We start from the raw sequence: 116,695 nt of genomic DNA, 5'->3' as shown, positions 1-116,695 counted from the left end.
GAGCAAAGGGTAGGACTGTGCAGGACCCCAGCGGGGCTGAGGCCCCGACCCTGTGACCTGAGGCCTCGCCCTCGGTCTCTGAGCCTCAGGCCCCTCCCAGTCATCTGCCCAGCCGACCCAGGGGCCACGAGGGTCAGTCAAGGCCATTCCTGGAAGGCTGGGTCCTCTGGGGCCACGCATGCTTCCCTTAGCAGGTTTGCAGGTGACTGGAACCTCTGCCCTGGGGTCCCAGCTCCACCCTGGAGGGGGAGGGGTTCTGGGGACAACACTGTGGCTGGAAGGGGGCCTGACAGTGACTTTTGCACAGAAACACTCGGGATGGGGAAATGGCTATCGCCCGCCCCCTCCCCCACTTCTTACCTTGTCTCTGGGGAACAAGGAAGGAGGGGCCGCTCTATGGGCCCCTCCCACCCTGTTCTCCAGGAGCACTGCGCTGAGATGGGAGGGCCCGTGGGGAAACTGAGGCCCAGGTTAAGAGGCGTAGAGAATGCTCACCTTGCTGGGGTGTCAGCAGAGCCCCCCACCCGCTTGGTGCCCCTGGTGGGCCCTCCGTGAGGACCTGGGCCCCAGGTGAGCGGGGCAGAAGTTTTGTCCTAGTGGCCCCCAGGGTCCTCACTGCCCACGGTCGCGTGGGGCGGTGGGCCATGCCGTGACAGGGTAGCGGGGTTTTGATGGCTGGGATCTGATGCCACCAGGAGAGGCAGGTGGGGCCCAGGCTGATGCTTCCTGGAACTGCCCCACCCTGCCCGAGCACAGTCCAGGGTTTGATGCCCTTCGAACTGCACTTGTGATCAGTATTGACAGGCGACAGGGTAATCATTAACTGCGGCCAGGGGCTGGGCCAACGGCTCAAAAGGCGCTGGGCCCAGAGTGGGCCCACTTCCTCCTCGTGCCGCAGGGCCAGCCCAGCACCCAGGTAAGAGCCTTCCCTGTGGGGTTAGGTCCCTGCAGCCCCTCTGCCCACCCACCCTGGATGCTCCCGAGCCCAGCCCTTCTAAGAAGAAAGGAAGGGCCCCGAGGCAACTCCTGGGTGACCCAAGCGAGTCCTTTCTGCGCCTGGGCCTCGGTTTCCATCGATGGAAACCTGAGTGGACAGCAGGGGGATCTCTGCCGCTGCCCCTGCCTCTGCCAGACCAGGTACTTGGTCTTGCCTACAGGTCTTCAAAAGAACCTTCTCTGTGACCTTGGGCAGCCTCCTCTGCCCCCCAGGGCTGGTTTCCACTGCTGGGAAAGGGGTCCATAGCCTAGGTCCACTCTAAAAGCTCTGAGTCCCAGGTCTGCTTTCTCCCTAGAAGCTTTGGGTTCTCCAAAGACCCCTAGGCCTCACAGGACTACTATTGTAAGGGGCCAGAGCCTGTTTGGTGGGGATGCGAACACACTGCAGGAGAGAGGGCTGTTCCCCGGGGGCCCTGGGCCAGATCAGGGACCCCAACCAACACCCGCTTCCTCTCCCAACTGGGGGGACAGACCCAAAGCTGGAAGGGGAGGTAGCTCCGCAGCAGCGCTGGCCAGGGTGACCTCACACACCCTGGTATGAGAACAGCAGCACTCAGAGAGGTTAAGCCACTTGCTCAATGTCACCCAGCTCCTAGGACCCTGCTGGCTGTCGGGCCACTGAGGTGCTGAGTGCTCTCCCAGAAGGCAGCGGCTGATAGCCCTGTTCTTAGCATTCTGTGGGGGGGGTGATGTCTCAAGCACCTTCTCCCACGCTCCCCGCCCCCCAGCTCTGTCTCCTTCCCATTCTCTGCCTGCCCCTCTCATCGCCCTCTCTTGGCGCCCCTGCCTCAGTCTTCCGCTTTCTCTGTCTCCCCTTCCCTGTCCCCCCACCATTCTCTCCATCTCATCTCCAGCTTCGTGTCTGGTGCCCTCCTCAGGGTTCTGGGCATTCAGAGGCCCCTGGAGATCGCAGGTGCCCAGTGGTCCCTCGCTGTGTCTCTGCCCTGTGGCTGCAGCAGGAAGGGTGGGCAAAGGGCAGAGAGTGGAGGCCGCAGCGGCAAACCTGAACCTGGGGCCCAGCTCTAGTTGGGAAAGAAACGAGGAAACAAGGGACTCGGGGAGAGGGTGTGGGGGTGTCATTGGGCACAGGCTGCCCGGGAGCTGTAAACGGGAGCCACTCCCAGCTTTATGAGCAGATCTGGGGTTGAGCCTGGACTTCGCCCAGAAGGAGTGCTGGCATCAGACTTCAGGTGTGGGCCCCAGATGATAAGGAGCCTCTATAAAAAGACTGGACCGGGGGCCGTGAGGACAGGGCCCAGGCCTCCAACTGGCTCCCACCCCCTGTAACAGCAACTCCATGTGGAAGTACCTCTAGTTCCAGTGGGGCTGCTGTTATCTGGGGTGGGGGCCACGCCCACGGAGGAGGCAAAGCGGCGACTGCCCAGCACACCAGCAGGGACCCCCACCCCCATGGCCACACTCCCAGCACCAGGGTGGCGAAGGGCGGTGGGCTGTGAGCAGGCTGCCAAGACCGAGTGCACAGGGCTCTGACCTATGAATTGACAGCCAGTGCTCTTGTGTCCCCTCTGGCTGCCAATTCCATAGGTCACAGGTATGTTCGCCTCAATGCCAGCCACCAGGACCTGCGGGGGAAGGGGCGGGTGGAAGGTGCCCTGGCGGGCCATGAAACCTGTCTACCACAGTCCTGCCCCCTTCCCACCTTTCCACTTTCCTTCTTGCGTGGGGAAAATGAATGAATTGCTTTAGGGCTCCACCTCCACTGGCTGTGCTGTGTCTCTGTGCTCAGTCCGTGCGGTTCCCTCTGCCTGAGCACCCTTCCCAGCCTTTTTGTCAGGCTTACTTACTATTAATAACTGTTCCAAGCTTGGCTGGATCATTTGCTGCCTCCAGGAAGCCTTCTTAAAGCCCACTTGACCGGAAGTGCCCAGCGAGCACCCCCAGCACCCCATGCTTCCCCCAAGCACTGCATTCTCCCCATGTTTCTGTTCTCCCATCACCTATGAGCTCAGCCCCCAGCCCAAGCCGAGCCCAGGTGTGTGCTCAATGAATGTCTGGACCGACGCTGGGCCTCCACCTTGCACCCTGAGGAAGCACCGCCAACGGTCCAATGTGGCCAAGAGGAGCCAAGGACTCGGGGTTCCAGTTTGTGCTGGAGCCCCCCAGGAGCCAGGCCCCTGCTCCGCCCACCCCTTCTGCTCTCTTGACTGCCCAGGCCCCCGCTGTGGACAGAAGCACGGCCCCTGCTCCAGCTCCCATAGTAGCCTCACTCCTGCCTGGTTTTTATAACATGGGGTTCTGAGAACATTTTCATTTGAATAAAAAGGTTTCTGCTGCTAAAAAATTAGTATTTAAACATTGGAAACACAGACCTAGGGATAAAGTCCAAATTGCTTAGTAAATGGAATGTTTTTGAGCCCTTTCTGTGTGCTGGGAGCTTGCCTACATCAATCATCTGGAATCACCCCAGCAACCTTGTGAGGTAACTGCTGTGAGGCTGGTCTGGGAGGTGAGAACATGGGCTCAGAAAGGGTGAGCATCTCTCTAAAGTCACAGAGCAAGTCAACCTTCTCCCTCTAAGGACTTGGCGCGGCTGGCCAGGCAGGGATCGGCCCCTTTCTCTCGCTCCTTCCCACATCAGCTTTGCTCTCAGTGTCCCGTCAGCCCCACCCCCTCTGCTGAGGGCCCTCAGGGATGACCCTCCTATGACTGAACGATCTGCTCCCCTCCACCTGCACCAGCTCCTTGGGCCTCTCTGTCTCCTTATCTCATTCTGTGTGGGGCTGAGAACTCTAAGAGCTTATCTTATCCTTATGCTGATCCCAGACTCCTCGAGGGCAAAGTCCGGGACTCATTCATCTTCCCTGGTCTGGCAGCCCGACGCAGTAGGTGTTCGACTTACTCTGGCTGTGTGGAGGATCTGAACTCTGACCCTCTCGGGGCTGCTGGCTCCCGGGGGAAGGGGTGGCAGGCAGCCTCCTGCTCTGGCTTTACTCCTCTACCTGCCTCTGCAGAGCCCTCTGATGGCTCTCAGAGACCAGAGGCAGACCCAACTCCCTCCCCCGGGCTCCTCCATCACCACTGACTTGCGGCCTTTCCCCAGCAGGCCCCGGGCCTGCGCACATCTCGCCTAGCCTGGAGATCTCCAGGACGCCTCCCAGCTCACCACTAGAGCCGGCTTCGCCCTCTCCCCTACTCGCTGGTCCCCAGGGTGCTGTGTGGCCTGTCTTAGAGCTCCCCTTATACCCCATCACCAACACCCAGCTACTCTGCCCGCAGACTGAACCCCTAGGAGCAGTGGCCACTGACTTTGTGTCCTGCAGCCTCAGAGAGTGGCACAGAGTAGGTGTTTGAATAAGTGCACGCTGAAGGAGCACGTCTGTGAATGAAGATGCTTGGGGGAGGGGCAGCAGAAGCCCGGAGCAGTCAGCACAGTGCCCGCAGGGAGGAGGCCTCAGTAAATTCCAGCCAGCCGCTTCCTCACTATCTCCACACACCCGTGGACCAAGGTGATGCTGACTAGGGCGGCTGAGCGTACACACAAATTAACTGTCCACCCTCAAAGAAAGGACGTCAGGGAAGGAGTGGTCAGAGTTGTGTGGCCTTGATCGGGAAAGGTTCCCTGGGGAAGGTGAGTTGACTTCAGCTTTTGCTGAGGTGAAGCCCAGGAAGAGGTCGTGAGCACTGGAGGGGCTGAAGGAGTGACAGGGGCAACGGTGGGTGCAGAAAGGGGAAGCTGGCATTCATGCGGTCGGCCCGGAAGCCCGCTCTTCTGCAGGCTGCACTCCCAGCGGCCACCAGCAGGGGGCGCCCCGGACCGCCTCCCCGCCCAGCCCTGGTCCCAGCGGCCATCCCCCGGCCCCGCCCCGCCCGGACCCCTCCTGGTCCGCTGGACACAGTCAGCACCCAGCACGCAGCGGCTGGTCCCCGGTGTTCAGCGCGCATCTCACATTAAGTGAGGTTTCTGGTGGGACGTTTATTGTTACTTGTGTATAAAACAAATGTATAGTATATATTTCAGAGTATAAAATGAGTCCATGTGTTACACCATTGAAGATAAGAAAATCTGCCTTGCAGAGCTTCCTTGCAGGTGTTCTTGAAGGTGACCCCTCCCCAGGTAAGCGCAATGCTGACCTTCACCGTAACCATTTCCTCGCCTTTCTCTGCAGTATACGACCCAGGTAGGTAGCCCAGAACAGTGTGTGTTGATTTGGCCTGGGGTCGTTTATTGAATCAGTGGAACCTTGCGGCTGGGTCGAGCGGATGCCAGGTGGTTCCTGGACCTGTATTTTGTTCCCATTCACTCACTGCCCACAGTGCTCCATTGCATGAGTAGAATCCAGTTGATTATCCGGCGGACTGTAAAGGTACCTTGGTAGTACTAGGTAACGAGGGGGCAGACACTGGACAAGGCCACATGGTGCCTGAAAGAGGGGTGCCTGTTACAGCGCAAAGCGGCTGGCTTTCGTGAGCTTTCGGATCTTTGTTCTCCGACCAGGGATTGAACCTGTGCCTGATTTCCAGGGAATTCCCTTCTTTTTAACAGTCAAGAAACTTTCAGAAAAGCTGCAAGAGAAGTACAGTGAACATCCATATACCCTTCGCTCAGATTCACAGTACTTGTCATTTTGCCACATTTGCTTTCTGTCTCATGCACACACACGTTTGTTTTTTTTTTTTGAACCATTTGGTAGGAAGTTAGGTAGGTCATGACCTTTCACTCAAGTATTTCAACATGTATCTCCTAAGAACACTGACCTGTCTTACACAACCACAGTAGTTACCAAATTTAGGCCTGGCATCCGTGATGTAACACTGCTGCAACCCTGGGATCTGATACGCCGGCCCCTTTCTGGTGTCTCTGATTGTCCCAGTAAACTGGGATCATGCCTCACGTTTGGTTGTTAGGTTTCTTTAGTCTTTAATCTGGAACAATCCACAGCCTTACTTTGTTTTTCAAGACTTTAATATTTGTGAAGGACAGAAGAGCCTGGCGTGCTGTGGTCCATGGGGTCACAAAGAGTCAGAAAAGACTTAGTGACCAAACAACAACATTTTTGAAGAGTACAAGGCAGTTGCTTTGTAGAATGTCCCTCAGTTTTTTTCCTCTTCTTCCCTCCCATTAAGAAAATTAAAAAAAAGAAAGAATCAAATATGTCCATTATATAAAATTTGGACAATGTAGGGAAGTAAACTAAAAGAAATAAACCAATGAAATCAAACCAATTGGTCCTAAAAGAAATTAACCCTGAATATTCATTGGAAAGACTGATGCTGAAGCTGAAGCTCCAATACTTTGGCCACCTGACGCGAAGAGCTGTCTCATTAGAAAAGACTCTGATGCTGGGAAAGACTGAAGGCAGGAGGAGAAGGGGACGACAGAGGATGAGATGATTGGATGGCATCACCGATTCAGTGGACATGAGTTTAACTCCAGGAGATAATGAAGGACAGAGGAGCCTGGTGTGCTGCAGTCCATGGGGTCACAAAGAGTTGGATGCGGCTTAGTGACTAAACAACAATAGCAACAACAAAACCACAGTGGCCCCAGCTCCTCTGACGCAAGAATAGCCCTGTAGACATTTCCTGTAAGCACTCGGGTTAGCTGCTTTTGTGGTCCTGTGCACTCTGTACACCAACATTTACTTCTAGGAGGTGGGGGCTTTCCTTAGCTCTGTTTTACACCCTGTCCCACAGACCCTGAGTCTTGCTAAAGATCACGTTCAAGATAGGACTCGAACCTGGTGATGCACTTGGCCCTTAGGCTGCACTGTTTCTCTCCATAGCGGCTGGCTGTGTGTGTGTGTGTGTGTGTGTGTGTGTGTGTGTGTGTGTGAACCTCCACCCTACTGACATTTTGGGTTGGGACCAGGTATCTCTTGGCTTTGGGGGCTGTCCTGTGTCTTATAAAATCTTAGCAGCATCGATTCCATTCACTTGATGCCAACAGATCCCTCAAGCTATGACATTCAAGAATGTCTCCAGACATTGCCAAGGGTGTCCCCTGGGGAGAAGAGTCACCTCCAGTTGAGAGTCCCTGTGTGTGTGTGTGTGTGAAACCAGGTGACTGTATATTCAGTTTGATATCTGCTTGAACGGCTACCCACTCCAGTACCCCTGCTTGGAAAATTCCACGGACAGGGGAGCCTGGCGGGCTATAGTTCATGGGGTCACAGAGTCGGACACAACTGAGTGACTAACACTTTCACTTTTTCACTTTTCCCAGTTATCTGTACTCCACGATCACTCTAGTTTCCTTTCATTTTCTTCTCATGTCCTGTTGCCAGGAGTTGCCAATCCAATAAACGGTTGGTTGACAAAAAAAAAAAAAAAAAAAATCCATTGCAGTAGGAGTCTTCTGTTGCCGCACAGAAAATAACCACAAACTAAGTGGCTTAAAACAGCAGTCACTTATTAGCTCATGGGTCTATAGGTCAGAAGTCCAGTCTCGAATGCTGACATCAGGTGTCGGCCGGGCTGAGTTCTCTGGGAGCTCCGGGAGGCATCCACTTCCATGCCTGTTCTTGTCAGCTGGGAGGGATAGACAGGAGTCTGTCCTTGTGGCTCCAGAAGTAAGATCTCCGTTTCCTTGCTGGTTGTCAGCTGAGGGCTGCTCTAGACTCCTAGAGCACCAACATTCTTCTCCAAGTGGTCCCCTCTAATTCAAGCCAACAAGGGCACATCCTTCGCCATTCTTCTTGCACTTTGAGTCTCTGACTTCCTCTGCCACCAGCCAGAGCTCTGCTTTTAAAGACTTCGTGTGGACTTCCCTGGTGTTCCTGTGATTAAGACTCAGGGCTTCCACTACAGGGGGCACGGCTTCAACCCCTAATCAGGGAACTAAGGTCCCCCATGCTGTGTGGTGTGGCCAAAAACAAGGAACCAAAACAACAGACCGCAAAATAAAGAGCTTGTGTGACGAGGTCAGGTCACCGGAATAACCTATCTGAAGTCCACTATACCATCAAACATGACCAGCTGCAGGAGTCATGTTCATCGTATTCACAGGCTTTATACAGGGTGTGTGCACCAGGGCGGGGGATCTTGGGAACATCTCAGAATTCTGCCTACCGAAATTACCAAAGGGTAAAGGGCTCTGGAAGGGGGAGGACTTGGGACCAAAGGGGAGGAGGCCAGGCTGGGTGAGCAGGAGATGGAGGCACCACCCCAGCTGGATGGTGCCAGTTGGGGTACCATCTGGAGGTACCAGTTGGAGGCTCAACCCCAACTCCAGGGAGGGTCCCGTTGCATTCCTGCCCCTCGAGAAGCCCCAGCACATACTTCTGGGACCGATCATGGAGCCTGGGCAGACATGAGCCCTCCCTTCTCCCCCACTTCCGGTCCCTTTTCAGATGACCCTGACCTGTACTGAAGATCAGGATGAAGGCTAGGTCAGACGAATATTCCAGCAAGGTCAAAAGGGAGGTGAGAATCTGACTGTTGGGAGGGAAGGTGAGCTGGGGCAGCTGCGTGGACCACCCAGCTCTGAGCGACCTGGGTGGAGACTGACTTGGGGAAAGCAGGAGAGAAGTGTTGGATAGCAGAAAGGACTGGAGGTGCTCTGGGACACCGAGGTGCGGGTGTGAGGGGCTGGGCCAGGGACCAGGGAGGCAGGCTTGTTAAAGACAAAGAGGTTTCTGTGCCATGGTGGCTGAGTGGGACACACAATTAGAGATAGAATTACTCTCCAGTCCCCAGCCTGTGGGGCCCATGGTGAGGCTCAGGGCAGCCCCCAGTCATGGGGGAACAGGGGAGAGAGGCTGTGGGGAGGGAAGAGGCAGCTGGAGCAGGAGAACATGCTGGAGAAGACGTGAGAAAGGCAAGTGGCGGCACTCCCCCACGGAGGGCTAGGAGCGTGGTCACCCAGGCAGCAACATCCGCAAGCATCACATGCATTCTGTCTTCTGAGACCACGGGGACATCAGGGTTACAACCACCATTTTCATCAATGTAGAATAAGGGGATCCCAAGACCCTTATTTGAGAGTCCCTTAGACTGCAGGGATATCAAACCAGTCAATCCTAAAGGAAATCAGTCCTGAATATTCATCAGAAGGACTGATGCTGAAGCTGAAGTTCCAATACTTTGGCCACTGTGAAGATGTGAAGAGTTGACTCACTGGAAAAGATCCTGATGCTGGGAAAGATTGAGGGCAGGAGAAAGGGGTGACAGAGGATGAGATAGTTGGATAGCATCATCAACTCATGTACAGGAGTTTCAGCAAAGTGTAGGAGATGGTGAAGTACAGGGAAACATGCCGTACTGGCATGCTGCAGTCCATGGGGTCACCAAGAGCGGGACACGTCTTGCCGACTGAACAACAACAAAGACGCTGCCCAGGGATCCCTGATGGTATCGCTGCAGAAGGCAGAACTCTCACGTGAAAATGATAAACCACTTCCCCGGAAGTCCCCACACGTGATGTGTCCACAGCAAAGGCCTGGAGGGCAGGGCTGGGATGGCAGCTGAGCTTTCCGGGGAGTTTAGGTAAAAACCGCACCCCTGAGATCAGATGGGCAACTCCTTCAAGATGCGGTCAGAGGCCGCTGAGACTGGGACACACGTTTGGAAGCCCAGCAGTGGGTGGCTTCCTCCAGCCCCGCAGTGCAGTTTCAATCAACAGTGCTCGAGGCCTCTGCTGCTCAGCTCTGCAAAGCACCACGTGGCTGTATGTACACAGCACCCTGGCAGGGCCCCCCTGGCTGCAGAGCAAGCGCTCCTGCTTCAGGGCAGAGTTCACCCTAGTTGGTACCTGGGCAAAGGCTCTTCAGACCCTTTTGATTTGCTCTGCTACCAGCCCTACCTTGCAACTTCAAATGGTGTAGGTGTGGAAAGAACACAGTGTTAAGATTCCAAAGGTCCAGCTTCTCATTCAACCTGGGTGACTTCAAGCAAGTCACTCAATATCCCCGAACCTCTGGGCTTTTTCCCATTGGGATCTAAAGGCAGAGATCCTGAGCAGCCCTGACACTGTCCCTTCCAAGCTGGACCATGTCCTGACTGCTGCCAGACACCTGCAGGGCCTCCGGAGCCCAGCAACCCTCCCAGAGCCCTAGTGCCTAGAGCCATGTCCTTGAGTCTTCCAAAGAGGGTCCCCATAGAGGTGGAGAGGACACCCTCTGGCTGGTGCTGGAGCCCCCAGCCTGCAAAAGAACAGAACTCCATGTGTGCCCCCTGCACTGGAAGCTTGGAGTCACAACTACTGGACCACCAGGGAAGTTCAGAATTCCTTGGTTCTTTATTTTATTTTGGCAAAACTGACCTGTTGGCCAAATGTATTCCTCATGACTGAGAGAAAGAAAACTGTGCTTATATGCAAACTTTCAGTGGAAAGAATGAACCACTTCTGATCCCGGGGACAAACCTATGTGTTATTGGTTTTTTCCAGCCTGATGCTTCTGCTATATTTGGAGAAAAATTCTGTTTTTCTTTTCTTTCTTTTTTTTTTAAGTTGTTTTTAGGAGCCATGTAGACATGCTCTAGACCAGGCCATCATGAGGCTGAGCAGACTGGTTGGAGGGTAAGCAGCTGACCCGCTTCTGCTAGCTGGGAGCAGAGGAGACTTAGCATCACCCAAAACAGGGTTTGGCAGGGGGTGTATGCGAATTTGAAGGAAGAAAACACTGGGAGTGGGGGAATGGCCATCATTTCTGAGCAAAAGGAAAACATTTGAATTCTTCTTTACCCTTTTGTCAGGGAACCAGGCAAAAACAGAAAGTAAAAGGGGAGAAACCAAAAGTGAAATGGTTCATTCATGTTTGATGAAACCTTCCCACCAAATAGAAACTAGTCTACACAAAAATGAAAAAAGGAAAGAAAGTTAGGACATTTTCACAGTCTGGGGCATCACTAGATACAGAAGCCGCCCAGGACCCAGGTGCCAACTCAGTGAAAGTGGGGAAACTAGCTGCCACACGCTTGAGCCTCGTAAGGGAGACAGATCCCTTCTTCCAATCCTTTGAGTCCTTGGAGAAAGTCAAGTGGCCATACATAACCAACAGGGGCTGGTTTCATTTATAAATAACCCAGGAACATTTTGTTGTTTTCAGTTTTTTAGGACTGGGTTTTCCCAGCATACAAGGCTCTAGGGAGACGTGAAAACCATGACAGGTCAGTGTGAGAGCTACTGGGACAAGCTCGGGCACCCTCATTCAGGCCATTAGACAACCACCTCTTTCAGGATCCTCCGCCTCAGGCCCTTCCCTGGAACACCCCAGAAGTTGCATCTCCGGGGCGGACCCCTCAAAGTACTGTGGAGGAAGCAAGTCCTTTTGGCTTCTAAGGCTGGCCCCGGAAGTCTGGACGGGTGACAGCCCTGCCTAGGAGTCTCAATATCCTCTTTTGAGGAGAAAGCCAGAGTCTCGTGGTTTCTGTGTTTTACTGTGATTGATGAAAAGAATGCTAATGAAGTCCCAAATAAAAGCAGTTAAGTCAGAGAGCTAAGATTGCAGACAGGGCTGGAATTACTCAGCCGCTCTCTAATGGGGTGAGGTGGGGGGTGGAGGGAAGGCAATCAATTTAATGTGGTTTATTCGATGACAGAGGATGAGATGGCTGGATGGCATCACCGACTCGATGGACGTGAGTTTGAGTGAACTCCGGGAGTTGGTGATGGACAGGGAGGCCTGGTGTGCTGAGATTCATGGGGTCGCAAAGAGTCGGACACGACTGAGCGACTGAACTGAACTGAATTCCCTCAAAAGACACTGAGACCTGATCCCACAAGGGGTGGGTGAGCAAACCTCCCATCTGGCCCCCTCTGGTTCCCACTTGACTCAGCTCCCCTGATATTCTGCTGATTATCAGATTTGAGTTCCTGCATCTGTCCTTTGAGCCTGCCAGCCTGCTCTCTTCCCTGATAACAGGTGCCTGATAACAGGCACCCAGCCCTCCAGGTTCCCACATTTCCCAGCAGCCAGAAGGTTGGACAGGAGGCCTTCACGCTCCCAGGTGAATTTTAGATCTATCCAGGAGTGCCCTCCTCACCACCACCCCCGCCACTTTGGTGTCCTGATACCGGTTACATAACAATCACAGTCTGCAGAGCTCTGACATCACCCACTGAAGATTCTCACCAGCCTGGACAGCCAAGGGGACCTATGTGTGGCCCAGGATGATGATGGGGGAATGAGCCTAACGGAAGAGCCAGGAACTGGTAAGGGCAGGAGGCACAGGTCAGAGTAAAGCATGGTAACTGGTGGTGACCCAGAGAGGAAAGCGGAAGTATTTGGGTTTTTTAATTCCCCCTGAGTTCCCACAAGATTTCACTGTTGCCCCACGTTTCCCCTCCACCCTACATAGGGAATTTTTGATTAACTTCCTCAAAACTCAAAGTGCCAGAGGGCCTAACTTCCTCTTCACCCCACTTCCCCACCCTCAGAAGCAGCCTCTTGAGGGAGGTGGTCTCTTCTTCCTCATGTGTTCTATGTCATATGTGTCCTCCACTGCTAGTGTCCAGCTCCCAATTCCTGGCCTGTGGGGAGCTCAGGTCTCTTGCGACGGCTCAGACTTTCCCTACCAACCTCCTCCCTTCCCATTTTTATTTCCCCAGTCATCACCCCGCCTTGGATGGTCTACTCTCTCAGCTTTCTCCACTACCTCATTCCTGTCTCTCCCTCTCCCAGAGCAGATAAAGGACGAGGGGATGAGAAGGAGTGTCAGGGAAGCAGGGGCGAGGGGAGGAGGCAAGGAAGGGCAGTGCAGACAGGAGGCGCATGGCACCCGGGGTTCTCCCCTGCTTCTGGGGATTCTGAGTGGGAGAAGGAGGGCAGCCCATTGAGGGAGCTGCGGTGGGGCGCGTATTCAGAGTACTGGGGTGTCCAACTGGGAATCTCGCGGGGGAGGAAGACGTGCAAACCCTGGGACGTCCGCGCGCCGCACTTCGGACAGCCGCCTTCGCGACCGCAGCACTTCCGCGAGCCTCCCCACAAGGGGCGGGGCGAAACAGGTGCGGTTGCCACGGCACCCGGGCCTGGGCAGGTGCGGAGGGGGGCGCCGCAGCGGAACTAGCGGCGCTCGCGAGATTTGCAATCGGCCAATGAGAGGCGGGGAAGGGGGGGACGTGGCGCGGGGCGCGCGGGCGGGGCTCCTCCTTCCCTCTCCCAGTTCCCCGCGGCCCCGAGTGGCGGCGTCGCGCGGCCGGGCCTTATAAAGAGCGCACGGCTAGGCGCGCGTTCCACTGTGCAGAAGGGCACTCGGCCGGCCGTGCCGTACGCCTGCGCAGTGCGGGCCGCTCCCCGCCCCCCTGCCCCACCGCCCCCTTAGCCGGCCGGCCCGGCCCAGCCTCGGCTCCGCGTCCTCGCTCGGCTCTCAGCCGCCCCTTTGCCCTGCAGCAGCCAGCCCGGTGTCCAGCAGCATGTTCAGCTGGGTCAGCAAGGATGCCCGCCGCAAGAAGGAGCCGGAGCTCTTCCAGACGGTGTCCGAGGGGCTGCGGCAGCTGTACGCGCAGAAGCTGCTGCCCCTGGAGGAGCACTACCGCTTCCACGAGTTCCACTCTCCCGCGCTGGAGGACGCCGACTTCGACAACAAGCCCATGGTGCTCCTCGTGGGCCAGTACAGCACGGGCAAGACCACCTTCATCCGGCACCTGATTGAGCAGGACTTCCCGGGGATGCGCATCGGGCCCGAGCCCACCACCGACTCTTTCATCGCGGTCATGCACGGCCCCACCGAGGGCGTGGTGCCGGGCAACGCGCTCGTCGTCGACCCGCGGCGGCCCTTCCGCAAGCTCAACGCCTTCGGCAACGCCTTCCTCAACAGGTAGCTACCCCTCGACCCGGGGTTGGGGGGGGAGGGGGGCGCCGGGGTCCCGACTGTCCAGTGACCACTGCCCCCGCTGTTCTTTGTCCGGAGCCCCCGTGAGACCCCTCAGCGACCACACCCCGGAACTGGGTCCCCTGCCACTTTCCAAAGAAAACCCTTACCAAGGGGGTCTGCGAGTAGGTGTCGCCGGCTCCCGCGGCTCTGTCTCCCCCGCACCCCTCCTCCGAATTTCCCAGGTTATCGGTTTAACTCCCAACCCCCACCCCTGGCAGATCCCAGACTCCTCACATCCCTCAGGTAGTCTTGGTTTCCACCTCCTTCCCTAAGGCTGGGCGCACCTAATTCATTCAGACCAACCCCCTCACCCCCTCCCTTCAAGGGTCTGTTTCTTAAGTGTCCTGGAAAAATACAGTGAAACTTTTAGCCATTCACTTTGCTGGTGTGGTGTGCCTCCCTGGAGACCGGTGGTTTGTGGAGGAGGGACCGGGGAGATCTGCTGTGGCCTGCTGAGTTTGGGGCGGCCTGCAGAGGCAGCAGACAGAGGGGAGCACCAGCACTTCTTCCAGGGGCAGCTCTGAAGGGCCTGTGCTGCTTTAAAGGTTTCTGGGGTAAGGGTCTGTGCTGCCAGGCGGTGGCCCCTGGAGCCCTGGAATGAGATTGCAACCCCAGTAAACTCCCTAGGATGTTCTCTAACCTACTTGGGCCTCCGTTTCCCAGTTAAATGGGTAAATGAGAGTAACCCTGTAGAGGTCTGACCTCAGGACCCTGTGAATGAAATACATCAGCCTCCTTCTCAGGAGTGCTACAGCCTGGTTCATTTTTCTCTAAAAGAACTCAAGGTCCCGGCTCAATGGGTATTCTAAAATCCCCCACCTCCTACGCTCCCAGGGGACATACCAAAGGACTTCACGAATCTGTCTTCTCTGCCAAACTCCATTAGAGGAGTGACTTTACATGCCTTTCAAAGTCCCTTCTGGGGAGGGGCCTCAGAAGGAATCCCTGACTCTTGCCTTCCAGAAGGTCCCCGCCCTGTGTGATCACATTCCTTTCCAGACACTGTCCAGCCCCACAGGGTAGATCAGCTCGACCTCGATCCCAGCCAGTGGCCAGGCCAACCTCCGTGTGCAGAGCTGACCTTTTAACCGAGAAGACAGGCGGGCTTCTGTTGTCTTTTTGCCTCTTCGGGGCATTTAAACCTGCCTTCCTGTTTCATGGCTTATGGTGTTGGTGAGTCAGGGCCAGAGTAGAGTAAAGCCCTCGGAGTGGGACTCCTGAAGAGGCAGGGTCCTCCTGGCCAGCAGCCCGCCTCGGAGAGATACTGGGGTCTGAGACCTGTACCTAAAAACGGGCAGCTGGCTGACTGTCACCTGGTGGGCGCCATACAGTCTTGTGGAAGGTTTCCCTGCCAGGCTGGGAATTCCGAGCACTCTTAGGTCTGCTGTCCCAGAGAAATGTGGGAGGCTAGAAGAAAGGAGTTGTATCTCCTTCTGCTGGCCTTAGGTGTCCACTGTTGATTGTGAGAGCAGACCTTTTTTGTAAGGAGAAGTGGATGTATGACCTCTTTTCTGAATTTGGAGACCTAAAGTTTCGGAGCTGGAAGGGATCTTAGACATCATCTCGTTCAGGAAACCGCTGCTCAGGGAGCCCAGCCGTTGACGAGTTCACCACCGAGCAAGTTAATGCAGCGCCCTTGCAGGGCCGATTGTCTGCCTTTGTGCAGCCAGTTACCTCCTCCTGCTGCTTCTCGTTGAAAAAAAAATAAAAAACCAGTGGTTCAGGAATGCGGGTCGAAGAGAGGCACCCTGACTGTCTGTGCTGGTGCCGCAGGACCCCAGAGCCACGCTTTTATCTCCTTCTGCCACCGCTTCATCGCCAGAGGGTCCCAGAACACTAGCGACCTCACCGGAAGGGGCTCGTCAGCCGTGGGTGGGGATGTGGGTTTGCTCTGGAGCCGAGGCCCGAGCCGTGTCAGCCCGCGTAGTACACCAGCGCCGCCGGCCAGCCGGGGCACACAAAGGGGGCTCTTCACTGGCTGACACAGCCTCTCCCGCACCCTTAAAGAGACTCATTGAGTCATGGACTTGACTTTCCGGCCTCTTCCCCCTGAGTGGCTGCTCTAAGACTCAAATCAGAGCCAGGGTGCAGCCCGGGTACTTGTAACTGGTACTTGTAGCTCGAGATGAAATCAGCACGTCCTTGTTGGTGAGAAAATGGGATGGGACACGTCTACACTGCCCACTCCCTTTCGTGTTTTTGGCCTCACTCCCCGGGCTTTGCAGCGCACCTGATCCGTACAGATGTCAACTTACTGGCTAGGCTCTTGACAAGGCCGTTTTACGTGTGTTGCTTCTCAGAGCCAGCTGAAAATCCTCCCGTTTTGGTTTTCTCTCCGCTGACTCCTTTCCTGGCAGGAGCACCAGGTCGTGCGTTTATTTACAGCATATGTGCTCTGCTGCTGGCACGGTGAGGATGAGGCCCAAGCTTTCTTCATCCTGAGAGTCAGCTGCTTCTGCTCGGTTGTACCTGCAGGCAGCACCTCTTGCCCCCGGCCAGCCGCCCCTGGCCTGTGGGCTGCGGTCCCTTGGGATGGGGCCTCAGGGAGAAGCTAATCTCCTCAGATTCCTAGACAATGGGCCAGTATTTTCTTTGCTTACAGTACCTTGTCTAGAGAAGTGTTTAGAGGACTTCTCTGTGTCCAGTCAAGAATCTCTGGTATCAGATGGGACAGTTCTGGGCTGTTCTGAGCTCGGTGGGAACTCAGGTACACAGAGCTGAGCCCTCGCCCGCAACTCTCTGGCTTCATTCTTCCCTGATCTGCTTCGACTTTCAGAGAATTTGGTGTCTGTGCTTCCCTGCCCCACCATCCACCAGCCTGTGTGGTCCCCTGGCTGTCGCTGGCTGCCCACCGCAGTCCTTTCACCCAAGCAGCTGGGTGGAAGGGAGGGCTGGCCCCAGCAGGTATAGGAAAGGACCATCTCTCTCGGCGTGTGGAAGTTTAGCCAGGTGGCTGAAAATCTTAATATGCAATTCCAAGGTCCCAGTTGTCACTCTTTGCCTTCCTTCTGGGTTTGAATGGTGACTGAAGCTTGTGTGTGCAGTTTTCGCTAACACATCAGCAACTTGGAAGTTGAACTCTCGAACTGTGGGGGGAAGAGCTCAGTGAGGGAAGTGCTGATGTGGGTCAGTTGGAGCCTGCTGGTTGGATTCCCAGTTAATACAAGCAATCTGCTGGCCATCCCGGAAACTTTTTTTCTGGCCACACGGTATGCAGGATCTTAGTTCCCCTACCAGGGGTTGAACCTGTGCCTCCTGCAGTGGAAGTGCAGCATCCTCCACACTGAACCGTCAGGGGTTCCCACCCCTGGAAACTTAAGACATTAGAGAAACCTCCTTTAGGTTCCTTGCTTCTGAAAGGGAAGCCAGAGGCAGAGATGAGGGGAGTACAGAAATCACTGCTGTTTCACCCGGAGCAGCGATACCGAATCTTGACCGCGCTCTTCCGGGCTCTTGCTCTCGTGCAGGTTCATGTGCGCCCAGCTGCCCAACCCGGTCCTGGACAGCATAAGCATCATTGACACGCCGGGGATCCTGTCTGGAGAGAAGCAGCGCATCAGCAGAGGTAAGCAAGCTCTGGCACAGCCTGGGGCGCCCGGTGTCATCAGACAACTTCCATCTGATGCCAGGGACACAGCCCAGAGGCTGCCCAAGGCTCTCCCAGCCTGAGTGAGAACGCTTTTCCCATCAGCCTTGCTATCTTCATGGCGGCTCCCTCTGCTGAGGTTATAGGCGTTGTCAGGGTAAGACGACAGCCAACTGTATGTGGTTTTCAAGTTTCCCAGCCTCTGGGGCCTTCTGGAAAGGAGGGCAGGATCCTGGCTGGCTGTGAGGTCCAGGTACCCTGGTCAGCATTGCTGCTCTCAACGAGCCTCTGGTTCCCCTGGGGCTCGTCCACCTTAGTTTGAAAGCTTTGCCTCCCAGAGGTGGATAAATTCCTAGCGAGTCCAGCAGGACTGTGAGAGAACAGTTTGACTTGAAAGAGCGAGCCAAAAGGAGAAGCTGGCAGGGATCTGTTAAACATTTTGGGCTGTGGAAACATGTTTAAATTTGCTTAAATACTGTTCATCAGCAGCCTCCCTGGGTGCCGTGCATGGTGGTAAGGTTTGCATGCTGAATATTAGTGTACCAGGCCCATTTTAGTTGTCTAAACTCCTGTCTCAACTTCACCAAGCTTTTCTAAACATCTGGTTCAGGATGTGCCTGACCTGGGTTATATTTCTGCTGCTGCCTTTTTCTTTGGAAGGGAGGGGAGCCTCTGGGTTTGAATGCTTTCTGGGAGGAACATGGGGGCCAGCTCGGAGCAGAGCCTGCAGCTGCAAATGTAAAAGTGAAACAGAATCAGCCTCAGAGGGGGTTGAGGACAAGTGGCCAGATTTGTTTATCATTAACTCGCAGACCTCTCCTGTCTCTCCCCCTTCCCCAGTAGGCCACCTGGCATTAGTGAGCTTCACAGCAGAAGCCAGCAGCCTGAGATTTGGGAGGCAGTGTGTCTGTGAGGGGGTGGGGGCCCTGTTTTCAGTGCCGAGAAAGCCTGCTGCTGCTCTTTTTTCCTGGCTTGTGGGCCCCTGTCGATATGGGATTGCATCAGAACATGCTGAAACTGCTCTTATCTCTCCATCTGGTCTAAACTTTTAGGTTTTCCACCCCTGATGATAGTCACACATCTAGGGGTTCAAAAGAGCAGATTTGGGGGCCTCTTTGGAAGTGGCCAGGGCCAGTTCTTTCTTTCTTACTGCTGTTGTTGCTCCAGCCTGGTTGTAAGAAATGCCCGATAAACAAGGCTGTTGTCATTTGCCAAAACAAGCCTTGAGTATCTGATTAAGTTACTCTTAGAGAGACCCACAAAAGGGAATTTCTTCTCCATCTCCTTCCAGGACTGAGCTACCCTGGGGGAACTTTCTTTGAGACTCTGTAGAGTTCTGTCTTTAATGGCCTGGGGGAGTAGGCAGGGAGGGGGTCTCCTGACTGGGGGCTGTCAGGTCAGATTGGTCAGTTGATGTGAATGCATCTTTGGATAAGGGGTAATAATAGCTCATAAAAAGGGCTTCCCCAGTGCCTCTACAGTAAAGAATCCTCCTGTAGTGCAGGTAGCCGCAAGAGACACAGGTTTGATCCCTGGGTCTAGAAGATCCCCTGGAGGAGGGCATGACAACCCACTTCAGTATTCTGGCCTGGAGAATCCCATGGACAGAGGAGGCTGGTGGCTACAGTCCATAGGGTGGCTCAAAGTTGGACATGACTAAAGTGACTTGGCACGCACACACACATCCTCCCCAAGCGCCACCTCTTATAACCTTCAGAGCTGGAAGTTAAGGTATTTAAGGAAAAGCATTTGGGGTTCTTGTGGCCCCTGTTGTCTCCTAAAAGGGAACTCAGAAAGTTTTCCACCAGTGCTGTGAAATTCCCCTGCTGGGCAGTTTTTGAAACTTCAGGCAGGGGCCTCAGAGCTCAGCTGACTGAGGAGTTGGGTGTATCTGCCTCTCTCTCGTTTTTTTCCAATATTTATTTGTTTGGCCATGCCGGATCCCCAGTTGCAGTACGCAGGCTCTTCAGTCTTCGCTGGGGCATGCAAGGTCTTCTTGCGGCATGTGAGCTCTAGTTCCCTGAGCAGGGATCAAACCCGGGCCCCTGCGTTAGGAGCGCAGAGCCTTAGCCACTGGACCACCAGGGAAGTCCCCCGGGTGTCTGTCGAGCTGCACAGGGTGCCCTGGCGCTGCCTGCAGGGGGTGTTTCCCTCCCCTGCTCCCCTTCCCTCTGCTTCCTCACCCCATCCGTAGGAAGGTGGACAGTGGTGTCCGGACTTGCTGGCTGCAGGACAGGCACCGAGCGGGGCCTCAGCGTGCTCTGCAGTCCGGCGGCGTGCGTGTCACTGGGGACCAGGCCTCCCCAGCCCACCTGGTATCCATGCACATGGCAGATACTTGGAGGAAGACGCTAGCAGGAGACTGCTGTATTTCCCCATCATGGGCAGGAAGGAGGAGGTTGGCTTACAGATAAGTGCATCACTTTGATTGAAGGAGGGCTGTTCTCCTGTGAGGGATCCAGCTGATTTTATCCACTGTTTCTTTCCCTCCATAACTCTAGCGGTCTTAAAGTATTCTACTAAAAGTTGTGGGCTTCCCACGTGACACTAGTGGTAAAGAACCCGCCTGCCAATGCAGGAGACTTAAGAGACATGGGTTCGATCCTTGGGTCAGGAAGATCCCCTGGAGGAGGGCGTGGCAACCGACTCCAGTGTTCTTGCCTGGATACTCCCATGGACAGAGGAGGCTGCGGGGCTATAGTCCATGGGGTCGCACGAAGTCAGACACGACTGAAGCGAGTTAGCCTGCACTAAAAGTTACCAAGTTGGGATTTACTGCGGGTTACGTTTGGGGTCAGCGTTTTATCAGTGGAGAAGGGCCATCAGACTGGACCTCTTGGATGTGCTGGGTGTGGCCTCCGGGGTGGTGTCCTCCAGGTGGACACGACAGTGGTTGGCTTCTCCTTGGAGACCCCATTCATCTGTCACCGCAAAGGTCCATGTCCCCCGGCAGAGGAAGTTAGGGGAGGGCAGTGCGTTCCAGGCTCCCCGGTGGCCACCCCTTGCTCCCAGTGCCGACAGGGTGGAAAGCAGGTGTTTCCCTCTCAGAAAGATCGGGTCCACAGCACACGTGGGTCCCGGGCAGGCGGCAGGCATTTCTGTGGTCTGCTGACCTCATTCCCTGGAAGTCGAGCAGCCTTCTGGAGGCTACAGTTGGTGTCACTTGCATTTACCTCCAGTTCCCACCCTGTTGGCCTGGCCCCTCCTGACTTTTCCCCTTTCTGAACGGTGCCTAGTGTGTGCAGGAAGTACTGGGTGGGGAGATAAGAGGTGGGGCCCGAGCAGGCCCAAAGCGGTCAGGACCCAGCCCAGGCCCTGCAGGAGACGCCTGAGAAGTCCTGCAGGGAAGAGTAGGGGCCTCTGGGGGTCTTGGGCTGCCCCCCACCCCCTTGTGCTAATCTCCTGAGTGCCTCAAGATAAAGTGCTCTCATGTCAGCGGACAAAGGTGACCTGCGAGGCCAGCATTCATTCTCAGGTGCTGCCCCTGTGACTGATACAAGGCATTCCAGAGGGCACATGGGGCCCGCGGGGCTGGTGCCCGGGGCTCCCAGGCTGCTGGCTGCCCGCACAGTCAGGCAGGGCCTGGGCAGGAGCGGGTCTTCCCACGCCGGTCCTCCGTGGGCAGCGGAGGGAGGCGCTCGGTGGAAGCAGGGGCCGGCCAGGGTGGCCCTGCCACTGTCATGGCGAGGCTGGGAGCTGAGCCGTGCCTCCCCCGCCGCCCCTCCCCTGTCCGTGGGAGTCGAGTCAGCAGGGACCAGTCGTTTTGAGTTGCATTAGGGCATGGAGCTCGGCCGGCCAGTGTCTGCTTTCTGCTTGACCTCTGTGCTAGGAACCAGCACCACTCGCCGGCTGCAGCAGCTGCCTCTCAGGAAGTCGCTGCTCTTCAGATGAGGAAACGGAGGCTTAGCACCATTAAGCAGCCTAAGAGGACATGGGCCAGCACGTGCTGGCACTGGGATTCGAACCCAGCAGAGGCTTCAGTGTGTGGGAGGCCGGCACTCTGGGCTGAGGAGCTCTGAGAGCATGGCTCTGACAAGCCCTGGGCCCTGCTGTGCCGGGCTCAGCTCCCCGGAATGCGCAGGGTCTACCCTGTTTCTCTCCCCGCCTGAGACCAGATTCCAAGTCCAGAAATGGGCCTGAGGCTCCGGGCTTTGAACAGCAATGCTGAGATTTTTTTTTCGCTCCCTATTCTCTGCCTCCAGCTAGAAATCCGCCCCACCCCCAGCTGTCCATGGATGGGACCTGGGAGCCCTGGCTAAGGCTGGGTTCTCACTTGCTCCCTGCTAACTGTCCCTGGATCCCAGGCTCTATCTAAGCTCAGGAGCCATCCCTCGCCTGCCCCGCCCCCTGACCACAGGTGGCCTTTCCTGCTGCCCTCTCCTGAGAGGCCCTGGCCCCGAAAGCTCACCAGGTTTTCTGTTGCCCGTAGAACGGCTCCATGAGCCTGCCTTGAAGCCTCGTGAGAGGCCGAGTACTGCATCCCTGCTGGGGCCCTAGGCAGGTGCTGCGCCCCCGGGAGCCGTGTTGATAGAGCAGGGAGAGCAGCACCAGCCTCCGGGTTCTCGTCAGCGGTCACAGGAATTTGCAAGTGTTAAGCTTTTGCCCTAGTGCCCGCTGCCCAATTCAGTGTTCCACAAATGTCAGCTGAATAAAAATACAGTGAAAAACCCAGGGATTCCCAGACTGTGATGAGGAAGGCCTTTCTCTGAAGAACATCCCGAGGAGGCTGGAGGAGGGGAAGCACTGACTCAGCAGGGATTTCCCTTCAGACTCCAGGACCTCCTCTGGGGGCCTGGCTTCAGCACAGCTACCTCCTCAGGGCCTTCCTCTCACTACCCCCCCACCCCCCGCCCCCCGCCTCTGTCCAGCTTTTGGCCGCTCTGCCCGTGGGGGAGTGGGACCAGCCCATGCTGGAGCCCCACCTGTTCCCGGGCAGCTGCCTGCAAACACTCAGTTTATATTTGGGGTACGAGGCATTCTTCACACATTAGAAGTCGTTGCCCACACAGCCGTCGGAATTTGAGCTTCTTGGGCCCAAAATACAAATCCTGTGAGTAAGAGATTGCAAACATTTACGGAGCGCTTAGGACGGGTCAGGCACTCACTCACTCACAGTCTCAGCAAAACTTGCCACCTTCAGGTTGCAGGTGAAAAAACGGAAGCTCAGAGAGTAGAAGGTCCAGGCCTGATTCCAGAGTCCATCCACCCTCTCCCCACCCCCTGCCCCCTCCTCCGTTCTTTGGTGCTTATTTCTAGGCCGGATTTACTGAGGTCTGTTACACAGGATAAAGTTCAGCCAAGGCAGCAGTTGTACAGCCACTGCTGCCATGACCAAGACACAGAGTTTCCATCGCCCCCAGGAAGCTCCCCGCATGCCTTTGTAGTCCCGCATCCACATCCCGCGTCAGGAACCACTGATCTTTGCCCCAAGGTCGTGCCTTTCCAGAAAGTCATAGACAGAATCATACAGAACGAAGCCTTTAGTGTCTGTATTCTTGGACTTAGCGTGTGCTTTTGAGGCTCATCCGTCTTTGAGAGCCTGTAGTTCATTCCTTTTTGTAGCTACTGCATCCTGGGCTATGGATGTACTGTAACTTGTCATCTATCTTCCCTGTTGAAGGGCATCTGGGTTTCTGGTTTGGAGCAGTTTTGAATAAAGCTGCTGTAAAGGTTCGTGCAGAGTGCTGATTTTAATTTCTCAGTTCTCAAGGCACGTGGGGTCTTAGTACCGTGACCAGGGATCAAACCGCTGCCCCCGCAGTGGGAGTGCCGAGTCTTAACCACTGGACCAGGGAAGTCCCGGTTTCTCAGTTTCTTTTCTTGGACCCGTTCTCCCAGCCTCTGTGCCCTTCCCTTAGGATCTGTAGCCCCAGGGAACTCTGAACAAGTCCTCACGGTGTGTACTCTTTGCTCTTTAATCTCTCGTGTCCTCCTGCACCCCTTGCTCCGGGCCCCAGCGCGGGTTAAGCATGTGTGATGGGAGCTGTGGCAAGAAACGCCGAGGCCCACGCAGCTTGAATGGCAGGAAACAAAAATCGACTGGAGACAAACCCTCTATTGTTTGCGTTCTAGAAACTTCTGGAATAGCTGAAGCAGCTCCCCCCCCCCCCAGCTACTGGAACTACCTGTGTTTGGAGGATGCTGGGCTGGGGCGAGGCTGAATCCCAACTCTTCCCTCTTCTCTGTGCTAGAGGGTGGGGAGCGAGACTCTTGACTGGAAGGCAGACCCCATCAGGAGGGAGGCAGCACCACAGGGGCAGAACCCCTGGAGCACCTGGGACCTGCAGGAGGCTCGCTGGGGACGGGGCCAAGGCCAGAGGGGCAGGCTGGGGCCTCCTGTCTATATGACCCATGTAAAATATGCATGAAAGTGTCAGTCACTCAGTCGTGTCTGACTCTGCCACCCGATGGTCTGTCCATGGAATTCTCCAGGCAAGAATACTGGAGTGGGTTGCCATTCCCTTCTCCAGGGGATCTTCCTGACCCAGGGATCAGACCCTGATCTCCCGCACTGCAGGCACATTCTTTACTGTCTGAGCTATAGGAAGTCTGAAACATGCATAGCATACGGTTTACCATTTCAACCATATTTTAAATGCACAGGTCAGTGGCTTTAAGTACGTTCCCATTGTTGTACAAATACCACCACCATCTTTCTCCTCCATAAGTTTCTTCCTTTTCCCAAGGGGAAACTCTGTCTTCATTAAAGTACAGCTCCCCTCCCCATCTCCAGCCCCTGGCCCCCACCATTCCTCTTTCTGTGAGTTTGACTCGAGGCACTTCATACCGGTGGAATCATCCCCCGTGACCAGCTTGTTTCATCATTTCATAATGTCTTCAAGGTCCCGGAACTTCCTGAGCCAAGCTTGTCTCTTATCAGCATGGCGTTTACTCACACTGCAGGCTCAGCCCTTTCTTTCCAGCTCAAACCCTTGGCTGTGTGTTCTGTGTGCTTTGTGGGTGTCAGCACCCCCGTGACCGTCCTCCTGAGATGCACGAGGCTGCAGCACGGTGTCCACACCTGTGTGTGGAGCGTGGTGTCCTCCTCACTGGGCGCCTTCCTGCTTCTGCTGGGGTTGCCGTGTGTTAGGCCCGATCCTGCCGCCAAGGCTGACCTCTAGGATGTCCCAGAGCCTGGAGCTCAGTGCTTGGGGCAGTGTTGGGGGTGGAGGGCTCCTCTCTGGACATGTCCCTGGTCCCAGGACTTGTCACCTCCCGCTGAGCCCCTTGGCACAGAACGCAGACTCAGTCGCTGCTCTCAGCATCCCTGATGTGGGTCGGTCCAGCCCTCGGTACCCGTGGAGACACACAGGCTGAGGTGTTGGGGACCCCTGCCGTGGCCACAGCCACATGGTAGGACGTGTTCCTCCACCTGCGATGACGTCTCTCGAGTCTGAGCATTGAGACCCTGTGCATGACCTGTGAGCGTGCTTGGCCAGCCACCCGGTCTCTCTCACCAAAAGTGTGAGCACTTTCCATATAAACAGGAAATTTCATTCACCTGCAAAAAAATGGGCTTCTTCGCTCTGTTGGCTCCAACTTGAGATGTTGGCGAGTAGCTGGGTTTGCAGGCAAGGCCACGCTCACTCTGGGTGGGGCTGGTGGACCTGGTGCCTCATTCAGAGGCGATTCCTCCTCCTCCTCTCGTCTTCCTCCTCCTGCTTTCTCTCTCTTCCTCCTCTCCCCCAATCAGATCCCCCCACCCCCCACCACTGGGGGACTGGAGGAGTGAGGCCAAGCTGCGTGGAGTCCGGGGGTGATCTCAGCTCCCTGCATGCCGTCCTGAGTCCCAGGCCAAAGCTAACTGGGCCTCGAGCCCAGCCCATCAGGGCGCCTCTCTCCCAGCAGCTCGTTTTTGGCATCACCGCCTCCCCAGCTGTGGGACTCGGGTCGTTTGGACTTGTGGTGGTCTGAGGATGAACAATGTGCCGAGGCGAGAAGTGGGGCCTCATTTTTGCCGAGAGGGAGCAGCCCTTCAGTCCTGAGTCATCGCCTTCTCAGCACTGACCTGCTTGTTCCCAGAGCCGGCCATAAAAGGCGGTGGCCACGAGGCTGGGGCTGGCCCGCTCTCTGCTCCTCCAGGGCCCTGGGGACCTTGTACTTTGGAGCCCGAAGCCTGGTGGTGGCGGGCGGGGGAGCGACCGGGCCCTCACCCTCTGCCTTCCTACACCCTCTGAGTGCAGGGAATCTGGTAGCCTGGCCGTTCCTTCATCTGCACGGCCCCTGGAAGGCTGATGGCTCCCCTGCCCAGGCTCAAGTTCACACTCACAGGGGCTTTGCTGTCCCCGACTCCGCCTCCCTCCCCCGCTGTTCAAAAACTGGAGGCGGCCGGTGGGCGGAGCCTCCCATCAGAGCGTCCTGGTTGCCACCCTGTCCTGTGGTGGAACAGGTTGCCCTGGCCGGGCTGCGTGCTAAGTCGACGGAAGCCGTGCGTTTGGGGTTTCCCTGAAGTTCGGCGTCTTCCCACAAGGACCAGCGCCGGCCTCTGGCTTTGAGCCAGGCTGACTGGTGTGTCGCCCTTGGTTCCTGATCAGTGACGCACCCCAGTGATTCAGAACCTCGTTCGGGGGCCCTGCCGCCTCTCCCCGGCCTGAGCCTACCCGACTGGCATTCGGTGCCGGGGCCTGTGCTGGGAGTCCATGTAGTCCTCCCTGTGAACTTAGGAGAAGGAATTGTAATTTGACTGTTACAGATAAAAAAAAGTGTACTCAGAAGTTAAGAATTTCGGGTCACAGAGTCAGTGGCCTGAGCTGGGAGTGAACTCCAGGGCTTTCTTACTAAAGGCCTGCGTTGTCTCTGCATGTCCAGATGCAGAGGCCTGCGTGGCTGCTGCTTTGGGCAGGCAGACAACCCTGGAGCCCATTTGAACTGGGGGCCGGGCACCCGGAATGTTTGTCTAACCAGGCACAGCTTCACCGCTGGCACGCCCCACACGGCCCGGTTTATCTTAAAGCATCCCCCGCCCCGGGGGAGTGTTCTGGCTGGAGGGGAGGCGGCCTGCAAGGCTGGACTCACGTTCAGCCCGGGAGGCTTGGCGGGACGGCTCAGCCCACGCCTTACAAGAAAGCAGGGAGGATGCCCTCTCTGTGGCACCGTGAGCCACTCTGGGCCTTTTGTTGACACTTGGTCCTTTCCTTTGCTCTCCCCCTCTGCCTGCTCCTCTTCTGCTCCCTGCTGTCTGGAGAAGGCCTGTTTAAATCCCAGCCTGGTTGGGGTGGGGAGTGTGGGTGCAGGTCTGCAGTAGAGGGGGCTGGTTTTTGGCCTGTTTCTGCGCAGTGTCCCAGGCCCTTCTGTACAGGAGTGCTTTCTCTGGCACCTTCTCAGGGGCGTGACTGTACTCTGGGAAGGACACAGTGGTTCCTAGGAGGTATCCTAGGAGGGGTAGCTTCTGGCCAGCAGGTGAGGAACAAGGGGACTTGCCCAGAGTCACGCAGATAGTGGCGGCTCGAGGGCTGGGACCCAAGCTTCCCAAAGACTCTTGAGCCCTTGTTTCCATGGTCTTCCTACCACTCCTTAGTATTCCTAAAAGGTAAGCAGAATTTTTACTTTTTCTGGGGACAGTACAGGTAGAAGCATTTTGAGGTGGCATAATTGTAAAAATGTGTTACAATTAAACCACTATTGCAGAGACTCACAGATCCATTGGCTTCAATGAAGCATCTGATAGTTTGTGTGAAATACGATAGTCCTGAACCCACGGTAGGTATTCCAGCTCCTGTCCTCACACCTGCATTCCAGGCCTCAGGGAGGGAGACGAGGAAAAAGGGCTGGTGCACTTTTTCGTGGCTTGTTCGTTTCTGCAGCAGAGAGGCTGGGAAATTCAGTCTGAAGCTGGGGGACTGGGAATTGAGCTGAAACCAGACGGTTCTGTCAGCAGTGCAGCCGCAGACCAACAGCCTTAATTGTTGCTGGGAAACAGCACAGAATAGAGTCGGGAGCTGGGGCTTAGTCCAGCCGATTCATTTTAGAGGGGGAAGTGGTTTGCAGCACTTCATAGGTTTATAGAGCAAGGGTCAGCAAATATTTTCTCTTAGGGTCAGAGTGTTCAAAATCACTGGCTTTCCAGGCCTCGTGGTCTCTGCCACAGCCAAACCCCGCTGTCATAGCGCAAAAACAGCCAGAGGCAGTACAGGTGAGCAGGCTGCGTTCCGATAAACTTTATGAAACAGGTGGAGGGCTACATCCGGCCCCTGCGCTGTAGCTTGCCAACCCCTGCTGTAGAGAATGCATGGCGCTCCTGAAGCACAGGAGCCCAGCATGGAGCCCTGGACAAGCGGCAGCGGCAGGTCTTCCTGCTCTTACCTGTGGCTGCCATCAGGGGCGCCCAGCTGGGAGCGCCCAAGTCTGCCCTCACCACCTGGTGCTGAACTGTGCCGCTCGCTCTCCTCCTCGCTTTTGCCATAGTTGTTCCCACTTTAGGACTTGGACTTCATGAGTTTCTTTCCATTATTTGGGCTTTATTTTTTTGTATTCCATTTTTTTTTTTCCTATTCCATTATTATGGGCTTCCCTTGTGACTCAGCCGGTGAAGAATCCGCCTGCATTGCGGGAGACCTGGGTTTGATCCCTGGGTTGGGAAGATCCCCTGGAGAAGGGAAAAGCTGCCCACTCCAGTATTCTGGCCTGGAGAATTCCATGGACTGTATAGTCCATGGGGTCGCAAAGAGTTGGACACGACTGACTGACTTTCATTTTCCGTTATTTGTTTGTAAAGCACCTCTCAGTGCCATATGCTGCATGGGTGAGGGCGCTACCATGGTGGGTATGGAAGTAGGGGGTGCCTGACTGACCTGCTGCCCGCAGGGTGCTGTGCTGTCCACAGGAGTCCCTTCTGGAAACTTAGGGTAAGAAGTGCCAGGCCAACTCAGAGATGGGAGCCATCAGACCCCCAGGGCCCCTGACCCACCCTTTCTCTTCCGGCAGGGTATGACTTTGCGGCCGTCCTCGAGTGGTTTGCCGAGCGGGTGGACCGTATCATCCTGCTCTTTGACGCCCACAAGCTGGACATCTCTGATGAGTTCTCAGAGGTCATCAAGGCCCTCAAGAACCACGAGGACAAGATCCGTGTGGTGCTGAACAAGGCCGACCAGATTGAGACGCAGCAGCTGATGCGGGTCTACGGGGCCCTCATGTGGTCCCTGGGAAAGATCATCAACACCCCCGAGGTGGTCCGGGTGTACATCGGCTCCTTCTGGTCCCACCCGCTCCTCATCCCCGACAACCGCAAGCTCTTCGAGGCCGAGGAGCAGGACCTCTTCAAAGACATCCAGTCTCTGCCCCGAAACGCTGCCCTCAGGAAGCTCAATGACCTAATCAAGAGGGCGCGGCTGGCCAAGGTAGACTGTGGGGCGGGCGGCCGCGGGCCAGGGCGCTCTGGGGTGTCAGTTCGGGGCCCTGGGACTGGGTGCCCCAGACCCAGCCCTGCACTCGTTGGCCACACTGTGCCATGCCTCGTCTGAATCTGTCCTCTTGTGCACCCATGGGTACAACCTCTTCCTCACTGAGATTCCTTTTAACACATAAACATCAAAACAAGAAGATGCCACTCTACCGAGGGGCGGCCTGGGGAGTGGAGCATGGGTGGGGAGCGGAGCATGGGTGGGGAGCCGCTCGAGGCCTCATCGGCTGGCCCCCCAGGCCTGCCAAGCACTGAGGGCCTGCAGCACGTGCGGGGATGCAGTGGGAACTGCCAGGTTCCCAGCCTCCCAGCATCTGTCCGCCGCACAGGGGAAAGCAGAGGATGAAAAGAAAGCATGGTTTATTTGTATCGTCTTGGTTGCTACCAAGCAGGTGGCTGGGGAGCTGTCCTGAGGAGGGTGGACCAGACTGGGGGGACCCGGGCCGGAAGTGATGCTTCAGCTGGAACAGGAGGTAGTTCGTGGAGAATTGGGGCGCAGGCCTGCGGGCCCAGGGAAGCCACTGGGTGGCCTCCGCCCTAGAGGCCTTGCAAACCATCCCTGCCCTCCATGGAAGCTCAGGGCCTGCTGGCGTCTGCGCACAGCATCTGAATTGCTCGAGTTCGGAGCCTCAGCGCCTGGCCGAGCGCTGCACAAGCCTCCGGTGTCTGGAAAGGGAAGGTTAATGCTGCCAGTGGGCCCTTCAGGCATCGAGGAGCAGAGCATGTTCCCTGTGTGTCTGTGCTCACACACTCAGTCGTGTCCGGCTCTTCGCGACCCCATGGACTGTTGTCCCCTGTGCTCCTCTGTCCGTGGAATATCCTAGGCAAGAAGACTAGAGTAGGTTGCCATTTCCTTCTCCAAGGGATCTTCCCACCCCAGGGATGGAAACCATGTCCCTCGAGTCTCCTGCTTTGGCAGGCGGACTCTTTACCACGGGATCAATGGCATATCCTCTTAGGACATATGATTTTGAATAATGCCGCATCATGAGCATCTCCAGGGGCAAGCCCTGTCCTGGGAGAGCCGGGCACCCGCCCAGGCAGTGCTCCTGCCCCCACGGAGCCGACTGCCTGTGTGTAGCCCAGAGGCTTTGGCACTCTGTTGTGGGCCAAACAGTGACTCAGGACACCCACTGTCTTGAGGCCTGAATTTAGGTAGCTCTGAGTACTCCCTGTCCCAAATAATGGGCAGTGACCCTTCATCCTTCACCTCTTGGTGTGTCTCCACCCTGGTTACCCAGAGTGCCCCAGGACCAGTAGACTGGAGCTTGCTAGAAGCATAGGTTTCTAGGCCTCACCTCTGCCCTATTGAACCGGAATCTGCATTTGGACACAGTCTCCTGTGACCTGCTATATGCTTAGTAAAGAGGGAGAACCCTGCCCTGGAGGACTCAGGGCTGGGCTAAGAGAACCCCGCCCTACAGGACTCGGGGCTGCTCGGTTCTCTAGCTGTCTCATTTCTGGAACCTTCCTGATGGTGAGCTGGTTCTGAGAAAGGAACCCATTAGAACATCCATGTAAGTGGCTCCTGGCCTCAAGGGACAAGTGGTGTCCTGAGCTGAGGAAGAGAGCGGTGAATGGAGGGGAGTGCTGGCCTCCTGTTTCCAGTCCAACTTCTGCTTGGTCACAGGAAAAGACCACGCCACCGCTGCCCCGCTCCCCGCCCCCCCGCCCCCGCCCCCGGTCCCAGCCTGCCATCCAGCCCCACTCCTGCAGGGTTCTTGCTCAGCCTCAGGACAGAACGAGGGGCAGGCTTTGGGCCCCTGCTTGTTCATCTGCAGAGATGGTGTGTAATGGCGTGGCCCTCGGCACATTGAGTCACCCTGTCTGGAAAGCCCCAGCCTCTCCAGTCTTGTCCTGCACCTGCTGTTGTGAGACTGTTTCCTTTTCCTGGACTGAGTTGCTCAGTCTCTGCCAGCCTGTAATGAGCAAAGCTGTGACTGTGACCCTGTGACCAACCTGCTTCCCTCGGGCAGTTCTCAGCCAGGTTTCAACCCTGCAGGGAAGACAGGGTCAGGCTAGTGGAAGGGTTTTTCAGGGTGGAGTTGGCAGGTCTGGGAGAAGAGGGCGTAAAGTTGGCTGGCTGCAGCCCTCCTAGCTGGACGCTGCTTGGCAAGGCCATGGGATTGGAGGGCTGTGCTTGACAGGCTGCTAGCATTATTGCCCGCTGTAGGGAAGGGAAGGATGTGCCACCCTAATTGGCAGGATCTATGTTAGATATACCCAACTAAGGTACTGAGTTAGATAAAGCCTGAAACATCTGAGAATATCCTTGTGGGAGTTTTCTAATCCTTAGTCATCCCGAGGCAGTCCTGATGATCCTGCTGGGCATCACTTGATCAGGAAACGCCCTGAGAAGGTGTCCAGGAAGCACCTAACTCCGCCCCTTCCCTGTCTTCACAGGTCCACGCGTATATCATCAGCTCCCTCAAGAAGGAGATGCCCAATGTCTTCGGGAAGGAGAGCAAGAAGAAAGAGCTGGTGAACAACCTGGGCGAGATCTACCAGAAGATTGAGCGGGAGCATCAGATCTCCCCCGGTGACTTCCCCAACCTCCGCAAGATGCAGGTACAGCCGCCCCCGGTGCCCTGGGAGCGGGCTGGTGGGGATCGGAATGCAGACGGCTCGGGGCACCGGGAAGGTGATTCTGGAGGGAACCCCGGCTCCACGGGGTGGGGCCTCCCAAAGTGGAAGCAGCACCCCACCCAATCGGAAGCTGACCCGGGAGAGGTGGACCCGGGCCGTGACACCTCGCAGGGGAATGTGGTGACTCACCCAGAGGGGTAGGGAGAGGACGGGGCTGTGCCAGGCACCCCAGCCTCCTCCCAGTTAATTCTTGCCTCAGCCCTGCTAGGAGGGGACTGTTTTTACCTCCGACTTAAGAGATAGGGGAGCCAGGATTGAAGTGGCTGGGCCATGAGGTGGAGCCAGCTCTTTTCCCTGGGGAACCCTTTGCTGCACCTGTGGCACCAGAGCCCAGGAGGGCCTGACCCAGGCCTGTCCGCCCTCCCCTGCCCCGACAGGAGCTCCTGCAGACCCAGGACTTCAGCAAATTCCAGGCCCTGAAGCCCAAGCTGCTGGACACAGTGGACGACATGCTGGCCAACGACATCGCCCGGCTAATGGTGATGGTGCGCCAGGAGGAGTCCCTGATGCCCGCCCAGGTCGTGAAGGGCGGTGCCTTCGACGGCACCATGAACGGGCCCTTTGGGCACGGCTATGGCGAGGGGGCCGGTGAGGGCATCGACGATGTCGAGTGGGTGGTGGGCAAGGACAAGCCCACCTACGACGAGATCTTCTACACGCTGTCGCCCGTGAACGGCAAGATCACGGGCGCCAACGCCAAGAAGGAGATGGTAAAGTCCAAGCTCCCCAACACTGTGCTGGGGAAGATCTGGAAGCTGGCCGACGTGGACCGGGACGGGCTGCTGGACGACGAGGAGTTCGCCCTGGCCAACCACCTCATCAAAGTCAAGCTGGAGGGCCACGAGCTGCCTGCCGACCTGCCTCCGCACCTGGTCCCACCCTCCAAGCGGAGGCACGAGTGAGTGCCCCGCCGCCAGACTCCAGAACCCAGTGCCCGGCCAGGCGGAGACTTGGTGGGGGGTAGCCCGCAGTTCCCAAGACCATAAAGACTGAGTGCTGTTTCCTCAGCTTGCAAAGGAAAACCACCATCTTTCTCTTAAGGCTGCTCCTGGGGAGGCAGGGGTGATACTCACATGTGAATGATGGAATTTTGTGCATAGGAACTATGGATATTTTTAATATATAACGTTAGAGGCAGCGTTCTTTCTTGCCTCCTCCTCTGTCTGGCAGCCCCGCGCACGCAGGGCCTCTGTCCTCCCGAGGCGGGGAGTTGCCTGGCTCGCCCCTCCTGCAGCTGTGGCCTCTGCAGACAGGGACGCAGGGTCCCTGTTTTCTCAGGCTGAGTCAGGCCATGGCCCCCTCCCCGCCCAGCCTGGCCTCTGCCGCCTCTCGCAGATTCGGTTGGTTCTGTGCCTCCCTCCTTCCCTTCCCGAGGTGCCCTGGCCACAGGCCCTGCCCTTGCTCCCGCATCCCCCGATGTGGCATCACAGAAGCCAGGCCTGCTCCCCTTTTTGTAGGGAGTCCAGGGGCGCAGGGGGCATGGGGTGGAGAAAGTCTTCCAGAGAAATACGTAAGCTAGTTTTTCTTCTATCAAGTAACCCTTTTCGTATTTGACTGAATTTTCCGGTAACTTCCCAGCCACTTGTTCAGAAGCTGTGAGTTTTGTCTCCTTCCCCACACTCCAGTCAGGAGCCATGGGAGGTGGGGTGCGTGCGGAGCACACCCCACTGGAGACCCCAGAGGCGGCATTCCCTGCTTCATCCTCTCACTTCCCTGGAACATTCTGGCACCTCCCTGCCCCACTTTGGTGGGCGGCGGGTCCTCAGGAACCTAGTGGGGCTCGGTGCCCCAGCCCGGGTCTGGCGGCCAGAGACCGGGGACCGTCCAGCCCCTACCCTCTCCCACCTGCCTTCCTCCTGAGGAGGGCTCCACTTGGACGCCATTAGAATGGCGCCCCCTAGGCTGAGTAGCGGGAAACCCGAGCCCACCGGGGCCAGTGGACATTCCTGCGGGCCAGTGGTTGGCCTCCAGGGCTGTGATCGCAGAGGCCCTGTGGCGAGGGCAGCCGGCTTCCCACTGGCACACCCTCGGGGGTCTTAGGGACTGCTTCACTCCGACCTCTGACCCGGCCCACCCTCCCAGTGCTGCTCTCTAGGCCCCCACTGGGTCCGCGTCCCCAGGAACTGGCCTCGTTACTTGTAGCGGGCCTCGGCCCCCACCCCACACAGATTCAGGAGGATGGAGGCGGCTGCCTCGCCGGGAATTCACTGTTGAAGTTTCAGTGGCTTAACCACACTTGACCGTGGAGAGAAAAAGCAACTGAAGACATGACTTTTTTTTCTCGCATTAAAAAAAGTTAAATTGTGCTGAAGCTGGCTTCTGGCTCTGAGATGTCTCTTCCCAGGGCCTGCCCCCCACAGTGCCTGCCGGGGCGCTGGCAGCCAGGGGGTGGGGGCCAAGATACCAGCAGAGACAGACTGGCAAGCCCAGCAGGGTCAGGTCTGCGAATGGGGCCAAAAATCCCCTTTCCTTGTGCTCGGTGGGGGCTGAGCAGGAATCGTTTATTTGGGGGAAGGATGGGGTGAAGAGGTTGGGAGAGCCTCTGATGACTGGGCACTAGGCTTCCCCCACCCCCAGGGGTTGGGGGAGCAGGTGCCCCCCACCCATGATCGTCACCACATCACCTCCAACCTGGGCTCCGCCCTAGCCGTGGACAGACGGGGGGGCGCCCACGGGCACCTGGAGGGGGCAAGCAGACACGGAACACTGGGCTCTGTGCTGGCCCCAGGGTGGTTTAGAGACAGGGAAGGCAGTACTTTGAAGGCAGACCAAGCAGATAACACCAACAACAAAACTACAAAGGGTGGAGCCAGCCGGCGTCACAGGTGGGGGACTGTTTGTACCCGCAGAGGGGAGGGTGACAAATGGGAGCCGACGCCGAGGAAGCGCAGATTTGAGGTGCAATTGGGGTGGAATCCGCTCCAGGCACATTTGTGGCAAGAGGCAGGATGTGAGCAGGTGCCTGTGGGTTTTGAGGGCCAGGCTGAGTGCTCCACTCAGAGGGTTGACCCTGAACCTCCTGACCTGGAAGGTTAACATTCTCTGCATTTGACAGCCAAGAACCTGAGACTCAGGAGAGGTTGAAGAGCAAGTGTGGCGGGTCTGCCCAGCTCCAAGAGCACGCACACCACCGAGTTTCCAATAGAAAATGCTCTTTAAGAGAAAAAGCAAAGCTGACAGGTCACTGCATCCCCCAAAACCCGCAGCAGTAGACGCAGGCTTGAGAAACCCACCTTGAAGATTAAATGTTGTCACTCAGGCCTGGGATCCCGAAAGCTTGGGGCAGCCCCTTGGTTTCTAGTCATTTGAGAGGTGGAGATGCTCATCCAAGCTATCAGAGCACAAAAATCAGGACAGGTTCTCTTGCTCCTTGAGTGTGAGAAGTGCTGTCCGGCCTGCTCCGCCCCTTCACCTCCAGCCACCTGGGGGCTTCCACCCCTGCATGTCCCAGCATGGGAATGCCGATCTGAGGCTTGACCAGGGGCTGAGGGCAGCCCCGGAATTCATGCCTTGGTTTGGGTTTTACAGGTTGTGGGGGAGTCCTCTCCCGGCTATGATGGGGTTCAGGAAGGCCAATGGGTGTGGACTGAGGTGCGGCCACCCTCCAGGGGAGGCCCTTGCCTCCTCCCCAGCTCCCTACCTGGCCAGGGTCCTGGGTAAAAGGCTACCTCTTCAGAGGCTGGACTGGGGTCAGGTTAGGGTTCCAGCTGCCTCCTAGCACTCCTGGAGTCAGAAACTTTTGGGGCAGACTGCCCACATGATACCTCAGATCCCAGGGCGCCGGAGAGGAAGGGAGTCCACCCACTCCTCCTCGGGGCCCCACAGCAGCGCTGTCTTATACCTGGAGGTTCCATGTGAGAGCAATAAACTTTTTCTGCTCTTTAATAAAAAGATGAACCATGAATCCCACCCAGTGCCAGCCTCTTACCTCACAGGGACTGGTCTGAGGATGTGCCCAAGGCCACCCTTGAGACTGTGAGATTAGGCAGCCCACCCATCCATCCAGCACTTTAGGGCAGACAGAAAGTAAAGTCGCTCAGTTGTGATTCTGCAACTCCATGGACTATAGCCTACCAGGCTCCTCCGTCCATGGGATTTTCCAGGCAATAGTACTGGAGTGGGTTGCCATTTCCTTCTCCAGGGGATCTTCCTGACCCAGGGATTGAACCAGGGTCTCCTGCATTGCAGACACTTTACCCTCTGAGCCATCAGGGAAGCCTTTGAACAGGCAGGAGTTCAGATCCCAGCTCTGCCACTTGCTGGGGCTCATCTGTCCTCTCCCAAGTCTGTTTCTTCAGGCGCTGAAGGCAGACAGTGACCCTTGCTTCCCAGAGGCAGGGCCCACGGATACCTAACTTGAGTGGCCGCCTTTCCTGAGCACCTTGGGGAGGCTGATGAGGGTGGGAGTGAGGGTGCAAGGAGCCCAACACCCCACCCAATTCCCAGAACAAAGCAGGCAGGACCCACCCTTCCCTGAAGCAGCTCCCAGACTCGGTGGCGTCCAAGGGCCAGAGGGGGTGGTGGCCGAGGGGGCTTGGGCCTGGCTTCCTGTGCGCCCAGAAGGATTGATAATTAGAAAACCACATGGGGCTGCAGCCGCTGTGGCTGAGGGGCGTGGGAGCCCCTGTGGCGTGTAGGAGCAGCACAGAGAAGGTTTTTGGAAGAAAAGCCAGGATGATGAAATCACCATATGTCCACCCATTTGGAGTGTGGACGTTTCAAAGGATACACCCCTGTTGTGCTGGGGTGGGTGGGGGAGTGGGCCTGTGAGGCTGCCAAGGACTTGCTTGTGGACTGGGGACCCTCAACCCCACTGTCTGCATCAGCCCCTCCCTCCAAGGCACCCTAGCAAACACACTTTTTTTTCCAAGGGGGGCATGGCGGGGGAGGTGCGGTGGTGCGTGGAGGCTTGTGGGATCTTAGTTCCGCGACCAGGGATTAAACTTGTGCCATCGTCAGTGAAAGCCCGGAGTCCTAACCACTGGACCACCAGGAATACACACATTTAAGTAAAACTCAAGTTCTGAGCAGCTGTGAAACTCTACATGAGCTCCCAACCCTCCAAACAGGTTTGTCCTAGAGAGACAAGCCCCAGCCACCACTGGAGGGCGCTCCCAGTACCACTGGCCGCCCATACCTGAGCTGGAGCCGTTCTCTGCAGTGCACAGAGATGGAGACTCAAGAGAGACGGAAATCACTCAACAGTAGGCAGGGCTACAGGATCCCAAGGCTGCCCCTCCTTGTTCTCTGGCTCCTGGGCCAGGAGAGGGCGCTGCACTTCCGGTGCGGCCAAGGGCAGGGGTAGCTTGCCATTCTAGTTACCTGCGGGGCATCTGCTGAGAGGCGCTTCTGGGAGTAGGGCTGGGAGAGGCTTATCTCAGTCACCAAGCTGGACCTTGGCCTTGGGGAAAAGGGTGCCACAGATCAGGGTCGGGAGGCCTAAAAAGTGGGTGCGGATGTGAGCCAGAAGCCTGCCTTGTGTCTGGGCCCCTCCCAGACCCAGAGGGCTATGCTCTGTGGGGATCAGAAAACCGGGGTTCCCTGCCACTCGTTTGCACTGGGCTTTGCCTTCGTCCTCTTGGGGCCCTCCCTTATCCGAACCGTCCCTTCTGCCAGGCGAGGGTCATTAAACTGACAGTTTCCTTTTCTAACCATTTAAGACCCTTCTCAGAAGCCTACACGCATCAAGTCCAGTGCAGGCTGGCCTTTCCTGTCCCCTGTCCCCAGAGTCTGAGTGCCACACACTGCCCTTCTGCTGCCAGACACTGGCTTAGGCCTGGTACCTGGGTAAGGAGCACCAGCCGCCACTCACCTCCCCAGCCTCAAGATAGCAATCTGTTAATGAGGGAGGGCATTACTAACTCCCTCCTCTGGCAGGGCCCTAGTGAAGATAACAGATCTACATTCACTTTGAAATGCTAAGAAGCACCATAGGAATGCAAGGTCTGCTGCCCCCGGGGCTGAATGAGAGCTAATGCCAGCACTCCGATGCCAAGGGCACTCAGAGGGGAGAGAGGTTATGTGGGGAACAGGTGGCCCTACAGGAGGCAGTGACCAGAGTGTCGGAGATGGCAGAGGACTCCTGCTCAGACTCCCACCTCTATGGAGCACCCACCTGCTGGGCCAGCGTCCTTGCCACACACAGGGTCAGAGAACAGATCTGCTGGGCAAAGTAGGCCCATGTGCCAGAGCTGTTTCTGACAGCAAGGGAGGACTGGCTGCTTGTCGAGGCCAGAAGAGGGGTTCAGACACGGAATGGGTCCTGAGGGGCATTCTGGCCTTAAAACTGCAAAGGAATGGACAGAGTCAGACCTGACCCCCTTTCATGGACAAGGAAACTGAAGCTTGAAACAAGGATGTGACAAAAAAGCAAATACAGGGCCAAATAGAACCATGTACCTGATGGGCAGGGAGTCCCCAGTGCCAGTCCCCATGAAGACCCCAGCAGAACTCAGTTTTTGCTGTCTGGGGCTCAGTTTTTCCCTCTGCTGTACTGTGGGGATGGAGTCTGAAGTGCTGGGGGATGGACTTGTTTGAGAACTTGGCTTTCAGAGAGGCTAAAGGTCACAGAGGGAGTGAGCTAGACCCAGAGGCCTCACCTCAGGCTGGTCCTTAAGTGCTGACCCTGGGGGCCATAGTCGGGGTGCGGAGATCAAGGTGTCCAAATGGGGTCAGAGGAGGAATGGCCCTTCTTCCACCCAGGACCCTCACCCTGTGTGTTCAGTTCAGTCACTCAGTCGTGCCCACCTCTTTGCGACCCCATGGACTGCAGCACGCCAGGCTTCCCTGTCCATCACCAACTCCCAGATCTTACTCAAACTCATGTCCATCGAGTTGGTGATGCCATCATCCCCTTCTCCTCCCACCTTCAATCTTTCCCAGCATCATGTCTTACTCCCCAGGAAATGGAACGTGGTCCTGTCCTGAGCACGGGGCCCTCCTCTGGTCTCTGGCTCCCCCCTGTGGCTACAGAGGGTGAAAACCCTTCCTGGGAGCCCTTCCCAGGCCCTGGCCTTTAAGGAAGCCTAGCCCGCTTTAGGTAAGAGCCGGGAGTGCTCAACACGGCCTCCGATCCTTGTCTCCTGCCCCGTCCCAGGAGACACAGAGGCAATGACAGCATCCCCAGATTTGGGTTTGAATCCTGGCTTCCCTTCCCCCACCTGACTGACTTGGGAGAGACAGAGCATTGCACAGACCTTGGCCCTGCCCCAGGGCAGGTCTCTGAGCAGAGCAAATGGGAGACTGCGAAGGAACCCCCTCTGTGTGCTACCGGGGATGTTCAGTCCAGCTCCACAGACCTTCACAGAGCGGCTCCCCGCTCAACACGGAGAAACCGAGGAGGCAGGCAAATCTCCAAAGAGATCTTTTAAAGGAAGAATTTGTTGTCTGAAGCCACTAAAATGCCCCACCCCTTGATCCCTCCTCTTGGACAGCCCCATGTCCCCATGGCGTCTAGCCCAGCCCAGCTGGAGGCAGCTGGGCAGAAGTCAGAAATATCCCCGGACAGTCCGACCCTCCCCTCTCCCACCTCCTCCGGCCCAGCCTCGACCTCTCCTTGGCCCTCGTCCTCACGTTCCAGGCGGGCCGCCCAAGCTTAAAAAGCTATGGTAACATTACCAGGCCAACTCCACTCCAGGATCTAGCTTTGGGGCTTCCTCACCCCTCAGTCCCTCAATTCACTTTCGTCTTTCCCAAGCCTGTGCGTCATCTGCCAAATGGGTGGAAGCATCCTTGCCTCACCTACCCGTCTCCCAGGTCGGCCGTTACGATACAAACAAAATGAAATCAGAAACTAGCCAGGGGGTGGGGGGGGTATGCCAAGAGGCCGGTATCCCAGGGAGGGAGCGGACTACAACTCCCATCCGGCTTCGGGGCCGCAGGCGTCCCCAGCCCCTCTCCCCTCGCTGAGAGGGCAGGCTCTCCGGAGAGGCTGCCCCTGCCCCAGGGGGCGAGGGGAGCTGCAGTGCCCTGGGCATCCCCCACCTAGTAGGACAGGCGCCGGCGAGGGCCCTGGGGAGGCTGGGGCTGGGGCCGCGAGAGGACCGGGTTCCCGTCCGGGATGTGATGGGACCCCCCACCCCTCCCCTACCCCTCCCCTACCCCTCCCCTACCCCTCTCCTTGCTCCGCCCCGCCCAGGAGTTACTCTTCGGGGCCCGCCCCCCCACTTCCTGGCCGGGAGCTGGCCCCGCCCCCGCGCGCCTCCGCCCTCCCACCTTCACCTCCAGTCCCGTCTCCCATTGGCCCGGGCACACCTGCCCGTCCGTCGGGGGGCGGGGCGGAGGGTGGGGAGCGGCGTCCAGGTGAGGGCGCGCGGGCGGCAGCGGAGGACGGTGACAGCGGGGAGGGCGGGAGGGTGGGGGGAGGACTCGCGGACCGACCCGCGGACTGATCGACGGACGGACCGACGGGCGGGCATGCAAGCGGCCCGACTCTAGCCCGGGCTCGGGGCTCCGGCCGCAGCCATGGAGCGGCGGCTGCGCGCGCTGGAGAGGCTGGCGCGGGGCGAGGCCGGCGGCGGCCCGGGGCTCGACGGCCTCCTGGATCTGCTGCTCGGGCTGCACCACGAGCTCAGCAGCGCCCCCCTGCGGCGGGAGCGCAATGTGGCGCAGTTCCTGAGCTGGGGTGAGTGGCCCGGGCGGGACCGTGGGGGGCGGGGGTGGGTGGGAGGTGCACAGAGGGACACCCCGAAGGGAGCCTCTGCCTCCGTGCTCCCTGCTCGCAGACCCTCCTGTAAGGAGCCGCACTCTCTCAGGCGCCCCCACCCCATCCTAGATGACCTGCGTTGGCCCTGATACATGCCACCGGACCCCCACCCCGGCCCTTTCCTTCACCTGCGTACTTCACCGCCATTCAGATTCACCCACACACTCGTTCCCACTCCCAGAACCTAGCACGTGGGCCCCACACACATCACACACAGACACACAGAAACTTGGTGCCAGGTGGAGACTCCAGACACATGTACACAACACACGCTCACACAGTCACCTCAGGACCCGTGAGAACGCACTCTCACATGGAGACCCTTGTGCACGGGACTCACTGACACGTACGTTTTCTCTGGCTCCCACCTTCCACGGACACACTGAGACACACGTTCAGCTCCTGGAGGGACCCAGGGAGCCCTGCCGACCACCCCACCCACGCTGGCTCTGATACACACTTGTCTACATTCACTCACAGCTCTGTAGCATCCCCCACTCCCACCACACACACACACACACACACACACACACACACACTCTTACACTTACCCACACACAGGACCATCCAAGACTGGGCCCAGGCACCCTTTGTGGGCAAGCGGCTGACCAGGCCTCCTGAGGGCTGTGCCCCAGGCTGGGGAAGGGGGCCAGTCTGGAGGTGGGTCTGCACCCTTCCTGGGGTTGACTCACCTGAGTCACCAGGAGTGGCTGGCCTCAGATGACCCTGAAGCCAGTGCCAGCCCCCAGGGCTGTCTAGTTACACCTGGTGGGGCCATGGGGGAAGGCCACCGGGGCCTGGCTCGAAGGGTGGGGTGAGGTGAGTGTTTGCCCAGTAGGCGACTAGCATTCCTGGTATGCCTGAGCTCTGGGCAGGCCTGGCACGGTTGGGGGCCTGTGAGACGTGCCCCAGGCCTTCCTCTAGGCGGAGGGCGGTCAGAGGGCCTTTGGCTGTGCTGCCCGCCTCTCCCCCCGGGACTCCTGCACCGTGTGTGTGTGTGTGTGTCTGACCGTGTTGTCATCACCCCCGTGATGCCCACGTGCTCCTCCCTGCCCACCTCTGACACCTTCGCCGTGGACCCTGGCGTGGGGGCTTGTCTGTTGACATCTCCTGAGGTGACTCGCAGGGCGGTGACTCACTCTGCTCCTGCCTCAACTTGTCCCTGCTCCCGCCCAAAGCCCCCATCCCTGCAGCGTGGCGAGGGGACTGGGCAGCCTGTCTTGGGGGCCTGGGTCCTCCTGGCTCTGGGCCCCAGGCTTCGGCTCCCATCTGGTCGATGGGTAGCTGCCCCCACCTCAGGTTCCCCCTTGGAGGCCTGCAGCTGCTCCTCCCCAGCTACACACACAGACCCAGGAAAGAGACAATTTATTTCTGTAATGAGGTTTCCACACCACCCCTGCTGCGGGGGTTCTGCCTGATAAACCTGTGGAGCAGCTCTCTGTCCCGCCCACAGACCTGCCCAGCTGGCAGGGAGTGTACCTGCTGGCAGAGGGAAACTGAGGCAGGGAGCCTAGACCGTAGCGCCCTTGACCCCAGCTGCTCCCCCTCACCTCCCTAAGTCTCCAGGCCCCAATTTCCTCCCCCAGGCACGGGGCTCCTCCAGGCCTGGGAAGGGCCAGGGAGTGGCTGGAGATGTCCTTTCGGGGAGTGTCTGGGGCGGTAAGGAGGAGGTGCTTGGCCAGGTACAGGCCTTGTCCAGAGAGGGAGGCAGGGTTCAGAGTCATAGGGCTTCTCAGGCCTGGAGGAAATCCCGAGTGCTCACGCCCTCAGGTGCCAGCATCAGGTGCCAGAAAAGGTGTCTTGGCCCTGTTGTTGAGTCTTGTGTGAACCCAGGCAGACCTCTCTGTACCTCTGGACCAAGGAGGCCCCTCTCGGGGAGCACAGAGCCTGCCTTCCCAGAGCCCCGCAGAATCGTGCCCTACCTGCCCTCCAGGGCAGCCCCAGGCCTCACTCCACCCAGGTACTTCTGTGCCTACAAGGGACCCACAGCTCCTTGGTGGCATAGAAGCCTCTCCAGGGACAAGGAATGTTGCCAGTCCAGTTTCCCAAGACAGGCTCTGGCCTGGTCCTGCTCAGGGGCCAAGGACTGCAGGCTGGGGGTGGGAATGGTATCCCCATCATTCCAGGGTGACCTGGCCTGTCAGGATCAGCCCCCAGGCAGGGGAGGACTACAAATCCCATCAGCCCCTGGGACAGATGCCACCTGGGAACCATGGATTCAGGGAGATCCAGGGGCCAGGTGGTCAGCAGAGCCAGCACCGCACCTTCTGTGCTTCCTGATCATGGCTGAATGGGCTGCAGCTCCTGTCAACCCCCTGGCCAGAGGCCATCGCTGGGGAGGTCATCCCTGCCCTGGCCTCGTGGGAGGGCAGGTGAGATGGAGCCGGGGCCCTCCACACAGGCTCTCTGAGCCCCACTCTCTGTCCCTCAGTCAGTCCCTTCGTAGCAAAGGTGAAAGAGCTGCGGCTGCAGAGAGACGACTTTGAGATCTTGAAAGTGATCGGCCGAGGGGCCTTCGGGGAGGTGAGCAGATGGCCCTTGAGTTGGTAGGGGGGAGGAAAAGGTGTTTGCCCCCAGACCGGCGTAACCCTGGTGCTCTCTGTGGCCTCAGGTTGCTGTGGTGAGGCAGAGGGACAGTGGGCAGATTTTTGCCATGAAAATGCTGCACAAGTGGGAGATGCTGAAGCGGGCCGAGGTCAGTGTTGGGTCCGGGGGAACTTGGGGTCCCTGCAGGGGGAGTCTACAGGCCTCTGAGACCTGCAGGGGGAGTGGCCGGGCATGGCTGCCAAACAGGCAGAGGATCCACCCCCAGCAGCATGGGTTCCTCCCATCCCTTCCGCACAAGAAGCCTTTCTTAGTAAAAGGAGGGTTGTTCTATTTTTCTTATGATAACACTGAGGCTCAGGCTAACACAGGCGACCTTGATCCCCATTCCTAGCCTTACTGAGTCTTCCTCCATCCCCTGAACTGGCAAGGTGGGGTTCCTGGGCTCTGATCCCAACCCCCCCACCCCCTGTTTCCCCAAACTGTTACAGACGGCCTGTTTCCGGGAGGAGCGGGATGTTCTGGTGAAGGGGGACAGCCGCTGGGTGACCGCTCTGCATTATGCTTTCCAAGATGAGGAGTATCTGGTGAGGATGCCCAGAAAGCTGGAGGAGGGGTGGTGGTGGTGGTTCACTGACTCAGTTGTGTTCGAATCTTTGCAACCCCATGGACTGCAGCACGCCAGGCTTCCCTGTCCTTCACTAGCTCCTGGGGTCTGCTCAGACTCATGTCCATTGAGTCAGTGATGCCATCCCTGGGGGCCAGAAGCTCTGGTCCAAGGAGAGATAGACCCCTCCTCCTGGGTCCAAGAAACTTCCACTCCCCACCAGCTCAGGCCTGGAGCCTCTTGCCTGAGCCTTGGCTGAGAGCTGGCTGCCCCAGAGCTGCTGGGAGACACGGCCCTGCCTTTCCAGAGCCCTGCGGGACCCCTGTGAGGTGTGCGGGAGACAGGTGCCCCCCTATCTGATTCTTGCCCCCAACCCACCACCATCTAGTACCTGGTGATGGATTACTACGCTGGAGGGGACCTCCTCACTCTGCTGAGCCGCTTTGAAGACCGCCTCCCGCCCGAGCTGGCCCAGTTCTACCTGGCTGAGATGGTGCTGGCCATCCACTCGCTGCATCAGTTGGGCTATGTCCACAGGTGGGGCCCCCAAAGCCCCTGCTGTCTTTGCCAGCCTCTCTTGACAGCTCTGAGGACAGCTGAGCATATATGTGCCAAATCCTGTGCTGGGTGCTTCGTATGCAGAGAACCTGTGACTCTTCCCACCCCAAAAGTTGTGTCATGGGAGCTACCATCGTCCCATTTTATAGATGAGCAAGTCAGGGCTTAGCACGGGTAAGCACCTGGCTCGCGGTGACTCGGCCAGTGGGTGACACTGGGGGAGTCTGGCTCCTGTGTCCCCCACGGCACACTCAGCTGCCTCTAAGGGTCCTTCTCCCAACTTAACCACCTTCTTCCTTCTTGGGAGCCAGGAGGCCTGACCACCATCCTTCCCCTCTTCACACGCCAGCACATGCAGGAACAAAGTGTGAGCATACACACATTGGTGTGTGCACACGCATGCACTCACACACCCAGGTATGTACCTAAATGCATATCCACACTCACAGATCACTCTAACTGCCCTCCCCCAGGGATGTCAAGCCAGACAATATCCTGCTGGACATGAACGGGCACATCCGCTTGGCCGACTTTGGCTCCTGCCTACGTCTCAACAACAGTGGCATGGTAAGAACCCCACCCAACGTGGGACAGAGGACACCCGGCTGGGAGAGCTCCCAGGGGAGCAGGAGGCACCAGGCCTGATGTGAGCGGCATTAGACTCCCAGGGGAAGGAAGGGCTAAGCCTAGGACCCAGGTCGGGGCACTGGGCCCGTCCAGCCCTGGGGAATGGGGGAGCTGGGCCCAAATGCGAGGCCGTCTCTGTGGCGCCACCCACAGGTGGACTCATCGGTGGCGGTGGGGACACCCGACTACATCTCCCCTGAGATCCTGCAGGCCATGGAGGAGGGCAAGGGCCACTACGGCCCACAGTGCGACTGGTGGTCCCTGGGGGTCTGTGCCTATGAGCTGCTCTTCGGGGAGACGCCCTTCTATGCTGAATCTCTGGTGGAAACCTACGGCAAGATCATGAACCACGAGGTCTGGCTGCCAGGCCCTGGGATTCTGGGCGGGCCGTGGGACTCCTGAGGCTGTGAGGTTGGAGATGCCCTGGGTGGGGGTAGGATTCCAGACACTCACCTGCACCCGTCCCCCGGGACCTCAGGACCACCTGCAGTTCCCCGACGTGCCCGACGTGCCAGCCAGCGCCCAAGACCTGATCCGCCAGCTGCTGTGCCGCCAGGAGGAGCGTATGGGCCGCAGAGGGCTGGACGACTTCCGGAACCACCCCTTCTTTGAAGGCGTGGACTGGGAGAGGCTGGCGACCAGCACTGCCCCCTACATCCCCGAGCTGCGCGGGCCCATGGACACCTCCAACTTCGATGTGGACGACGACACCCTCAACCATCCAGTGAGTGGAGGGACCCACAGCAGCAGTGGCTGCGGGACCCTCCCCTGCCCCGCAAAGTTCCCCAAAGCAGTTGCTGGGCTGGGGATGGGAGGCCCATGGGAGTTACGGTTCACCTGGGCTGGTTCACCTGCACTGAAGTGGATTGTGCCAAGTGAAGGATCTTTGACCACAAGTGTCATCCTGTCATCCAGACATCCTATAAGAAGACTCCCAGCAGCACCTGTGCAGCCAGAACCTCAAAGACTTGTGGGAGTTGTAGTCTTTTGAGGGCTCCTGGGTCTCGAACCTCCACCTGGAGCTGTACTTCTTACTCTGACTCTCCTTCCCCACTTTCTGCAGGGAACCCTGCCGCCACCCTCCCATGGGACCTTCTTAGGCCACCACCTGCCATTCGTGGGCTTCACCTACACCTCAGGCAGGTGAGTAGTCCTCATACACCTGGAGGGCTGCCTGGCCTGGAAAACACTGGGAGCGCAGCCCATCAGGACCCCGGGAAAGTGACTGAATGCCCCACCTGTATCCACATGAGACAGATGCTCGGGAAGTGTGCTCTGAGCCCCCAGTAGGACAACCCTTCATGTCCTCAAGGTCCTGGTGAGGCCATGACCCCTATGGGTTCTGCCCCAGTATTTGTTCCTCATGGGACCCTCCATGGCAGGTTGGGTGTGTAGTGGACTTAGATCCAGAGATCTAGTGCTGCTCCCTGAGCCTCACTTTGTACCTCTGTAAAATGGGTAGATGCTCTCAGCCCAGTTCCACTTGTAAGGCTGGCCTGAGACTGCAGCGAGGCCCTGGGGGAGTGGGAACTGTGAAGTGTAAGCAGATGCCTCTGACCCTTATTCATAGAGTGCTCCCTATGTCCTGGGCCCATACCACTGAGTTCTCTTGACAGCTCTTGCAAGAGCCCCTAGCGTCACCTCCCTTTTCCGGTGGGGAAACTGAGACCTTGATACATTAGGTTATTGTTCAAGGTCACACACACAATAAGGGCCAGGGCTGTGGAACCAGGGCCCAGGGGACTCTGGAACCATTGTCCTGGCTGCCACCCATGGTACCTGCCTGGGGCCTCCTAAGGGCAAGGTGTGGTCTCCTCTGTCTCTCTTCCCAGCCCAGAGCCCAGACTTGGGTACAGAGCTGGTGCGCAGTGGGCATTTCTTAGATGAATCAATGTTGGATGCAGAAAGATGGAGGAGGCTGGGGGATGGTTCTCTGCCAACTTGTGTTGCTCTGCTTTCCCCAGTCCTGGCCCTGAGAGCAGCTCTGAGCAGTTGGCTCCCCTGGAGCGGAAGCTCCGCTGTCTGGAGCAGGAGAAGCTGGAGCTGAGCCGGAAGCTCCAAGGTACAGGTGCCATCAGGGCCTGGGCAGGGTGGGTTTGCCCTGCCGCAGGACAAGCTCCTCAATGTTACGGGTGTCCCCACACTGCAGAGGCTCTGCAGACCCCCTCGGACCATCGGGAGCTGGAGCAGCTGCGGAAGGAAATGCAGACTCTACAGGACAGGCTATCAGGTACCCTGCCCCCAGCACCTCGTCTCTTCCCCTCTCCCCTCACCTTGGGGGCTGAGCTGGTTTCCCAGCACACCTGAGTCCAACCTGGGTTCCAGTCCTGTCCCTGGGTCTGTACGTGCTGTGTGATCTTAAGGAAATATCTTAAAATCTCTGAGTCTGTGTGTAGAAAATGGGCTGAGAAGATCCACCCCCTGCCCCCCTGCCCCGAACCAAGCTGGGGTGAGGGTTCCGTGAGACACTGCAGGTAGAGCTCCTGGCTGAGGCTGTACGTGCAGGTCTCAGTGACAATTCCTGGCAGAGACGCTGGGGGACAGCAAGGCAGACGGGTGTCCGGCTGGCAGCCTGGGCCAGGACAGTGACCTGCGGCAGGAGAGAGACCAGCTCCTCCAGGTGGGGTGTGGTGAGATGGGTGAGTGGCCCAGGGCTGGGTGCTAAGGAGGACCATGCCCTAACTTCTGGCTGGCCTTCCCCTCGCCCACCTGGACCCCAGGAGCTGGCCGAGGCTCGGGCGGGGCAGCAGGCACAGGCGCGGGAACTTCGTGAGGCCAAGGGGCGGCAGGAGGAGCTGCTCCGGAAGCTGCAGGAGGCCCAGGAGAGAGAGGCGGCCATGGCCAACCAGACCCAAGCCCTGAACTCCCAGCTGGAGGAAGCCCACGATGCCCAGAGCAGGGTGAATGATGGTGTGGGTGGGGACAGCAACAGCGCCCTGCCCTCATGACGCCTGATGTGGCGGGAGGAAGCCTGGGGAGCTTGGTTTGAGGTGCTGGGAACATCAAATGCCTTGCATGCCCACTGTGGCTGGCCGAGGCCTGAACAAGGGAGCAGGTAGGGTGGGCAGGGGTCTACCCCTTCTACTCCTGCTGCGGCCAGCAAAGCCCGAGAATCTGGAGCAAAGTCAAGAGTTAGGGTGGACAGGGACTTCCCTGGAGGTCCAGTGCCTATGACCACGCTTCCAATGCAGGGGGCACAGGTTCAATCCCTGGTCAGGGAACTAAGATCCCACATGCTGTGGGGAGCGGCCAAAAAAAAAAAAAAAAAGAGTTGGGGTGGACAGGGTCAGCATTGGCTGACTCTGCACCCCATCCCAGCTGCAAGCTCAGGTGGCCGCCCTGAAGCGAGAGGTGACTCAGCTCCAGAGACAGCGGGAACGAAGCCCAGAGAAGGCGTCTCCCCAGGTCAAGGTGGTGAGGCCTTACCTTCTCCCCAGTGCCATTTCTCTTATCCTGACCCCATTCAGGGTCTGTCAGGGCCAGGCCCCAGGGGTAGACTAGGTCATGGCATCTTGGACCCCTGCCCTGACCCCTCTCCACACCCTCTAGACCTTCCACACCGCCTCTGAGACCAACGGCACAGGGTCACCTGAGGGTGGCAGGCCCCAGGAGACACAGCTGAAGCAGGAGGTGGCCGCACTGCGTCCACAGCTGGAGCAGGCCCACGGCCAGGGGTGAGCTGGGCAGCCGGGGCAGGGGACAGGGCGGGGGCCGAGCCAGGGGGTCACCGAGTCTTCCTTCTCCCCTGCAGGCCGAGCAGCAAGGAGGAGGTTCTGTGCCGGCTGCAGGAGGAGAACCGGCGGCTGAGCCAGGAGCAGGAGCGGGTGAGCGGTGCAGACGGAGGGTCAGAGAGACCCGGAGATGGGGGAACAGGCAGGGAGCCAGCTGAGTGGGTGGGCACAGCTGCCAGGGATGTGGGCCAGATGGGGTGGGTGAGCCAGGCTGGACATGGGCAGGCTCAGGGCTGGGGGCTGATCCCCGCTTCCCACGTGGCTCATCTGTGTCTCTTGAATCTCCTTCCCTCCCAGCTCATGGAAGAGCTGGAGCGGGAACAGCAGAGCAAGCAAAGGCTGGAAGGTGAGCGGCGGGAGACGGAGAGCAACTGGGAGGCCCAGATCGCCGACATCCTCAGCTGGTGGGTGCCTGGGGACTGGGGGTGGGGGCTGGGCCCGGGCAGCGCTGAGGTTGTAGCCTCTGACCCTGAGCCCCCTTCCTGATCAGGGTGAATGATGAGAAGGTGTCAAGAGGCTACCTGCAGGCCCTGGCCACCAAGATGGCTGAGGAGCTGGAGTCCTTGCGGAACGTGGGCACCCAGACTCTCCCTTCCCGGCCGCTGGTGAGCCCCGGGAACACCCGGAGGGGAGGGGTGCTGGGAGCCGCACTCCGCAGGTAGGGACACTGAGCTCACGGAAGATCAGGGACTTGCCTAAGCTCCCGCCGGCCCTCAGCAGAGGCGGGGCTTTGAGCCTGGCCAGGTGGTGTGGGGTTGGGGTCCCTCAGCGGCAACCCGACCCTGGGGGCGTTGCACGTTGATGCCCCCTGGCCACCAGGACCACCAGTGGAAGGCACGGAGGCTGCAGAAGATGGAGGCGTCAGCCAGGCTGGAGCTGCAGTCAGCGCTGGAGGCCGAGATCCGGGCCAAGCAGGGCCTGCAGGAGCGGCTGACGCAGGCGCAGGAGGCCCAGCTGCGGGCTGAGAGGTGAGGGCAGGGGCCGGCGCGGCGAGGGGCCCAGGACGCAGGCAGAGGCCTGTGGCAAGCACCCACGCGGTTCTCCCCAGCCGTCTGCAGGAGGCCGAGAAGCGGAACCAGGCCTTGCAGCAGGAGCTGGCGACCCTGCGGGAGGAGCTGCGGGCGCGTGGGCCGCCGGGTGAGTAGCCAAGCGCACACCTGTCTGTCCCGGAGCAAGACCTCCTCTCCAGGTCACCAGGGGGATCAGCCTGGCTCTGCTGCCTAACCCGCTGTTAGCTAGTGCTTACTGAGCCCCCGCTGTATGCCACCACCCGCTCCTTCCCCGCCTGCAGTCTCTCCCCCATTTACTGGGGTGGAAACTGAGGCCCCGCCCTGGCCCCTGGTTTGTAAGGAACAGGTGTTAATGGCACAGGGACCCCATGGCCCCCATGACACATGCCCTCTGTTTGCAGACACCAAGCCTTCAAACTCCCTGATTCCCTTCCTGTCCTTCCGGGGCTCAGAGGTAAGAACGGGTGCAGGGCTGGCCAGGGAGGACCCCCGGGAAGGACACAGGCAGTGGCCTTGATTCCGCCCCCGTGCCGTTCCCCAGAAGGATTCCGCCAAAGATGCAGGCACCTCCGGAGAGGCGCTGGAGCTGAGGCCGGAGGGCCGCCGCAGCCTGCGGCTGGGGGTGAGCACAGGCAGGAGACCCATGGCGGGGTGGTGGGGGGCCTGGGCCTCGGGGGTGGGGGGGCCGGACCCCACCCTCTCCCTGTGCTCGGTTCCCCTGCAGGCTGTGTTCCCCAGGACGCCTGCTGCCACCACACCCCCTGCAGAAAGTCCCCCTGCAAAGGTCAGTGCCCGGTGGGGCGGGGCAGGGGCACCGAGCCATTCTGCCGGGTTTTCAAGGTCCCGCTTGGGGTTCCCCCCACCCCCCACCCCGTGCCGGCAGACCGTGATGGGAATGGTGACGGTGGCACTGAGTTTTGAGTACGGCCAGATCCCCTCGGAGCGCTGAGTTCACACTGCCACCTGGCTCATTCGGTGGTCTTGCCTTAATCTCGGGGTGGCCTGGGGGAGGCGGGGGGCTCGGGGGCCTTGGGTGAGGGTCAGACATGGGTAATGGGCCTGTCCCCCTCGCCAGCCCGGCTCACACACGCTGCGTCCCTGGAGCTTCCCATCCCCCACTAAGTGTCTCCGCTGCACCTCGCTGATGCTGGGCCTGGGCCGCCAGGGCCTGGGCTGTGACGGTGAGACCCTCAGCCCCCCAGCTCACCATCCTCCCCTGCGCCAGCCACAGCCCCCGGGTGGGGGGAGGGGAAGCAGCCCCCATCCTGCCACATCAGGCACCCCCCCACCCCCATCAACATTTCCCACTGCTCAGTTTTTTCTTCTCTCTCTTTACTGGGAACTGGCGATGGCTCCGGGCCATGACAGCCTGTGGGGCGCTGGGCTGGGGCTGCCCGGGGTCTCTGCTCCTCAGCGGTCCCCGCCCGCCTCATGGCTCCTCCTTTCCCCACAGTTTGCGGCTACTTCTGTCACCCGACTTGTGCCCCACAGGCCCCCCCCTGCCCTGTGCCCCCTACCCTCCTCCACACGGCCCTGGGAGTGCACCCCGAAACGGGCACGGGCACCGCCTACGAGGGCTTCCTGTCGGTGAGCCGGCGCTGGGGGAGGGGAGAGCGGGCGGGTGGGCGGGCAGGCGGCCGGGGCCCAGTGGGAACTCTGTGCCTGCCTGCCTTCCCCCAGGTGCCACGGCCCTCGGGTGTCCGTCGGGGCTGGCAGCGAGTGTTCGCCGCCCTCAGCGACTCGCGCCTGCTGCTCTTTGATGCCCCAGACCCGAAGCTCAGCCCGGCCAGCGGGGCCCTCCTGCAGGCTCTGGATCTGAGGTGGGTGCCAGGCCATGGTTTGGGGCAGGGGTGGGGGGCAAGTGGGTCGAGGGGGCGGCTGGGGCCAGCAGACCTCTGACCTGCTCCGTGAACCTCCCAGGGACCCCCAGTTCTCAGCCGCCCCTGTCCTGGCCCCTGATGTTATCCACGCCCAATCCAAGGACCTGCCTCGCATCTTTAGGGTGAGTTCAGGGATGGGATGGGCCAGACCTCTGTCTGCCTCTGTGGTGGACCCACTCCAGCTGCTCTTCTCCATCACTGTGGCTGCCTCCTTCATCCTGCCCGCCCGCCTGCACGTGGATGGCTACAGTAGCCTCCATTCCTGTCTGTGTGGCTACACGTCACCCCACAGTGCAGAGTTTTCCATACGTGAAGCTGGCTGTGCCCGGCCTTGTTTAGGGCCCTGCCGGCTCCCTGCCCGTCCCTGACCTTGAACACTCCTGGTTACTCCACTCGTCCCCCAGGCTCCAGCAGAAACGTCTCTTCCCCTGGGAGTTCGTCTCTCACGCTTAGCCTGGGTGAGCGGGCCCCGCCCTGTGTTCCCGAGAGGCCCTGTCCTGCCCTCTCGGTGGCACTGGTCCCAAGGCTCTGAGGTTGTACCCGTGCTTGTCTGACCACCCCCCGCCTTGGCTTATCACCTGCTGCCAGCCAGCGCCTGACATTGCACTGGGCAGGCCCACCTGGTGCTCCAGGGCCTCAGCGATGGACAGAGGGAGCTGGCTGCCGGCGCTCTGCCCTCCAGCCTGGGTGCCCCCTCTCTGCCCGTAGGTGACGGCCTCTCAGCTGACTGTGCCGCCTGCCACATGCACCGTGCTGCTGCTGGCGGAGAGTGAGGGCGAGCGGGAGCGCTGGCTGCAGGTGCTGAGCGAGCTGCAACGGCTGCTGCTGGACGCGCGGCCCCGGCCCCGGCCCGTGTACACCCTCAAGGAGGCCTACGACAACGGGCTGCCGCTGCTGCCACACACGCTCTGCGCCGCCATCGTTGGTGAGCCTCATGCGGAGGGGGCGCTGGCCTGCTGCGGTCACTCAGGCCGCTGTCACTGCCCGGTCCCTGCAGCCCAGGGCTGTGGACCCTCTTGCACACGTGTCCTCCTCGCCACTCCTCTGGGCATGGTTGTGAGGGACCTGGGCTGGGGTGGGGTGCCTAGCTTCTATCCCTCCATTTCTCTGCACCTCCCTTTCTGCATAAGAATCATGAGTGAGTGTAAAGACCCAAGGCTTTAGTAAGAGATAAAGGAGGTTCCCCTCCAGGCTGTTAGCAGCCGCCTGGTGATGGGGGAGCCTCACACTATCCACTGTGGGGCTGTTACATTCACCCAGGAGCCTGGTGCACAGCAGGGCCTCCGAACCAGACCGCTGGGGAACAGGAGAGGAGGCTCCCTGGCCTCCCCCGGCAGCTGGGGCTGGGGCTTCTCCCTGCCGTCACTCAGGACAGAGCCACGGGAGACAGGGCTTGCGTCCTCCAAGTCCCCTGTGTCAGCTTGGAGCCAGGGGACAAGGGCGTTTATTGAGCAGAGGTGGCTGTGAGCTTAACGCTTACCCTGTGATGCTTCATCTCTTTGCAGCCTCACAGCAGCTCTGTGAGAAAGGTACTATTATCAGCCCCATTTTACCAAGGCTGTGAGAGATGACGTGACTTATCCCCAGATCCCACAGCTCAGGGTGGGAGAGGCCTCTCATCCTGACTCCTGGCCCCTGTGGCCCTTCCCCATTAGAGCCAGTCTGGACTCAGGGACAGAAGGGTCCAGGAACAGTGGGACTGTCCTCTCTGAGTCCTTGGCAGGGGCAGGCAGACCACCCAATCTCCCGCCTCTAGATGGGCCTTCTGACCCCTGACCCCTGATCCCCTCCCTCCCCCCTCCAGACCAGGAACGGCTTGCTCTGGGCACCGAGGAAGGGCTGTTTGTGATCCATCTGCACAGTAACGGTACCCGCCGGCCGGGCCAGGGTGGGCTTGGGTGGAGTCAGCCCCCAGGGACAGAGGAGGCTGGGCCCCGGGCGCCCCTCACCCACCTGCTGGTGACACTCTCCCTCGCCAACCCCGCAGACATCTTCCAGGTGGGCGAGTGCCGGCGGGTGCAGCGGCTGGCCGTGAGCCCTGCTGCAGGCCTTCTGGTCGCGCTGTGTGGCCGAGGCCCCAGCGTGCGCCTCTTTGCCCTGGCAGAGCTGGAGAACGTGGAGGCAGCCAGCACCAAGATCCCCGAGTCTCGAGGCTGCCAGGCCCTGGCGGCCGGGCGCATCCTGCAGGCCCGCACCCCCGTGCTCTGTGTGGCGGTCAAGCGCCAGGTGCTCTGCTACCAGCTGGGCCCAGGTCCAGGGCCCTGGCAGCGCCGCATCCGTGAGCTGCAGGCACCAGCGCCCGTGCAGAGCCTGGGGCTCCTGGGCGATCGGCTGTGCGTGGGTGCGGCTGGCACCTTCGCCCTCTACCCACTGCTTAACGAGGCAGCGCCTTTAGCGCTAGGGGCCGGTCTTGTGCCTGAGGAGCTGCCCCCGTCCCGCGGGGGCCTGGGTGAGGCCCTGGGCGCCGTGGAGCTCAGCCTCAGTGAGTTCCTGCTGCTCTTCACCACCGCCGGGGTCTACGTGGACAGCGCCGGCCGCAAGTCTCGCATGCAAGAGCTGCTGTGGCCAGCAGTGCCCACGGGCTGGGGTGAGGCCTGTGGAGGACCAGGCTGGGTAGGGCCTGGTATCAGAGGAAGACAGGGTCCTGCCCAAATTCCTGAGTTTGGATTGGGAGGCCAGTATGTGCCCTCCTGCCTGACACACCCTTGGTGGCTTGTATGGGATCTTCCTTCATCTTCCTCTTGCACGGGACCTTGTTTTCATTCAAGCTCTTTCCCTGCCTGAACTACTGTCCTCTTTGTAACTGGCCGCCTCTTCAGTTTGCAAGTCCAGCCCCAGGGTCTAGAGCTAGTGGGCCCTCCATAATGAACCCCATGATTGTTGTCAATATCGTTACCGCTTTTACACTCCTCCCCGCACCATCGGTCCTTTGCTCCTTTGTGCTCCCCCACCTGCATTCAGATCTCTGCCCTGACTCTCAGCACGTTCTTATTACAATGACTGGTTTGGTACATGGGGGGTCTGCAGTGCTTCATCGCATCCAGCACGCAGCCCAGGCAAGCACCCCCCAGGGGCTATAATGTTTGGAGGAATGAATGAGTGAACGGCATCAGGGGAGCCTCAAACGTTCACAGGTAGCTGAGGTGTTGGGCTACAGGCTGGAAGAGAGGGACAATGCTCCTTTCACAGCCGCTCTTCTGGGGTGGGGCCTGCGGGTTGGGTGCAGCACAGACACTCGGTGTGTAGGCGTTGGATCCAGACTGCCCGGGGCCAGTTCCCAGCTCCCACTCACCACAAAGTGAGACTTAGCTCTGGGGTTTCCGTCATCTGTAAGTTAGGGACGATAACATTACCTGCCTAGAGTTGTTTGAGAATTAAAGGAGGAAAAATACAAGCAGGCCTGACATGGCTTAGAGTGAGTGCTCCCCGTTCCTTATCTCTGACTTGCCGTGGAGCTTGGGTGGGGCAACCCAGAGAGTCTCCAGGAGGACCTTTGGTGGGGTGTGGAAGTTACAGTGCTGTGACAGGGTGTGCCCTACGATACAGCCCAGAGAGGTGCCTGACCTGCCTGGGGCTGCACCGCACAGTGTCCCACCCTGGCTATGCAGGTTATGCGGCCCCCTACCTGACAGTGTTCAGCGAAAATGCCATCGATGTGTTTGATGTGAGGAGGGCAGAATGGGTCCAGACCGTGCCACTCAAGAAGGTGAGTGCGGGGACTTCCCTGATCACCCAGTAGCTAAGACTCTGCGCTCCCAGTGCAAGAGGCTTGGGTTCAATCCCTAGTCAGGGAACTAGATCCCACATGCTGCAACTAAGATCCAATGCAGTGAAATTAATTAAAATTTAAAAAGTGAGGCCTGCCCAGGCCCCTGGGGCTGGACTGGGGTGCGGTTGGATAACATGGTGTGACCTCTGCGCCTGCTGCCTCAGGTGCGACCCCTGAACCCAGAGGGCTCCCTGTTCCTCTTTGGTACCGAGAAGGTCCGTCTGACCTACCTCAGGAACCCGCTGGCAGGTGAGGGAGTGTGGAGGTGGGAGGAAGGGGTTGTGACCCTGAGCACCAGCTGACTGGGGCCGTGGGGCCTTGGGAGCACCGCCAAGCTCTCTGCTTCTCTGGCAGAGAAGGACGAGTTCGACATCCCCAACCTCACGGACAACAGCCGGCGCCAGCTCTTCCGCACCAAGAGCAAGCGCCGCTTCTTCTTCCGCGTGTCGGAGGAGCAGCTGCAGCAGCAGCGCAGGTGCGCCTGTGCCCTGGGCGGTGGGTGGGCGGGGCCTCCCGCTTTGGGGGCGGGGCGAGTCCAAGCCTCGCCTTCCTGGAGAGGTGTCACCTTTACCCCGCACGTCCCTTCCCCTACCCCCGTAGGGAGATGCTGAGGGACCCTTTCGTGCGCTCCAAGCTCATCTCAACACCCACCAACTTCAACCACCTGGTGCACGTGGGCCCTGCTGACGGGAGACCCAGCGCCAGGGACCTGCCCCCGGTGGTGAGTTATGAGTCCTCCGGAGCCCATCAGCAGCCTCTCCTTACCTGGGTCCCTGGACCTCCGCACGTCCAGGCCACGTGCAGTTCGTGTGACCCGGTCCCAGCCCTTCGCGCTGTCCCCTAACAGGCTGCGGAAGTGAAGGGACGAGGTGCCCGCGGCTCTGGCCCGCAGCGGCCCCACAGCTTCTCCGAGGCCTCGCGGCGCCCAGTCTCCATGGGCAGTGACGGCCTCGCTAAAGATGCAGACCCCAGTAAGGACAGCCTCACCGCCTCCACTACCTCTGCGTCCCTCCCCCATGTTTCCACCCCCTTTGGACGCTTCAAATCTGACCCTGGATTTTCGTCCCCTCGCTCATCCTGCTCCTGGAGCAGTGAAGAGGAAGCCTTGGACATCTCTGTCCAGCGAGTCTGTGTCCTGCCCCCAGGGATCTCTGAGCCCTGCAGTCTCCCTGATACAGGTGAGTCTCCCCCAGCTCAGAGTCAGGCCCTTCTGTCTCGTGCTGGGACCTGAGGCCAGAGAACAAGCTGAGCCTACACCTGCCTTGGATGCTAAGAGATGCTGACTCCCTCTGTCTAACCCCTTAGTGGGTTCCACCTGCCTGGAAGCAGGTCAGCCTAGGCCTGACTGTCTTGGCTCTGACGGTCTCAGCATTGTGGCCCCAGGTGACATGCCCAGCCTCCCTGAGCTTGTCTTACCTGTAAAATGAGGTTATCGTTATGAGACCTTTGTGAGGTGAAGATACCTGAGCACGGTGCCTGGAACAAAAGGAGAGCACCACAGAAGGGGAGTTCTTGGAATTCTAAGCACAGGCCTGGCAGGAGGTCAGGGGAGGGAGCAGTCCACTCTGGCTGGGGACCCGGAAGATCTAAGATTTGGGAAGTCATCCCCTCACCCTCCAGTTCTGTCTCCATCTGCCACCCCCACTGCAGCCACAGCAGGCCACTCAAAGCCCTGGGACCTGCCGTGTTCTCTCACACCTCCAGGCCCTTACCCCTGCCATCCGCCCTGCTCCTCTTGGAATGCCCTTTCCGGTCCTCCACCTGATTAAGACTCAGGCCAGCTCAAGCCTCTTCACCGACATCACCTTCTCCAAAGGCCACCTGGCTGCCTGGTCAGGTGGTCACTGCCTCCTTGGGGCCAGCGCCACCTCTGGCACCCTCCTCCCTCCACCCTGTCCTTGTCGATCCTGCTGTGCTCTAGTTTTCCTATGAGGTCCTTGATTGCGAGGGTCAAGTTTGTCTTCTGCCTGGAGTAAAGGCTATTTGTTGATTGAATGTAGAACGAGCGAATGAATGGATGGGTCCTGGGAAAGCCTCTGAGAGGTGCTGGCCTGGTGAGAGAGGAGTCCTGCCTTCCTCTTTCAACCTTGACTCTGTTTCTTTCCCCCTCCAGGTCTCAGAACGACCCCGGAGCCTCCCCCCAGCCCCTGAATCTGAGAGCTCCCCTTGATGTCCTCTGGCAGGACCCAACTCCCAGTCCCAGGACCCAGAGAGACATGAGGGAGCAGAGAACTTGAGGAATACCAAACTCCGGCTGGTCCGGGACATGTGGAAATTGGACTCAGGGAGGGTCTGGGCTGGGCAGCCGTGGCCTGGGTTTCCAGGCCCCTGCGGGCGGGATAGGGGTGGGGGTCTGACTCCCAGCCCTCATCCTGCCCTTCCCTCTGCTCGCAACCCCAACCTGTGCTAGCCACGAGGAATAGGATGGCCCCCTCCTGTTCTGGGGGGCCCCTCTGCCACATCGTCCAGGGGTGATTGTGCCAAAGTTCTCATCTCCAGGGCCAAGCCCCAGGAGGCCTATGAGAGTCCGGATGCAGGACAGAGAAAGGCTGGACCCCTGGGAGCAAGCTGGGGTCTTGGCTGTGGACTAAAGCCCAGCAAGGCCAAGTAGGGGCGTATCCCAGACTCCACTCAGGGGCAGGATAGGAAAGACAGACTCTGATCAAGAGGCCAAGGTAGAGAAGGAGAGAGGATGTCGGTGAAGGTGGTGAGAGAGGCACAAGGGAGGAAAGGAAGTACAGGAGGAGAGGATAGTGACTGGAAGGAGGTGAGAGCCAGCCAGAGGAGAAGGAGAAGGAGAGAAGGGTAAAGGACAAGCAATGGAGAAGAGAGAGGCCAAAGGAGAGGGCTGGAGGGAGTGGGAGCTGGGAGAGCACAGGCCCAGGCCCCTTCTCTCTGCAGGGAGGCAGTGGGGCTGGAAGAGGGAGGGGCCCCAAGAGCCAGCTAGCATCCATTAGTCATCTAATCCGTCCAGGAGGAAGCGAACTCCCAGCCAGGGGTGGGATGGGGGGTATTTATAAGGGCTACTTGGTGAGAGGTGGGCACCCTTTGGGTCTCCAGGCACACTCTGGCCCTTCCCAGAAAGGGGACGGGTCCTTTTTCTCAAAGCTTCAACCACCTGTGTATTAGGGGATCATAGGAGCATTTTATTATTGATCACAGTCATTATTATTTTATTATATTACTATTTTTATTAAACGTCCCCCTATGGTTGAGTAGGGGGCAAAATAAGTATTTATCTTCTCAAATGCCATATGCCCGGGAGGGATCAACCCTGACGCTCTGTGAGGCAGTAAGAACCAATAAAAACAGCTTTGTAAGCTGCTGGCCTCCCCGCCTGGATCTGTCTTCCTGGGGTTCAGAAAACAGAGGGATCGGGGAGGAGGGAGGGGATCAGGGACAGTTAAAGACCAGGTTGTCTTTTTGTGTCTTCACAAATCAGATGATGTTCACACGGGGGGTGGAAATGAGAGTTTAAGAGTGAAGGGACAGGGACTTCCCTGGTGGCCTTGTGGCTAAGACTGTGAACTCCCAATTCAGGGGGCCTGGGTTCCATCCGGGGTCAGGGAACTAGATCCCACATGCTGTAGTTAAAGATCCTGCATCCCTTAACTAAGACCCAGGGCAGCCAAATAGATACATATATATTTTTTTAAGTCATAAGTGAAGGGGCAGTTTACAAAAGTGTGGGCAGCATCAGGGGAACCGACCAAGGAGTGGTGGTGCCCTGAGCCCTGGCAGCAGTGAGGAGCTGTTATCACCTCCAGGTCAGCTGGGCAAGGCAGGTGTTACCAGCGGGAGTTACGGCTCTCAGGGAAGCACTTGGCCGTGGCCAAGCAGGAAGGCAGCCCAGGAAATTAATTCCTTTCCTCATTCTACTCCCTCCCTTCCATCTCCTGCTTCCTCTTGTCCAAACCCAAGCAGCAACCAGAGGCTCCTAGACCTCAGTTTCTGCAGATCTAGAGGGCAGCCTTTAGGGTACAGAACCGGGAGGTAGGGGGCCAGGGGTAGGAAGTGGATCTGGAGGGCACAGCCTGCTGTTCCACCCAGGTGAGGCTGGTGGGGAGGCGGGGATGTCTGGGAGGGGTCTCCTTGTTCTGAGCTGGGGTGTCCATGACTGGGCAGGACCCTGGCCTGGAGGCGGGGCTGGGTGAGGCAGGAAGGTAAGGCCTGTGCACCAGGATCAGGGCAGGTCTGGAGCTGATGGCTGTGCCCTAAGGCTTGTAGATGGCCCTAAAGCTAGCAAAAGTAACCAAAAAAGGGCCTAGGTCTTGCTAGAGCTTGGGGGCCCGTGAAATTGCAAGGCCTGGTTAGGAGTGTAGCCTTGATTCCAGTCTAGTACAGAGGATGAGATGGTTGAATAGCATCATCGACTCAATGGACATGAGTTTGAGCAAACTCAGGGAGATAGTGAAGGACAGGGAAGCCTGGCACGCTGCAGTCCATGGGGTCACGAACAGCAACTGAGCAACTGAACCACAACAGCTGCAGTCATGAGCAAGTTACCTGACCTCTCTAAGCATCAGTTTCTCGTTCTGTAAGTTGGGATCATAAAACCCATCATGAGAGGTTCTAGTAAGACTTTGGTGAGATAATCAGTATAAAATGGTTATATATTAATGTTATATATAAATTAAATTATATACACTCAGGAAATGTTTGCTCTGCCTATGGAGATGCCAAAACCTGAAGACACAGCCTAGGGCAGGGACGCCAAGGCCTCTTGCAAGCTACAGCCTCACCAAATTGGAGAAATGGCCATTTCCCTAGCACCCTTCAATAATTTAGCCAACAGGTTTTCACAGTTTCACGTTAAAAAAATGTTTTTTCTCCCAAAGTTTTATGTTGACAAATTTCAAAAAAGGTTGAAAGATTACAAGCTCCCCACCCTCTTCTGGATTCACCATTGCTCAGTTTGCTGCTTTTGTGCTTCTCATGTACTGACGATGTATTTCGCTACCATCTGAAGGTAAGTTACACACAGCCTGAACTTTGCTCAATACTTTGCAGACATCCGTTAAGAAAAAGGAACCACCACCAAGGGAATTCCCTGCCGATCCATGTCTTGAACCCGTGTCCTTGGCAGTGGAAGTGTAGAGTCCTAACCATTAGATCTCCAGGAAGTTCCCAGGGCATATCTTTTTTTTTCTGGCTGTGCTTTGGCAGTCCAGTGGTTAGGACTCCATGCTATCACTGCTGAGGGCCCTGGTTCAATCCCTGGTCAGGGAACTAAGATCCTGCAAGCTGCGTGGTGAGGCCAAAAAAGAGAAAAAAAAAAAAAAAAAAGAATAAGGAACCACCATAAGTCACTCTCACAAGATTTAATATTGATACTCTGTATTAATCTGTTATGGGTTGAATTATGACCCCTAAAAATGAAGTCCTATTCCCAAATCAGAGTGTGACCTTATTCGGAACTAGAGGCATTGCAGACGTAAGTAGTTTGACAAGGTCATTAGGGTTGGCTCTAACCCAATATGACTGGTGTCCTTTAAAAAAGGGGGAAATGTGGATGCATACACAGGGAGCGCACCAAGTGCAAATGAAGGCAGAGATCAGGGTGATGCTTCTATAATCCAAGGAATGCCATGGATTTGCCAATAAACCACTCGTAGCTAGGAGAGAGGCCTGGAATAGATTTTCTCACAGCTCTCAGGAGTAACAAATCCTGCAGACATTTCTTTTTAAATTTATTTATTTTTAATTGAAGGATAATGGCTTTACAATATTATGCTGGTTTCTGCCATACATCAACATGAATCAGCCATAGGTATACTTATGTCCCCTCCCTCTTAAGCCTCCCCGCTCCCACCCTGTCCCACGCCTCTAGGTTGTCACAGAGCCCTGGTTTGAGTTCCCAGAGTCACACAGCAAAATGCCCGCTGGCTCTCTATTTTACATATGCCAGTGTGTATGTTTCCACGCTACTCTCCAGCCGCCCTACCCTCTCCTCCCCCCACCCGACTCCCGTGCCCATAATTCTGTTCTCTGTGTCTCCTGCAGTCATTTTTATCTTGGACTTCTAGCCTCCACATCTGTGAAGTGATACATTTCTGTTTAAGTCAACCAGCTTGTGGTATAATCATGTCAAAAACATTCTTTATAGCATTAAAAAAAAGTTGAGTATCCGATTCTAGATCGCATGTTGCATTCAGTTCTTGTGTCTCGAATCTCATTTGACCCAAGACAACTTTCTCCTCCTTCCTTTATAGGTCATTTTTTTATGAGGTTAACATCTTTTTTAACAGTCCAGGCCAGTTTTTTTTGGTAGAATAACTTTCAATTTGCATTTGTCTGATTGTTTCCTTATTAAATTCAGATTTAACACTTTTGTCAAGACATAGCAGATGCTATTTTAAATTAATTTTGATTACAACAATACACATTTGTTTTTCTGGTAAATTGGAGGCTGAACTCCCATTTGGCTCCCTGCCCTCCCCTCATGACATTAATTTATGTCCTTGTGTACCACGTCATTGGTGGGCATCAAGAGGGACCACCGTCCCCTAGCCCCCTTCTCTCCATCAGCAGGAATCCAGTTGGATCTTCAGGACCCTCCCTGTCCTCGGCAGGAAGCCCTGACCTCTGTGCTTGCAGCTGGCCCACCACCGGACCCCTGCCTCAAGACCATCAGACCTGGGCCTACTCCTGTCCCTGTTGCTCGGTCCACTGCAGGGGCTGAGGCCTCTAGGTTCTCCATGGCTCTGGCCATCCCTTGTTCTGACCCCGTCTCCACCCTCAGCTCCCGAAAGCTGTTTACCATGTGCTCTAGAGCTGATGGTCCAACTGCAGCAAAATCCCCTGCGCCCTCGGCCCCTTTTGCAAATGGTCCTTAGCCCTCCTGCTCTGGTGGAAACTTTGCCCTTTGGGGTTATGCTCACTGCCTCGTGTCCCGCAGACTTTCCACAGCCCTCCTGCCTTGCGGCCTGGAGATGGGGTAGGTGTCCTTCCTGAGGCCACTGGTAGACATCCTGCTCCCTCTTCCTTTCAAACACTTAGGTCTGAACTCAAGTTATCAGCTTTTACCACTTACTTTGTCTCAATGTCTCCCAACCCATGCATGGCTCATTTCTTAATAATTCTAGCTCCTGGCTTGTTGCCACTCTCTCTATCCAATTCTTGTTTTATTACATTTATTTATTTTGGCTGGCCATGCTGCACAGCTTGTAGGACCTCAGTTCCCTGACCAGGGATCAAACCCAGGCCTTTGGTAGTGAAAGCATTGGTCCTAACCACTAGACCGCCAGGGAATTCCCTCTATCCTACTTCCCTGGTGGCTCAGCTGGTAAAGAGACACCTGCAATGTGGGAGACCTGGGTTGGGAAGATCCCCTGGAGAAGGGAACAGCTACCCACTCCAGTATTCTGGCTGAGAATCCCATGGACTGTATAGTCTATGGGGTCGCAAAGAGTTGGACATGACTGAGCACTTTGATGGTGACTGCAGCCATGAAATTAAAAGACGCTTACTCCTTGGAAGGAAAGTTATGACCAACCTAGATAGCATATTGAAAAGCAGAGACATTACTTTGCCAACAAAGATCCGTCTAGTCAAAGCTATGGTTTTTCCAGTGGTCATGTATAGATGTGAGAGTTGGACTGTGAAGAAAGCTGAACGCTGAAGAATTGATGCTTTTGAACTGTGGTGTTGGAGAAGACTCTTGAGAGTCCCTTGGACTGCAAGGAGATCCAACCAGTCCATTCTGAAGGAGATCAGCCCTGGGATTTCTTTGGAAGGAATGATGCTAAAGCTGAAACTCCAGTACTTTGGGCACCTCATGCGAAGAGTTGACTCATTGGAAAAGTCTCTGATTTTAGGAGGGATTGGGGGCAGGAGGAGAAGGGGACGACAGAGGATGAGATGGCTGGATGGCATCACGGACTCGATGGACGTGAGTCTGGGTGAACTCCGGGAGTTGGTGATGGACAGGGAGGCCTGGCGTGCTGCGATTCATGGGGTCGCAAAGAGTCGGACACGACTGAGCGACTGAACTGGACTGAACTGAGCACTTTGAATTCACTTCACTTACTATTATTTTGAATCTTAGAGACTTTGATATACACATGGATGATCCAGCTGCCAGGCTTCTCTGTTCCTTGAGTGCCATCTTGTCCCATGATCTTACCTTCCAGTCCCTCACTCTCACAGCCATACTGGAGAGCCACACTGTCATATGGGAGCCACTGGTCACACGTAGCCTCTGAACATTTGAAATGTGACTGGTCCGATATGCTGTGTGTATAAAACATACCAGATTTCAAAGGCTTTGTTGTTCAGTTGCTAAGTCATATTGATGAATGGAAGAAACCAATACAATATTGTAAAGCAATTGTCCTTCAATTGTTGTTGTGCAGTCGCTATGTCATGTTTGACTCTTTGCAACCCCAAGGACTCCAGCATGCCAGGCTTTCCTGTCCTTCACTTATCTCCCAGAGTTTGCTCAAACACATGTCCATTGAGTCGGTGATGCCCTCGAGCCATCTCATCCTCTGTTGCCCTCCTCTCCTCCTGCCCTCAGTCTGCCCCAGCATCAGGGTCTTTTCCAATGAGTTGACACTTCGCATCAGGTGGCCAAAGTATTGTAGCTTCAGCTCCAGCATCAGTCTTTCCAATGAATACTCAGGGTTGGATTTCCTTTAGAATCGACCGGTTTGATCTCCTTGCTGTCCAAGGGACTCTCAAGAGTCTTCTCAAGCACCACAATTTGAAAGCATCAGTTCTTTGGGGCTCAGCCTTCTTTATGGTCCAACTCTCATATCCATAGATGACTATTGGAAAAGCCATAGCTCTGACCATATGGACCTTTGGTGTGTACAGAACTAAGTCTTGTGTTGTGCGAACAGGACTTAGTGTAGAAAAACATAAATTGTCCTTAGTAACTTTATATTGACTATGAGTTGAAATACATTTTGCTATATGTGATTAAAATTAATCTCACTTGTATCTTTTACTTTTTTAATGTAGCTACTAGAAATTTAAAATTTATATGTACAGCTCCTGTTCGGTTTGTACAGAAAGCACTACTGTTGATTTTTTTTCCCCCTCCTTGCATGACTTGTGGGATTTAGTTCCCCAACCAGGGATTGAACCTGGGTCCTCAGCAGTGAGAGGGTGGAGTCCTAACCACTGGACCACCAGGGAATTTCCCTAAATATTTTCACTGCTAATAATGACAGCAACCTTCTCCCCATAATTTCAATGCCAAGCCTCCCACTCTCTAACTAACACCCTTATCTTTTCAGCTGTCCCTAGTACCCCAACAACAACAAAGTTTTAACCCCACTGGAACCTACAATCCGTTCATTTATTTATTTTTGTCTGTGCTGGGTCTTCACTGCCTCATGGACTTTATCCAGTTGGGACGGGTGGGGGCTGCTCTCTCACTGTGGCGAGCAGGCTTCTCGTCGCAGTGGCTTCTTTTGTTGATGAGCATGGGTTTCAGTAGCTGTGGTGCGTGAGCTCAGTAGTCGCGGTTCCCGCCTCTAGAGCGCCGGCTCAGTGGCTGTGGATGGGCTTAGTTGCTCTACAGCATGTGGGATCTTTCCAGACCAGGGATCAAACCCATCCTCCTGCCTTGCTCGTGGGTGTGCTCAGTCACATCTGACTCTTTATGACCCCATGGGCTCTAGCCCACCAAGGCTCCTCTGTCTATGGAATTTCTCAGGCAAGAATGTGGGAGTGGGTTGCCATTTCCTCCTCTAGGGCATCTTCCCAACCCAGGGATCAAACCTGTGTCTCCTGCATTGGCAGGCAGATTCTTTACCACTGAGCCACCAGGAAAGCCCTGGTAAGTGGATTCTTAACACTGGACCACCAGGGAAGTTCAATAATTCATTGATTTTGCCACCCTTTTGCTGTCCCTCATTCCTCTTGTGTCCGTACTTCTGTCCCCCGCCGCAAACAGCTTAAATTCTGGGCCAATGTTTATAATCACTCTTATGAATGAATGTTATTTGTTCATTTATCCAGCAAATAATTGTTGAACATCAGTTATGTACAGGGCACTATTCTAGGGACATGGAACACATCCATGAACAAAACAGACATGTTACCTGCCATTGTGGAGCTTACATTTTGGTGGTTTGAGACAAATAATAAATAAGTCAAGCTATGGTTTTTCCAGTAGTCATGTACAGATGTGAGAGTTGGACCATAAAGAAGGCTTAGTGCCAAAGAATTGATGCCTTCAAACTGTGGTGCTGGAGAAGACTCTTGAGAGTCGCTTGGACTGCAAGGAGATCAAACCAGTCAATCCTATAGGAACTCAATCCTGGATCAATTCATTGGAAGGACTGATGCTGAAAAGTTGAAGCTCCAATACTTCAGCCACCTGATGAGAAGAGCTGACTCACTGAAAAGACCCTGATGCTGGGAAGGACTGAGGACAGGAGGAGAAGGGGGCAACACAGGATGAGATGCTTGGATGGCATCACTGAGCCAATGGACATGAGTTTGCACAAACTCTGGGAGATTGGAAGGACAGGGAAGCCTGGTGTGCTGCAGTCCATGGGTTGCAAAGAGTCAGACACGACTGAGTGACTGAGCAATAACAACAATTATGGAGGACCCTGGTGGGCGACAGTCCATGGGGCTGCAGAGGGTCAGACATGACTGAAGCAACTGAGCACTTATGAGGTGCTTGAGAAGTGGTTCTCAACAGGGAGCAGTTTGCCCCCCAGAGATATTTGGCAATGTTTGGAGACATTTCTACTGTTACAACAGGGGGAGGGACATCTAAAAGGGGGAGAAGCCAGGGAGGCTGCTAAGCATCCTACAGGGCACAAATCGGTCCCCAACTACAGTGACGCTAGTGGTGAAGAATCCGCCTGTCAGTTAAGGAGACGAAGGAGACATGGGTTCGATCCCTGGGTTGGGAAGCTCCCCTGGAGTAGGAAATGACAACCAGCTCCAATATACTTGCCTGAAAAATCCCATGGACAGAAGAGCCTGGTGGGCTTCAGTCCATGGGATCTCAAAAGAGTCAGACACGACTGAGTGACTGAGCACGTATACGATACGAATGTCAATCTGCCCTGGTTGAGAAACCCTGTTCTAGAAGCTGTTAGTGCTTTAGAAGAAAACATTTTAGAAAGCACAGTGGAGGGGAGGGGTTAGAAGAAGCATTTCGGTTGGAGACTATGATTTTAAGTAGGCTGGTTAGGTCTGGGTCAGCCTCATTAAGAAGCTGGCGTTTGGGAGGAAGACCAGCTGGGCTTCCTATTTCATTGGGAAAATGAAAGTACCCATGTACTCTACCGTATCTCCAATTATTGTGACTAGAACTGTTCATGCTACTAGCAAAGGACAAGCTTGCAAATTGTGGGGGGTTTTTTTAGTTAAAAAAATTTTTTTTCTACAGGCTTGCAAATTGGGAGCGCCCATCCTCTCTACTTGTTCAAGGTCATCAGTCCTGCCTTCTTTCCTATTAAACAACAGCCACGTTGCACTCGCCCTCTGCAATGGCCCACACTCTGTCTGTGGAGTGTGATTCTCTGTATCTGAATAAATCCACTCTTCACCTATCACTTTGTCTGAATTCTTTCTGCGATGAGACATCAAGACCCAGCCTATAAAAACCAACCACATCAAATTTCGGGGCTGCACTCACCCTCTGTGATGGCCCCAACTCTGTCTGTGGAGTGTGCTTCTGTCTGTATCTGAATAAATCCACTTCTTACCTATCAAAAAAACCCAAAAAACAGCCACAACACCAGGACCTCCTTTGACCTTCTTCTACCTCCAGTTGCCAGCTTGGTTTTTTCTTCTCTTCTGGAAAGCTCCCTAAAAGAGTTGTGTATTATCACTGTCTCCAATTTCTTCCCTCTCATTTTTCTTGAGCCCAAGAACTCTGGGCTTTTGTTCCCAAACTACTCCTAAGGTGGTCGCCAGGGGTTCTCACAGAGCTAAATGCAATCAGTCCTTGGTGCTCAGCTTGCTGACCTGTGGGCACCCTGTGGCTCATTCCTCTGGCTTGGTCCTCTAAACCAAATGCCCATGTGGCTTTTCTCCCATCTCTCTGGCTGATTCCTCTCAGAATCTTTGCTGGTTCCTCCTGGTTTCCCAACCTCTACATGACGGGGTACCCCAGAACGCAGTCCTTGATGATCTATTCCCATATATGCCTCACTCAACTTCCCTAAATGTTAACATCTTACACAACACTGTACATTTATCAAAACTTAGGAATGAAAAATAAACAAAGCTACAGATAGTTTTGAATTTCATAAGTAGTGCTCACAGGTGCCCAAGACTTAACAATTAATTATATATAATTCCCATATATGCCTCACTAAACTTCCCTAAATGTTAACATCTTACACAACATGGTACATTTATCAAAACTTCAGTTCAGTTCAGTTCAGTTCAGTCGCTCAGTCGTGTCCGACTCTTTGTGACCCCATGAATCGGAGTACGCCAGGCTTCCCTGTGCATCACCAACTCCTGGAGTTCACTCAGACTTACATCCATCGAGTCAGTGATGCCATCCAGCTATCTCATCCTCTGTCGTCCCCTTCTCCTCCTGCCCCAATCCCTCCCAGCATCAGAGTCTTTTCCAATGAGTCAACTCTTCACATGAGGTGGCCAAAGAACTGGAGTTTCAGCTTTAGCATCATTCCTTCCAAAGAAATCCCAGGGCTGATCTCCTTTGAAAAATGAACGAAGCTACAGATAGTTTTGAATTTCATAAGTAGTGCTCACAGGTGCCCAAGACTTGACTGGTTTAGTTTTAAAACTGAAAGTCCCACTCCCCTGAAGTCCCCTCAGACTTGGGCGAGCTGGGCCAATCAGCCACCCTCTTCACCAGTTTTTCTACTAAATCCTTTTTCTTCTGGTCTAGGATTCAATCTAGAACACCACGTTGGTCCTGTCTCCTTCAGTTCAGTTCAGTCGCTCAGTCGTGTCCGACTCTTGGCGACCCCATAAATCGCGGCACGCCAGGCCTCCCTGTCCATCACCGACTCCCGGAGTTCACCCAGACTCACATCCATCGAGTCAGTGATGCCATCCGGCCATCTCATCCTCTGTCGTCCCCTTCTCCTCCTGCCCCCAATCCCTCCCAGCATCAGAGTCTTTCCAATGAGTCAACTCTTCGCATGAGGTGGCCAAAGTACTGGAGTTTCAGCTTTAGCATCTTTCCTTCCAAAGAACTCCCAGGGCTGATCTCCTTTAGAATGGACTGGTTGGATCTCCTTGCAGTCCAAGGGACTCTCAAGAGTCTTCTCCAACACCACAGTTCAAAAGCATCAATTCTCCGGCGCTCAGCTTTCTTCACAGTCCAACTCTCGCATCCATACATAACCACTGGAAAAACCATAGCCTTGACTAGACGGACCTTTGTTGGCAAAGTAATGTCTCTGCTTTTGAATATGCTGTCTAGGTTGGTCATAACTTTCCTTCCAAGGAGCAAGTGTCTTTTAATTTCATGGCTGCAGTCACCATCTGCAGTGATTTTGGAGCCCCCCCCAAAATAAAGTCTGACCCTGTCTCCTTAGTATCTTCTAATGTGCAACGGTTTCTCACTCCTTCCTTGTCTTTCATGACCTGAACACTTTTGAGGAGAGCTGTCAGGTATGGCCAGTCTGAAAGTCCCTCAGTTCGTGTTTGCCCAAACTTCTCTCATGATTAGGCTAGATTTACAGTTTTGTGGGGGATAATGTACAGAAGTGAAGTAGGGTAGGAATTTGATCTGTTTTACTCACTGCTACATAGCCAGTGCCTGAGAGCTTGGCCCATTATAGGCAGCAAAAATCTGTTTCCTAAATGAATAAGAGAGTGACTGATTCTGTAGAAATTATTTAGTATTATTTTGAAGTTTTTAAATGGTAATATAAATCCTACCCCATCATACATATTGTTCTGCAGCCTCTCCCCTTGAACAATGTGCCCTGAAGATCCATCTTAGGATTCAGAGAGTTACTTTACTCTTCTTTTGCTGTATTACAAATAATTACAATGGTTCTTTAGATGGTCTTCTTTGCACACGTGTCAGATTTTCCCTGTAGACCGAAAGCTAGACTTACAGTAGGCACTTTTATGTGTTAATCGATACCGATAAATAACCAACTAAAATGGCTGAACACATTTACAGTACTCCAGCAGTGTTAAAAAGTTCCCGTTGTCATCACATCTTGCCAACAAGCAACAACCTACAGAAGCGGACACTGCCCGCTCACTACCCGGACTACATCTCCCAAAAGGCACTGCGGTTCCTCGGCTACCTGGGTGAGCGTGAATTGGAATGACCAATCCCTGAGGACCTCAGAAAGGCGGGGCTGCCTCCGCTCTTCTCCGCCCTCTGGGGAGCCCAGAGCAGCGGGACTACCACTCCCATAAGCCATCGCGGACTGGCCGGCCCGGCCACCATTTCAAGACTTGGCAGGGACAACAGCGGGCCTTGGACTCCTCTTCCCGGCAGGCAGTGCGGCCCGAGGGGGGCGGAACTCCATTTCCCAGCAGACTTCAGGCGGCGGGCGCCGCGGTGCCTTGTGTGGGATGTAAGCGCGGAGGTGGGCGCGGGGGACCTAGGCCAGGTCTCTCCTTGGGATTTGGGGGGACTGGCCTAGGGGCGCCTTCCGGCGGACTCTAGGGCCCCCGGGGTATGAGCGCAGAGAGTGGGCGGGGCGGCCATTGGGAGTGCTCAGCGGGGTCCTAGGGGCTCACCTCCTTCGGGGCCGGGGCTCCTGGTGGTGTGGGGGACAGGAAGGCCCTGCAGCCTCGGCTGAGGGGTCTCTTCGATGGAAGAGGGGGAACAGATGAGCGGAGCGTGAAGGGGCGGGGAAGCAAGGGTTGGTGTCTGTGGGTGTGTAGAGGGGTGTGGAACGCTAAGCCGAACCTGGGAGGGGACTCGTGGGCCGTGCCCACACGACCATCCTTCTCCTCCGGTCGCCCGCAGGCCGAGGGCCGCCGCCATGGGGCTGAAGGCTGCCCAGAAAACGCTATTCCCGCTGCGTTCCATCGACGATGTGGTGCGCCTGTTCGCTGCCGAGCTGGGCCGGGAGGAGCCGGACCTGGTGCTCCTATCCTTGGTACTGGGCTTCGTGGAGCATTTCCTAGCTGTCAACCGCGTCATCCCCACCAACGTGCCTGAGCTCACTTTTCAGCCCAGCCCTGCGCCCGACCCTCCTGGCGGCCTCACCTACTTCCCGGTGGCCGACCTGTCCATCATCGCTGCCCTCTATGCCCGCTTCACTGCCCAGATCCGTGGCGCCGTTGACCTGTCTCTCTACCCGCGAGAGGGGGGCGTCTCCAGCCGTGAGCTGGTCAAGAAGGTCTCCGATGTCATCTGGAATAGCCTCAGCCGCTCCTACTTCAAGGATCGTGCCCACATCCAGTCCCTCTTCAGCTTCATCACAGGTTGGAGCCCGACAGGTGGCAAGAGACAGGTGGCTGTCTCACGTGAGAATCTTGGCCCACCTCTTCCCAACACTGTGGTTTACAGAGCCCGTTTGAGACCTGTAAGCTTGTGAGGTGGGCCAAGTGTTACGTCCCCCATTGCAGCTAGAGAAACTGAAGCCCCGGGAGAGAAAGTGATCTGCCAAAGTGACACAGAGTGACGGGGCTGGGACTGGACCTCAGTCACTTGACTCCAAATCCATTAGCCCACCCTCTGCCCCCTCAGCACCTCAGCTACTGCAGCTCAGCCTGGGGCACAGAGGGCAGCAGAAGATTTAGGGGGTGAGGAGCCAAAATCTGTCTATGTTTCATGGAATTGAGACAATCCACGGAGTATCTATGAACATAATTTGAAGGTGAAGAGACTAGGGTTTAACCTTGAGAAGCTGAAAGCTCAGGACTTGCAAAGAGCTTTCCTTTTTGTTCTAAGGCCAGTTAACTGGCATTCAGGTCCTGGAGTGCCATATTGAGAAGGAATCTGAGGCTACTTCTGAGCTTAGCAAGAAAAGAGGACAGAGATAAATTAGGAGTGTCCATCAGTGGGTGTGTAAAAAAGTGTTGGCCAGTGTCCTGGTTATAACTTAGTACAGTAAAATGAGGAAATGCTTAAATTAGCAGAAATATATAATACAGTTGCAGAGAAATAGAAAAGGCAGGGTCAAAAGCTGGGGAACTATGAAAGATTCAGGGTCTCCTGTTGAGGATGGGGAATGTAAGGGGGGAGGGAGAGGCCCTGAACAGTTAGGAGGAAAGGGATAGAGGGAAGCAGGGCAGGAGTGTCAGAGGGCAAAGGTATGGGGGTGAGGGTGGGAGGGAGCATGGCTTACCGCTGGCAGGTCCCTTCCCCCAGGCCAGAGCTCAGAGGACCCTCTTTGATTACTTTCCCTTCCACAGGCACCAAACTGGACAGCTCTGGCGTGGCCTTCGCCGTGGTGGGGGCCTGCCAGGCTCTCGGTCTCCGGGATGTCCACTTGGCCTTGTCCGAGGACCACGCCTGGGTAGTGTTTGGGCCCAATGGAGAACAAACAGCTGAAGTCACTTGGCATGGCAAGGGCAATGAGGATCGCAGAGGCCAGACAGTCAACGCGGGTGTGGCTGAGCGGGTACTGCACTCCCCCACCCCCTCCATATTCTCCTAGCCCAGGCCACCCAAGGAGCTCTGCTTTCTTGGGCCATTCTCCCCTCTTCCTGTCACCACCTCCATATGTCTGGGGCCCTGTTCAAGGGGAGGGCCCTGTTCCTGATGTCAATCCCTACAGCAGGCACTGGTGGGCCATCATAAGACATCTGGTCTTGTCCTCTCCCAAGAGCTGGCTGTACCTGAAAGGATCGTACATGCGCTGTGACCGCAAGATGGAGGTGGCATTTATGGTATGCGCCATCAACCCTTCCATTGACCTGCACACTGACTCCCTGGAGCTACTGCAGCTGCAGCAGGTGAGGGTACCTGTGGGACCCTGGGCCAGGGTGCTTCCCCTTGCTGAGCTTCAGCTTCCCCTTCTGTAACATGGGTGAATCATTCCTGGCCTGGACTTTCCTGGGGCTCTTGGGAAGGGGGAAATTGAGACATGAAAGTGCTTTGACACCAGTCAGGGGCTAGTTCCTAAATTCTGGCTTTTCCCACCTCGGGGGGGAGTCCCCTACTGGTGCCGGACTGCTCCCTCTGCCTGGTAGACTGAGGGCGCACCTCCCTCTCACCAGCTCGCACTTTTCTTCTTTGGCCCCTAGAAGCTGCTGTGGCTGCTCTATGACCTGGGACATCTGGAAAGGTCAGTAGGGGGAGTGGCCAGGCTGGGCCCCAGGGCGGGCTAGGGGGCAGCCTGGACTTACTAGCCTTTCCCAGGTACCCAATGGCGCTGGGGAACCTGGCGGATCTGGAGGAGCTGGAGCCCACCCCGGGCCGGCCGGACCCACTCACCCTCTACCACAAGGTGGGGACATCTTAGGTATAGAAGGGTAGAGAAGGGCGGCCCAGCGGTGGCTGGGGTCCCCTTCTACTTGGAACTGGGGGGGCAGGTGAGGAGAGAACTTTGTGTGTATTGTGGGGTATCACCTATCCAGTCCCCTTTTTGTATTTACTGCGTGCATATTCAGTGCAGTCAGGGATGTCTGAGAGGTGTTCTGGTTCTCTGCCTGGGAGGGGTAGGTCCTAGAGTTGTCCCCTCAGCCCTACTTTTTCTACTACTTGTCACTGTCCTCTGGGAGTATAACAGAAGTCAAACGTGGTGAGAGCACTGAGGTGGGAGTATTAACTTGGTGGGGCTGGGGGCTCCTGGGCTGGGAGGGACATTAGACTGGATTTGGAAGGCCTTGGTGTTTGTGGGGGAAAGTTCAGGAAAGGGACAGACCCTGAGCTTGGAGGATAAGCCCCTCCCCTTCCTAGGCCTTTGTCTGCAGGGTGCCTGCAGCAGTCTGGCCCAGGCCTGAGCCAGCAGACCTGCAGACCAGGGGAGGGGCAGCTGGCAGAGAGGATGATGGCCAGGGTAGTAAGGTCTCATGGGAGGAGACTCTCTGGAATCTTCCTGATGCCCCTTCCAGTTGTGATCCAGTGGAACATTTGTGCCATCTGGGGCTGCCTCCTTGAGACCCCTCTGCTCATTCTCAGGGCATTGCCTCAGCCAAGACCTACTACCGGGATGAGCACATCTACCCCTACATGTACCTGGCTGGCTACCACTGTCGCAACCGCAATGTGCGCGAAGCTCTGCAGGCCTGGGCCGACACAGCCACTGTCATCCAGGAGTGAGGATCCCCCCACATGACCCCAGCCCAGCTTTTCTTCCCCTTCCACCCAATTTACAACCCCTCTCATCCAGGAGGGAGGCCTGGGTCCCAAGTTCTATCCCTCTCCTTCCAGTCACTAGGCAGCCAAGACCATCATTGCCTGAGAGGTAGGGACCCCTCATGAGGGCCTCAGGCCTTTCCTTCCCTCTCCTCTCCTGATGTCTGACCACTGCCATCCAGCTCTGTATTCCTGGCCCCCCTCTTCACTCTTGCTCTGGGCTGACACAGCACCATCATCTCGGAGTGAGGACCCCAATCATTCACTCGGTCCCTGGATGATCCCGGGAAAGAAACCAGGGCTCCCTCCCCTGCCAGGTCCCTGGGGGTACCCACCATGGCTGAGACCCCACAGTGCCCTGCTGCCCTCACAGCTACAACTACTGCCGTGAAGACGAGGAGATCTACAAGGAGTTCTTTGAAGTAGCCAATGACGTCATCCCCAACCTGCTGAAGGAGGCCGCCAGCCTGCTGGAGGCTGGCGAGGAGCGACCCGGGGAGCAGACCCAGGTGAAAGGCTGGGCTCCAGCCTGTGCACACCTTCCCACCTGAGCAGGGCTCCCAGTCCCAGGACGTGGAACTGCTGCCTGGGACTGGGGGCGGCACAGGAAAGTTTGGTGCAGGACAGGCAGACAGCTGTGTTCTCTTATGCAGTAGCCGAGGGTCTGGGTCTGGGTCTGGGTTTGAGGAGGTGAGGTAAATGGGATGGAAGCCCTTCTCTTTCTCTGTCAGGGTCACTCATTCAGTTGAGGGAGTGAAATGGAGATAAAGGGTGGTTCCCCACTCGCCCCAAGTCCAGGCTAAGGACTAGATTTATAAAAGGAAGGAGTTTCTAAGAATTCTTTCCACCCCTACTCACCTCCCCCAGGGCCAGGGCTCTCTGTCCAGACGAGAGGTCTGGCCTGTGCCGCCTGGTGAGGGGTGAGTAATGGGGTCTGAACTAACTGTGCCCTTTCCCCCCTTTCTCAGGGCACGCAGAGTCAGGGTTCTGCCCTCCAGGACCCAGAGTGCTTCGCCCATCTGCTGCGATTCTATGATGGCATCTGCAAATGGGAAGAGGGCAGCCCCACCCCCGTGCTGCATGTGGGCTGGGCCACCTTCCTTGTGCAGTCCCTAGGCCGTTTTGAGGGACAGGTGAGGCAGCTGTGCAGGGTGGCTGGGAGGGCGGGTGGTGACAGCAGCCAGGAGGAGTCAGACCTTTGTAGCACTGCAGGGGATCTGCCTATACCCTTTGGGTGCGAGTGAGACCAAGGCCCCAAGATGGCTGGGGTGCGGGGTGCCAGCCACTGGCCTGCAACCTTGGCCTTCGCTTGTCCTCCCCATCCGGCCCAGGTACGGCAGAAGGTACGCATAGTGAGCCGAGAGGCGGAGGCGGCCGAGGCTGAAGAGCCGTGGGGCGAGGAAGCCCGAGAAGGCCGGCGGCGGGGCCCACGGCGGGAATCCAAGCCCGAGGAGCCGCCGCCGCCTAAGAAGCCGGCGCTGGACAAGGGCCCAGGCGCGGGCCAGGGTGCGGTGCCAGGACCCCCTCGGAAGCCCCCAGGCACAGTCCCCGGGACTGCCCGCGGCGCTGAAGGCGGCAGCGCCGCTCCAGTGCCGGCACCCGCTGCATCACCGCCACCCGAGGGTCCCGTGCTGACATTCCAGAGCGAGAAGATGAAAGGCATGAAGGAGCTGCTTGTGGCCACCAAGATCAATTCGAGCGCCATCAAGCTGCAGCTCACGGCGCAGTCACAAGTGCAGATGAAGAAGCAGAAGGTGTCTACACCGAGTGACTACACGCTTTCCTTCCTCAAGCGGCAGCGCAAGGGTCTCTGAAGTACCGGGACTCCATATCCGCCTACCAAGAGCCCGCCCTCAACCCGTCGAGGCTCCACCCCAGCCTCTTGAGCCCAGGCTCCACCCGCAGGCCCCATCCCTACCTGGAACCCAGGCTGCAGGTTCCCAGAGTACAAACTCTGCCCAGCGCCCCGAATCGAGGGCTCTGCCCAGTCATTGGAATATAGAGCCCATCCCCAAGGGTCCCAGCCGGCCATCTGAAACCTTCCCTCTGACCCCATCACCAGTCTTTAAAGGTCCAACCACGGGAAACAGCCTTCACCTCAGAACCCAGGCTCTAACCTTCGTCCTGAGCGGTGTTGGCTCAGGGTTGCTTCCAGCCCATGGGGCTCTTTCGCTCTAAACCCTAGAAGCAGAGGTCCCACCTACAGCCCGGGAACCAAGGACCCCGCCCAGCTCCTAGGAGAACGTTTCCACACTTCAGAAGTCCATTCCTTGCAAGCCCCCTACCACAAAGAACCTAAGAAACGCTTCCAGAATTTGGAAATGCTAGCTTCCTTTCTCTGTCTCATGGGTCGGGGACGCAAAACTCTGCCCCCGGCCTGTGTGAATCCTGAGCCCTGCCCCCTCCCTGCCCAAACTGGCCCTAGATCAGAGCAGACCTTTCTTCCCACCCTCTGGGAACCTCCCCGAGGTCCAGCCTGTCTCGGGGGACCCTAGAGGAAATCTACAGGGGTTTGTTTGCGTGTGGGTGAGGGGAGCCTGATCTCTTCCTGTTTTGTACATAGATTTATTTTTCAGTTCCAAGGAAGATGAATACATTTTGTAAAAAAAAAAAAAAAATACTTGTCGGTGTTTCATCTGGGAATTTTGGGGTGGAGCGTCCCCTCTTTCTTCTGCTTTCTGGCCCTGCGGGCTTCAGTCTCCCCACTTGTAGAGCTCGAGGAACCAGTGGCTGAAGGAAGAGCCTCGGCGCCGCCCGCTCCGCCCGGGATTGGGGCTTCCCCTTGCCGCCAAGGGTCGGTCCCGCGGGCGCCTCCTCCCGGCCGGGCGGCGGGGCATCCCCGGCCTGGCCCCGCCCTGGGGCCCGGTCCCGCCCCCGCGGCCTCGGAGCCACCGGCGCCCGCCCCGGCGGTACTACCCCGCCCCGCCCGTCCCGCCCCGCCCCGCCCCGCGCCGCCCCGCGCCGGCTCCGCAGCTCGCGCCTGCCCGGCGCCGGGCCATGGCGCTGCTGCAGAACGTGTCGCTGCAGGATCCACGGGACCGCTTCGAGCTGCTGCAGCGCGTGGGGGCCGGGACCTATGGCGACGTCTACAAGGTGCGCCGGGCGGCGGGCCGGGCGGGAGAGCTGAGAGCTGGATACGCGCTCTGCGTCTTGCTGCGGGAGCTGGCCCCCGGCCCCGCCTCCTCCTCATCCCTCCTCACCCCCTCCTCATCCCTCTCAACCCCTCCGCCCCTGCAGGCCCGCGATACGGTCACGTCCGAACTGGCCGCGGTCAAAATAGTCAAGCTAGACCCAGGTGAGGGCCGGGAGCCAGGGCCTCAGCGCTGGAGGGAGGGCAGAGAGCGGCGCGGGCGGGCGCGGTGTAAGGAGCGGAGAGTTGCCGTTTCCGAGGCCCCCGCTGAGAGGCAGGCCCCAGGAGGTACTGTCGGCTGGCACCTGTCTGGCCTGAAGAGAGGAGGCACTCTGTGCCCATTTTGCAGATGGGGCACTGAGTTAAGGCGGCGCCCTTCATGATGCCCTGTGTTTCCCAGGGGACGACATCAGCTCCCTTCAGCAGGAAATCACCATCCTGCGTGAGTGCCGCCACCCCAATGTGGTGGCCTACATTGGCAGCTACCTCAGGTGAGGCTGCTGTATCCCCTTGCCCGCCCCCAGGCAGCCCCCATGTGGCCCTGCCATGTGCCCACCCCAGCTCTGTGTCACCCCAGGAATGACCGCTTGTGGATCTGCATGGAGTTCTGCGGAGGGGGGTCCCTGCAGGAGATTTACCACGGTGAGGGCTAGGACTCCAGGCCCCAGAGGGCCACAGCCTTCTTCCCATCCCCCTACCCCAACATAGGGCAGGAGGAGAGCGCTGAGGCCCTGCACTTGGGCCCCTCTCCACTTCTTCACTGGCTGTGTGACCTTGAGAAAAATGCTGTCCTTCTCTGGGCTGTATATCCTACCCTATGTCGGGAGGGGATGTGGCCAACTCTCCTTTCGCCAGCAGTGCCTGCTGCTTCCCCTACACAGGGTGGAGCTGGGTGGGTCAGCGTATCCCCGCTAGACCCCCAAGCCAGCCCTTACCCCTTCCATTGCAGCCACCGGGCCCCTGGAGGAGCGGCAGATTGCCTATGTCTGTCGAGAGGCACTGAAGGTAGCTGGGCCCGTAGGACTGTTCACACCCCTCGTCCCCAGGAACAGGGCAGGCAGCCCAGCAGGCCCCTGTGTGGGGTGGGGTGGGGTGGGTGGAGTCCCTCAGGCTGAGCTGCCTGAGGGGCTGTGGGTCCTGGGGGGGAAGGGGCCCCAGCCCTATTGCCGGAAGCAGCCCATTTCCCTTTTGGCTCAGTCACTTCCTGTTTGGGGAGAGGGGTGGAGGAAGCTGCTTGGGTGGGGGGCCCCAGGCCTGAGGGGGTTCAGGAGAGGGGAGATATACGGGGTAGCTGCTCTCAGGGGCTCCTCTTTGTCCGCAGGGGCTCCACCACTTGCATTCTCAGGGGAAGATCCACAGAGACATCAAGGTAGGGATCTGGCCAAGGGCATCGTGGGAGGGAGGAGGGAACTCTTGGGGGCACCAGATGGGATTCTCTCTCCTCCATTCCCACAGGGAGCCAACCTTCTCCTCACCCTCCAGGGAGATGTCAAGCTGGGTCAGTACCCTGGGGACACCGTCAGGGCGAGGGTTCTGTGGGAGCTCCTGGAGTCTGGGAGCCTGCTTGTCCTCGGGCAAGTCGTTTTACCACTTGAGCCTCGGTTTCCCCGTTTAGAACGTGGCACCATTCTCCCTTCCTGCTGGAAGGTTGGATGTGGTTGGGTCTGTATGGAGTCTAACCTGGGACCGGGCACTGGGTCAGGGCTACAAGGTGGTCGACCCCTCCCAGGAGGGAACCTGGCCTGGCCTTGAGCCTGGGCCCCCTGCTGTCTGAGCCCCGCCAGGTGCATCCTGAGCCTGTGCCCTGGCCGTGGGTGGGGAGTGTCAGCCTGAGGTGGGGTGAGAGCGGCTTTTCTCCCTGCAGCTGACTTCGGGGTGTCAGGCGAGCTGACAGCGTCTGTGGCCAAGAGGAGGTCTTTCATTGGGACTCCATACTGGTGAGGCTGCGCCTCTGGCTGAGGGGGTAGGGGCCGTGAGTGGAGGCCCCTGGCCATCTCATGTGTGACCTTGCCTGCAGGATGGCCCCAGAGGTGGCCGCCGTGGAGCGCAAAGGTGGCTACAATGAGCTGTGTGACGTCTGGGCCCTGGGCATCACTGCCATCGAGCTGGGCGAGCTGCAGCCGCCTCTCTTCCACCTGCATCCCATGAGGTCAGCAGAACACTTGCCCCTGGCCTGGGCCAAGAACCCTGTAACCCTTGACCTCTGACCTGTGGTCTCCACAGGGCCTTGATGCTTATGTCGAAGAGCAGCTTCCAGCCGCCAAAGCTGAGAGACAAGACTCGCTGGTAAGGGCCACATCGCCTGCTGGGGGCCCCCTTTCAGTCCAGCCCGATGAGGGTGGAGGAGCCATCTGCCGGTTCCCCAGGAGCAGCCTTGAGGGTCTGCCCTTCCTGGGCCTCCACAGACCGTCTGCAGGAGTGGGGCCTGGGCCCTGCCTCCACGCCGGGGACCCATGTGGACAAGGAAGAAAGGCAGATGGCTGATAATGGAGGCGCTGCCGTGTCGCAACAGCAGTGTTGCTCAGGCCAGCTGCCCGTGGCCTCAAGCTGGCCCCTCCCTGGGCAGGCTCCGCAGAATCTTCTGGAGTAGGGGCAGGACGCTCTGCCTGAGGGCTAACCTGGGCTGGGATTGGGGCGGGGGGGCTCTTGTACCCACTAGGACCCAGAATTTCCATCACTTCCTCAAGCTTGCCTTGACCAAGAATCCCAAGAAGAGACCAACAGCGGAGAGGCTTCTGCAGGTGGGAGGCAGGAGAGGGGAGCAGGGGGCCTGATGCTCAGAAGCAGGGACCGGAGGCCAGGAACCAAGCTGCGCCCCCCTCCATCCTCCAGCACCCCTTCACGACCCAGCACCTGCCTCGGGCTCTCCTCACACAGCTGTTGGACAAGGCCAATGATCCCCACCTGGGAACCCCCTCTCCAGAAGACTGTGACCTGGAGGTAAGTGAGACCCCTTGGGGACTGGGTCTTGGCCTGGTCTGGGGCTGAGGAGTACAGAGGTGATTCAGTCACGTCCCTTCAGCTCGTGTGTTTGCAGCACAGGGAGCTTCGGTCTGGTTGAGCCCACGCGTTAGGAATCTTCCCTGAGCTAGTTTGCATCCCTGTCTCCCACTCCAATAGGTTCTTGCCCTTGGCCCTGTGAAGTTAAGGGCCACCTTAACTGAAGGTCCTTAACTTAAGTCACCTGTTTTCTCTGTGATCTTTGGCAAGTTCCTTGGCTCTCTGTGCTGGTTTTCTCATCTGTGAAAGGAAGGTGCGTTTAATCTCACGGTAATCTCAGAGCATTATTGTGAATACAAACACGTCAGTGTGTATAAAGCACCTCAAGGAATACCTAGTATGAGGTGAGTGTGGGCGTGTGTCCACTGTGTGTGTTCTCCTGTAGACTTATGACATATTTCCGGACACCATTCACTCCCGGGGGCAGCATGGCCCAGCCGAGAGGACCCCCTCGGAGATCCAGTGTGAGTCTGTTTTTGGGAGGCGGAGCTGTGGGTGGATTGGGGGCTCTGTGTATGGATTTGGTGGGGGCTGTGTGGATTGGGGGGCTATGTATGTGAATTTGGTGATGGAGGGCTGAGTGTGGACTTGGGGGGCGCTTTGTGTTTGCCTGGAGGGGGCCGAATGTATAGAATTGGGAGAGTTGGCAGAGGGCTATCTGTGTGGAGTTGGTGGGGGGCTGTGTGTGGAGTTGATGGGGGGCTGTGTGTGGAGTTGGTATGATTTTAGGGATCAGTCCTGAGTCTCTGGCCTCCTAACCCCTGGATCTGGGCCCCCAGTTCACCAGGTGAAATTCGGCGCCCCACGCAGGAAGGAAACAGACCCACTGAATGAGCCGGTGAGGGGCTGGCTGTGTGGCTGGGTGGTCCTCGGGGCAGGGCTAGGGAGCTCTGCAGGTGGCCAAGCATCTCAAACCCAGGAGCATTGACGGCTGCAGCAGCCTGGCCCTTAGGCCCGGGAGAGCCATTCTAACAGACCCGTCCGCGCAGGGACCGGGAGGGCTGGGGCTCCTTCCTGGGGCAGGTCGTTTTGGACAGTTGGTGGAGGGCCTGGGACGTCCCTGGCGGTCCAGTGATTAGGCCTCCACGCTTCTGCTGCAGGGGGTGCGGGTTCCATCCCTGGTTGGGGAACTGAGATCCCATGTGCTCCATGCAGCATGGCCAAAAAACACATGTGGGCCTGTCACGAGTTGGAGGACCCCCCCCACCGCCACCTCCTTCGGCACGTTCCTCTCTGCCTCAGTCGCTGTGGCTGCTGGGTTGTCTGACTCACCGTCTCTGCTCTCTCGCTGTCTCTGTTATCAGCGTCTCCCTTCGCCTCCACAGTCTCAGCCTCTCCGTGCCTGTCTCTCTCACTGTCTTGTTCCCTCTCATTCTTTGCCTTTGTCCCTCTTTCACAGTTTCTTTGTCTCTTGTTGTCTCTCTCGATTCTCTTGCCTGTTACCATCTCACTTTCCATCTGTCTGTCTGTCTGCCTGCCTTCTCTCTCTCTTCCCCCATCTCTCCAGCGCCCTCTCACGTTGCCTGTCTGTCTCTCTGCCTCCTTCCCGGCCTTTCTGACTTGGTTTCCCCATAGTGGGAAGAGGAGTGGACGCTGCTGGGGAAGGAGGAGCTGAGTGGGTGAGTGAGGGGGAAGGAAGCTGCAGGGGGGCAGGAGCAGGAGGGCAGGCTGACCTCTGACCCCTCCCCATCCCTGCCCAGGAGCCTGCTGCAGTCAGTCCAGGAGGCCCTGGAGGAAAGGTGAGGGCCCGGAGCCCGGAGAGGGTGGGGACCGGGCTCATGACCCCATCGTATCTCACACCTCATCTCCCTCCAATCTGTCCCCAACAGGAGCCTGACCATCCGGCCGGCCTCGGAACTCCAGGTTCAGAGTGGAGGGGACCTGAGGGTGGGGGTGCTGCTGGCTGGGAGTAGGTTACAGGGTCACTTGCTAACAGCTGGGCTGGGTCCCCTGACCCTCCCGCCAGGAGCTGGACTCTCCAGATGACACCATAGGAACCATCAAGAGGGCCCCGTTCTTGGGGTCATCTCCCACTGAGCCTCCAGCCGAGGACCTTCACCCCAGCCTCCCAGGTGAGCCAGCTGTAGGGAGCAGGAGGCCGGCCCCGGGGTGGTCTGGGACTGGAATTCACGGCCGCCGCTCTGTGCCTGCAGGAACCCCACCCCTGCCGCACCCAGGCCCCGCCAGCCCTCCCCTGCTCCCCACCGCCTGGGCCACCATGAAGCACCGGGAAGATCCTGAGGTGAGGGGGTGCTGAAGGAGGGTGGGGGAGGCAGGAGTCTGTGGGTAAGACCCTGACTCCTCTCCTCCCTCCCAGAGGTCATCCTGCCACGGGCTCCCCCCGACCCCCAAGGTGCACGTAAGTGTTTGTCTCATAGCTCCGCCTCCCGGCTGCCTGCTGCCCCACCACCTGCTGCCCGCCCCCACTACCGCCCCCCGCTGCCCCTTAACTTCCTCATCAGCCTCCTGCTTCCTCTCCAGATGGGCGCCTGCTTCTCCAAGGTCTTCAATGGCTGCCCCCTGCGGATCCATGCCGCTATCACCTGGATTCACCCTGTCACCCGGGGTAGGCAGGGCCAGGGAGGAGGGAGGAGACTGGGAATCCCTGGCTTGGGCCCGGGGATGTAGCTGACCTCTGACCCCATGCCCCAACCTGCAGACCAGTTCCTGGTGGTGGGAGCCGAGGAGGGCATCTATACCCTCAACCTGCACGAACTGCATGAGGATACACTGGAGAAGGTGAGGCCCGGCTAGCAGGGGAGGGCTGGGGAACCGGGGCCGGGGGCTGACGCTATCTGCCTGTCGCTCTGTGGCCTCAGCTGATTTCGCACCGCTGCGCCTGGCTCTACTGCGTGAACAACGTGCTCCTGTCCCTCTCAGGTACCAGGTGGGACGGGCAGGGGGCGGGGCTGGCGGCCTGCCCACCAGCTCTGATCCCCACCTCCGCCACGTCCCTCCACAGGGAAATCCACGCACATCTGGGCCCATGACCTCCCAGGCCTGTTTGAACAGCGGCGGCTACAGCAGCAGGTCCCCCTCTCCATCCCCACCAACCGCCTCACCCAGCGCATCATCCCCAGGTCAGCAACCCTGGCCCTACAGGGATGGGAGCACCCAGGGGAGACGGAGGGACAGAGCCAGGGCTGGAACACGGCCTTTCCTGGTCCTGACATGGTTGGCATCTTAGTCATATCACTTGGCCTCTCTCTGAGGCCTGGTTTCCTCGTTGGTCAGCCCCGCTGGTAGCCTTCCCTCCCGCTGCCCCCAGGCCTGTCGGGAGGGAAGGAGACAGTGGATGTGACTATGTCAGACGAGCCCTTGGCACCGCGGTGGGTAGGCTGTGGGGCAAATGTCTCCTGAGCACTGGGAAACGCCAGTTCTTAGGTTGGGCTTGGGGACAAGTCCCATGAGTCCTTAACACTCAGCTCTGGGGTGAGCCAGAGCTGGGAGGGGTGGGGAGGCCTCAGAGAGGCTAGGCGAGCTTGTGGGAGTTGGGGTCTTCCAGGCAGATGCATTAGAGATCAGCCTTCCAGCAAGGAAGGAATATGTGTGAATTATGTGTGAATTTTCCTAGGCGATCTGTGGAGGTAGAAGGTGTTTGGGCTGAGTAGGGGAGGGGGAGAAGCCCAAGGGGAAGCTGTACAGGTGGCAGAGCCCTGCCTTTGATGCCAGGCCGGGATCTGGGCTTTGTCTGACTGGCAGCGGCACGGGGAGCATCTTAGTAGGATCCCTCTGTATGTCAGTCAGGACTCTTCCTGTTGCGGATGATTTCACTCACTGGCTTTAGCACAAAAGGGAATTTAATGCCTCGGGTAGGAGTGGGGTCTGGTGCTTCCCTGCTGGTTCACATAGTAAAGAAAGCATCTGCAATTCAGGAGACCCAGTTTCGATCCCTGAGTTGGGAAGATCCCCTGGAGAAGGAAATGCAACCCACTCCAGTATTCTTGCCTGGAGAATCCCATGGACATAGGAGCCTGGTGGGCTACAGTCCATGGGGCCACAAAGAGTCAGACAGGACTGAGCGACCAACAGTAACATGTAGCAGTAACGGGAGTAGGGTCAGCTGCAGGCCCAGCTGGGCCCCGGCGCCAGCAGCACCCTGGGCGTCTTCCTGCGTCTCCTGGCTCTGTTTCCCTCTCGTCACCTACATCCTCAAGTAGGCTTTCCTGCCCAGTGACAGCTACCTGCAGGTCCACCCAGTGATCCACTAGCTAATAAACCCGTGGAACTGGAACCTCTGTTTCCAAGTAATTCCCACCACGGGCTGGGGCCAGTTCTCGCGGGCCTAGCTGAGGGCCGTGCCCACTTCTGGGCTGGTCACTGCGGCCACGGGATGAGGAGCCAGGGGCCAGGCCTGGGTCACGCGCCCTCTCCTGGAGTTGAGGAAGGAGAGAGGGGCTTGTCTGGGCAGATGGACACAGGAGCGCCTGCCGACGGCTGTGGTGATAGCGGGAAGGATGAATGGAGCAGGAGACTGATGAGAGGGCCTGGAAGGGAGGCCAGTGTAGTGACCCGAGACGAGGGACAGCAGTGGGAACTGGACGGACCCGAGCAATATTTAGGAAGTAGGGTTGACGGGATGTGGGGACTAATGAGAGTGTGCGTGAGGGGAAGGGAGGGACTGGGAGACCCCCAGTGAGCAGGCTTGAGGTGTGTTTATGAGGTGGTGTGTGCGTGCCAAGTCTCTTCAGTCGTGTCCGACTCTGTGCCACCCTATGGGCTGTATCCTGCCAGGCTCCTCTGCCCACGGGTGGCAGGGGCCCTCATTTAGCCGTACAGCTCCTGGTATGTGCCAGGCAGCCTCCTGGGTGTGAGATCCTCCTGGGAACTAGAGACCCTTGTACTCTTCAGACTCTCTCTCAAGAGGGACAGACAACAATGGACACGAGGAAGGAGGCAGCGCAGTGGTGACGTGGAGGGTCAGGAGGCGGTGTTCAAAGGGTGGGCAGGAAGGACGTCCTTGAGAGGGTGCTGTGTGAGCAAAGACTTGGAGGGGGTGATGGAGTGAGTCCTGAGAATATCTGGGGGCTGGGGGGTCGGGGCTTGAGCCCAGAGGCCAGGCCTGCTCGTGTGAGGAACAGCAGGGAGTCAGGGGGTCCACACGGGGGCAGTGAGAAGGGGCTGGCCTCCGAGGGCCCTGTCGCCACAGAGCAGCCTTTACCCCTGACTGAGTGTGCCCTGACTGAGGTTCTCACAGGTCAGTCTGGCTGCTGTGCTGGGAGGAGGCTGGAGGAGATACAGGTGGAAGCAGAGGCCTGTCAGGAGGCTGGTGCGACGTGATGGCGCCTTGGGCCAGGGTAGCGGTGAAGGAGGACAGAGGCAGTCAGATTCCAGTTTTATTTTGAAAGCCAGACCAACAGGATTTCCTGACAGTTGGTGGATGGAAGAGAAAGAGAGGAGTCAAGGATGACTCCAGGGTTTTGGCCTTGGCAACGGAAGGATGGAGCTGTCATCAGCTGCGGGTGGGGCAGAATTCAATGGTGTCACATCGAGTTTGAAATGTACAAGTCAGGCCTCAGCTCTTTTCAGGGAGTGGGGGGTGGCCCTGAGATTTGAGCGGGTAGGTGGGCTGTGGGCTTAGAATTCGCCATGACCAGGTGGGTGGTGGAAGCCGGTGGGGACGGTGGGGGAGGCTGGGCCGTGGCTACACCCACCGAGGAGATGAGGGGCCCAGGCTCTTCGTGCAGTAGTCTCGCTCGAGGACCACGCTGGGAACCCAGTGGCCTTGGAGCTTCCTGACCTCAGTCCCAGGCCAACCTCTGCTTTGGCCCGGGACCTGCAGGAAATAGGCCCAATACAGCCCCAAGTCACAGGCAGCTTTGGGTGTGTGTTCGGGAAGTCACAGCGGAGATCTCAAATTGTTGGAGAAAGAAACAAATAAAAAAATCTGCCTCTGTCCCATCTGAAGGCCAACTGGGAAGAGAGTGGAAGGAACAGGGGAGAGAGGAGCAAACGCAGGGAGAGAGGTGCTGGCTTCCTCGGCGGGCCCCACGTCCCAGCAGAGGGTGCAGATGGGCCCTGGGTCACAGGGAGAGGTGGCCGGGCTGCTGGCATGCTGCGCTGCTTCTCAGAGCAAGAAACGGGTTCGGAACTTCCCCTGAGGGCTTGGGGGACAGCAAGGAACCAGAGCAAGGACCCTACTTCTCCCTCAGCACCAAAGGAAGCCACCCACTGGCCACCCCGTGTAATAGCCAGCGGAAACAGAAGAGGGCCCGGTGATCGCCGTTTTCTTGCGAGTCTGTTTCCTCTGGCCAGCTTGCCCACCTGTGACATACGGCGTGTGGGGTGGGAACTGGCCCTGAGTGCTCTGGCTGAAGGAGGAGCTGGAGCCTGAATCAACTCCCAGCCCTCCCACACCCTAATTTCTTCATTTTGGGCTTCCTCGGTGGCTTCATGATAAAGAACCCACCTGCCAATGCAGGAGATGTGGGTTCGATCCCTGGGTTGGCAAGATCCCATGGAGGAGGAAGTGGCAACCCACTTCATTATTCTTGCCTGGGAAATTCCACGGACAGAGAAGCCTGACCAGCTACAGTCCATGGGGTCGCAAAAGAGTTGGACATGACTTAGCAACTAAACAACAACAGCATTTGGATCCTTCCTTTCCTTAAAAAGGATTTTCAATGACTGAAAATAGGTGGGAAAGTATTAATAGGGGATGAGAAAAGCTAGCCTTCTGTGAGGGCACCTGTTATGCGGGCTCTGCTGCAAGCCCTCTGCTGAGTTAACTCATACAAACCTCACTGGGACCCTGCGAGGTGGGTACCACGGTTGCACGCCCCCCACCCCCATCTGCAGAGGAGTCAGCTGAGGCACCGAGAGGTCAAGCGCCTTGCCCCCCAGTCAGGGTTAGAGAGAATTCTGTGAGCCAAACCCCTGGTCTGGATGTACAGGCTCCAGTCTGTCAATTTGGGTGCTGGAGCCACGGGCCCAACATCACATCCGCTTCTCAGTTACTCGAGCAAGTGACTTGGCCTTCCAGAGCCTCCGTCTGCCACCTGTGAGGCAGGGAAGGTGTTAGAACTCATCCTTAGGGCTCTGCGGGGGGTCAGGGCTTGCCCAGGATGTCGCCGGGGACACCTGCCCTGGTTGCTGTCCCCCCAGGCGCTTTGCCCTGTCCAACAAGATTCCTGACACCAAAGGCTGCCTGCAGTGTCGTGTGGGTAAGAGCTGGGGGGCGGGTGGGACGAGGTAGGGGCGGGGCGGGGCTAGCTGGGCACAGGCGGGCACAGCCCCGGGGCCCACCGCCTCCTCTCCCGCAGTGCGGAACCCCCACACGGGCAGCACCTTCCTGCTGGCCGCGCTCCCCTCCAGCCTGCTCCTGCTGCAGTGGTACGAGCCGTTGCAGAAGTTCCTGCTGCTGAAGGTGCGGGGCCAGTGGGGGGACCCCCTGGGCTGGCAGCAGAGGGGTGTGGGGGAGGAAATAAAGACCTGAGTGCCGCTGCTGCCCCCAGAACTTCTCCAGCCCCTTGCCCAGCCCAGCAGGGATGCTGGAGCCGCTGGTACTGGACGGGAAGGAGCTCCCGCAGGTGTGTGTGGGGGCCGAGGGCCCTGAGGGGCCCGGCTGCCGCGTCCTGTTCCACGTCCTACCACTGGAGGCTGGCCTGACGCCGGACATCCTCATCCCACCCGGTGAGCTGGAGGGCCAGGCTCTGCGTGAATGAGTGTGTGTGTGTGCACGTGATATGTATGCACAGAGAGTGCCCCACAGTTTACAGCTCCACGGAGATCTTGGGGATCCCGAGGCTCCCAGCCTCCCTTCAGCTGGGTCTCCCCATAGAAGATGTCACTAGACCAAAGGGCTCAGCAGCTGAGACAACCTGATCAACCCTGCGGGGGCTGCAAGGACAACCAAGCTGGGGAAGGCAGGAGCCAGAGGCCTTCATTCTGAGCAAGGAAGCAGGATCCTGGGTGCTAGGGCAGCTCAGGGAGTGAAGGGAGTGGCGGTGGGTGAAGGAAGGGGAAGGTGCCCTGGACCGTACGGTGGCCAAACTCCCAGCCAGGGAGGTCACATAGTGACTGAGTCTTGAAGCCCGGCTCCCCTGACTCCCGGGTCCCTGCTCTCCTGCGGCTCCCTGAGGTTCAGCCCGGCTCCCTGTGAGCCTGCGGATGGGTCACTTTGGCGCCAAGCCTCAGTGCCCCAGCTATGCAGTGAGATCCAGCGTCATAACACCCCCCAGGATGCTCCTGTGGTGAAGGCTGCCTAACAACCCACCCGCTGCCCCGTGTCTTCCTCTCGGAGCCAGAGCAGGGCTGGTGGCTCAGCCAGGCCATGTCTCCCTTTTCTAACTGCAGAGGGGTTCCCGGGCTCGGCCCAGCAGGTGATCCAGGTGGACAGGGACACAGTCCTGGTCTGCTTTGACCGTGAGTGTTCCTGGGGTCAGGGCTGGGGTGTTGGAGGGGGTGGTAAGGGAGCCCCCCCACCCATCAGCACCCCCCGACCCCGGCCCTATGCAGGCTGCGTGAGGATTGTCAACCTGCTGGGCGAGCCCACGGCCACGCTGGCGCCCGTGCTGACCTTTGACTTCCCCATTGAGACTGTGGGTGAGTGAACTGGACGGTGGGGCTGAGGGGGGTGGATGCAGAAGATGCCAGCCTGGAGCGCATGATATGGCTCTGGGGCTCGGAGCTGGCAGCAGAACAAGGAGGCAGGTCCCCCAGCCCCTCTTGAGAGCCATCCTGGCCACCTGCAGTCTGGTCTGCCACCCACACCTGGGCCTGGGGCATCGCTGGGGGAACCAGTGGCCCTCGGGCAGGCACGAGGCTGATGGTGGCCCGGCCCTTCCCAGTGTGCCTGCAGGACAGCGTGCTGGCCTTCTGGAGCCATGGGATGCAGGGCCGCAGCCTGGACACCAATGAGGTGAGGGGGACCCGGGAGTCTAGGCCTCCCCACCCGGTGGTCCCCACCTTCTAGGAGAGGGTGCGCTGGGGTGGCCTCAGTGCCCCCTTTCTTCCCAGGTGACCCAGGAGATCACAGATGAGACGAGGATCTTCCGAGTGCTCGGCGCCCACAGGTAGGACACGGTGCCCATCAGTCCCCGCCCCACGGATGGCGGTGCCATGTGCCTTCCCACCTCGCTCACTTCCATTCTCCCTCCTCTCCAGAGACATCATCCTTGAGAGCATTCCCACCGACAAGCCCGGGGCTCACAGCAACCTCTACATTCTCACAGGCCACCAGAGCAGTTACTGAGCAAGTCACCTAGCTGGCTTGGCCAGGGGCACCCCTGCCCGCCCCACGCGGCAGTTGTTTCAGGCAGGGGGCCCCTCCAAGATCAGAGGAGCTCAGGCCCTGGTTCTGCTGGTCTGAAAGGGCAGAAATCCTGAGAAGAGTCTGGGGGCTCTGGGAAGGGAGGGGCCCGTAGCCCACACCTCCACAATTAACTGGACCAGAAGAAGCTGCTGTCATATCCCCCTCCCAAGCGGGCAGCTGGTCCCTGGAGCGCTATGGCAGGGCCCTGGGCAGTTTAGGGGCAGCCCGGGGCTATCCATTCCATTTTGTTCCACTTTACCTTTCCACTCATCCTGCCAAGAGCCTGCCCCTGCGCTCCATCCTGGGGAACATGGTATTTAAAAGAGAGACTATATTGGCATTAAAGCTGGTTTGATTTTATTCCACTGGTCCCTCTGGGTCAGGGGATGCTGAGCCCACTGCCTCATCTCCTGCCACATCTCCCTCCAGCGCATCTTTCTTGGCACCAGGGGCTGTGGATGAAACATGGAAGGGGGGCCACCAGTGTTCTGGTGACTCTCTCACGGGGAGCCAGGCAGAGGTAAAGGGGAGGCCTCGGCCCCCGTGAGATCTCAGGGTTGCTGTGTCGTCCTGGGCTCCCCTGCTCAGGATGAGCCCCCTGCCTTGCAGTGTGAGGTCTCCTTTGTGGCCAAGGAGTTATGCTGATGGGGCGGGGGAGGCGCCGAACAGTGGATTCATCCAGAGGACCCCTGTCCCATGTGGGAGCCCACCAGGTAGCCTGTCGAAGGAGCCAGAAGAGGCCAGCCCAGGGCTGCTCTACCCAGCCCCAGGGAGGCTGCAGCCTGTGGAGACAGCCTGTCATGACCTGCATCCCGCACCCAGGCCTGGGGCTGCCTCCCACCTGCTGTCTGCTCTGTCAGGCTGGGATTACTAAACACGGGCGTGCTCATCAAGCTAGACTCTGGGAAGATTAGCCTGTGTCCATTTAACAAGAGTTCCTGGGCTCCCAGAGGGATTCCCTACCCACATGTGGGCCAGCCCCCAGTGAGGGCAGCTGTCCTCCTTGCTGGAGCCTGCATCTCGAGGGTACATCCATTCACCTGTTGCTGGCTTTGGGCTTTCCATGGTCATTCTTCCACATGTCCCTCTTAGACAGTGCCACACTCCCAGGCCAGGGAGCCCCAAGTAGTCCTAAGCATTGACCAGGCTGCCCGTGAGCAGAGTCTTTGGGTAGGTGAGGCAGGACCAAGGCTGCAGTGGGCGGGAAGGCCTGGGGCTGGGGGGAGGAGCCTGAGCAAAGGTCCAAGGTCAGTTTGGCCCGGTCCCTCCCTTCTGATGTTCAAGTTCTGGATGAGAACTCTGCACCTGTGGGCCATTGGCGAATATTTGATGAATGAATGAAATGCTGAGTGGGTGGGTAGATGGCATCCCAGTCCCTAGTGCTCCTGGCAGGGGACCCTGAGCCATCTCGTGTTTGTCACACTGTCCCCTTGTCCACCCTGCTGCAGAGCTTTGACTGCTCTCTTAGGGACAAGAGAGGGTTTCTCAACTGAAGCGGGGGCTCAGATCAGGAGCAGAGACACAGCTCCTGTGTTCTCCCTGAGATCCAAAGGAAGGTAAGAGGCACCTTCCAGGTTCTGAAGTTTGTCTGCACCCACTTGGGGGGCATTTAATGGGCCAGGTGGAGGGGGTGACAGGGATATGATTCCTAACTTCCATTTTTCCAGATTTCTTGGCAGAGGTGCAGGATTGAGGAGTGCGAGGGCTGGGGAGGTGAGCTTCTGCTCAGTGGACATAGACCCCGACCCTTGATACCCAGGTGCCCTGGGGGACTTTCAGCCCACAGAGCAGCAGGCAGCAGACAGTGCCACCTTGTGGCAGGCCAGTCCCCCAGCACACTACAGCAGTGGGGGTGATCAGACTAAAGTGGCAAAAGCAGAGGGCAGGGGAAAAGCAGGGACCTTTGATTAAATATTTGCTGCCAGCAAAGGCTGGCTATCAGCCAAAGGAAGGTCAAGAAGCCAGGGAATACGCACTGAAAGACCAAAATTGTTATTTTATGTGTGTTTTTTAATAGATAATCCTTGGCCATGGTACATAGATTTTTTTTTGGTGGGGAGCATACCACGTGGCCTGTGGAACTCACCCCCCGCCCCAGACCAGGGACCGCTGAGTCTTAACCACTAGACCACCAGGGAAGTCCCACAATTTAAAAAAAAAAAAAAATACAAACTAGATAACAAGTCTCCTATCCAGGTCCCAGTTACTTATGAGCTCTCTGGAAGTACTCATGCATGTTTAAGCAGTTCAGCATGCATTCGTCTTTCCCCTTTCTTACACGGTGATATATTCCACACAGTGTCCTAATCTTGCCCTTTAAAATCTATCCTGGAGAGCTGGAGAGAATTCTCTGGCAGTCCAGTGGTTAAAACTCTGTGCTTTCACTGCTCAGGGCCCAGGTTTGATCCCTGGTTGGGGAACTAAGATTCCACAAACTGTGCAGTATGACCAAAAAAAAAGAAAATTCCGTCCTGGAGAACTTTGCATGATCAGTGCCTCCACCTTTGTTCTTTCACAGCTAGTGATGTCCCACTGTATGGGCTTCTCGTAACTACTGTGAATTAACCTTAGATCCCATTGATGGAAATTTCAGTTGTTTCTACTAGTGTGGTATTACAAATGATGCAGCAATAAATACTGCTAAGCCAGTGCCACTCTGTACATACTCAAGTGCCCCATAGGATAAATTCCTGGAAGTGGCCTTGCTGGGTCAGAGCTGGCTTTGTCCTTGTGACAGCTACTGTCACATTGCCCTCCCTGGGCAGAAGCCTCTGGGATGGGTCAGATCAGCCTCTCTAAGCCATCCTGTGCGTCAGTGGAAGAGGCACGTCACCCCAGCATGTTTGGGTAGCTGGCCCATACCCCGAGTCAAGTGAGGGTCAGGATGAGCGGTAACCACCAGATGGGTGCTTCAGGACAGCGGGGTATCCTCTGTGTTCATGGTGGCATGTCCATTGCCTGGTCATTGCTTGGTACACAGAAAGCTTTTTGAGTGAAGGAATGAATGTGATATTCTGACAAGGAGGCCCTGGAGTTGGGTCCCTGGACTGGGTGAGCTTGCTGGGCTGTATTTTCCCCAGGTAGACCATATCCTATATCAACCTGCAGGGTGTAGGGAGAATTGGAAGTATTGTAATACACATAATCCAACAAGACAGATGAATCATAGATATGTAATGTCAAGTGAAAACAGCAAATTGCATTAAATGACACACAGCATGATAGCAAAAATTAGCAAAACTAAACCATCTGTTAAAGAATCCACCTGAAATGCAGATGTGAGTTTGATCCCTTGGTTGGGAAGATTCCCTGGAAGAGGGCATGGCAACCCACTCCAGTATTATTTCCTGGAGAACCCCATGGACAGAGGATCCTGGTGGGCTACAGTCCATAGGGTCACAGAAGAGTTGGACACGACTGGAGCAACCGAGCACACACACTCACGATCAAACGCTTAGGAGATCAGGGGAAGAAAAGCACAAAATTCAAACGACAGTCCCTGTTGGGGGAGTGGGGCCGGGGTAAGGAAGGACCTCAGGAATTTGCGAAGGTAATATCTTGGTTCTCAGGCTAGTTGAGGGGGTTCATGGATGTTCAATTTATAGCTCAGTTCCTAATGCACGTGAGGGTCCACATAACTTTTTGTATGTATCAAATACTATGTAAGGGACTTCTCTGTGGTCCAGTGGGTCCATGTTTCCACTGCAGGGGGCATGAGTTCCATCCCTGGTCAGGGAATTAAGATCCCCCATGTCATGTCACAGACTTCCCTGGCAGCTCAGCTGGTCAAGAATCCGCTTGCGATGCAGGACACTCCAGTTCGATTCCTAGGTCAGGAAGATCCCCTGGAGAAGGGATAGGCTACCCACTCCACTATTCTTGGGCTTCCCTGGTGGCTCAGATGGTAAAGAATCTGCCTGCGATGCAGGGGACCTGGGATCGATCCCTGGATTGGGAAGATCTCCTGGCGGAGGGCATGACAACTCACTCCAGTATTCTTGCCTGGAAAATCCCCATGGACAGAGGAGCCTGGTGGGCTACAGTGTGTGGGGTCGCAAAGAGTCAAGCACATGCCATGTCAAATCCAGAAGAAAAAAAAACCATGTTAGAAAACATGAGTTTAAATATTTTAAGGCAAGCACTCAAAAAACTCAGTAATGGCTTAGAAAAGAAAACCAAAAAGCCAAGATAGTCCTCTCCTAGACGATGAAATCAAGTGGAGATAATGAAACCAATGTTCTGTGACAAGCTCTGGGCGGGTCCCTCTCTCTCTAGCTGCCTTCTGTTGCTTCTCTTCAAACAGCTTTATTGAGGTAGAATTGGCAGTGAACTGCATATATTAAAAATGTACTGTTTGATGACTCACACACATATACGTGTGAAGCCATTATTGCAATCAAAGATAAATGTTTCCATTGCCCCAAATTCTTCCTCTTTGTGATCAGGCCCTCCTGTTCCTCCCTGCCTCCCCAGCCTCAAGTAACCACTGTTTTGTCACTAGGCATGAATTTGCATAGTTCAGAATTTATGTAAATAGAAACATACGGTATGTACTCTTTTTATTTGACTTGACTAAGCATCATTCTTTTGAGCTTTATCCATGTTCTTTCATATATTAATGGTCATTCCTTTTATTGCCAAGTAGTATTCCATTGGATGGATGTTTCACAGTTTAGCTAATTGCCTGTTGATACACATTTGGGCTGTTTCCAGCTTTGGACTATTTATGGCAAATAAAGTTGCTATGAACATTCACATACATGTCTTTGTGTGGATATAAACTTCCATTCCTCTTGGGTAAATGCTTTTGAGTGGAAGGGCTGGGTCATGTATGTATTGTTTCACTTAAAAAATTTTTTTTGTTCAATTCTGATTTTTAAAAAAAATCTTCAGTTTTTAAGAAAATGCCAGGCTGTTTTGCAAAGTTGTTGGACCGTCTGCATTCCAACCAGCTGTGCAGGAGAGTTCTAGTTCCTCCAAGTCTTCCTTAACACTTGGTATTGTCCCTCTTGTTTAATTTTAGCCACTCGAATAGGTGTGGTAGTATCTCATAGTGGTTTTAACATGTATTTCCCTCATGACTAATGATGTTGAGCATCTTTTCTTATGTTTATTTACCATATACAGACACACCTCAGAGGTAGTATGGGTTTAGTCCATGTCACTGCAATAAAGGGAGTCCTGTGAATTTTTTGGTTTTAAAGAACATATGACAATTATATTTATACCAAGTCTATTAAGTGTGTGACAGCATTATGTCTTTAATAAATGTACATACCTTAATTTAAAAATATTTTATTGCTAAAAATGCTAACCATCATCTGAACCTTCCGCAAATGATATCTTTTTGCTGGCTGAAGGTTTGAAATATCGTGAGAACTACCAACATGTGATGTTCCCTTCTTCAGGGGATCTTCCCCACCCCGGGCTTGAATCCAGGTCTCCCGCATGGCAGGCGGATTCTTTACCAGCTGAGCCACCAGAGAAGCCCTCAACGTGTAACAGAGAGAGAAAAAGGAGGCAAACGCTTTTAGAAAAATGGCACCGACGGACTTGCCTGACACAGGGTTGCTACAAACCTTGTTTGTAAACACAGTCTGCAAAGTACAATAAAATGACATGCAATGAAGCGAGGTCTGCCAGCATACATGTGTGTGTTCAGTCACTCAGCGGTGTCCCACTCTGCGGCTCCCTGGACTGTAGCCCGCCAGGCTCCTCTGTCCATGGGGTTCTCCAGGCAAGAAGCCTAGAGCAGGCTGTTATCTCTTCCAGGGGATCGTCCCGACCCAGGGATGGAACACGCGTCTCCTATGTCTCCTACATTGCCAGGATTCTTTACTGCTCATGCCACCTAGGAAGCCTGCTGGTATACATGTTCTTTGGTAAAGTGTCTATTGAAATCTTTTGCTTTTAAAAATAGGATTGTCGGACTTCCCCTGGTGGCTCAGTGGACAAGAATCCACCTGCCAATGAAGGGAACGTGGGTTCCATCCCTGGTCCAGGAAGATTCCACATGGTGCAGAGCAACTAAGCCCTTACACCACAACTAATGAGCCTGTGTGCCATGACCCTCAAGCTCATGCCCACAAGAAAAGCCACTGCAATAAGAAATCCAAGCACTGCAACGAAGAGTAGTCCCCACTGGCCGCAACTAGCAAAAGCCGGCTCACGGCAACGAAGACCCAGCATAGCCACAAATAAATATTTTTTTAAATAGAATTAAAATTCCAGCTTTGAGATACAAATGACATAAAACATATTGAAAGGTTAAAGTGTACCGTGTGATGATTTGATACACATATATTGTGAAATGATTACAGTAAGTTTAGTTAACACCACACGAGTTGTCTGTTTTCTTATTGCTGAGTTTTGAGAGTATGGATTACAAAGTCCTTTACCAGATATGCGATTTGTACATAGCTGCTGCTGCTGCTGCTAAGTTGCTTCAGTCGTGTCCAACTCTATGTGACCCCAGAGACGGCAGCCCACCAGGCTCCGCCGTCCCTGGGATTCTCCAGGCAAGAATACTGGAGTGGGTTGCCATTTCCTTCTCCAGTGCATGGAAGTGAAAAGTCAAAGTCAAGTCGCTCAGTCGTGTCCAACTCTTAGCAACCCCATGGACTGCAGCCCACTAGGCTCCTCCATCCATGGGATTTTCCAGGCAAGAGTACTGGAGTGGGGTGCCATTGCCTTCTGCATGTACATAGCTATCTTGCTATTATTTCTAATTTGTACCCAACTCACAAATTCCAATACCTATCAACCCCTTGTTCAAATTAATACCTTTAATAGGAAGGTGTAAATGTACATGGTTTTCCAGGAAAAAATTATGAAAAGTATTTGGTGCATCACATGTGCTCACTCACTGGTAGACAGTCCTAATCCGGGCAATGAAATCACGTGTGAGGCTCTCCAAAGGCTGGACATGGTGGGGAAGGGTGGGTCAGAAACATCCGTGGATTTGCTCCCTCCAGGCTCAACTAGCTCCACGATACTACCTCTCAACCTTGCCAGGGGCTTGGAGTTTCTGAACTATCAAATTAGAATGAAACGATGGAAAACGCCAGGGATTCATAGGGTGTCAAAACTTCTTTTTGGCCACACTGCGTCATTTGCAGGACCTTAGACCCCTGACTAGGAGTCAAACCCGTGCCCCCTGCAGTGGAAATGCAGAGCCTTAACCACTGGGCCCCCAGAGAAGTCCTAAAACTTATTCTTTACGTCCTGACACCAATTCTCTGACAACTCGATGTTCCATAGTTCAGTTCAGACATGAACTACCCTGAGTTGGTGAAGATCCCACAGGTTAAGGGGTTCAACTACAAGACCTGGGCCTCCAGGCTACCCACACCTCTGACCAGCTTTGCTACAAATTTGGTAGTTCCCACAGCCCACTTCAGGTTCAATAAGTTGCTAGAATGACATAAAGAACTCCGGAAAGTGCAGTATATGGCTGCTGCGTTATTTTAAAGGCCACATTTAAATGAAGAGCGAGATGCATTGGGCAGCAAGGTCTGGACGAGTCCTGAGGTCAGGAGCCTCACCCTGGTGCATGCAATCGGTGCATCACCCTCCTGTTACATTGGTATGTTCACCAACCTGGAAGTTCTCCAAACTTCGTTGTTTAGTTTTTATTGAGGCTTTATTACATAGGTGTGATTGAATGAACACTGGTCATGTGATTGAGTGCAATCTCCAGCCTCTCTCCCCCACCCAGAGGTGGAGGGTAAGGCTGAAACTTGGTTGGTTTTTCTGGTGACCAGCCACCATCCTGAAGCTCACTCAGGGACCTCAGAGCTGCCAGTGAGTCTCCCTGTTAGCATAAATCCGGTGACCAGTCCAAAGGGCCTCATTATGAATAATGAAAGACACTCCCAGCACTCAGGAAATCCCAAGGGTTTCTGAAGCTCTTTACCAGAATCTGGGGACAAAGACCAGATAGATGTGTTGCTGTTTTCATTATACTTCACCCTGGCTTAAAATCAGGAGGCATCTGTGTATAATTCTTGACCCCACAGCTCAGGAGATAGTCCATTAAAACCAACCACGTCCCCTGATCTCATTCAATCAGTGCAGTGCCCTGTACAGTAGCATTAATGTCCATATGCTACAGACAAAGAAGCTGAGATGCATAGACATTAAATGACTTCCCTAGTTGCCAGCTGGCGGGTGGCTGGCCTGGCTCTGTAGGACTCCAAGTTGCCTCAAAACTGGGAAGTCTGTTCCATGGTCCTCAGCCAGAAAGCGGCATGGCCAACATTCTAATCCTGTTCTGCCAAATAGGAGTCTTGGACCAACAGACTACACTGGTAAGTTGTGTGACACTGGGGTAGTGACTTAACCTCACTGTGCCTGGATTTCTCATCTATAAGTAACAGATAATACCCATCTCTGAAGGTGGTTGTGAAGATGAAATTAGCTACTGCAAGGGCTAAAAGAAGTCAGAACAGATCAGGGAGTAGCCAACGTCCAAACTCTTTTAACTATTCATCTGTCCTTAGAACACTTAAAAAAATTGATCATACACTTGACCAAAAGGAAATTGTATTTTTTAATTAAAGATTAGAGATTTTAAGACCATATTCTGAAGAATCTAAATAAATATAAATTAGTAAAAGGACAACCAAAATATTTTAACTTGGTAATTTTTTAAAAAACACTCACAAAAATCCTAAAGGAAATGACTAGAAAGCAGTGACAGTCACTACCCCATGAGAATCACAGCTGTAGCCTTTACCATTACTAGTACGGTAATATCATCATTAACAGTAATAGTACATTTTTATTTGTGCGTTAGCCTCTCTCCTTTGCTAGACCATGATTTTCTGGAAGCAGGGGCTGAATTTCATTCAGGGTCATATCTGTCAATCTGTTTTACATCTAGTAGTTGCTCAAACAGCGAATGATTCTTTTCTCCCCTCCTCCCTAGAATCTGTTGTACTTACTGATAATGTTTCCTTATTTTTCAGATGATTTAAATGTTTTTATTTTTCCTTTTATGTCCACAATATTAACTTCATTTTTATTAGTTACACTTGCTTAGTATAAAAAGTTAAAGATAATACATAGAAATAGGAGAAAAAGTAAAAATTACCTGCTGCTGCTGCCAAGTTGCTTCAGTCGTGTCCGACTCTCTGCGACCCCATAGACGGCAGCCCACCAGGCTCCCCCGTTCCTGGGATTCTCCAGGCAAGAATACTGGAGTGGGTTGCATTTCCTTCTCCAATGCATGAAAGTGAAAAGTCAAAGTGAAGTCGCTCAGTCGTGTCTGACTCTTAGCGACCCCATGGACTGCTCCAGCCATGGGATTTTTTCCAGGCGAGAGGACTGGAGTCAGGTGCCATTGCCCTCTCCAAAAATTACCCACTACAGTGGAAATTTGGTGATTGTTCTGTCAATGCATTTTTTTTTGTCTCCCAGCATGGCTTATGAGATTTTAGTTCCCTGACCAGTGATCAAACTCGGGCCCCTGGCAGTGAAAGCAGCAAGTGCTAACCACTGGGCCACAGGGAACTTCCTCAATGCATTTCTTTATACAGTTGTATAATGTTATGTAAATGTCCTTGGACTGCAAGATCAAACTCGTCAATCCTAAAGGAAATCAGTCTTGAATATTCATTGGAAGGACTGATGCTGAAGCTGAAGCTCCGATACTTTGGTCACCTGATGTGAAAAACTGAGTAAAAGACCCTGATGCAGGGAAAGATTGAAGGCAGGAGGAGAAGGGGACAACAAGAGAATGAGATAGTTGGATGGCATCACCAGCTTGGACATGAGCTTCAGCAAGCTCTGGGAGTTGGGGATGGCCAGGCAAGACTGGCATGTTGCTTGGGGTCACAGTCAGACACGACTAAGTGACTGAACTGAACTGAAATGGGATCACATCATACATTTTTTTAAAATACGAAAAATATTTTTAAAACATGCTGGGTTCTTAAAATGTATTGGATAACTTCCAAGTACCTATTTCCCTCTTCAGCGTCTTCACTGATGACTTGTGTATCCTCCGTGGCTTTCTCCATACTCATATAATCATACGCATACACACGTATGGACTTTGTTTTACAAAAACAAGATCATGTAATAGCTATTTCTCTGCTGCTTTTCTTATTCAACAATATAGCACAGAAGTCCCTCCAGGTCAGTAGGTATGGATTATCTCCTTTTCAAGGCTGCCTACTAATCCAAGTTATGGATAATCTACTTCATTTAACCAATCACATATTGATGGTAGTTTTCTGTTTCTAGGTTTCTGCAGTTACAAACAAGACCGCAGTAAACGCAATAGAAGACTTTGAACACATTGCATTATGTAATCACATGCCTTGTTTAGGGGCAGATTCCCAGGAGTGGGATTACCACATTGAACATGCTTTTTATTTTTCCCTGAAAGGGGTACAAAAAGTTTTTTAAGCCACACCATGCAGGATTTTAGTTCCCCAACCAGTGCCCCCATGCGTTGGGAGTGCAGTCTTACCCACCGGACCACCAAAGAAGTCTTGAGAGGTACAATTTTAATAGATAATAGAATGCTTTTCAAAAAACAATTCAAAGTAGTAACTTGGCTTTTTTTTTTTTTTCCCCCTGATTGTTGAAGATGTCTCATATCACCTTTAATTTGCATTCATGCTTAGGAGGTTGGTACTTTTCATGTTTTTTTGGCTATTTGGATTTGCTCTTCTCAGACTTGTCTATTCAGTCTTTGCTTCTTTTCTGTTTTCTTTTAAATTACTTTTTAAGACTTCTTTGCATATTACAGATATTAGCCCTTTATCATATGTATGGCAAGTATACTTTCCTAATGTATTATTGTCTGTTGACTTTTATCATAGGTTCCTTTGGTAATTAACTTTGTTTCCTGTCTTCATAAAGTCTCTACCCCTAGATGACTCCGACAATCTCCTAAATTGTATCTGTTTTATTGTTTAAATTTAGGACTCTATATACCATTTACTAGCTAAATCTTTTCCTTACTGAATTGAAATACTTTTTTGGTTAGACTCTATCTTGTACTAATCCGTCTTTCCTACAGCAATACCATATTGTTTCATTAGTGTGTCTTTTGTATTGTATTATTTGGAAAGGCAAGCTCCTCAACCTAGTTTACAAATTTCTCCACTATTTTCAGTTATTTTATGACTTAAAAAATGATATAATAAATCCCAACTTCGCTGGGATTCTAATGAAAACGCACGGTATATGCAAACTAATTTTTGATAACTTCATATTGCTTTCCACCTAAGATATGTGTACCTCCATTGGCTCGGACACCGTTTTTAATCCTTCAATAATACTATTTTATAGATCTTCTTCCTCCCTCTTTTTGTTTTTTTCAAAAACAGGAAGTCCCCTTTTACCTGTGTTGTCGACGGATCCGGTTTACCGGTCCGCGCCAGCCCCTCCCCCACCCCTCGGTTCCGGGTTACCATGGGACTCGAGGACTGACGTCACCAAGGGCTTCCGCGTCGGACCCGAGGGTCGACGGGGAAGCCAGGGACAGAGACATGGCTTTGCCCCATCTATGCATGCGCGCTCCTGTTCCGCTCCTCCCCGACCCCAATTCTTGTTCCGCCAATGCTTTTCCGCCGCGACCTCTAGCTTAAACCCAGCGAAATTACTCCCTGGGGAAAGGGAGCAAGGGTGGTGGGGGGGAAACAGAGACAGCCAATCCCAGGACATTACGACGCAACGGAGATTGATTGACTCCACCAGCTCAGCCAATGGGAGAGCTCTTGGCCCCATACGTCACAGAGTTTGCCCCACCCTATCCCTCCTTTCTGGACTCCGAGCTCCGTTCGCGCAGTAACAAATGAAGTGCGCGCTGCGACACCTCCCAGCTCTTCAGGCTCGGCCGCCATTTCCTCGCCAGGCCTAACGGTCCGGCCAATCCCAGCGCGCATCGAGAAAGGCTAAGGCTCCACCAATCGGAGGCCGCCGATTCCGACCCTTTGCCTCCGCTCGGCCCAATCCAGGCCCCGGCCCCGTCGCCCCCGGTCCGCCCCCGCGGCGCGCTCTCTCCTCCCTCTTTGTGCGTCTCGCGCCGCCGCCGCCCGCCGCGTGAGAGGACGGGTTCCGCGCGCTCCGCGGCAGCGCAGTCGGGTCCCCTCCCCCCAGAAGATTCGCGAAGAAGAAGCCGCCGCCGAAAAGGAGCTGCCGGTGCCGGTCCCTGGGGGCGCCATGGCGACCGGAGCGAACGCTACGCCGCTGGGTAAGCTGGGCCCCCCAGGCCTCCCTCCCCTCCCTGGCCCCAAAGGGGGCTTCGAGCCGGGACCACCGACTGCCCCCGGGCCTGGGGCGGGGCTGCTGGTGTCCGGGCCGCTGCCGCCCCCGCCCGTGGGCTCGGTGGGGGCCCTGACCGCGGCCTTCCCCTTTGCGGCGCTACCGCCGCCGCCGCCGCCGCCGCCCCCCCCGCCTCCCCAGCAGCCGCCGCCGCCACCGCCCCCCTCCTCGGGCTCCTCGTACTCGCCGCCACAGCCGCCCCCTCCGCCGCCGCTCTACCAGCGCGTGTCGCCACCACAACCACCGCCACCCCAGCCGCCGCGTCAGGACCAGCAGCCGGGCCCGGCCGGCGGCGGAGGAGGTGAGTCGGGCCGAGAGAGCGCGCGAGGCGCTGCGCGGATGGGCCCGGCCGGCTGAGGGCCGCGCGGCGGCGGCGACGGCGGCTGCACGCGGCGGGTGCGCGCGCGCGCGCACGGGGAGGCCCGGGCGGCGAAGCCACGGGGCGCGCGGCCTGGTTCTCGGGCCTCGAGTGCGCATGCGCCTCAGGGGTGGGGGCCCGGCGGGAGGAAGTTTGTTGCGCGCAGGCGCAGTTTGGCGGCCGGGCTTTGTGCCCAACCTAAAAGCCGGCATTGGGGAGACCCCTTGTTGCTCTCCGCCCCTGGTGTTCAGGAGGAGTGTGGAGAGGGGATCGAGTGGGTGGTTGGGATGCCTCATGTGCAAGTCTGGAGGGCGGGAAAGGGTCAACTGATGACGTGGAGCGTCCTCTTCCTGGTTGTAGTAGAGTCCTAAAGGAAGAAAGTACCAAGAGAAGCTCCTTAAAACTTCTTTAATAAGACAAGGCTTTCACTTAAGAACCAAAATGGATGAAAGTCTTCAGAGGGTGTTTGGGTCCGATTTTTTGTGGCCCTTTTGGGGGAAGGAGTTTCCGTTCGTTTCCTCATTTCATTGTATCTACCTAAGAAGTATGACACGCCTCCTCTTGAGGCTTTTCCTCTGGGTCTGGCCCCTCAGAAGGCACCTTTTTGTATCAAACGGCAGAAATTTCTGCTTGTGTACTGGGGAAGAAAGATTTGGCTCCTGTTGTATAGCTTGTTCTTTGTTGAACTTAACGATACATTTTTTAGACCCTAAGTGTCCAACTGGCCAGGAAAATGATGACCGTAGCCAAACCTCTGAGGAGAAAAGTGATGTTGCTGAAAAATCTGGGTTTTTCAGTTGATAACCATAGGTTTAGTTGCGGTTTGTCTCAGGTGACTGTTGGGGAGGTGGGAGGAGCCAGAAGTTACCAATATTGCTTTATAGCCTTGAATATTCAGTCTGCTCTTACGTCCTGGGGCTGTTAAGAGGTTTATGGACAACCATGAGGTATATTATTATCTCAATACTTTGATTTCACTACTTGAAACTTTATGCACTGAGATTTCTTGTTTACGTATTTCACAGCATTTCTGTGGACAAAAATCATAAATGTGCAATGTTAACTTTTCAGACCCAGGTCCCCTCCTAGTGGCCATGTCTTTTGACTTCCGAGGTTTGTCTTCCATTCTTTGCTGTTTCTTTTTAGGTCAAGTTCTCAGTTTCACAGTCTACTGAGGTTGTGTGTAGTATCATAAGTATCCAAAACTGCCTGTTGGTAGTTCTGCTGGTTTATGTTTGCATCTGATGAATCTTATCTCTTTTAGACTTCCCCAGTAAGAAGCGGAAGAGGAGCCGCTGGAACCAAGACACAATGGAACAGAAGACGGTGATTCCAGGAATGCCTACAGTCATCCCCCCTGGACTTACTCGGGAACAAGAAAGAGCTTATATAGGTAAATACACGTTCTGCACTCAAATGCATTTTCAGATTGTTACTGAACATTTTATTTGTTGAAAGTTTGGGACTTTACAGTTTTCTCTTTGAGAGGAGCTATGGTCAGATGACTTTGATATAATCCATCAGTTTTTGCTCTGTGAGTCCTGCATTTGTAGCTCCTTGTTTTGGTCTGTTGGTAACAGCAGTGTTCTCCATGAGTGCCAGAAGGGTAGAGGGGCCCGCTTAGGAATGAGAATAGTTCCCAGCCCAGCACCCCACCCCACCCTTTTCAGCTGCTCTTCATTACCAGTTGATGAGGTGAGTGTTACATGCCTCTCTGGACTTGGCCCCAGTGGAGAACACTGCAGGTATTGTAAACCAAGTACCTTTTTCACAGCCTGGCCTTTCACCATAATTTCATATTCCTCCTTTCCCTAAAATGTGGTCTTTTATTTTTTTATAGGTACTTTCTGAAAGGGGAAAAAACTCTCAGTTTAATCAAAAAATGGTTCTGAAAGTGTGTTTACCCCCCTTTTACCATTTTGTTGAATTTAACCTTTGCTTCAGCATCTTTTCTGGTTTGGTCTTTGGAGAGCTGTCTTAAAATGAGGGCTCTAGTGTTTACTCCTAAGGAACTCTGCAGGGAAAGGGGTACTGCTTGGATCTGGAATAATGAGGTGGTTAGGATAAAAGATCTTAACTGTTGGGAAATTTTGAGAATTACGAATGTCCACAGTAGAAATGAAACTAACTTCAAAATTACCTTTTTTAAAAAAAATAAAAGGTTTTTAATGCAAGTTTTACATTTATTTATGTACCTGTACAGCTGTCTCAAAAAAGTTTACTTGATACACATTTCCTACTAACCAAATAAACATTGGAGTAAATTAGGGCAGAAGCCTCCTAGACCCATGAGGTTGTGTCCTTCACGAGTAAAAAACCTCTAGGCCATTGTTCTTGAGGGTCTTCATCTCTTTTCTAGACTGCTGAGAATTTTGAGGTGTTGAAATTGTCTTATCTCATTTTTACAATACTAATAATTCTTCTTTCCCTACTGTTGAGTCTACTCCCACCCATCCTTTTATGTCTTATATTTGATTAGTCTGGGTCTTGATAACCTTATGAAAATGTCCCTAGTGGAGTGATAGCCCAAGAACACAAGCAGATGCAGAAAATGGGAAAAACAGATTCATTCTTTACATTTCCAACTCTCTTCCTTTGGAGGAAGTTACTGCTTGGGTCCTAAGCGCGTTTAAAGGTGTAATCAAAGCCTGGGCTAGTGTAGGTCTCTTCTCCAAGGAAGATGGCAACCTTTAGATTCAGGTGCCGGTGGTCTCAATCAGCCCGCATCCCTGCTGTCCAGTTACAAGAACTGCCTGCCTCCACGAAGGTGACTTTCACCTTGAGCAGTTGAGCTTAACGCTTGGCTGCCAAGTCAGAACTTTTGTAGCATAAAACAACTTGGGGGCCCACATGTGTCTTCGTGTTCTTTTATCTCTCTTACACAGGATGTCCCCAATATCCTCTTTTGATATTAATGTAGATTTTCATTTCTTCGGAGTTGGAGTGGATGTGGTGTTGGGGTATAGCCCTGTGGGGTGTGTTTAAAATTAGAAGGGTGTCTGGGGTTAGACATGTGTTAATTCTTGGAGTCGCCTCAACTTGAACCCAACCCATTAAGACTTGCCCTTGTTAGAGATACCTGCTTAGGACACTTAGATGCTACAAAGGTAAGAAACAGGTGATCATTCAGCATGCGAAGAAAGTGATCTGGCTTCACACTTCCCATTATCTTGAGAAAATCAACTGGGTAATACTTCCCTGGAGTCACTAAACTTTTGTGAAACCCTCATCTTTTTCATATACAGCCTCATTTGGTCATTTGTCAAGGTCTGAGGGCCCCACATAACTCTCCTTGACCCACACTTTTCATTCTCTGCACCCCTACTTTTATTCCCTATGTAAGGAGTGAGTCTAAACTTCTTGCCTTGTTACTGGTGTATTAAGGTATACTGATTGTCATAAAATTTGAATGAAAACAACAGGTACTGGGAGATCCTTACTAGTACGGATCTGGTTTTACAGAAAGAATATGCACAAACTTAAATATGAGACTGTTGAATTGGTTATTAAATGTTTTGTTTAAGGAATTTTAATCCTGGTATCAATGAAAATGATCTTTGCTTAACTGGTGTTTTTCCTTGTCCCATGTTAATTGAATCTCATTTTGGGTTATGTTTAAGTTTTGATGAAGGAAAAATAAAATCTAAGAGTCTAGCACTCAAGAGTGTAATTTGGTGGGAACAGGGTATTGGTGATAACATACATGGTTTAGTTCTGGGTGCCAATTGTATAGCAAGCCTTGGTGGAGAGGAAGAGGTAAAACGCCTCCTAATAATTGTTTTGATGTTAGCCTTAGTGAACAGTCTATACTGCTAACCCCTCTTCCAACAAACTGTTTGCTTCCTTAAGTGATAACCATTTTGAAGTGAAAGATACTTAGAGATGTAAGTGGACTCCTGCCAGTAGATGGTTGGGGGTTTTTGCCTCAATGTGTTCACTGATCACGTCCCTTTCAAAGTCTCCGAGTTCTTCATGCTTGTTGTTGAGATTTGAGATGTTTTTTGGTAACATTGTCTTTTTTCCATCCTTTTTTTTCTTTCCTAACCTGGTTTCTTCCAGTGCAACTGCAGATAGAAGACCTGACTCGTAAACTGCGCACAGGAGACCTGGGCATCCCCCCTAACCCTGAGGACAGGTTGGGAAACAGTTTTAACCAGCTGACAGTAACGCTTTTACCTTTTTCTCAATACGTTTTACTGGTGGCAACATGTTGTGTCAGTTCAATAAAATCCTAGTAAGAAGACTGGTACTGTGACCATTCTGGGAACTAGAGTGTAAATTAGCAGTTAAATGGTCAGTCATCAGTTAGCAGAATGGAATGAAATTTAATTACTAGCAGAATCAAAAGTTACAGGAAAACGGACAACTGGTTTTCAATTGAAAAGTGTGTAGATTTTAACCTGATTTACCCACTAGTAGGGACAGTGAGGTGGCCCATTAACCAGCAATTTCAGTACCTCCTTTGGCTGAAAGCCCAGGTGTAGCGTGTCCTCATAGGTACTACACATTGTAGGGAATAAGAATATTTTTGAGCATCACTGAATTTGAGCAGGCCAGAAACTCTGTCTGGTCAGCTTATGCTGCAGTCTCCTGCTCATGGTTTTGAAATAGACAAGATTCTAACCAACTTCCTTCATCACTGCCAGTTAATTTTCAGCCTTGGCCATTGCCTGGGGTGTTGGGAGGGGCCAGAATATTTTCACCTGTTTTGGGAAGGCAAGCAACCAACCAATTACTTTTTTTTTTTTTTTAAAGGGAGTGTGGTCCTCAAACAGCTGTGGTCATGTCATTTCAGTTTGTAATTTCTCACCTCTAAAAAATAAAAAGTCTACAAAGTTTGAGGGAAATGAACTTTTTTTTAACAGGAATTTTATTGGCAGGCCAATATTTGAACAGCTAAAATCTGGTCCATTTAATAGAAAGGCAATGTGCCTCCTCCATGAAGTGTCTCTTAGTGCATGCAGCATAGTTGAAAACACTTTGCTTTAAAAAGTAGTGTTTTTGGCTTGCTACCCATTTTAATAACTTGTTAAATCAGGAAGATGATGTAATGGTTTTAGAAGCCACTCATTTAAATAAGCACCTTTCTGGTGTCCTGTGTTAAGAAGCAAAGTAACATATATTGATGCTTTTCATTTGAGTTAATTAAATTTTTTTTATTTTTTCACCTGTAAATTTTGGTTGGAGGGTTGTTATGTTTTATATTTTGGTTTTTTTTTTTTAGATTTGCTTTATAGATTATAGACCACAACTGTTTAGTGCCTTTTTGGCCTTTTTTCCTGTAATAACATGTCCACAGGTTACCAGGCAGTTCCTCAAAAAGTTGAATTTTTAACAAACCTTCGTTTCCTGGAGAATTTGGATTAGAAATTAGATGACCTCTAATACTATTCTTACTCAAAGTGAAGAAGTTGGGCCAGTCTGACCTCTAGAATATTGGTTTTTGCCTTTCACTTCCACAATTTGGAAAGAGGTTACACTGTTGTGGGGCCTTTAAATGACCAATTTGGTACTGGTAAAGCTTCTTTTGGTGATTAGCCAGAAGTGCTTAATTCTAGACAGCTATGAATGAGGTGGGAATTAGAAATGTCAAGCATGTTAGAAATAAAATCAGAGGAGAGTTTTTTTTTTTCCTCCCTTGAATTCAGTTTGAAAGAGGCCCTAATTAATGCCTGATGGTTTTGCTTTGAAAGAGCCCAGGTTGGAGGGAAATGCATGAGTTTCTCACTTAAGGTTATTTCTTAAGAAGGTGTATTCTCAGTATGAAGCCACTTTATGCCATTTTGATGTTGCTTAAGTTGCACAGTTAAAAATGTTTTAAAATCTTGTGTAGATTTAAATGTATAAGATGGTAGTCTAATGAGCTGGGGTATGTTTGTCTTTGTTCACTATTACTGGATTGTGCTAACAGTTTATACAGATGCTAGAAACGGAGGTGTCATTTAGCCGTCATTAGTCATGAACAAACCTGACCTTTTATTCCATCGTGTGTGTAACGTGGTATGACATGGTTCCCTTTAGGCTGAAGACAGTGGGAGCAGCCGAGTTCAGTCCTTGCTCTCCAACTAGGCAAGGTTCTCTCAACTAAACAAAGGGTATAGGAATCTTGACTACTTTCAGGATGTTTTTAAAATAACCTGATCCACATGGTCTCTTCCCTTCTTGCAGCTGCTACTAAATTTTCATTCAGAATATCAAGCTATGGTCCTTTTTGTAATCTTAACTCAGAATTCTAGGAGTGTAACTTCTCTTTTTTTTTTTATTACCGCAAAATCCAGCTGTGGTAAACTGATCATTTTATCATTGCTATTTTTTACTTGTAGCAACAGCATTTTACTCCTTTAAAAAAAAAGAGAGAGAAAATCTGCTTTCTGGACTTGTAAACTCTGGTGGAGAATCCTAGGTTTTCCCCTTGCTGTTTGCAGGTTCAGACCCTAGACAAACACATGACCAAATCTGCATCTGCAGCCTCTCAGAGAAGCTGCTTTAGCAATTTAACGGTTTTCTCTACCCAGACTCCCTAACCTCGAACAGCCAGAAAACAGGTTGACTCCTGGGCCTTGGACACTGCCAGCCAGGCCATTGAAGGAAAAGCAGAGACGAAGCCTTGAACCATCTCTCTCCATTGTGGGGGCCAAGTAGCTGCAGTAGCCTTGAGTCCCAGTTGTATTGGGTTAAAGAGCTCATACTTACTACGTGGTAGGGGTACAGCCTCTCTTCCAGTTAGGGCATGAGCTCTGCAAGAGTCATTTAACATTTTACCTAAACTTGGGGTTTCCGTGGTTCATAAAGTTGTAATATGGTTTTTTTTTTTTTTTTCCAACAAAAGAAAATTCATATTTGGCAAGAAGACTCCAGAGGATGATACAGTCCTTGCCATTTACAGTCTAGAGATTTTCCCTTAGAAGAACAGACTTTTTTTCCTCTCATCACTTTTAGAACAAAACCACTTTTTTCCTTTCTCACACACACCCCAGTCCCCCTGATGCTAAGCCAGTTTCTACCTCCCTATTCCACACGATTTTGAATAGCACACGTTATGGTCGGTTCCTCCGAAGAGTGTTGTGTTAGGGTCTTGAGAGGCAGAGGGGCTGGGGAAGACTTATTTTAGCCCGTGTGGGAATGAGAGTAAAGTGAAGGCAGAGGGGTGACGGTGGTCTGTTTCCCACAGGTCCCCTTCCCCTGAGCCCATCTACAATAGTGAGGGGAAGAGGCTTAACACTCGCGAGTTCCGCACCCGCAAGAAACTGGAGGAGGAACGGCATAATCTCATCACGGAAATGGTTGCCCTCAACCCCGATTTCAAGCCTCCTGCAGATTACAAGTAAGCCAGGGGACTGGGTGGTCCAGGATAAAGACCCCAGCGGATTAGGTGTGGTCTGCTAGAGCATTGTAGATACTAACCTCTCACTCCTTACCCTGTCATCTATAACAAAACGTGGTATAGAAGGTTAGTTCTAGAAGAGCTGTTGAGGTCACCTCAGAAGTGTGCAGAGTCTATGAGTCTTTTCTTTCTTAGACCTCCAGCAACACGTGTGAGCGATAAAGTAATGATCCCACAAGATGAGTATCCGGAAATCAATTTTGTGGGGCTGCTGATTGGGCCAAGGTGAGTACCTGCTGTTCTGTGGAATACAGAATTCCCAAGGATCTGGGAGGAGCTCCCTGGGTGGCTTGGTGTTAAAGAATCTGCCTGCTGATGTAACAAACATGGTTCAATCCCCGGGTTGGGAAGATCCCCTGAAGGAGGAAACAGCAATGCACTCCAGTGTTCTTGCTTGGAAAATCCCATGGATAGAGGAGCCTGGTGGGCTACAGTCCATGGGGGTCACAAAAGAGTCAGACGCAACTTAGTAACTGAGCACTCATGCAAAGACCTGGGAGATGAGTCTGTCTTGTGCCTTTCTGGGTACCATCTTCCTGCTTTTGGTAGGATGTTCACTTTGGCTGAGTGAGTGCCTTTTGGTGAGAAAATTTTCCGTTTCACCGCAGAGAAGTCAAATCTTGAGGATTGCTGTGACCTTAACTTAAAGATCGTGAAGCTGTTGGTGGGAAAATCTCATTCTATACACTCACGGTTTCCTATCACTGCCCAGTGAGCCACTCTGAATTTCCACGTTGGGTATTAAAGCCATCTTTTCTGCCTCTGATAGAGGGAACACCTTGAAGAACATAGAGAAGGAGTGTAATGCCAAGATCATGATCCGGGGGAAAGGTTCTGTGAAAGAAGGGAAAGTTGGGCGCAAAGATGGCCAGATGCTGCCAGGAGAAGATGAGCCGCTTCACGCCCTGGTCACTGCCAATACCATGGAGAATGTGAAGAAAGCAGTAGAACAGGTGAGGAGTCAGGAAGGAATCCTCCAACCAGAAATCTAGGTGGCAGTCCCAGGACTTACATAACTGTGCCCGTTGCGTCTCCACCAGATAAGAAACATTCTGAAGCAGGGTATCGAGACCCCTGAGGACCAGAATGACCTACGGAAGATGCAACTTAGAGAGTTGGCTCGCTTGAATGGGACCCTTCGGGAAGATGATAACAGGTACGTATGTGATTGGTTTAGAGGGACAGGCACAAAAACCAGAACCTACTGAAGAAGGGTGATGGGCCACAGCCATTGAGGTGACCTTTTTCTTTCAACAGGATCTTAAGACCCTGGCAGAGCTCTGAGACCCGCAGCATTACCAATACCACAGTCTGTACCAAGTGTGGCGGGGCTGGCCACATTGCTTCCGATTGCAAGTTCCAAAGGTGAGGGCTTCCTGGTAGCTTCTGGTGTATAGGACAGCTCGTGTTAATCTGCAGACCCAAGAGCTTCCTTTCAGTGAGTTTGGTCTATTAACAGTGTGATGCAAAGCCCAGAATGATTAGAAACAGTCGATGGTGAACATCCCTACTTTATTATCTTGAGCCCAGGGAACCTGAAAACTTCCCTTCTGGGTATAGGTATTTTCATGTGGCTCATTGCTAACTGCTGTTGGTTGCTTATGGTTGGTGTTGCAAGACAGCTTGTAGTTTTGACCAGTTGCAATCCAGCATTTGATAGCAATGTTGTTCTACTTCAAGTGATGAATATAAAAAGCCTTGTTAAGGAAGTTTTGGCAGCTCCTCTGGTCTTGCATAGATTTTCCTTCCCTCATACCTGCAATGTGGAAATTGATGAAACTTACTGTTTTGGGAAAACCTGAACTTCTCCTGGCTTCCTTTCACCTCTGTTCTTGCCCAGGGGTCTCTGCTGTGGCAGAGGTCCATGTGCTTTTCCCAGATGCAGAGCTGGGCACAGAGCTGACGAGCTGATGGGACTGTTTCAAGGAAGGGGTTAGAAAGGGTGACTGAATTCCTCTAAACTTCCTTTGTGTAAATTCTTCAAAGTAAAGGTTTCCATCTTAATGAGTCTTCCCCACCCCTTTTCTCTTTGTGTCTCTACCCCACCTTTAGGCCTGGTGACCCCCAGTCAGCTCAGGATAAAGCACGGATGGATAAAGAATACTTGTCCCTTATGGCTGAACTGGGGGAGGCACCTGTGCCCGCATCTGTGGGCTCCACCTCTGGGCCTGCCACCACACCACTGGCCAGTGCACCTCGGCCTGCTGCTCCTGCCAACAACCCACCTCCGCCGGTGAGTTTCGGGAGGGGGTTTTCACAACCTGGCCCCCTCTTCTCTTCCCAAGAGATGGGAGTACGTGGCCAGGTGCTTGGGGTAGGACAGGTGGACATGGCCGGCAACATTGTTCTTTCGGGCCATCAGGAATGTTTGGGGACCTCTCAGTTTGGGAAGGTCTTGGCCTTTTGTGTCCTGGTCCTGTGGCACAGCCGAAAGAACAGTGTTGCCGCCAGAGGGAGCAGGCAGGGACACTGACGGGAATGCTCTCACGTAGTCTCTCATGTCCACTACCCAGAGCCGCCCACCCTGGATGAACTCCGGCCCGTCAGAGAGTCGGCCCTACCATGGCATGCATGGAGGTGGCCCCGGTGGGCCCGGAGGTGGCCCCCACAGCTTCCCACACCCGCTGCCCAGCCTCACAGGTGGACATGGTGGACATCCCATGCAGCACAACCCTAATGGACCTCCACCCCCCTGGATGCAGCCGCCACCACCACCGATGAACCAGGGCCCCCACCCACCTGGGCACCACGGCCCTCCTCCAATGGGTAAGTAAGTGTCAGACCAGAAACCTTGGGGCTTTGGGGTAAGCAGGGCTCTACATGGCTGGGAGCAGGTCTCAGAGGGGTTGAGTGTCGGTGCTGAGTCTCTTGCTGAGGCTTGGTCTCCAGGTCAGGAGGAAGTCTCCCTTATGGTTCAGGAAGGGATTTCTACATGGGGTATACACGTGGGGCCTGCCTCGTAGAGACGGCATTCAGAACAGCTCTTGTAAGTGGCCATCACTGCCACTTGACTGAGCTATTGTGGGGGTGTATCTTCCCTGGTCAGTTCCAATGTCCTGCTAAGTCCCTGCTCTTTCCTTCCATCAAGATCAGTACCTGGGAAGTACGCCTGTGGGCTCTGGGGTCTATCGCCTGCATCAAGGAAAAGGTAACAGCCTGGTTGGTGCTTCCTGAGGGGTGCTGCCTGCCTAGGCTGGGGAGGCAGTGGGAGCCCTGTGGCGAACCCGCCTCCTCTCCTGAGGCTTCATTCTCTCCGCCTTTCTGCAGGTATGATGCCGCCGCCACCTATGGGCATGATGCCACCGCCGCCGCCGCCTCCCAGTGGGCAGCCTCCGCCCCCTCCCTCTGGTCCTCTTCCCCCATGGCAACAGCAGCAGCAGCAGCCTCCGCCACCCCCTCCGCCCAGCAGCAGTATGGCTTCCAGTACCCCCTTGCCATGGCAGCAAAGTGAGTGGAATATTTTGGGCTGGTGGGGGTGGGTGGGATTGGGGGGGGTGGGGCTGAGAGGAATGAGAGACCCTCACAGCTCAGACAGGCAGGCAGACACCTTGGGATGAGACTCTGGTCTCTGCTGTGGGGTAAAAAGAAAGGGCCTTGTGGCCCCTGGGGGTCTGGGGGAGGAGAGCTGATGTCTGGCGAGGCTGTGTCTGGAGAGAGGTTTGTGGGGGCTGGAGGGGAGCCCACCATCGTAGGCTGGGAGCCGCTGGCTGGCCCATGCCTGCGCCTTAGGCCCGGGGTTGGGGGGTTGCATGCATGCTCTGGAGAGGGATGTGACTGGGGCCTGAGAGACTGCAGGGATGGGACCGGGGAGTAGCTGTGGCCTTGAGGTTGAATGTGCCGTTCGGTGGTGGCGGCGGATGGGCGGAGGGATGTCAGAGCCGGTTCTTGTGTCTGGTACCTTCCCCTCGGCCCTTCCAGGGGCACTGGTGACAAAAGGGCTTACTCCGCTAAGCCTAGAGACCTTGAGGCTGACCCCAGGGTAGTCCTGCCCGCCCCTCCACCCCCATTGCCAGGACCACCCCGCCCGCCCGCCCCCCACCACCGTACCGCATGCCAAGCAAGGAGCAGGCATCCCTTGCCTCCCCATCCCAAGGCAGCAGCCGCAGAGAGCCGCGGTGTGCCCACGCGCGTGTGACCTTGGGCTTCTTTACCACCCCAGATACGACGACTACCACCACGAGCGCTGGCACAGGGTCCATCCCGCCATGGCAACAGCAGCAGGCGGCTGCCGCAGCTTCTCCAGGAGCCCCTCAGATGCAAGGCAACCCCACTATGGTGCCCCTGCCCCCAGGGGTCCAGCCGCCTCTGCCGCCCGGGGCCCCTCCCCCTCCGCCGCCTCCGCCGCCTGGTTCCGCCGGCATGATGTATGCCCCGCCCCCTCCTCCTCCGCCTCCCATGGACCCTTCTAACTTTGTCACCATGATGGGCATGGGGGTGGCGGGCATGCCACCCTTTGGGATGCCTCCAGCTCCCCCACCGCCTCCACCACAGAACTAGACTTGGTTTTTTAAGAAAATATATATTATATATAGAGAGAATTGGTCTCGTTTAAACACACGCCGAACCTCACCATATGGAGCCAGACATTGGGACGCACGCATGTGATTGTGTGCACGCATGTGTGTGTGTGCACGCACCGGGCTGGGCCAAGCGACTGAGGACTCGCTTGGGAATGGGCAGGTGGTAATGGGGCGCCAGCTTGGGCTCTCCTGGCGCCCCGTAGCATCGAGTGTCTTCTTTGTCTTCTTTCTCTCCTCACCCAAATCCCTTTGCCTCTCCCCAAACTGGGCCGCCAGGATCCCTCCCCGCGGCGGCGATGGCCCGAGCCATGAGAGTGAGGACTTTCCGCGCCCATTGGTGACCCTTCCAGGCAGACAGCCTCAGCAGCGCCCCTGGTGGACAGGATGGTTCGGCAAAGCAGCCTGAGTTATTTTTATGGACGGAATCGGAACACGCTGGCTCCATATTGTGAAATTTTTATTAATTTTTTCTTTTTTCTTTGTTACTTCCTTATCTCTTCCTTTCTTCAGACTCCGTCCAAGGAGATGCTCTCCCCGGTCTTCTGCTGCAATTAGATTCCTTTCCCTTTTCTCATTCCTGGTTCTTTAAGGAGAGAGGAACAAGTGGTTTTTAGGCAAACAATTTGGGCCATCAGTATGGCGGGGCGGGGTGGGGTGGGTGTTTTCTTTGGTTCCAAGATTTTCAAACTGCCATATTTTTTTTCAAGCTGAGATACTTTTTCCCCTTAATTTTAAGTGTAGGGTTTTGTCTCTGCCACTCTCGTGGGGTAGTGGGTTAGTCCCCAGGTTGAGGGTCCATAACCAAACTGGCACCCCTGCCCGTGGTAGGTGGAGCCATGTAAGCTGCCTGGGGCTTGTCTGCAACCTTCAGAGCCCTTTCAGCGCTCCCTGAGCTGCCTCAGATTCCGTTTGTTCCTCTCCTTCCTGGAAAGGCTAGCTTTTACAATTTATTTTAATCCCAAACGTCTGAATGTTCTGCAGTGTTGAGGGGTTTGAGCCCCTTGTTTTCTTCGTTCTGCTTCCTTTCCTCCTCCCCTCTTCATGGAGTGATTATGTTGACAATAATGTATGATGCGCGTTCTCTTCACTGGTTTATCAGCAGACGTTTCTCTGGGCTTTTTGGTGTATGATTCAACACTGCGTTAAAGGGGGGTGTTCCATTGAATAAAAGAGCAGTGTGGTTTTCTGGGTCTGTTGTTTTTCTTTCTCTTACACTTGTGCCACTGTCGGTGCCACCACCAGTTACGGAAGCTGTGTTCAGCACCTGGCCCCACTGCCCCTTGCCCAGGGAAGCCTCTGGAACCTTCATTAAGGAAGTCCGCCCCCCACCCCTTGGTTCCCGTTCTCCCTCCCTGTGCAGGTCTGCTGGGGAAGCTGGTGTGTGGGCGGCCCCACCTTCTGCTAGTTTACTGATTACTGGCTGAAGACCAGGTTCCCCCTTCCTGGTCTCTGTCTTTTTGAAGGCCTTTCCCTGGGGCTTGGACCCCCACATTCGATGAGCTCCAGTTGTGATTCGTGCCTGGAAGCTGCCACCTGACTGAGGCCCTGGGCCTGGGGAGGCCTCAGCACGAAAGGTCAAGCCAACTAATCCTGCCTGTCAGGCTCCAAGCTGCTAAAATTAAAACCGCCAAGTGGCCTTTTCTCTCTCTGCTGGTGACTTGCAGCCTGCCACCATGGCAGGCTTTGGGGAGAGGTGGGGGCAGGGGAAGGGGCCCCACCTTGTGCCTTGTAAGCACTTCACAGAGGGTCCCAGGCTGTTTTGTTTCCTTGTGTCTGGGCTAATGGACAGGCCCGATGTGGCACCAGGAAAACCCAGCTCAGGACTTCTGGGGTCGTGAGTGAGGTCCTTGATCAGCCGCTTTTGCTGCTTTGCTGCAGTTCTCGGAGGGAGTTGCATGGGGCCAATGCTTCCCATCACCTTCCCTTTGGGCAGGCTGAGGGACAGCAAGCTCTGCAGCCCACAGCACTGGGCCAGTGGGGACAATGCTGGCCTGGGCTCTTCTGCAGCTTGGAGCTGGGGCTAGCCCTGCTGTTTATCCTGAGCAGGCCCTTGGTGTCTGAGCCCTGTCCAGCTTGCCTGGGCTGCTTTGCTGTAGGCCTGCAGGGGTTAATGGAGCCTCAGAAGCCAGACCTATTCACTGGGTCTCCTCAAGCAGGCCCTAAAGGTCCCTTGACTGGAAGAGGAGAGATCTTTCCTCTTTGTGCTTAGCTGACAGAACGGGGGCAGGGCCTGGGGCCTGGCAACCCTCTTTGACCTTGGCTTCACCTCACTGCTTCCCCCCCAAGCTCGGTTTCCCTGGTGGGCTCATTGGGCGGTTAATTGGCTCTTTGAAGCTCTGGAAGAGGCAAAGTGGCGCTATGTGGGTTTTAGAAATAAAATCAATAAATGACTTAACCATAGCCCAGCTATCTCCTCCGTCTCTCTCCCCTGGGGCCAGCTCCATTCCTTTGCTCGCTCCCTCTCTGCTCCCTGCTGTCAGCTTTTGTTAAGGTTTTGGTGAGTAACAAAGTGGCTGACTTGGGCATCAGTCTCGGCCCTTTCTCCAAGGCAGCAAGCACCTGCCTTTGTGGTGGAACCAGAGGGGTGAAGAGGGCTTTCCCAGCCACCTTGGACCCCTGGGGGAGGGCAGAGCCCTCTACTTGACCCTGTTCCTGTTCTGCTGCAGCAGCAGTGTCTTCCCTGCCCGCTTAGAGCCAGGTTGGTGGAAGGAATGTCCGTTGGGAAAGGTCACTGTTAGGGCTCTGTTACTGAGACCCCGCCAAGTGCTCTGGAGAAACCCAAGATTGGTCCCAGGAAGGAGACAGGATTTCTGGTTGGAAATCTAGTAGGCCATAAACAACCTCTGAGTTAGTTAATGTATCTGTTTAGAAACCATTGGACATAAACAACAGTGTTGGTTCAGGGTTCAGGCTGGGAAAGTGTGTTTCAGGGTTCTTTAAATCTCTAAAGGGAACTATGCTGGTCCAGTGGCTTAAGACTGTGTGCCCAATGAAGGGGTCAGGGAAATAAGATCTGGCATACTGCAGCTGGAAATCCTGCGTGCACCCCCTGCAACTAAAGCTCTTGTGTGCAGCAACTAAGACCCGGCACAGGCCAAATAAGTAAATTAACTATTAAGTCTTCCCTGGGGGCTCAGTGGTGAAAGAATCTGTCTGCCAATGCAGGAGACAGGTTTCATCCCTGATCTGGAAAGATCCCACAACTAAGGAGCAACTAAGCGTGTGTGCCCCAACTACTGGGCGAGCACTCGAGCCTGGGAGCCCAGGCTACTGAAGTCCAAGCCCCCGAGAGCCCGCGCTCCACAACAAAAGAAGCCACCTCAGTGAGAAGCCTGCACACGGCAGGTAGAGGGTAGCTCCTGCTTGCTGCAACTGGAGAAAAGCCTGCACAGCAACGAAGACCAAGCGCAGCCTAAATAAATAAGCAAAATTATATATAATATGTATGGATGTGAGAGTTGGACCATAAAGAAAGCTGAGTACCAAAGAATTGATGCTTTTGAACTGCTGTGTTGGAGAAGACTTGAAAGTCCCTCAGACTGACTGCAAGGAGATCAAACCAGTCAATCCTAAAGGAAATCAGTCCTGAATATTCATTGGAAGGACTGATGCTAAAGCTGGAAGCTCCAATACTTTGGCCACCTGATGCGAAGAAACTTGACTCATTAGAAAAGACCCCGATGCTGGGAAAGATTGAAGGCAGGAGGAGAAGGGGACGACAGAGATGAGATGGTTGGATGGCCTCACTGACTTGATGGACATGAGT

At 55.4% G+C, this 116,695-nt stretch overlaps 5 protein-coding genes, 2 long non-coding RNA genes and 1 other non-coding gene across 30 annotated transcripts; 5 read left to right on the top strand and 3 right to left on the bottom strand.

Moving 5' to 3' along the window:
• Positions 1 to 13,071: 13,071 nt before the first annotated feature.
• On the top strand, positions 13,072 to 33,711 carry EHD1 (EH domain containing 1). Its single transcript, XM_019954805.2, has 5 exons — positions 13,072 to 13,713; positions 17,238 to 17,335; positions 28,280 to 28,692; positions 31,158 to 31,322; positions 31,778 to 33,711. Exons 1-5 carry the CDS (start codon positions 13,310 to 13,312, stop codon positions 32,300 to 32,302), a joined length of 1,605 nt encoding a protein of 534 aa, XP_019810364.2. The 5' UTR covers positions 13,072 to 13,309; the 3' UTR covers positions 32,303 to 33,711.
• On the bottom strand, positions 29,098 to 40,968 carry LOC139180603 (uncharacterized). The gene is made up of 2 exons (XR_011564842.1): positions 40,656 to 40,968; positions 29,098 to 29,574 (listed from the first exon to the last, which is right to left on the bottom strand). It is a non-coding gene; the product is annotated as an uncharacterized lncRNA (long non-coding RNA).
• CDC42BPG (CDC42 binding protein kinase gamma) lies at positions 39,766 to 58,153 on the top strand. Of its 7 annotated transcripts, none has more exons than XM_070782517.1 (37): positions 39,766 to 40,023; positions 42,536 to 42,627; positions 42,716 to 42,799; positions 43,140 to 43,235; positions 43,644 to 43,792; positions 44,287 to 44,380; positions 44,594 to 44,794; positions 44,919 to 45,164; positions 45,504 to 45,583; positions 46,405 to 46,502; positions 46,590 to 46,670; positions 46,969 to 47,060; positions 47,161 to 47,340; positions 47,759 to 47,851; positions 47,990 to 48,114; positions 48,192 to 48,264; positions 48,469 to 48,575; positions 48,662 to 48,776; positions 48,991 to 49,139; positions 49,220 to 49,308; positions 49,583 to 49,635; positions 49,723 to 49,803; positions 49,906 to 49,965; positions 50,257 to 50,362; positions 50,635 to 50,768; positions 50,862 to 51,001; positions 51,102 to 51,183; positions 51,770 to 51,986; positions 52,866 to 52,928; positions 53,049 to 53,648; positions 54,670 to 54,767; positions 54,995 to 55,079; positions 55,185 to 55,305; positions 55,431 to 55,551; positions 55,678 to 55,801; positions 55,923 to 56,008; positions 56,944 to 58,153. In XM_070782517.1, the coding sequence occupies exons 1-37, from the start codon at positions 39,864 to 39,866 to the stop codon at positions 56,998 to 57,000; spliced, it is 4,632 nt and encodes a 1,543-aa protein (XP_070638618.1). In that variant the 5' UTR covers positions 39,766 to 39,863; the 3' UTR covers positions 57,001 to 58,153. The 7 variants fall into 7 exon arrangements, with proteins under 7 accessions (XP_070638618.1, XP_019809995.2, XP_070638614.1 ...); XM_019954436.2 differs by having other exon boundaries at positions 47,759 to 47,854; XM_070782513.1 differs by having other exon boundaries at positions 55,678 to 56,008.
• Positions 58,154 to 63,898: 5,745 nt separating this feature from the next.
• On the bottom strand, positions 63,899 to 63,971 carry TRNAE-CUC (transfer RNA glutamic acid (anticodon CUC)). Its single transcript has one exon. It is a non-coding gene; the product is annotated as a tRNA-Glu (tRNA).
• Positions 63,972 to 69,183: 5,212 nt separating this feature from the next.
• MEN1 (menin 1) lies at positions 69,184 to 75,004 on the top strand. 3 transcript variants are annotated; one of them, XM_019954370.2, is made up of 10 exons: positions 69,184 to 69,325; positions 69,724 to 70,184; positions 71,118 to 71,326; positions 71,532 to 71,660; positions 71,952 to 71,992; positions 72,067 to 72,154; positions 72,829 to 72,965; positions 73,379 to 73,514; positions 73,974 to 74,138; positions 74,337 to 75,004. In XM_019954370.2, coding segments are annotated over exons 1-10 (1,851 nt in total). In that variant the 5' UTR covers positions 69,184 to 69,323; the 3' UTR covers positions 74,820 to 75,004. The 3 variants fall into 3 exon arrangements, with proteins under 3 accessions (XP_019809929.2, XP_070639289.1, XP_070639290.1); XM_070783188.1 differs by having other exon boundaries at positions 69,187 to 69,337; XM_070783189.1 differs by lacking the exon at positions 69,184 to 69,325 and adding an exon at positions 69,342 to 69,427.
• A 934-nt stretch (positions 75,005 to 75,938) lies between these two features.
• Positions 75,939 to 94,670, top strand: MAP4K2 (mitogen-activated protein kinase kinase kinase kinase 2). 4 transcript variants are annotated; one of them, XM_070783167.1, is made up of 32 exons: positions 75,939 to 76,098; positions 76,243 to 76,300; positions 76,536 to 76,626; positions 76,713 to 76,777; positions 77,085 to 77,140; positions 77,457 to 77,504; positions 77,591 to 77,633; positions 78,000 to 78,072; positions 78,153 to 78,284; positions 78,359 to 78,421; positions 78,795 to 78,876; positions 78,968 to 79,075; positions 79,521 to 79,599; positions 79,915 to 79,973; positions 80,711 to 80,754; positions 80,836 to 80,874; positions 80,965 to 80,998; positions 81,102 to 81,207; positions 81,289 to 81,377; positions 81,453 to 81,494; positions 81,617 to 81,701; positions 81,795 to 81,874; positions 81,955 to 82,015; positions 82,098 to 82,215; positions 86,240 to 86,298; positions 86,398 to 86,501; positions 86,590 to 86,767; positions 87,431 to 87,499; positions 87,593 to 87,679; positions 87,925 to 87,995; positions 88,094 to 88,149; positions 94,309 to 94,670. In XM_070783167.1, exons 1-32 carry the CDS (start codon positions 76,003 to 76,005, stop codon positions 94,436 to 94,438), a joined length of 2,505 nt encoding a protein of 834 aa, XP_070639268.1. In that variant the 5' UTR covers positions 75,939 to 76,002; the 3' UTR covers positions 94,439 to 94,670. The 4 variants fall into 4 exon arrangements, with proteins under 4 accessions (XP_070639268.1, XP_070639270.1, XP_070639269.1 ...); XM_070783169.1 differs by lacking the exon at positions 94,309 to 94,670 and adding an exon at positions 93,797 to 94,033; XM_070783168.1 differs by lacking the exon at positions 94,309 to 94,670 and adding an exon at positions 88,241 to 93,143.
• A 1,334-nt stretch (positions 94,671 to 96,004) lies between these two features.
• On the bottom strand, positions 96,005 to 100,052 carry LOC139180741 (uncharacterized). Its single transcript, XR_011565004.1, has 2 exons — positions 97,483 to 100,052; positions 96,005 to 96,309 (listed from the first exon to the last, which is right to left on the bottom strand). It is a non-coding gene; the product is annotated as an uncharacterized lncRNA (long non-coding RNA).
• Positions 100,053 to 100,417: 365 nt separating this feature from the next.
• SF1 (splicing factor 1) lies at positions 100,418 to 114,117 on the top strand. Of its 12 annotated transcripts, none has more exons than XM_070783172.1 (14): positions 100,418 to 100,968; positions 102,290 to 102,418; positions 105,085 to 105,160; positions 108,197 to 108,349; positions 108,545 to 108,634; positions 109,179 to 109,362; positions 109,450 to 109,565; positions 109,667 to 109,774; positions 110,462 to 110,642; positions 110,902 to 111,175; positions 111,498 to 111,557; positions 111,677 to 111,856; positions 112,569 to 112,773; positions 113,206 to 114,117. In XM_070783172.1, the coding sequence occupies exons 1-14, from the start codon at positions 100,566 to 100,568 to the stop codon at positions 113,333 to 113,335; spliced, it is 2,289 nt and encodes a 762-aa protein (XP_070639273.1). In that variant the 5' UTR covers positions 100,418 to 100,565; the 3' UTR covers positions 113,336 to 114,117. The 12 variants fall into 12 exon arrangements, with proteins under 12 accessions (XP_070639273.1, XP_070639272.1, XP_070639277.1 ...); XM_070783175.1 differs by having other exon boundaries at positions 100,426 to 100,596; XM_070783177.1 differs by lacking the exon at positions 113,206 to 114,117 and having other exon boundaries at positions 100,441 to 100,596; positions 100,812 to 100,968; positions 112,569 to 112,947.
• Positions 114,118 to 116,695: the final 2,578 nt, after the last annotated feature.

Source organism: Bos indicus, chromosome 29 (genome assembly GCF_029378745.1).
Source record: "Bos indicus isolate NIAB-ARS_2022 breed Sahiwal x Tharparkar chromosome 29, NIAB-ARS_B.indTharparkar_mat_pri_1.0, whole genome shotgun sequence".
NCBI classification, from domain to species: domain Eukaryota; kingdom Metazoa; phylum Chordata; class Mammalia; order Artiodactyla; family Bovidae; genus Bos; species Bos indicus.
This window is presented reverse-complemented; position numbering and strand designations above follow the sequence as displayed.

Excerpts from the sequence above, each read along its gene's own strand:
- EHD1 (XM_019954805.2), top strand. The coding sequence starts at position 13,310 with ATGTTCAGCTGGGTCAGCAAGGATGCCCGCCGCAAGAAGGAGCCGGAG. Across the intron at positions 17,336-28,279 it reads GAAGCAGCGCATCAGCAGAG|GGTATGACTTTGCGGCCGTC; the intron begins GTAAGCAAGCTC and ends CTCTTCCGGCAG. Across the intron at positions 31,323-31,777 it reads CCAACCTCCGCAAGATGCAG|GAGCTCCTGCAGACCCAGGA; the intron begins GTACAGCCGCCC and ends CTGCCCCGACAG.
- CDC42BPG (XM_070782512.1), top strand. The coding sequence starts at position 39,864 with ATGGAGCGGCGGCTGCGCGCGCTGGAGAGGCTGGCGCGGGGCGAGGCC. Across the intron at positions 47,855-47,989 it reads CGTCTCCCCAGGTCAAGGTG|ACCTTCCACACCGCCTCTGA; the intron begins GTGAGGCCTTAC and ends CACACCCTCTAG. Across the intron at positions 54,768-54,994 it reads AGACCGTGCCACTCAAGAAG|GTGCGACCCCTGAACCCAGA; the intron begins GTGAGTGCGGGG and ends CTGCTGCCTCAG.
- MEN1 (XM_019954370.2), top strand. Across the intron at positions 71,661-71,951 it reads AGCTACTGCAGCTGCAGCAG|AAGCTGCTGTGGCTGCTCTA; the intron begins GTGAGGGTACCT and ends TTTGGCCCCTAG. Across the intron at positions 73,515-73,973 it reads GACCCGGGGAGCAGACCCAG|GGCACGCAGAGTCAGGGTTC; the intron begins GTGAAAGGCTGG and ends CCCCTTTCTCAG.
- MAP4K2 (XM_070783167.1), top strand. The coding sequence starts at position 76,003 with ATGGCGCTGCTGCAGAACGTGTCGCTGCAGGATCCACGGGACCGCTTC. Across the intron at positions 80,755-80,835 it reads GGGAAGGAGGAGCTGAGTGG|GAGCCTGCTGCAGTCAGTCC; the intron begins GTGAGTGAGGGG and ends ATCCCTGCCCAG. Across the intron at positions 86,768-87,430 it reads GGACATCCTCATCCCACCCG|AGGGGTTCCCGGGCTCGGCC; the intron begins GTGAGCTGGAGG and ends TTCTAACTGCAG.
- SF1 (XM_070783171.1), top strand. The coding sequence starts at position 100,566 with ATGGCGACCGGAGCGAACGCTACGCCGCTGGGTAAGCTGGGCCCCCCA. Across the intron at positions 108,635-109,178 it reads GGGCTGCTGATTGGGCCAAG|AGGGAACACCTTGAAGAACA; the intron begins GTGAGTACCTGC and ends TGCCTCTGATAG. Across the intron at positions 111,558-111,676 it reads TCGCCTGCATCAAGGAAAAG|GTATGATGCCGCCGCCACCT; the intron begins GTAACAGCCTGG and ends GCCTTTCTGCAG.